This window comes from Podarcis gaigeae (genome assembly GCF_964106915.1).
Source record: "Podarcis gaigeae genome assembly, chromosome: 2".
NCBI classification, from domain to species: domain Eukaryota; kingdom Metazoa; phylum Chordata; class Lepidosauria; order Squamata; family Lacertidae; genus Podarcis; species Podarcis gaigeae.
Window position 1 is genome coordinate 62,283,478 of NC_139679.1, and position 139,219 is coordinate 62,422,696.

At 41.2% G+C, this 139,219-nt stretch overlaps 3 protein-coding genes and 1 long non-coding RNA gene across 10 annotated transcripts; 1 reads left to right on the forward strand and 3 right to left on the reverse strand.

Annotated features, from left to right (window-relative positions):
• Positions 1–45,180: 45,180 nt before the first annotated feature.
• On the reverse strand, positions 45,181–46,600 carry LOC310839462. Its single transcript, XR_014561536.1, has 3 exons — positions 46,425–46,600; positions 45,442–45,540; positions 45,181–45,228 (listed from the first exon to the last, which is right to left on the reverse strand). It is a non-coding gene; the product is annotated as an uncharacterized lncRNA (long non-coding RNA).
• A 10,924-nt stretch (positions 46,601–57,524) lies between these two features.
• LOC310839718 (rho GTPase-activating protein 24-like) lies at positions 57,525–70,299 on the forward strand. 2 transcript variants are annotated; one of them, XR_014561605.1, is made up of 3 exons: positions 57,527–58,469; positions 59,262–60,219; positions 62,112–70,299. XR_014561605.1 is itself a non-coding variant. In XM_083728642.1 (2 exons), exons 1-2 carry the CDS (start codon positions 58,150–58,152, stop codon positions 59,497–59,499), a joined length of 558 nt encoding a protein of 185 aa, XP_083584768.1. In that variant the 5' UTR covers positions 57,525–58,149; the 3' UTR covers positions 59,500–60,822. The 2 variants fall into 2 exon arrangements, 1 of the variants encoding a protein (XP_083584768.1); XM_083728642.1 differs by lacking the exon at positions 62,112–70,299 and having other exon boundaries at positions 57,525–58,469; positions 59,262–60,822.
• MAPK9 (mitogen-activated protein kinase 9) lies at positions 62,752–104,004 on the reverse strand. Of its 6 annotated transcripts, none has more exons than XM_083728581.1 (13): positions 103,860–103,958; positions 94,514–94,667; positions 90,686–90,856; positions 89,797–89,926; positions 88,344–88,402; positions 87,377–87,515; positions 86,017–86,182; positions 84,737–84,808; positions 80,507–80,689; positions 79,497–79,621; positions 77,937–78,000; positions 77,622–77,693; positions 62,752–74,196 (listed from the first exon to the last, which is right to left on the reverse strand). In XM_083728581.1, exons 3-13 carry the CDS (start codon positions 90,805–90,807, stop codon positions 74,054–74,056), a joined length of 1,275 nt encoding a protein of 424 aa, XP_083584707.1. In that variant the 5' UTR covers positions 90,808–90,856; positions 94,514–94,667; positions 103,860–103,958; the 3' UTR covers positions 62,752–74,053. The 6 variants fall into 6 exon arrangements, 5 of the variants coding, with proteins under 5 accessions (XP_083584707.1, XP_083584710.1, XP_083584708.1 ...); XM_083728584.1 differs by having other exon boundaries at positions 62,752–74,201; XM_083728582.1 differs by lacking the exons at positions 84,737–84,808; positions 94,514–94,667 and adding an exon at positions 85,108–85,179 and having other exon boundaries at positions 103,860–104,004.
• Positions 104,005–109,818: 5,814 nt separating this feature from the next.
• On the reverse strand, positions 109,819–134,376 carry GFPT2 (glutamine-fructose-6-phosphate transaminase 2). The gene is made up of 19 exons (XM_083728483.1): positions 134,017–134,376; positions 126,227–126,334; positions 125,620–125,718; positions 124,605–124,730; positions 124,096–124,154; positions 123,625–123,759; positions 122,782–122,843; positions 122,467–122,546; positions 122,020–122,137; positions 121,446–121,609; positions 120,342–120,437; positions 120,129–120,226; positions 118,460–118,580; positions 115,983–116,140; positions 115,462–115,576; positions 114,701–114,828; positions 113,754–113,921; positions 112,000–112,161; positions 109,819–110,845 (listed from the first exon to the last, which is right to left on the reverse strand). Exons 1-19 carry the CDS (start codon positions 134,021–134,023, stop codon positions 110,801–110,803), a joined length of 2,049 nt encoding a protein of 682 aa, XP_083584609.1. The 5' UTR covers positions 134,024–134,376; the 3' UTR covers positions 109,819–110,800.
• Positions 134,377–139,219: the final 4,843 nt, after the last annotated feature.

The window sequence follows — 139,219 nt, forward strand, 5'->3', positions numbered from 1 at the left end:
ACTTTGGGTCCTCAGGTGTTGTTGGTCTACAGTTCCCATCATTCCTGGCTAGCTGGACCAGTGGTCAGGGATGATGGGAGTTGTAGTTCAACAACATCTGTGGACCAAAGGTTGGGAAAGGCTCCTCTAAGCATTCAGCAGTCTAAACTGAAGCTGGCAGTGAATTTAGGATATCCTCACTTTCCATTCTAGCAGCATTGTGATACCACTGTTTTTAGTCTACAGGAATGCAAGCGTTTTCACATACCAAGACATTTATCACAGCCCATAATTCTTTACCGGTTAATATGTTTTATGCTCTTAAAGTGATTTACAGATTCACAAATTTACAGAAATTAAGTGCAATGGGGATATTTACTACTGTCTTTATTGGGATGTAGATAGTACCATTAAGCATGCTCAAACTTGCTCTGCTCTGTTATCTTAGGCCTTGACCTAGAGGAAGTTAGCTGATTAGACCAGTTGGAATCAGTGAGACCTACATATGTTCTGTAAGTTGTCCCACTGATTTCAACAAGATTTTCTGGCTCTGGGCTTTTTCATTAAGGATTATTGTTGAAATGGTCTGTGCATTACAAAAGTTTGGCTGGCCAAAGATTAGTCTAGAAGAGGCATTTCCTTGTTTCTTATGCAACATACATACATTTTTCTCTGAGAACAACCAAAACTGGTCAAATCAAATTAAAATAATTACAACATACAGCAAGCTGTGCATAAAGATATATGAAACTGCATGTAAGTTTTTAAAATAATAATGTTAAAGAAGCAATCAGGCAATTACAAATATTTTAAACCTGGGTATTTAAAGCCATTAGATACCAAATATATTTTAAAATAATTTTTATTAAGATTTATAGAAAGAAATACAAAACTTTTATCTAAATACAATAAAAACACAAAAGGGGGTAGAGAAAGAAATAGAAATAGAAATAAATAAATAAGTAGAAAACAGGTTAAAAGAGATAGAAAAATAAGATTCATAAAAGAAAGAACTTCCAATTCTTCATCTGTCTGCTATATAAAAAGCCACTGGATCCCAAATATTGACTGAGGGCAATAAATATTGCTTTTTAGTAAACAGCAAAATTGTAGGCAGAAAAATAAAAGGTCAAAATCAACATTTGCCTTGTGGAGTCCATATAGAAACCAAGAGATGCATTTACTTTTCTATTTCTATTTAACCTACATATTTGCAGACAGAGGGGTTGTGTTGTATAATAATCCTTTTTTATATGGACAGTGTCAACAGAAGATTATTTGGGTTTCATTTAAAATATGGATTTTAGAATCAGCAATAAATCCCCTTTTGGCTGAGACAAATGAAAGGCAAAGAAATAACGTGGCATTTAATCTTTTGGCTCCTCAAGTTCTGCGCGATTATTTCGACAGTTAATTCAGTGTATTTAATGTAAGCTCCCAAGTTGTTCAAAGAAAATCTTGTTTTGAGCCTGCCTCACTGAAGGAATGGCGTGGTCGGGCTTTGCTGTCTTTGGAAGAATTACCTATGTGAGAGGAAAAGAAAGTGAGCATTATGCATGTTACAAGAGCATTGATGTTCGAGTTTAAATTTCTCAAACTCATCAGCCTTCTTGCTTCCTTCCTTTGAAGTTAATAATATTTCTCTCTTTGGAAATAAAGTGCTTGCTCATGTATTGGTGCTGGGAAGAACAGAAGCTGTGCTACAAAGTCCATTTGAAAGCTGATTCCTGACACTTGCAAGGTGCTTGAGAAGGTCACAGATGCAGAAATTTTTGTGCCATTTCCCACTGAGCAAACCCAGCTCTCCTTATGTGAAATTCGGACCTATTACACAACACCTGCCGTAGTGTTTGACCTTTGGCAAGGAACATGGAACCATGTACACCACCAGGTCAAACGTCTTCTTTCAAACTTGCTGCTACCAATTGAAGGCTGCCAGTGCTGTTGACCCCAACCTTCAGCACAAAACAACATTGTGGTGTTGCAGCCACTGGGACCCTCGTTCGTAATTCTGTGCACTCTAATTCTGTGCACTCTCCATCATTGGAGTGGACCAAGCCTTCTTGTTCTTTTAGAACAGTGGTGTCCATTTTTTTTTCAAAGAGGGCCAGATTTGGTAAAATGAAGGACCATGGGGGCCGACCAAAGGGCCAACCAAAGTTAACCTTTTTTTAGGACTGAAATTGTTGAGCTTTTTTTAGGATTTTAGCCCAGAAAATAAACTGCCACAGGGGCCGGATTAAACTGATTAGGCCTCTGAACTCTGAAACAGACTTTGAACATGCCTGTTCTAGAAGGTTCTGGGTCTGAGGCTCTTCTAAACCATTGAGAAAGGTTTCTGGAAATGCCTCGGCAAAGGACTTTAAAATACAGCTTTTCTTCAGCAAGGTGGAACTGTTCGGACAGGGGTACTTTATTTATCCAAATTAATATATCGCTTGATTGTAGTAAAACCTCTAAGCGGCTTAAAAACAATAAAAATAAAACATGAAAATTATCAATAAAAGACTGTTAAAACCGGTTTTTAAAAACATTCAAAAGATCAGCAGAAAAGACAGGTTTTAATCTCCACTTCAGTGTGGCTGGAATGGCTTGCCGAAGCAAAAATATTTTAAGCAGGTGCTGAATAGAGGACTGTGAGAATGCCTGCCTGATGTCAATAAGTATAGGGCAAGTTGACTGTCTCCATCTTTGCTCCTCGCAACATTCCATCACCTCACATTCCTCTGGCAAGTCTCAGAGGACTTGGGGCCCATTATCCTATTTCACCTAAGGCATTCTGGACAGCAGCAGCAGCAGCAGCTACAGATGTTTCCTTTGCTATCATTCAACAAGGAGGAGTATGCGCAGAGATCAAGAAGCCCTCGTTCATGTTTTGGGGAGCCTGGACAGCAGCTTCTTTCAGCCTATGGCATCAACACTCGCAAATGCATTTTGAGTCTGTGCGGATCTGTGGGACATAGGTGGGCAAAGGTCACCCGCTTCCTCTCCGCCAGATGCTTTTGTTCATAGTTGGGCACTGGCTAGTACATGTGTACTGTCCTTGACTGAGGAGAGAATTCTGGTAGCACGTGGATACTATGCACATACTGCCTATGGGAAATTTGTCTGGGGTGAGTGAGGTCACTTTGTGCCCTTTTGCCTTCCTTTTGCTTTTTGCAAAAAAATAAAATAAAATCTCTGCCACATGCTACCCAAACACTTTAGCCATCAGCATAAACAGCCAAGGTTGCTGTTGGTAGTTAGACCACTGGGCAATAAGAATTTAATGTTAGCTCCCATATCTGTTGAATTCATCTTTCTTGAAATAGATAACATCCATTCAGTTTAAAGAAGGAGAAGAAGAAGAAGAAGAAGAAGAAGAAGAAGAAGAAGAAGAAGAAGAAGAAGAAGAAGAAGACATAACAGTTTTGGTTATATTTTAAAATACAAAATCAGCTTATACATTCTATAAAAGTTCCCTTTTGAGGACCTGCACACAGAAATAATTTCATCAGAAATCGCAGCCTGTCAATAATCCCAAACAATCCAGAACACCATTTAAAGAACCAGGGAACTGAAATGTAAATAATATGGATTGAGAGATAAAAAATGACTCAGGATACAAAGTGAGTAGTATTTTTTTCTTTATGAAGTAAAACACGCAAAGATGTAAATAAGTGCTTATGAGTAGCAATACAGAGTAATCATATCGGACATATAATCCTTTGTCCAGAGAGTAAAGTCCTGGTTTCCTATAGTGGTATGAAAATTTCCTAAGCCCCACAGTAATGAACATTGGGATAATCTCATCATACAATGCTGCATCTGTGACTGTCTTTTTAAAGTCTTTTCTTGAATTATGTGTCTAAGCATTGCCATCAGCTACAAGGTGATATTCTTTTGTGTACAGCAGAGAATAATGTTGCTGAATGTGATGCTTTCAGGTGCACTTTGATAAGACAGGACAAAAATAAACCACACTGAGCTCAATAGGGAGAGGTCAGGGCCTTCATTTATTTCAACAAAGCTCTTGCCTTAGATATGATATTTAATGATGTAGCCCTGTGCTTCCGCAGCACATAAAACTCAGCAAAAACCAAGGGGAAATGCAAGCCATCTCCTTCTGGCAGTATTATAAGCAATGCTCACTGCATGTGGCTCATTACAATTGCCAACAGATTTGATTAAACCTTAGTCCTATTCTCACTGGTTTAGCTGTGTGGAATTTAGGGCCAGAGGGAGCTCATTTAACACCATATCTTTAGGGCTATCTAGTTACCTTGAAGGCATATTTCTTTGTGAAATAAGATGCTTCACTACAATCCATCCAGCCGTCGTCTTGATCCTTGTGTAAATTCAGAGAATCAGCATCTATTTATCCTCAATGACAACTTTTTCACCAAAAACCTGTAAAGAGGACTATGTGCATGCAGGGTAGTCAGGAAACAGAGGAGACGCATCCTTAATACATGCCTCTCCACATTATTATTATTATTATTATTATTATTATTAGAATTTATATACCGCCCTATACCTGGAGGTCTCAGGGCAGTTATGAATGTTGACAATATGTTTGCAGTTATGCATCCAACCATGTGTTCTCTTGATTCCTGTACCTCATGCTTGATAAAATCTAGCTGGCATGACGTGATTGGGTAGGTCCAGGGTGTGGGTCAACGATATGGGATAGGATGATGCCCACTGCTTTGAAAGAGGCAGTGATGGGCCTGCTCCTATAAAAGCCCACCCTACACCCACCAGTCAACTGATGCATCTTTTCTTGGTAAGGCAATGGAGGGAATTGTGGCAGAGCACCTGTAGGCATTCTTGGACACAACACTGATTCTATATAGTCCTGGTGGCCAGCCAGATGTCTGTGGGAAATTCAGAAGCAGAACATGAGCACCACAGCACTCTCCCCATGCTTGCTCTTCAGCAACTGCTATTCAGTGGCATACTGCCTCTGCCACTGGAGGTACTAGATGTCAGTATATGAGAACATCGGAGCTGCAAACAGCCAGATTGTTGACATCACATGATGCGCCTATCTGTGGGAAAGAAGAATTTCCCAGGAAGTTCACAGGCTGGAAAAGTCTCTGTGAAGAGTGTAATTTGAAACCTTCCGTGTGCACATGTACAGGAAGTTTGTCAGACTTGCTAGAAGAACTGAACTGAAAGGATGTGTTTTTCTCTTGTGCTGTAGTCAGAAATAAAAGAATGTAAAAGACGTTTCTGACTAGTCTCCTTTCCCTGCTAGGGAAGAAGCAGGAAAAGGGGGCGTTCATTTTACCCACGCTTGGGAAAATGTCGCCTATCAAAATCTCCCTGGTCTGTCTGGATGTCAGCCAGAGGAGGTTACCGGTATGCAAGCTCCGAGGACAGTGAGAGGGGCCAGCCTCTGTGGAGGGGGCTTGCAAACCGACACTATATAGCCATCATGAGCAGTCACCACTAATAGCCCTATCCTCCAGGTCGATTCTTGCATGACCACATGAGATCAGGGATCTCTGAAGTTTACTCACAAAATACTGGGCAGGGAAAGCATTCTCACCCAGGATCACCGTAATCCCCCTTCTCCAGATGCTACCACAGCAGAGGGCATGCAGTCTAGAAGTCTCTACTGATACTTTTCCTGTTCTTGGTTTTCACAATGGATGGATTTAGAGGTATTAAAGCCAACAGTTTCCTGACCTAAGTTAAACACTGCAGGACAGTTTAATTAAAAGCTTAATTAAATTGCTCTCCCATCTTTCCTCAGCCTGTAGCTCAGGAACACTTATCTGTAACTTCATTATAGATTCCAACAGTACAGTTTAATTACTGCATTTCATTCATTTGCAGACAAATGCTAATATGGGTTTAGAACCATTTACAAAGCCTCTGACCAGATGATTAGCAAAGTGGTTTTCTTTTTGCTCTGCAGAAAAGGCCAGACCTTCTTGTATAGGAATAGACCCAAAACTAAGAGGACTTCATGGAATAAAATGATGAATTATGAGATGCTGTATTCAGGTTTCCGGTTCTCTGAAGCAGAGTCTTTATGATGGGCTTAAGAGCCAGCATGAAAAAATCCTAAAAATATAAATGGTTGAGAAAGGAATTTGTAAAAATGCCATCTCCTGAAGCTTTTATGAAAAAATTTATACTAACACTGCCACTTTTTTATTGTTCTGTTCATGAGCTTCTCAGTTAATTTCAGTGAAGCTGGCAAAGCTTCTTTTGCAGCTTTGCTGTGTTCTCAACACAACATGAGTGTTGCAGCTGGGTGCATGTCTGCACTATAGGGGTTGTTTGGCTCCTATTTTGTGTAATTTTTGTCTAGATCTCATAAACATAGCTTACTTTGCATAGTCTGTGTTCTTCTTACCATACGTTCACACTCTTCCCATGTGAAGGAATCTCTCCCTCTACATGACGGAGGGGCAATGGGGTTGTGGGGAATTTCCTTGGCTTCTCAACCTGGAGATCTATTATGGTGTGGGTCGAATTGCAATGTTTGGATCATATTATTATTATTATTATTATTATTATTATTATTATTATTTCCATTTGTATACTGTAGATATACAATATAAAAACGCAAAATTCATGATGAAAACAAGAACAAAAACCATAAACCAATAAACCTGGAGCTCCCTTCACTCAAGTAGAGGACTTGGCTCATAGTGGCACATTTCAGGTACCCGTAAAGTTCCAGATGGTATGCTTGTCTGATCAGCATTTCATTTCTATATCAATATGGCCCACACTGGTGCACACAATCTTGAAACTGTAAGATCATTTAAAAAATGAAAATAAAAAGCTTTAACAATATGCCAATGAGGCAAAGCAAACAATTGGCTCTGCTCATGGGTGATAATTACTGTGACTAATCTGCCAGGATTTCCATCTTCACTCTTATTAGCATCATAAGATGAAGTAAAGAAATCTGCTGCCCTTCAAAGAAATGCAGTCTTTGCTCAGTAACGCTATATCCTCACCGGGTTTTAGCGCAGATAACACCAGTCAGATTGTGTTGTGGTTGGGGAGGGAGACACTTCAGTGAAGAATTGTTCTCCCATCAGCACTGTGGTGTGGTAAGCATCTAAGCAGACAGGCTGCACTTTTAAACCAATTGCTTCCTCAGCGGGTGTAGAGATTATTTTCCAACTCCCTCTGAATCCTTTAATATACATATATCTCCTCACGTTTAATCTTCATCTCTCTAGTCTGGGCATACTCAGCTTGTTCAGCTTCCCCTTCTCTTCTAACCCATATTTCATTCACCCACAACATTTTCTCCATTTTGTCAATGTTTTATTGAGCTGTGGAGATCAAACCAAAACACAGCACAGCTCTTGAGACTCTCGGCATTGCTACTTAGAGCAGATGAAATAGGTTTTGATAAAAAATGGCGGACACTCAGTAAAATGACTTTCTGACTTGAAGTGCTGAATACCGTAGAATAAAATAGCAAAATCAGGGCCATCTTAAGCATATGTGGCGCTGGGGTGCAAAGATACATCTGGTGCCCCCAGGTTGCCCAGAGTTGTCAACCTTTTTTAAGGGGGGCTACCCCCAAGTTGTTGACCTTTTCTAAGGGAGCTGACACCACGCTTATCTCTGCTCAGGAAAAGAAAACAGGAAACATAAGGAGCCCAGCGCAACAAACCAGGCGTTGGCGACTGAGTGAAGCCGGGCACCTCATGGTGTAAGCAGCATGCACTAGGTGGGCCTTTCCACAGCCCTACACCAATCCCAGATGGCCAGAGCTGGCTGGGCACCTCAGCACCTCATTGCCTCGCTTGCCCCCGAACTCACAGCGCAGAGCTGCCTGAAGCAGAAGAGCCCACCGCGGCACTCCGACTGACAGGCAGGCTCTTCCCCAGACTCCAACTTTTGGCCTGTGGTCAAGATAGCCCTGAGCAAAATGGTTCATTGTTAAAAGTTCATATACAGTCTACCTAAATACACATTGTCTAGACAAATAGCTTGCTTACGCTGTTGCTATGATAGCAATAGAAGTAGCTGGAGGATGGAGATGGCTATCCATGGAGTGGGCTGCTAGGGGACCAGCAGGGTTGCATTGTGGAAATCTAGATATGGCCAGGATAACTGGGGTTTGGATGATGCAAGGATTGGAAGGCAGTGAGATTTGGAAACAAGGAAAGATCAGAGATGAAGAGGGAGTGAAAGGGAGTCGTTTCCTGAATTCCACCATGATCTATGAATTTGAGGTTTCAGTCATCTACAGATATTTAGCAGCAGTTCAATAACTGGGTGGTTGGCCCAATCTTCTAAGTCAAAACAGTGACCTAGTTCTGGGGCATGTGCAGAGGCCCAACACAACCAAGCTACCACCCTCCCCTTACTTTCACCGTTCATGTTTGAGTCTGCAAGCAGTGTGCTTCTCACCAATGGTGTTGTGAGGGGGTGGCAATGCATTCTAGGCAATGTAAGCAGCATTGCCCACGTTATACAGTGTTGCTCCCAGGAGCCAACTAGAACACAGCAGCCTGTCCACATTCTGCTTTCTGCAGCCTTACTGCATAGTCCACTGCCAGCCTGCTGTGCTTGGCAGGCTGTGAATGGAGAGGAAGCTCCATTATTCTCCCTTTGACAGTTTCCCTCTTCTCTCCTGCTCCTGCAGAAGTGAGAGGTATTACAAATCAATAATAATACGAATAATTCAATATCTCATCCAGGATATGTATGAAATTGCTAAATGGCGACCAAAAAAATAAATAAATGTAAGAAACCAATTCCATCTAAAACCTATTTAGGACTAGGTCTCTTCAATTTAATCCACAGTCTCAAAGTACAAAGGTTATACTCATTGCCTTTGTCTGGACCTGCCAGTAAGCTTTAGTGCTCTGTGACAGGGCAGGGAGGAGGGAACTCCACCAAGATCAATTCCGACTGAATGTTCGTATCACAGAGGTCTTGTAATGCCTGCATGTATCAGTAAGGGAACGAGGGTGTCTAAATTGAGTTCAGTGGGAATTTGAAAGTGGGCCATAAGGTTTAAAAAATGTCAATCAAATATTTTTATAACTTGCTCATGATGCCATTTCCCCCCCACAGGAGAGTAACCCTAGATTTCCAGGGCATAACAGGAGTAATAGCTTTGCCCAAGTAATTTGCTGGGACAATTGGGGGGGGGTTGGTTGGTTTGTTTTTAGAAGGCCAGAGTTTGCAGTATCTACAGACCATGGAGGAAAGTGACTTGGCTAAAAGGACTATTATATAAAGATGTAAGCATCTGATGAGCAACACTACTCTAAAAAGGGAACGAAACAGAAGGAAAACAAAAGCCATATGGGTGTGTGGGCTGTTACAGGAGATGCAAGAGAGGCTGGAACGTAGACCTCAGATGAGGTAAACCCAGATTTATATGCCCATTCACCCACAAAGCTCTTTAAATGGCCTTGGGCAAGTCATGTTGTTGCCACCAAACCAGAAAAAAACAACCCAGAATAATTAAGCAGGAGATGGGCATTAACACTCGTGCACAAGGCAGCCATTAAAGTAGGGTTGTCATACACCTGGAATTTCCCTGACATACCCAGAATCCTGCAGTTGGAAGCAATGTCTGGGTAGAAATCAGGAAAATGTCCAGGAAAATCCGACCATATGGCAACCACTGTTGGCAGTGTCATTTTTGCCAATTTCCCTTAAAATCTATCAATTTTTTTTGCGATTTTGCAGAAGAAAGCTCAACAACTATCTGGCAACACTTCATTAAAGGTACTGCTATAGGAGACAGCCGAATCTTGTAGTCTAGGCAGTAAACAGGGTAATTATGGGATAATCACATGTAAGCCCCCCCCCAAAAAAAAATGTCTTGGGGGAAGGAGTAGATGTGATAGATAGGCCACAAACTGGACAAAGATATGATATTTCTATCCCATTGTGATTTGGGAAAGCCAGATGGATGCTCAAAATGGAAGAATTGTGTATTCACAGGGACGCGGGTGGCGCTGTGGGTTAAACCACAGAGTCTAGGACTTGCCGATCAGAAAGTCAGCAGTTCGAATCCCCGCGACGGGGTGAGCTCCCGTTGCTCGGTGCCAGCTCCTGCCCACCTAGCAGTTCAAAAGCACATCAAAGTGCAAATAGATAAATAGGTACCGCTCTGGCGGGAAGGTAAACGGCGTTTCTGTGTGCTGCTCTGGTTCGCCAGAAGCAGCTTAGTCATGCTAGCCACATGACCCGGAAGCTGTACGCCGGCTCCCTCGGCCAGTAAAGCGAGATGAGCGCCGCAACCCCAGAGTCGGCCATGACTGGACCTAATGGTCAGGGGTCCCTTTACCTTTACCTAATAGCTAGCCATGCACATAAAGTAATAAGAGACTCATTATCAGCTTGCTGAGTCTTAGGCAAGAAGGCACATTCCAGTAAGTATTTTCAGGATAATGACTCGTTTGGGCTATAGCAGAAAAGCCTGAGGCGATGGGGTTACATGTGGAAAGAGAAGCAGTCCTGGCAGAAACATGCAAAGGTAGAATGAGATAATAACCTGAGAAAAGGCTGTAACTCTGCTTCGTATTCAGAAGGTCACAGGTTCAACCCCCAGCATCTTCCAATTGTTCTGGGGCAGATCTCCTGCCTGAAGCCATGGGAGTCTCTACCTGACCGCATGGAATGCTGAGCTAGACGGAACAATGGTCTACCTCAGTATAAGGCAGATTCCTGTGTTCTTAAATGATGAAATGCCCTTGCTTTGTCTTTCTTTCTTTACATTTAGATCCCTGCCTTTTCTCCAGGGAGCTCAAAATTGCATACATATATATATATACATGGTTGTTTCTGCAACTCCTGCCATTTTTATCCTCACAACAACCCTGTGAGGTAGGTTAGGCATAGATGGGGAGGCGGGCTCAAGAACACCAGATGAACGTGGATTTGAATGTGGGTTTTCCCAGTCCTATTGCAACACTCTAACCCAGGTATAGGCAAACTTGGCCCTCCAGTTGTTTTGGGACTACAATTCCCATCATCCCTGACCACTGGTCCTGTTAGCTAGGCTTCATGGGAGTTGTAGTCCCAAAACACCTGGAGGGCCGAGTTTGCCTATGCCTGCTCTAACCACTACACAATCCACTTGTTCTTTCCCTGTCCTGTCCTTCCTGGTGATATACAGTATAACACAGTGATGCTTTGCCTTTCACTGCCCTTTCTGGTCAATAACACCTAGCAGGAACAGGACAAATTATTGCATCCCAACATGTACATGTGACTAACCCTTTCATGGGCCCTTTGACACCGAGCGAGGCAGTTCCCCTGTCAATCCCTCAATGTCAGATCATTGAAACTTCAAGCTGGCAAATTAATATTTTCCCCACGTGTTATGCCATATATGACATGAGGCCTAAGAAAGGTGGGTATGGCACAGCCAAAAGAACCTGATGGGCAACCTCTGAGGCTCTCCATCCCTCATCCTCTGCATTCATCATTGGCATTTGTCTGTCTCGGGAGACAATAGAGAAGTGTGCTTTTGTGAGTGAAGTCAAACCCTTGGGAGTTCATAGCGCCTGTAGAGACCAATATGGGAGAGACATGTTTTGCTGCAGCTGAGGCTGTAGGTGTACTTAATCCACAGTTCTTGCCAACAGATTGTAAGTGAGCTAGATGCAGTATACTGGGCTCCAAAATCCTGTTGACACCCCCAGAGCTCAGAGTAAGCTCTGACAGCCAAAGTTTGTATTTTCCCTCTGAAATCAGAGTATTAATATTAGTCTATGCAAATTTGCATAACATTTGCACATACTAATTTATATGTATAGATTCATGAGCCTGCGCCCCAACTTTTCAAAGTCCCCTGCAGTGCACCTTCCTGTATTCCTTCACTGCTTTTTATAAGGTTTTTGGTGTTAGTACTGTTATTTAGAAATACTTTTCTCTATGCAGTCAAAAGTTCTGGCAATAGAATTTAAAATTCCCTGTGCCCCTCAGCTTCGCCTAATTAAAACTGACAACTCTTGTTTTGAACTACAAACATAATTACCTGGTTCCTTCCATGAACCTGGATAGCTTCAACTGTCTATTGATAATTTATGAGCATCAGATAAGCCACATAAGAAAAATATCAGGTACTGGGTTGGGGAGGGGAAAACCTTGCAGCAACTTCCCTTTGAAGTTGATAAGTATGCGAACGGAAGATGAACCTTCTCCGAGAACGTTAAGAAATGTGCTCTGCTTTAAAAGAAACTCTGCCACGTTTTTAAAGTGATATCATGACAAGTACATTGCTTTGCATTTTCACATTTTCCTCAAGCTTCAGAGATAGCTGCTCACCAAGAGACTTTTAAAACCCGTTTAAAAGCCTGTGATTTCCTCCAGTGCTACCCTAGCAGCTAGCCTCAATGTAGTGCAAGGATCATGTTGTGTCCTAAGCCATCTCCATGGAATGGATAGGTGTAAAGTCCTACCTTGCTGCAGGAGGGTACCATTAGCTGGCAACACTTTAAACAAAAGGGGGGTAGAGAGGAATCAGGATAGGAAACAGTGATAACAGCAAGAACCTTTATTGAACTACATATCTGGAAAACAGAGGCAAAGCAACTGCCTATATACATTCCTGAAAGCCTGGGCCACTCCCACTCCCAACGTGATTGGCTGCCTAAACTTCCAAACTGCGAATCACGACTCATAGTTCAAGGGCCAGTGGCAGAAGCCCAAATCCTGAAATGTTCTGTGACTGGACATCATGTATCGAATCAGAACACAGGAGCTCAGAATCCTTAGTTCAAGCTCAGGCAACCAAATACCACTGAATACATTGAACACAGCAGTGATATATCATTTTAGTTTGAGGTGTTCTTAGGGATGGGTCTATGGAGCATGGCCCCAAATCTTTTTCAAAGTGCCTTGTTTCTGAGTGGGTAATGAATCTGGGGGCGACTGAATGAGTGTGTGTATGTTTGGTCTAGCCTACTGGGTATGAAATCAATTTGGATGAATAAATTAGTATGAGATGGCTTTATTTAAATATGATTTGGGGGTGATTAATGGGGACAACTGAAAGGGAACTGAATGTATCTGTTGATAAATTAATTGGGGGTAAAGGAATTGAAGAACTGGTATTGGGGTGAACCAAGATGGGGTGCAAAATAGTTGAAGTTAGCTGGCTATCTATAATCTATCTAACAGCATTCGCCTTGATTCTATCAGGTTTCAGTTTACTGAACCATTTGAAGAAACAAAAATAATATCCATAACTGTTTCAAGATTTCAGGATCACAGAGACAGCACAAGATGATCTTGCAAATAAACCTGGCTCCAATCTTGCTTTAATTATTTTCAAGCCATTATTGTAATTAAAAATGGTATTTAATAACTTATAAAGAAAACACCTTAATGTCATGACAGGGTGCTTTATTTAATTTGTTGGAGTGAAACCAGAACCCTTTTTATTCTCACCAGAACTTCCATGTAATACTAGTGTTAATTTTATATATTTATGATTCTAGAATATTATAGAAATCTTTCCAGCTCTTCATTTCTTTGTTATATACTCATCATGGCTCGGAACATTCCCCCTGAATGTTCTTTACTTAGTTGGTTTATAACAATCTACGCAAAGCAGCACGCTACAAACTATTTTACCTGATCTAAATGCTATTCTACCTCAATAAACACAACTGAAGCCTCATGTATACCTACTTGGGAGTCAGTCCTATTGAATTAACAGGAACTAACTTCTAAGCAAGCACACATAGGGTTGAGCACTGTATCTTACTGCTGGTAAATGGTTCTGGTGGCTTCTTTTAGGTTCTCCACAGACAAGTGCCTGTATAGGGGCAAATAACGACCTGGAAACTGAAGCACTGAAGCACTGAGGACTATTTTGAATTATTCAGATAATCCAGGCATCCAAAGAGAGAGACTGTTACCATATGATTAGAAACAAGTTGTTAGAGCTCAGAGATCGAGGTTAGAGAATGTCATCAGTGAAGAAGATCTTAAAAATTTAAACGGGAGGATTAAATACTCCATATGATTAATTGTATAATCTGCTGTCCACAAAATGTGGATTTTAATTGCAGCTGGCACTGAGCTCAGAGCTGGTGACACTGCTGCAAATAATGAAGATGCACTTCAGTCTGGCAGCATCTTACATGGTTTTCTAGAGAATGCTTCAGTTCGCCAGACAAGTGGAGACCATTGAGTGGTCATTGTAGGAGGAGGTGATGGGACAGAAAACAAGGGAAGGGGTTTTTTATTCCCTTTGTAACCCACCACACATCCTTGCCTTAAGTAAGTTTGCAGTGGTGGATTTCTCTAGGAACTCTTGCCTTGATGAAGATTGCTCCCAGCAGGGTTCATTGGCAGATATCTGAACAACTCAAACCCTGGCTTGAATATTTCTAGTTTTGCAGGAACATTCTAATGGTAGTTCCATCTGGTCTTCTACTAACAATCACTAACCAAGGCATAGGAACCGTGGTAGCCAGATGAGAAAAGGACAGGCCTCCCTCACCTTTAATAGTTGTGTAGGTGAGGAAATTTCAACAGTACAGCTTGTCATGACCAATCAGTCCAGACATGTTGGTCCTAAAGCCATGGCTTTGTAGTCAGCCCTATGCAGCACTGTGAAATCTATGGACACCATGGACTGCATAGGATTGCTACCTTAGGGTGTCAAGATCACTCTTGCGCCTTCAGTAGAGTAGTTGTGGGGAAGAGGGAATTTCAGCAGGTGCAGTATGGCATCCCAGTTTTGTAAGGGGTCTGTGTTTTCACAAGGACCAGTTTTTGCTGGAGAGAGAGGTTTAGAAGAGAAATTTTTACTCTCTCATAGCAGAGTTAGCACAATGGTGAACACAACCATCCTTTGAAATTTGCGCTTCTCTGAATTTTGTTCTCCAGCCAGTAGGAGGGTAAAATGTGAATTAAAAGGTGTACTAATGAAAGCAAAAAAAGGGGGGATCATTATTTTAGGGGGAAATCACTTTGCAAAAATATGTATATTAGTCAAACTTGCATACAAAAATGTGTATATTTAAAGTTCATAGTAAAATGCTGAAGAGTTTTCATGAGATTTTTTAAAATATAAAAACCATAATGTGGAAATGTGGAGAACTGAACTTAAGCTTGGGAATGACCACTCCCCGCTTAAAATGGGGGGCGCCCTTTGCGTGGACGCGCGCAGCCCCTGGATCTGGAGCGGCTCTATCAGCATAGGCTTGGCTTTGCCTTCCCTCAGGTGGGATACCTGGAGGTCTCTGCCTACCTCAGTCAGTTGTCCAATCCCACCTGGGGGAAGCGTTGCCAAGGTGACCAGGCCAGGTAGGGGAGGGATTACCTGCCCACACAATAGAGGGAGGATCTTACCTGGGAATCCTCACTTGGCTCCAGAGCTTCTCCCACCCTACCCACCCTCAGTTAATGTCTTATTTTGCAGGTTAACTTTTCTTCACAGGTTTTGCAGGTTAACTTTTCTTCACAGGTATGCGGGCGCTGCTACGTTAAGGTCGCTGTTAAAGGGCCAGAAAGGAATTTCCCTGCATTGGCAGGTTTCGCCTTTCCCATAGCAAAACATCACAACTTTGGCGGTATCAGGCCTTGGGCGGAATCCTTTAGTCCATCTTCCTCTTTGCAGCGGCGATACCAGGGTTCCCCGTTAAAGGGGTTTCTGAAGGGAGGCTTTGACCGTATGCCGAAAGGTCGTCATTGCTCTCCCCTGCAGCGGCGGCGTAACGGGGGCAGCTATCTCTGCTTGAACATGTGTTCTCCAGAGCCGGCCCATCCCCCCCCACACACACTGGATAACCCTGATGCTCCCTAGGTCCCCGGCTGGGGACTGGGGTGGGAAAACGCCCAATGCCTGAGCCAAGGTCTACCCACATTTGAAATTTAATAAAGTTGTGGCCAATTTAATCCCATAGCACGTTGTCTTGAGTCGTTATTCCACATGACGGGGGGGACCGCTCGGGATCTGGGGACTCCGCCTGTCCACGCAAAAAGCGAATCTGAGAGAAACCAAAATGGACAGATTCACTTGCCGCTAATTGCAGTACGAGCTTCTTTGCGAGTAGGGATCATTATGAATCTTTGAAGACCAGGTGTGGTGAACTTGATTTACTATTAACCATACATGTTCAGGTTTGGCTAGCTTAACATTACTGGCCTTTCTTTGAGAACTGCCCCAACTCCATTTTGCTTAAAGAGACAACATCGGTAACGCTTCAGACTGCATTGCATGAGAGAGCCAAGCTCTTCGCTCAGAGTGGAAAGTAGAGTTAATAGGCTCTGTCAGTGCTTGGAATTATAATTGGCTGTGTGATTGGAATTCAGAGCCAGGTGCCACTCTGAATTAGTACTAACATGAGTGGTTTAAAGAGATATTTGCTAGTTAATCTTTAGGTTGGTAAAAGAAGACCATCACTTAATTTATTGCCTGTGGAAAATCAATGTTTTCCTAAGGAGATAAAAGTGTGTGTGTGTGTTCAGCAAAATCACCAAAGAATAAATCTTCCCATTGCCAAAAATAACCACACTTCTCTGGCAGTAGTTTCATGTCTTGGGGACTACTTTAGAGCAAAAGCAGTGAGCAAAAGCAAATGCTATTTTAAAAAATCATGACTGATTATAGGGATGGAAATGTAATGGCAACTGAGCACCCAAAATGTGCTAAGCAAAGGGCAGAAGAACCACTATCCCCTTCCTGCAATAAGCATCCTGAAAGCTGAAGCATAATACAGACAAAGAGTAGAAAGAGGCACATCTTATGTCCTGTTCGGGGATTTCTGCACCACTGTGAAGCTGTCTTCTGTTAACATTGAGGCAGAAGACAAGAAAAGGGGAGGCACCTGCGTTTATTAGGAAGACACTATTCACGTGCCTTTTTAACAGTCAGGTAGCAGAGGGGATTTCAGTTACTGTAGCCTTTCTCACTCCTTTGCAATCAGTGCCCCTAATATTAAAGATAGAAGCACCCTGTTTTTAGCATCTGAAACCCGATGCACTGCCTCCGTCTCTCCCAATCTATTGGTGGATGGCTGAGAGGAAGCCCGACATAAGTGTTTTTCTTAGTCCCACATGTATTTATTTATTTTTTTCATATAATTTTTTATTAATTTTCCAACACAATTATACAATTTTATCCAAATTTTAACAAATTAATTCTTTTTGGACTTCCTTCAGCTTCTCTGGCAATCATCCATATTTATTCTTCAGTACACATTCCCTTCATTGTATTGCCATTTGTCTTCCCTCCCCCTTCTATTTCTTTTTAACAATACATCTAAACTTTTACAGTGCTTCTTGAAACCCCACTAGCATTGTTTGCACATCACGTACATTTTTCAGATATTCTACAAACTTTCTCCAGTCTTCGATGAACTTTTGGTTTCGCACATATCTAATTTTCCCAGTTAGTTTATCCAGTTCCGCATAGTCTGTCAGTTTCATTCTCCATTCTTGTATCGTCGGTATTTCCTCTTGTTTCCATTTCTGGGCCAATAAAATTATTGCTGCTGTAACTGCATACTGAAAAAGTTTACAATCCTTTCTTCTTATTTCTTTTCCTGTAATCCCTAAAAGAAAAGCTTCTGGTTTCTTTACAAAAGTATATTTTAACATCTTTTTCAATTCATTATATATCGCTTCCCAGAAACTCTTCACTTTCTTACATTCCCACCACATATGATAAAACGTTCCTTCTTTTTCTTTACATTTCCAACACTTATTACATGTGTCCCACGTGTATTTATATGACAGAGACTAAGTGCAAGTGGCCTTCCACCTAAGTGTTGTTCATTTATATACATATTGATGTGCACTAATAATAAAGTGCCTCAAAGTGATTTATAGAATATTTCAAAATACAGTGCAACGTATCAAACATTTGAAATCCAGACCACCATGGAATTCACCATGCATACTAAAAGTGTTCATCCACCACATGGGGAGTTGTTCATCTGTAGTGTTCATGTGCAGCTCCACACTGACTGCACTTCATCAGATTAACTAGCAAATGCCCTTGATGTGTCACAATTCCAGTTGGCAATGGGAACATGATGTCCTCATCAAATGCTGTAGGACATGCATATGAACACATGCACCTACAATAGGTTTGCAAGAGCCTGTGTAGTGGAGTAGTTAGGGTGCTGGACTAGAACCTAGGAGATCAAAGTTCAAATCCCTATTCAGCCATGAAGCTCATTGGGTGACCATGGGCCAATCACCATCTCTCAGCCTAACCTACCTCACAGGGTTCTGGTGAGTATAATATGGAGAGCAGGTGAGCCATGTATACCACCTTGACCTCCTTGAAGGAAAAGGAAAGGTGATATTTCTTCCCCCATTATATCTTAAATCTTTAATTGCCATTATAAACTCAGGATTATAGTTAGATTCCGGTTTCAGAATACATTTAATCTCTATTGAATTCATGTTTACCGGTAAGTATAGTATATTCATACTATCCTTAATACTTACTCAAGGTATTAATCCTTGTAAAGAAGCCCCGCTCCGTGCCCAATAAGCATGGGACGCCTTTGCCCGGTGGTGCTGTGGCCATAGATTGCAGCAAAATACTGGGCAAGGTTTTGCCCAGTATCTTGTCTTTGTGATGGGCTCATGGGAAAAAGCTATCCCATGAGCCCTTGCTGAAGAGAGAAGGGGAAAGCCTATATAAGGCTGCTTCCCCTGGAGCTCACAGCCATTTTGCTTTGAGAGCTTTCTGCCCACCCACCCTCGTGTTAGAGCCTTCACTGAGCAATTCTGGGTTGTTGGTTGACAGGGCCAGAAAGGATTTTTTTTCTCTCAACCTGACTGGCACTTAGTGGGAGTTTTTCCCGCCTTTCCCTCAGCGAAATTATGGCTTTCCTTTGTTAGGGGGAAGAACAGTGTTTGTATGAGGGCAGAAATGGCATTGATCAGGATCAACATAGTACGGAGGGGGGGCATAAGGGGGCTGAGGGGAGGATTGACCACAGCAAACCCAAGCTAGGGTTAGAATCTGCCTGGTTAGAATCTGCACCCTGGTCCCCCAATGAGACTTTGCTTGCTTGGCTTGCACCAGGGCAAGGTTCAACACTGGCCAGCTCCTGTTTTACAGGTTTGGAGCAATCCAAACCCAGCGGATCCATTCCATCAACATGGGACTGTGGAATGATGAACTGATCCTAGGACCCAATGCCATGCCAATCCTTGCCCTGCCTGCTGCTGTCAATAAAGATTTGACCTGGTTTTATCCCATCACTGTTGCACAGTCTGGTTATTTTGCTGCTCTCATAGGTCACATAATGTAGCTGCCTGGGCAAAGGAATTCAGATAATAGTGCAGAAAAGTGTTACATGCCTATCAGCTTGTATCCTATTAACTGTAGTAATTAATGTATTTTTCCGTGTATAAGACTAGGTCAGGCTTCCTCAACCTCGGCCCTCCAAATGTTTTGAGACTACAATTCCCATCATTCCTGACCACTGGTCCTGATAGCTAGGGATCATGGGATCATAGGCCAAAAAGATCTGGAGGGTCGGTGTTGAAGAAGCCTGGACTAGGTTTTTTTCCTAAAAAATAATGACAAAAATTAGGGGGCGTCTTATGCACAGATGGTGCCAATGGTGGACTGGCGATTGGTTGTTGCTGCAAAAATTGGGGGCATCTTATACATGAGGGCATCTTATAGATGGAAAAATACGGTAAATTTCATAGAGCAGGTTGGGCTATCTGATATTTCTGCATGAGTCCGTTTAAGACTCCGACTGAAATCAGTGAGACCCAACTTTGGCTGGATCATTCCCTTTTAGTTTAACACAATGTAAACAATGCCTAACATTTATTATTTAGCTGACCCCTCTAAGGATGTCCCACTGAAATGGGTTGCTAATGCACACAGTCTTCAAATCCCTGCAACTCATTAGATGCAACTGTTTGCTGTATGATGCATGGAAGTGTCTCTTTATGGGTAAATGCATGTGTGTGCTTTAGCTCTGACAAGATCTTATCTTCAGCTTATAAAGGAGGGAGGCAAATGTGAGATGCTAATCTCCTGCTCTCTAGTAGCTGTTCAAATACTCCTGTCCCTTGGGATGCTTGTGCAGTGCTGCAGAGCTTTCCCTTGCCCTGCAGTCAATATCTCTTCCATGAACATTTGCTTTTGAGACCCTCAGTGTTTGGGAAGGCTACTTGTTCATAACAGGAGTTCATCAGACCATGACTGTAGTATCTGCTAAATACTCTGCATACAATCCAAAAGAAAGGCGTTTTCCCTTGAGAGTTAATATCTTCCATTACCTTTTGAAAGGGCTTAACTGTGGCTGGACTCTGTCCTTTGACTTCAGGGACTGGGGTCGTATCAATATGTTGCTCTGTGTCACCATGGAATCACATGGTGGAGATGAGCTAATTGGGCAGCCCAAGCGCATGGACTCTAAGTGCCAACTCTGAGGGGCCAAGCTCTTTTGGCCCCCTCAGTAATTGGGGGGGATATCCCAATGTTCAGAAAAATCATGGGGTGGTGGAGGCCAAGTGTGGAGCCGAGTGCTGGCATCAGTGGCCAGCTCCTTTTCCTCCTCCTCATGCCATGGAGGGGATGGAGGGGGAAAGCAACCCCCAGTCAGTGGGAGCTGCAGGAGGAGGGGGAGGTGGCCAAGTGCCGGAGAGGAAGAGCCGCCAGCCATTGAAGCCACACTGCTGCCACTTGGCTCCTCCTGACGTCCTGACATTGTGCGTGTGACGTCTGACATGTGTCATTGCCCCACCCTCCAAAAAATGTCCTTCGCAAGTTGGTGCCTCTGGCATTTACCTAGTGAGCTGACAGGCAGTATAAGATAGTTGCAATCCTGTGCACTCCAAACAACAATGCAGAAGACAAAAATATACAATTTGAAACAACAACTCAGCTGCCATTTTCATTCACAACACTGAGTTGTGATTATGACATAAACACATTTTGCATACTAGGAAAGCAGCAGTCAGTGCCCAGTGAAGTCAGAATGACTCCTGTTGTATCAGTCTAGCCACAATACACAAAAAAGACGTGTCTTGCTATTCTTTCCCCCTCACAACCTTCCTAGAAACAATCCACCCTCTACACCAAATTTCGAATATTCCTGTGATCCCAGCCTTGGTTGCTTAATGTTTATTGCAAGGAGTTGGCTCTCCATAGGCTTCTACAACTGGCAGAAATAGGTATAGCAAATACTATATGATCACATCAACTGCATGCATTTAAAGCACTCTTATGCCACTTGTAAGAGTCATGGGAATCTGGGAACTCTAGTTTGTTAAGGGGCTGACCTCACATAACTACACTTCCAGGCACCCTTAACAATCTGTAGTTCCCAGAATTCTCTGTGCTTTAAATGTGTGGTGTGGGTATGACCTTGGTGGTTAAGCAGCTAAAGATGTTTTCAGCCTTTTATAGACATAACTGGTTCCTTTGGAACAAACACGTTCATTTTAAAACATATACTGTTTTCTGTCCGTTTGAGCTTTCAACTTTGTTAAGCCCAAAGGACAGTTGGAAATATTTTCCTTATCATTTGTCATTATTTGAACCATTGACCTGGAGCGGAAAAAATCCATATCTGCTTAGCAATTTGTCTAGTTCACCGTTCCCGCAGGTTGCCTTTGTATTGCTGATGGGAGTATTGCTGTTTTCCTGAGCAACTTGCTTATTCTTAGGAAAACCAAGGTGGGTGTCAGTGTCTTTAAGCACCAGCTTAAAGTACTTTTCAAAAAACAACTAACTGCCAAAGTGACAAATGAGAGTAATCTTGTGTTCAAAACTGCTTCTGCACCTAGACATATTGTAAGACTATGGGCAAATTATGTTAGACAGAGACAATCCGCTGCAGAATGCCACCATACGGACCTTCAAACTATCTTCTGGGGGTTGGGCAATGCATATCCCGTATATTGCTAGACCATGGTTTAGCATTGCATGCACAAGCCAAAAGCAGCTTTGTGTTTGCATGCTCAACTTCCTCTCTTCTTGCATTGCTGAGAGGAGAACTTTGCTAAAGTAACTTACATTTTCTGTTATTCCTGGATTACATCACATGTGAACCAAATATCAAGTTTTATAATACTTTATGGTTAAACAAGTTAGCTTCATAGCGCATGGTTTGAAGATGGCTTGTTTTTGATATTGTTTTAAGTCATGTATGAGGAGAAGGAATGGTGGCAGAGGGAGTAGCAGCCTCCCCAAGCTGGTGATCCACCAGATAGTGAGAGGAACAGGCCTGAAGCTGGGCACCAGGAGTTGGAAGGGACCCTGAGGATCATCTAGTCCAGGAGTTGGCCAGGTTTACCTCGCCTGGGCCTGTTCACTTCAGTGGAGATCCCTTCGTGGCCCAGATTGCACATGCACCCACAATTTCCGACATCTGCGCAGACATGATTTCTGGTGTCTGCATCTGTGCAGGCACAATTTTCAGCACCGTGGAAGCGAGTCCCCGCGCTGCACCATGCCGATTTAGCACAGCGGGCGGGGACTCGCCAAGCGGGTGGCTCGGTTCGGGTGTGGTTCATGGGCCATTAAACCACCCCCATGGGCCGCTTGTGGCCCATGGGCCTTAGGTTGCCTACCCTTGATCTAGTCCAACCACCTGCAATGCAGGAATATGCAGCTGTCCCTTACGGCGAGCAAACCTGCAGCCTTGGTGGTATCAGCACCATGCTCTAAACAACTGAGCTACCATAGGAGAGAGACAAAGAGAGATTTCCAGAGTTTGACAACAGACCCTGACCCCACCCCGTGTCACATAGTCTCCCTGAATTGCTCTCATAACAACAGGAGAGAGTGGAAACCTGCACAGTCAGGGCTAATTAGCTGGGGGTCCTTTTAATATACATATATAACCTGGTTTTTCTGTCCGGAGAGCCTGGGAAGGACCTCTTTGCCACAGGAATTCTTTTGGATTGACTGAGTGTTGCAGAGGGCTGGCTGGCCTGAGAACAAGAAACTGACAGAATGCCTGCAGGAGCCTCTGTAATTTCAATGTGCAGGGGCACCATCTATAGGGGGCTCTGGTTGCCTGCGCACCCACAAAAAAATTGTTGTGGGTGCTCAGCACCCACACTGCAGGCCCCCGACATAACTTCTGGTGCTTCACGAAGCACCAGAAATCACATCCAAGGCCTCGCAAGACCTCAGAGATGCTTTCCAAGGTCTCACGAGATCTCAGAACCTGATTTCCGGTGCCGCTGGAAGTCAGGTTCCAAAACTGGGGGCGCACGTGATGTTAAGATGTCACACGCACTGGGCACCCATAACCTGGGGCCCAAGTCGGCTCCCCCAGTATGTGGCTCCAGAATGCTTGGCAGGGCTGTGCTCTGGCAGAAGAGCTTCCACTGCTTGTTTTACACTACACTACACTCTGAACATAAATATTGAAATGACTGTGGAAGTAAAAAAAAAAAAAATCACAGGAAAAGAGAGAGCGAAAGTAACCATCAAATTGTTCAGTGACATGGGCTTCGCTGCTTTCAGAGTTATCAGCCCAAGGCATTTAAAAATATTTGCTAGAATGCTCACTTATCTGCGATGCAAGAGAAAGCAATCTCCCCCCACCCCCAAGATAATGCTGAAATCATTATGGATTGTGTGGGTAGAAATCATCTGGGGACAAATTATCTATGGACAGAACTGAGCTGTGACCCAGTTAGAACTATGGGAAGAGCAAAAAGTTAGAAGAAACGCTTAAAAATGTTGTTCTTTTCATCACCTAAAGGCTATTTGGAAGCAAACTCTGACTTTTTAAAAACATGCTTACCTTGTAATTCCAAGGGCCGTGATGAAAAGCATGCCGTGCACAAAACAAGATTTATTATGCCTAGCACTCCACATTATAGCTGCTTCACTAACCATAATAAACAAGATACGAAAAGCGATCGTGTAGATAATGTTAGGGAGGAGGGGCGTAGGCAAGATTTTTTAACCATTGCATGTGGCTTGATCTTCACAGAACCCTCCATTTGAAACAGGATCTAGGTTTGGGCCCCTTGTTTTTAAATGACCTGCACACCATTCATAAAAAGTAACTCTCTTCCAAAGCTCTGATTTGTTAAGCAAGAACCATCTCTCCTTATTTAACAGCAGTTAACTCCTGTCGTGCTATCAATATACATGACCTGTGGCAAGAGAAGGAATGAAATAATGGATGGTACGTAGCCTGGAAAGAGTCACCAGAGATCACTGCAAGAATGGCAGACATGATTTCCTCCCTATCAAAATTGACCTTTGCTGTGGTCCCAGTGGGATGTTTGTTTGCAGAGCATTTGCTCGTGAACCAATCTCAAACATCTGGCTCACCTCCATGAAAGGGTTAAGAGTGAAAAACACACGGTAGTTGTTGTTGCATGTTAGGCTAATTTCTTTTGCTCCCACTTCTGATGTTTTTTCAAAATCCCCCCCCCCCCGCACCTCACTTTCCATGCTGCTTGGTGATCTGTACCTCTTTTTATAACCCCTCAGCAACCACTACAGTGGTACCTCAGGTTGCAGACGTTTCAGGTTACATACGCTTCAGGTTACAGACTCCGCTAACCCAGAAATATTACCTCAAGTTAAGAACTTTGCTTCAGGATGAGAACAGAAATCGTGTGGCGGCGATGTGGCGGCAGCAGGAGGCCCCATTAGCTAAAATGGTGCTTCAGGTTAAGAACAGTTTCAGGTTAAGTACGGACCTCCAGAACGAATTAAGTACTTAACCTGAGGTACCACTGTATCTTGATTCATTAACTCCTACTGTTGTGTCACTTGCTATACTGGCCTGGCCTTACAATCGTGACTGGGGAAAGTAAAAAACATGACCTGTCAGGAGTGCTGGGCAATATATGGTTGTCTCTCCCAGCTTCTCACTCTCTACTGAATACTCCCCACTTTTATTTAAGAGGCTTCTGCTATTGGACTTCATTTAGAAGTTTGTAGGTCTGAGCGCATTTGAGGATTCTTTTGCACTCAAGCAAATCTCATCTGAAGAGCTGCATCAACAACACCATTGAAATAATAATAATAAATCTCAATTTGCTTCCTATGGGCCTTGCCTACTTTCTAGAGAAGAAAAGAAATTTAACAGCACCAAAGGAAGGACTAAGCAGTTTAGTGGCTGCTGCTCTCCACTGCTCACATTACTTTTTTTTAGGATTAAATGTGATGGCGGTCTACCTTAGCTGCAGCACAACACTGCCCCTTATTGTCTGGGCACCTGAAAGTCACAGCAGTGTGATATGAATGGGAAAAGGCTGCGAATTTGTGGACAGGTTGGATGGCAGATGAATTGAGGTGAGGGGGCATGCTGTGCTAGGTAGGAATGACAAGAATGAATGTAGGGATGAATGGGCTCATTAAAGCCCAGTCCACCCCATCCAGGTAGATTTTTAATGGAGAAACTTGTAAAATCCACCTGGTGATGCTCATTTGGGGGGGGGGGGAGTCTTGAGGTGATCCAAGAATTGTGTGAAGCCTGCTTGCTAAGGCAAGGAAAGCCTTGCCCTGCTTGTGTGAGTGACTCCTGAGTAAACATACACAGCTTTGGACTGCAAGTTTGATGGTGGGAGAAAGGAGCAGATTTTGTTAATGATATACTCCAGTGAGAGTTCCTTGTTACCTTGGTTCTTCCTTTAAACGAGCCAGAAATCATTAGAAATAATTATGCAACCATCAAAGAAAGAAAACCTAGTGACTGCTGACTGCTTCATCCCTATGAGGGGGAACCTCCTTGCAAAAACCAATGAGTTGTCTTTATTGGTTGCTGTGTGCCTATCAGAGCATTCTTCTTGGACGCTAAAGTACCAGTTACAGATAGGTAGCCGTGTTGGTCTGCCATAGTCAAAACAAAAAAAATTCCTTCCAGTAGCACCTTAAAGACCAACTAAGTCAGTTCTTGGTATGAGCTTTCGTGTGCATGCACACTTCTTCAGATACAGTGGTGCCTCGCAAGACGAAATTAATTTGTTCCGCAAGTCTTTTCATCTTGCGAGTTTTTCGTCTTGCGCACCAGGTAATCTTGCGAGTTTTTCGTCTTGCCCAGTCATTCGCACCAGGTAATTTTCTTTCTTTTTTATTAACGTCTTTTTCCAACATAATTGAATAGCTTCATAGAGATTTCTGTGATATCGATTTCACCTAATGGAACGTGTTCATTTCCTTGGGGCATTATGTCTTAATGTAGAAAAAGGGCAAGAAGCAGCTTACCCAGTCTGCATGTTGCTGATTTGTCAGCATTTAATTAATCTGAGACCTGCAGAGCAGATTATTTTTGTACAACCCCAAATAATAATAATAATGATAATGTAGAGACAAAACATTAATTTGTGCCATGAATGCTCTAGTGCATTCAAGGGCTGCAGCGAATGTAGCGAACACAGACTGAATGCTTGTCACATCTTGTTCCCTTCAGGGCTTTATTCCAGCAACATTTTAACTTGCAGTTCGACGCTGTCGTGTGTGTGTCCATTCCCCCCCCCCCCCCGTCCGCCCAGCTACCCACAAAATGGGAGGAGGCTTGTAAGGTGAAACAGTGTGATTTTACACCTTAAGTTCTGCTTATTACTGTTAAGGCTTGGAAGATGACAATTTTCTTCAGACTGGAAAAATAATATTTTTTAAGAAAAGAGACACTACAAAATAAATATTTAAAAGGCTGTGCTTAAAAAAAGGTACGTTTGCCTTGACTAGGTATTAAACCTCTTTAATACTTTGGGAATAATGTCACACATGGGGATAGATATTTTTGCTGAGCTCATGCATGTTCCCCCAATACTAGAGAATTTCTAGTATGTAGTCGACCAATTCAAGTCTTGTTTGTTCATTTTTATTTATATCCAACGTTTATGCATTTATATTCATAGCAGGGTACAAGGTTTCTCTCTCTCTCTCTCAACTTTCACACATTTCTGCCTCACGACAACCCTGTGAGGTAAGTGAGGCTGAGGCAGTATGGTTGGCCCAAGGTCACCCTGTGACTTTCACAACTAAATGAGGATTTGAACCCTGCTCTGTCAAAGCCTAGTCCAATACCTAACTGTTCTGCTCTCCCTGACCATTGGTCATGCTGGCTTGGGGTAATGGGAGGAGTCCAAGAATATATGGAGCACCATAGGTTAGCCACCCCTGGCCTAGAGAATTTATTGTGTGTACGCTAGTAGCATAATCTTTATTACGTGACTAATTAAGCATTCTTCAGATTCATTAATGATAAAGGGAAAGAAGAGAGGGTGCACATGTACCTCCAGCATGCACATTTCTTGTACACAGGGACAGAAACAACACGTGGAGAAACACGTGTGAAGTGGACTTCATTTCTCAGATTTCCTCCACAGACTTTGCAAACACACACACAACCCCCCCCCCCAGCTGTTCATGCCTCTCAAACCCTCCAGTCTGTCAGGCAGCTTCTTTCAAATGAGGAAAGTGAACACTAAGGAATAGCTGAGAAGTATAATCTTAACCTGTCAAAGAGCGGATGAATAATAATTTCCCATTATATCTCTGTATGGCACTCTTTTTCATTATTCCATAGGGATCAATTACCCGTCTTTCTGCATAAGAAATGGACTAGAGGCACATAGCAAAAAGCTGCCTCCAACTAAGCTGGGGTATTTGTCCTTCTTGTCCAGGGTTACTTCATGTATTCAACTGGCAGCAATGCTCCAGGGTCTCAGGCGGCAGAGTGGGGGGTGGGGGACGACACACACAGTCTTTCCTCTCACCTGCTGCCTGATGCTTTTCAGTGGAAATTCCAGTTAATTAACCTGGGACCATCCACGTCGAAAGTGGGGGCCCCTCTGTATGTGGCTTCACTCACAAAAAACATTCCTCATGTGCTTGCAGAGCCAGTCTTGCTGCATATAAAGAACCATACAATATAAAATCCAATTCGCCAAAGGCACAGAAATTCATCCCCAAATCCATTTTTTTAGGGCCAATTATTAACTATGTCTATTTATTAGCAATGCAAGCAGGCCATGCCTGATATAAGAAGGTAAAACTAGCGAAGTCCCTAACACAAAGCAGTGTGATTCAGATTCCCTAAGCAGCAATTTTGTGAACTATTAAAACATGGCAAAATACCCCCGTTTTTTAGCTGGGGGACAGGCCTGCTACATAGAGGATACAGATGAACCTGCTCTACTGGGACCAGACTGCGGTTTGTTCATTTATTGGTATATTTTCAAAGGTTTTGCAGGACAAGAGATACAAAGCAAAATATGCAGATGCCACCCTAGCAAATCACTAAATGTGAGAAATGATCCTCCTCCAACTTTTCACTGTTTTTAGTCAATAGGTGAAGTGACAGCTGTGATTGACAGTTAGGGAAGGTTGCTGAGCTGTAGAGAAAAATCCAGTCGCACCCACCCACTGTCTGAAGAAGAGACTTCCTGGTTCATTCCAAAGCCCCCCTCCCCCCCCCCAGAAAATCCTACTGACAGGTGGGGGTAGATGTGGAAATGACACAGTAAAAACTCATAGGTGAACCTTGCATAAACCTTGCATAACTGGGATTGAAACAGCACCTTCAGGTGACAAACACGAGCCCAATCGTTTCCAGAAACAGTTAAACCCAGGGCTCACTGTTGGTTTATTTGGACTAAAGTTACCGCCAGGAAATTGCTTGTGCCAATCAGCTCTAGATTCCATCATTTCATGACATAGTCCAAAATTAGACCACTTTCAGGGAACACACACAAACCAATTTACTCAATTACATAGGTGCCAATCACCATTGTAGCCTTTTAACTGTGGACTTAGCAGCTGCATTTATGGGAGTTTCTATAACTCAGTGCCTTAGACTGGCAAGCTTGTAAAATAAATTAGAATCAGCAATCTCCACTGTGGCCTACTTCTTGTCGTAGTGAGTGGGGCGGGTGGCACCATTTTAGACTGTAGATGGGAGCTTGCATGCCTCCATAGAAATACAGCTTCTCATATATAAGATAAGCCCTCCTACATGAAAACCTGCTCAGGAGTGGAGGAAGAGAAACAAAATGAATGAGAAAAAGAGGGAAGGGTTTTTTGGAGGGAGGGCAAAGAAAGGAGTCTTTTGGCTCTGGCCCAATCCACTACTGACTTTAGCTTCACCCACTGCCATCATGTGGCCCCTGGCAGATTAGTTCCAAGGGAATATGACCTTCAACAGAAAAGTTCCCAACTCCTGCATCACCACCACGAAGAAGAAGAAGAAGAAGAAGAAGAAGAAGAAGAAGAAGATAATAAATGAATTGCTCCCTACTAATTATGCCCCCCCAACTTTGTAATATTTAACTTTGGGGTGTTATGGGAGGGTAGTACCTCTGGTGGGGGACACATCATGCTCCTTCTGGGGTAATTTGTCCACCTTTGGTCTCCATCCTGCACTCAGCTCTCACCTGTATCTCCTGGAAACTGTCAGCATGCAACAGTGGCCACATCCCAGGAAGCGGCTTTGACTGGCTAGTTAAACCCAGTGAGAGTAGCCAATAAGTCTCAACCCCTTGGTGAGTTAGGGACTTCCCCTGCATGCAATGACAGGCTCCAGTGGGTTGAACAGTGGGTCCAATGGTCAAGAAGACACTTTCTGCATGTGCTGTAGAGGAGAGTGAGGGGCAGATGGGCTTGTTAACCTGGGAAGGTAGCCCATTTTGGAGAAGGAAAACTCTGATCCTAAACCTCTGCTTCCTTGCGGTATATCTTCAGGAGAAAACCATACAGAAATCCAGAGTGAAGTCCCTAAGATGGTTGGATGGCACCTCATATGTCTCCTTCCAGCAACTCCTGTAGCCAAGCTGATGCCAAATGTATTGATCTGTTTTCCTTTGGACCACACCAGCAAGGCTGAGGGGGGTGTCTTGTCATCTGGACCTCCATACACGCTGCCCAAACTGGCGCCCCGGAAAGGTCACTTCAGTGCTACTAACACAGCAAAAACAACATAAGAGGCAACAATTAAGAGTTTCTGATCTCTGCAGCCACAGCAGGTGCTGTGATTCTCCCCCAGAGGCACACTCCATTGTCTCTCAAGACAGGTGGATGCCAATAAAAATATATTTAACTTTGCTCTGCTCATTCATTCCCAGCTGTTTCCTTCCATGGTCTTTATCCAGATTTTTAAAGAACATTTCAGATTAACTCTGCTTTCATGCTACTGAAGATAAGGGCTACAATTCCCCAGGTTTCTTCCCTTACAACTTGCATGCATATTAATAAGGGATTTACTGGAGGAGGAAGTTTTCATATTCTCTGAGATGCAAGAGCAGCCTGTGCTGCAGATGCAGCTGGCTTACCATGGATGGATCTTGCTGGGGTTTCTGGCTCCCCGACTTCATTACCAGCTAAAGAAGGTAGGGAAGCACCTGATATATGAGTGTATGGCTTTAGAGAGCAGTTCTGTAGCACCCTTAAGCTTATCTGGATCTGTGAAGTTCCCAACAGGCAGGAAGCATAAGAAGAGACCAAAGATCTATCTCGTTCACCATCTGGTTTCCAGCTGTGATGAGGAAGATGCCTCCAGCAAGGCTTTGAACATGGCAGCTTGTATTCAGCAGCTGGAATACTGCTTAAATGTCTCTCAACGCAGGGATTTCAACCAGCCCTCATGGCTTATGGTCATCTAAAGCCCTCTCCTCCATAGATGTGTCTTTTTAAAACAGGGATGGGAAAATCTGATGCCCTCCAATTTGCTGGTGGGACTACAACTCCCATCAACCCCAGCCAACATGGCCAGTGGTCAGGGGTGAGGGAAGTGGTAGTTTAACAAAATTGGGGGGGGGAGGTTCTCCATCCCCACTTAAAAGCCATCTAATTTGTCTTAAAATGACCTACGTTTGTGAGAATCAATGAGAGTCTATGACTGGAGTGGGAAATTAGGGTTTGCCTTGTACACAAATAGAAAAGTCTCCCAGTCTAAGGAGTTCTGAAGATGGCAACAAAGGGTAGAGCGATCACATTTGTCCTCCCTCCCTTGCCCACCGTGTTTATTTAACACTGAAGTAGAATGCTTGAACTAATAATATGTTCGTTTTTCAGCAATAACACTGTGATCAAAGCACTAGCATTGACGGCCAATTTATCTCGAGCTGATTTTCCAGGCAGCAGTCCTGAGTTAACAACAGATTAATTGAGCAAGTATTTGATTAAAACCCACAACATGACAAAAATCTTAGCATATCCTGAAGGTGAGCTTCCCGCACCTTTGACAGCAGTTGGAGAGTTCCTCTTCCTTTCCTGGCATGCAAAATAATCTGTTGGTTCAAATTCCTTCCTTGCTGTAGCCTTGCTAGCTGAGCCTTAACACTCTGGTTCCACCAACTGCTAGCTTTATTGCAAATCAGGCAGTCATAAAGCAAGGATGGGGAACATCTGTGGCTCTCCAGATGTTGCTGGACTTCAATTCCCATCAGCCCTGACTACTGGCCATGCTGCCTGGGGCTGATGGGAGTTGGAGTCCAGCAACATCTGGCAGGTCACTGGGTTGTCATCCCTCTGCTATCAGAGAGGCGGCAGAGAATGCAGCTGCTGGTCAGGACCTGGGAATACTTCCTCATCCCCATTCAATTTAGCTAGAGCTCTAGTTTTTGGTTGTAATGCCATATTTGAAAACGCTTGGCTCAAAATACAAAGTTACCCAGTGTGCAATGCATTACGGTATTTTGAAGTGAGCTCCCTTGTCGCTTCTCATGATTTAAATCAGGAATATATTAAAGGTTTATGTGCTGGTTTTGTGCCAGCATGGTTTTTATTTCTCAGGCTAGGTGCTCAAAAAGGCAGCTGCTCTGTTGGCACAAGTTTGTTGATTGCTGAGGTCGACCTGAACTTTTAAACAAACCATATTTTTCTTTCTATAAATCTGGGGGACTCAGATTTAAGAAAATCCACCCTTGGCACTATCCGTGTATAAGATGCCCCCTAATTTTGGACATTATTTTTAGGGGGGGAACCTGGTCTTATACACGGAAAAATACAGTGTGTGTGTGTGTGTGTGTGTGTGTGTGTGTGTGTGTGTAATAATGGGTAGGCACCTTACAGAGCCATACCCCCAAAGTCAAGCCAGCAGGGCAATCAATTTGGCTGGAAATTTCCAATTCATGAAGTTATGGGAAAGGGGGCTGCATTGTGCAGATGTGACCTTCAAAGGAAGCTGGTAGAGTATGGCTGGTAGAAATAGGGTGGGGGAAACACCTCAGAGTCCATATGTTGGAGAGTTTCAGGGGGGAGATCCTTGTGAATAAAATATTGGTTTTAAAAATTCCCAACAAAACCAGCAAACATTTTCCAAACAGACATGTAGGAAAGGGAGTATCACATTATTGCATTCATGATACAGTTCTTTCGCCCCATCTCCACTACCATCCAAGTGCCATTTAAAGACTGTGCATACACTTCGGAAAGAAACTGCACGTGTACCCCAAAATATGGGGGGAATAGGTGCATGTTTTTAGAGGATTCACAGATGCCCATTCTCAACCCTTTTCGCTACTGAGCTGGGGAAGGTTTGCCCATTTCTAATTTTAGTAATAGTAAAGGGACCCCTGACCATTAGGTCCAGTTGTGGCCGACTCTGGGGTTGCGGCACTCATCTCGCTTTATTGGCCAAGGGAGCCGGAGTACAGGTTCCGGTTCATGTGGCCAGCATGACTAAGCCACTTCTGGCGAACCAGAGCAGCACACGGAAACGCTGTTTACCTTCCCACCGGAGCGGTACCTATTTATCTACTTGCACTTTGATGTGCTTTTGAACTGCTAGGTGGGCAGGAGCAGGGACCAAGCAACAAGCGCTCGCCCCGATGCAGGGATTCGAACCGCCGACCATCTGATTGGCAAGTCCTAGGCTCTGTGGTTTAACCCACAGTGCCACCCGCGTCCCTTTTTCTAATTTTAGTACATGTTCAAATCACTGATTGATTAGTCAGCTAGCCCTTCTTAAAATACAACAGAAGCGTGAATAATCTTCAATTTTTAATATTCATACATGGAGCACAACAAGCAGTGTAGTCAGGAGCTCAGTCTACCCTGCGAGTACATTCTTTGTTCTTATATTGGTCTTCCCAGGTGTGATGTTTTGCAGCCACCCCTAGAAGAGAGATAACTGGCTCTCGGACGCCAGCCAGGCACATGCAAGCAGAGGCACATTCAGATCCGTGTTTCTTGGCATTGCAACGAAGCTCATTCTGTTCAAATGGGGGAGGGAAAGCCCAGGGGGGTATTACAAACATGGGTTTATTTGAAACAATCGCTGAAAGGTTTGATATTTCCCCCCTTTTAGTGCTAGGAAGAGGGATGCAATTATCAGAATGTATTTTGGAACATATCTACCGTGCCCAGGGTCAGGCGGGGGAAGGGAGAAGAACAGAGAAAGCTAGGAATGCCATCAGAAATACGTGAAATTCATAGCACGTGTTGAGACTAGTGGAGTCTCGCTCATTATTCGATGTTAATACAAGCTATTTGACCCTTCCAATGAGCTTTCACATCCCAGGGAAAATAACCATCTGTCATGTACCAAGTGGTGATGGTTATTTAAACTGAGGCTCTTATTCCCTTATGCCACTCTGCTGCTCTTTCAGTGTAATAAAATGCTTGTACCAGCCCCTTAGCCAAATATAAGTAATTAGAAAGCATTAGTTACCTCACACTTAAAAACAACTGTATTTTTCCTTCATTGCCTTGAAAGTTGAGCTTACGTTTTCTTCGTTCAAACTACCTAGCAAAATGAGAACTGAAATTGTGCGGACTTGCCACAGAACTCTGAAAACAGAAGTCTTCCTGAACATGGTGCCTTCCCAGCCATGTTGGCGGGCGCAAATGGGAATTGTAGTCCCAAAACATCTGGAGGGCACCAGGTTAGGGAAGGCTGTTAAAGGTAAATCCTGAATCCTTAGATTCATACCCCTCCCCTTCCCTTTTTGTACCTTTGGTGGTTAAAATGGGCTTCTAAAATAGCATTGTTCACAGTATTTGGTGACTGAGGGGAAATAAGCAATAGGCTTAACTGCAAAGCAGTTCTAGGTTGTTTCTGAGGTCCAGCTGAGAGATGGAATGTATCACTAAAGTTCAGATGATGTCAGGGCAACATTTTGGGTATAATTGCAGCCACAATTATACTCAACTGAATTTTGTACATTCTCTGGCCTTTATGTGTAATACATGAAACCTCGGGAATTCTGTGCATAGTGACTGAATGATGTACATTCTCCTACCATTTTGTATAATCTCCAATGGACTTTGGGGGGTGTAGATATCTCCACTGCATTCTCTGGGCAATATGCACATTTTTTTTTCTGGTCAGTATGTATAATAGTGAGATAATTTACAAAAATCAGCCGAGATATTGAGGCATGTTGGGAATTGTGCATATTGACCAGGAAATGTGCACAATTGCCTCTTCAATGAAGATTTATGTTTTGAATCGCCCTGAGATCTACAAGTACAGGGTGGTATACAAATTTAATAAAATAAATAAATAAATAAATACATACATACATACATACATACATACACGCACATTCTCCATGAGACTATTGAATGTGCCCAGTTATTATGCACATTATCTGCTCAACTCACCTTAGAAATGGACCTTCTGAATTTTATATTGCTATCTTGGTAGGGCCCCTACTCTCTATTTCTCTTTCTAAAGGAATAAAAAGATTCTGAAGTGCTATAATGCTGTCTAGTATCTAAAAGAATAAAATTTGCAGTGCTTTCTGACTTGTGCAGAGTATGTTACTTGCATGCTTAATGCTACAGAAGTGTGCCTATTGTATCCTGTGATTGATTAAACCCGGCTTTTGACAGCTTACAGAGATCATCATACTGAAAAGTTAGAAAAATGACACTGCTTGATTAATTTCCTCTCTTATCTGAATATTCATTTGATCCTCCAGATGTGATAAAGTTCAAAAACCAAACCCTCCTTCCCTTTATCTTAAAATCAAATGTGAAGAGCAATACTTCATCTAAGAAGGAAAAAATTAATTGTCATACTGCCATCGTTATTTCACAGGAATCTATTAAAATTACATTTGCATACCATATTATGAGGTTGAGATATAAACCTAGCTTCCAGTGGGGGAAAAACATGTTTACTCATTACAGAAAAATATTGTTTACTTATATGAGACACAAAATGCTAAGTGAAAAATGGTGTCCTGGCCTATTAAAGCAAATAGCTTTGTCTGGGCAATGTTGGACAAAATGTACATGGCATGTTTTGGGGGAAGAACTACTATACGTAAACATTTCTTCTTAGGTTTAGTGAGACTCATCATGTGTAGTATTGGTCTTGGTTGTGGATGGGAGGAGAGATTCAAGCCAAATTTATCAAATTCACACTTCCCAAAACAATAAAGGTAAAGGGTAAAGGGACCCCTGACCATTAGGTCCAGTCGCAAACAACTCTTGGGATACGGCACTCATCTTGCTTTATTGGCCGAGGGAGCCGGTGTACAGCTTCCGGGTCATGTGGCCAGCATGACTAAGCCGGTCCTGGTGAACCAGAGCAGCACACAGAAACTCCGTTTACCTTCCCGCCGGAGTGGTACCTATTTATCTACTTGCACTTCATGCTTTTGAACTGCTAGGTTGGCATGAGAGCTGAATTGCAGCCATCCTTTGAAATTTGCAGCTAATAGGATTTTGAGGTGCAGTTCTCCAGCGAAACCATGTTTACAAAAAAGTCTACATTGGGAGGAAGTGTGTCTAAAAAAATACATATATTACTAAAAAATACAGTGGTACCTTGGTTTAAGAACAGCCCTCTTTACGAACTCCACAAAACCGGAAGTAGTGTCCCAGTTTGTGAACTTTACCTCGGTCTAAGAATGGAATCCAAATGGTGGAAGGGCGGCGGCAGCGGGAGGCCTCATTAGGGAAACCGCACCTAAGTTTAAGAATGGCTTTGGTTTAAGAACGGACTTCCGGAACAATTAAGTTCGTAAACCAAGATACCACTGTAACGTAATATAATGCATTATAGTGGAATAAATTGTTTGCAAAAATGCATACACCAGTCGAAACTAAATACAGAAAGGTGTTTATTAGGAGAAATTGCCACTATAATAATGAATAAATTTCATGAGGATTTTTTAAATAAATAAAAAATAGCCGATTGCTGCAGAAATTTGGAAAACTGGTTTATTATCCTTTGGCGACTTTGGATTATTTGATTAATTCACAGATATAAAAGGTACGAAGAAGGCTTCTAAAAACAGGCAGCAAAACAGCTAAATCTGCATTGACAGCAAATTGTGCAGCCGCCGCCCAATTGTCTCAGGGCTGCGCTCCAGTTTCAGATAGTTCTACTTAGAAACTCCTTTCTCTCTTTAATACAAACTGCAGACTCCGAACCATTTTCTACTAGCTGGAAGGCATCAGCTTCCCAAACCCTGCTGGGTATTATTTTACAAAAACCGTTAGCTTCCCTTGATGGACTGTTGACTGATCATTTCTGACCATTAGAAATCTGCTTATTGAAAGATGGTGACCCTCAGCCACCATCCCTTTCTAATGTGCCATAGTAAAAGTTACCCCTGCCCGTACGGGCCAGTCTTGCCAGACTCTGGGGTTGTGCGCCCATCTCACTCAAGAGGCCAGGGGCCAGCGCTGTCCGGAGACACTTCCGGGTCACGTGGCCAGCGTGACATCGCTGCTCTGGCGAGCCAGAGCTGCACACGGAAACGCCGTTTACCTTCCCGCTGGTAAGCGGTCCCTATTTATCTACTTGCACCTGGAGGTGCTTTCGAACTGCTAGGTTGGCAGGCGCTGGGACTGAGCAACGGGAGCGCACCCCGCCGCAGGGATTCAAACCGCCGACCTTTCAATCGGCAAGTCCTAGGCGCTGAGGCTTTTACCCACAGCGCCACCTGCGTCCCTTCAATGTGCCATAGTACATGATGCCATTTTATTACTGTCAAGTTTCCTTTAAAAAACCAATCCATATCTAAGAGAGGTTCATCATTCACACAGCCATCATTCAATACATTTAACAGCTAGTTAAATGAGAATTCAAAAACAATATTTTTAAATGAAAGCCACTTGAGCATATTTCTCTTGATTTGATTTCGAACCAGACATGTGGCATGCTATTTTTTGGCAAGGGTATATATTGCTGTTCCTGCTGTTTGCATCATTTTTAGAAAGCTTTGTGTAAGCATATGCCTGCAATTCTCATTAAGGGAAACACATTTTAAAAACTATCTTCTGAATCAAAGTATGACTATCTGGGGTTGATAACAACAAATGCACTCTGATTGCCAGAGCAGGTGCTCAGTTTATGCATCATGGCTGAAAAGACATATTAATACCTTACCAAAGGAGAAACCTTTTTAGCAGTCTCCAAATTGCAAATAAAATGACAGTCTGTTTCATTAGTTTAATCTCCTTTTGTTGTGATCAAATCTGTCTATCCTAAGGAAGATTTTACATTTGAAATCATTATTAAAAGGAAGCAATTATATCAGCTCCAAGGAGAGAGAGAGAGAGAGAGAGAGAGAGAGAGAGAGAGAGAGAGAAAGTGAGTTAGAGTTTAAGGATTATCTATTTGGGCTTCAGAAATGATCAGATGCCCACTGAGTGGCTTTGAGTCACTAGCATCCGACAGCTAATTCCAAAGGTCTGGTATCAAACATCTGTGCCATGTTACTGCTGGAGCACTGGGGGATTAAAACAGCATCAGAGACGGATGTGGGATATTCATTAAAATGGACAATATTATTATTTATTATTAAATTTGTATATACAACAAAGTGGACAAAGGAATCCTTTCACTGAGTCTCAGTGATACTGAGATACATTTCATTTCAGCAGTTCTACCTGGGAGAAAGCTCCATAGAAAACCATGTGTCTTATTTCTGAGTTGACACATACCAGATTTGTTTACATGATTTAGCTCCCTTGTATAGTTTACTCTTTGTGAAACATCTTGTGTTCTTGAGATGTACCATGTATCATAATTGGCAGCTTATCTGGACTACTGGTGTCCGACTACACAACTTGTGCTATACCAAGCCAAACAAACACAGCTTCCTAGCCATGTTTTATGGTCTGTCAAATGCTTGATCACCTCCTATTATTGCAACCTCATGCAGGCAGCAAAAACAGAAGCTTGATCAATCCCCTATTGAACTGCCATCAACTGGCTGGCAGGCTACATTCAGCCTGGTGGGTCAACAGTTTAGCAAATCTGTCCTACTGTAAAACAGGTAGAAGAGCAGAAGAATACTACAATAAAAAACATACATAGGGTTCCCCACCCATTGTATTTCTTATCATTACTTAGATACCCAACTTTCTCTTTTTCAATGGGAGCTCAAAGTGGTTTGCAAAGCAAAAGTTACAGTGGAATATCAAAAACAGTAAAGAAAAAAAATCAAAATACTACAAGAACATGTCCTGAATTTCTGTCTCGCTGACATCAAAGGTGAGCTGGAAGATCTCATGAAGTGGCAGCTCTTCTGCCACCAGATCTCTCCCCAACCCCCGCCTCCCCTCCATTTCTTTAAGTTTGATTGCTAAATCAGGGAGACCTCTCAGCCAAATCCCTTTCCCCCACTGCCTCTGCTATTTCAGCATTTGCTTAGATAGAGCAATGCACACTGCTGTTCCAATATGATAATAAAATAATACCATGATTTTCTCATTTTTTATTCCCAGTATAAGAAGTCATCTTTGAGCTTTATTCTTCTGTCTGTTGCAGGAACGTGATGGAAGGTCAAATGCATATTTCCTCAAGTGATTGACACTTTAATCAGCTATTCTTTCCTTTTTCATATGTGTTTGATACTTCCTTTCAGTGTCAGCAAGATACCCAGGCTGTGCATTGTCTGGGCTGTTAATTATTCCACATACTCCCATGCATGGGTGGAACAAGAGCCACCCTAATTACTGATAAAAGAAAACACTTTGTTAATGTTTGGTAAGTCTATAAAAGTAATTAACATCTTCACCTTACCCTAGCTTCTCCCTGGCATTAGGAATATCAGGTTGTGTTTCAGTATCACTGAGAGCTCCTCTGTAACAACATCAGAAGAAGTTCAATACTCTCTGTCCAAATTAATTAACCCCACTAGCCCAGAAGGAAGATAAAGGATTGTGCATGCTTAAGTTTCATGAAGGGAAACTGAATGATCGAACAAAATTTATTACCGAAGTCATAGCTTTCTTTCCTTTGACGTTTTTCTTTCTTCCTCATTGTTAATTGCTTTCCTTAATGTCCGTTCCTTGATGGTGAACACTAACTAAACTGACTTGCTATGGGGACAATATATTGTGTCAAGATGGTTGTGTCCACAAGGAATATCCAGAGGGATGTCTTCCAACTCCTGTCCAACCCCACTTCCCACCATCCCCAGCCAGGAAGACCAACGGTCATGAAGGATGACATGAGTCCAACGCCATCTGCAGGCACACCACTTTGACTACCCTTGATGTGTAGGCTTCTGTTTATCACTGACAAGTCTCACAGATTTGCAGCAAGCTTTTATAAACCAGAAGTAACTCCTATTGATGATGATGATGATGATGATTTATTTATACCCAAACCCATCTGGCTGGGCTTCCCCAGCCACTCTGGGCAGCTTTCAACAAAATATTAAAATACAGTAATGCATCAAACATTAAAAGCTTCCCTAAAAAGGGCTGCCTTCAGATGTCTTCTGAAAGTTTGGTAGTAGTTGTTCTCTTTGACATCTGGTGGGAGGGCGTTCCACAGGGCAGGTGCCACTACTGAGAAGGCCCTCTGCCTGGTTCCCTGTAACTTGGCTTCTCACAGTGAGGGAACCGCCAGAAGGCCCTCGGCACTGGACCTCAGTGTCCAGGTGGAACGATGGGGGTGGAGACGTTCCTTCAGTTCAATGGGACATTCCCAGATTGAGTACAGGAGTGTGGACTTAATTGCTTGAATGTCTGCTGTTTGAGAGAAAGTTTTGCTTAATTGTAACCTATATCTTTACCTGTCTTATCAAAAACTTTACAAATTCATTCTGTCTTGCTGGGCATTGTTCCATCCAAAAGCATTTAAAGTCCATTCTTCAGGCAAAAAGGATCCCCAGAGTGACTGACAAATGCTAACAATAAAACAGCCCCTTTTCTCAGGCTTACTGTCTTAAAGATGCAACACAAAAGAGAAAGTGATTGGGAGACAGGAGGAAAAAAGCAAACCCACACAGTACTTCTTAGCCACACGATTGTTGCAGTGTTCTGGGAGCACATGATTTGCTCCCCTTACTGAAGCTAAGCAGGTCAGTGGTAAGGAACCCCACTGATCTCTGCCTTGAGTTCAGTCATGGAATTAAGGTGAGATTTAAATGTAGTATAGAGACAACCAGTCAGGTTGTATATCCACAGCAATGACCAGAGGAAAGACCACTGGGAGGAAGGCAGAAAGAAGGAATGTCATGGTACGCCTGCATCAGCACAACTAGACACCTTCCTCTGCCCTAGCTACAACAAAGCATGTCTCTCCCATATCAGTCTCTACAGCCACAGCAGGTGCTGTAACTTTCCAGCAGTTTGACTTCACCTCCATAATAATAATAATAATAATAATAATAATAATAATAATCAGATAGAGTCAAGCTCTAACTCATTTATTGACTATTTCCAGTCAGGCTTGCATCTATTTTTCCTCTATAGTTGGCATTTTGCAACACAAGAAAAATCTGTCAAGTAAAAGATATTTAAGTACCAGAATAGCAGAAGCAGAAAGTATACATAATCCAAAGTCATGCTGTGAGATATTCCTCTTTGAAATACTTCTATTTTTAATGGAATACTTCTGCAGGGTTTATCTTGGTTTATGACCTCTTCATACACATGTACTCAAGGCAAATAAACATTTAAGCTTCACAAATGATAGGGTTCTCTTTTCTTTTTTAGTAAGTGAAACTATTTCAGGAAATGTCATGTGACACAACTTTTAGGAGAGGGATGGGAACTTGTGGGCCTCCAGGTATTGTCACTGAACTCCAACTCCCATCATTCCTGACCGCTGGCCATGCTGTCTGAGGTTGTTTTAAAATAACTGAAACCAGTGCTATTTTTCTAGGAAAAAAGGTGCTGGAACTCATCACGAACATCTTTCTCTTTTTCTTAGAAAGGCAATAATGCCCACCTGAGAGGTGCCGAGACTGAGTTCCGGTGAGTTCCCCCGGGGGAAAAGCCATGACTGAAACATCCCTTTCATATATTCCCCTTTTTGTATATATAGGTAAATTTTCATAAAGCAAATCACCCAAATGCAGTGGAGAGACAGCAGAGCTGAAGTTAATAATCTCTTTGGTTTTAGGTTGCCCTGCTCACATTCATTTATGCATAGCAAATTCAAGCACATTGTTCTGGTTCCTTTCAAAATATACAGAGTGGGTTTTGTCAAACCTAAATTTCACTAGCTATTCAGCAGGCAGCTGAAGCCAGAGGTCTGCATGATTTTGTGCAGCCACCTGCAAGGTTTAGTTTACCATTTATTTTTTGGAAGCATCACCCTGCTTTCCAGGTTTGCGATTGTGAATTTACATACTGCTGTCTCTTTGTAAGATAAATCATATTTTCATTTCAATCTGCATCTGCTTGGAATAATATTCTGGTGGGCTTCCACTTGCCAGTGTGATCCAGCTTCCATTCTGTTGACTGCGTGTCGTTGGCAGAGTCCCATGGTTTCATTCACACACTGCTCATTCTTGCCATTATCAGCTCCATAGGCAGAAGGGCAGAATCTCAGCCTTGAATCAGTATTTGGCAGTTGTAATCAATTGAACAGAGGCTGTGGCTGACCCATAGGAACAGTGATGGGTCTTGCAGTGGGACTGGGGGTTACCCACTGTCAACACCATCTTTCTACCTATGCTGCAGCAAAGGCGCCATCTAGAATGCTCAAGTTCCCTTTACCAACACCACTTTATTTGCAGTTGGCTTTGACTAGAGAGTCCAGGGAATCTGTCAGCCATCACAGTGTTGACTATCACAATGTTTGCTCCTACCTCCCATTCCTTTGAGACAACTGGCAGATTGCAATTCACATACACTTACAAATAATGGCTGCATGCGTAGGTATTGTATAAAATAAAATCTGTATCCATGTAGCTGCTGGGCTCCAGCTGACATGTATCTTATAGACAAAAGCAAGAGGTGTAGATCAGGAATCAGCAACCTAAGGCCCGTGGGCCAGATAAAGCCCGAGGGACTCATTTATCCAGCCCGTGGCAACCCCTGCTGCCCGCTGCCCGCTGCCCGCTCTTACTGGCTTGGCGTGGTGCCCCACTTCTGGGTTTGAAGGAGCACCAGAAATAGCTTGTGCGCATGCGCAAATGCTATTTCTGGTGCTCCTCTGACCCGGAAGTGCACCAGAAATAGCATGTGTGCACACGTATGGGCGCGGCTCCCCCACCCTCCACACAATCATCACTGGAGACACCAGCCCGAAGCAAGGAAAGCTTGCCAACGCCTGGTGTAGATGATCAATTTATTTAATCAAATGTAGGCTTGCTTTATAAAATGTCAGTGATGCATGGATCCACTTCATGTAAACAATTTTTCTCCAGCTGAATAAATATCTCCCTACAATTATGTATTAACTTGAAGCCTAGCAGAAATGCTAAGATAATTTCACTAATTGAATATGGGACTCTCAAACACTCCAGCCCATAGACTCTGACGTATGTAGGGACAGGACTGAGCCCCCTCCCCCAAATCTTGAGGCCTCCTCACAGTGGTGGAGGGCTTCATTGGGCTTACCCGCGGTGGCGGCAGGCCTCCCTGGGCCTTGTGCCCTGCTCCCAACATGTGTGACATCACGTGTCTCTCCTGAAACTCCCAATATCTATTAAACCTAGAACTACAATACTGAGCTGCAGGGTAGTCTTTGTGGAGAAAAGGAAAGGGTTCCTGCAGATATCCTAACCAATATGAATCGACAGCAAACAGATAAGATTTGCCTTTTGAGAGTCCCTAAGCCCAATATACCTTAAAATATATTAACTAGATAGCGGAGATAAACTCTGTTCAATGCTTGCTATTGAGCTTCCGTCTCAGGGGTGGTTTGTGGTGATTTTTCTCTCTCGCCACTAAAAATAATTACATGGGATACAAGCGGAGAATAGCAATGATAAAGATTTAAGCCTGACTAGCCACACACTTCTTCTGAATGCCTGAATGTTAAGAAACAGCAAATGCTACAGACTTCCTTCTCAAACCATAATGCATGCGCATACAATAGATGTAAAGGGATTACAGGGAGTGGGAAGAATTTGTGAGTTGTGTTATTTGCAGGACAAATATGTTCATCTAATGAGAAGCATCCAGAAAGGCAGCTTATTTATCAGCCATGCTGCAAAACCTTTATACAGATAACAATTATTTCCCTCTGCTCCCGTAAGAAACTAGAGCTGCAGGACTCGCTTGCTGTTTTAAGCCTGTCAAAACTTAGGGAAAGCAGATTTGGGATCGTAAACTATTATGCAGTTCAACACAAACTGCCACATCTTCCAGGGAAGCATTTCTTTAAATTTCATGTTTAGCTGAGAAAGTGAGTATTAAGCACATCCAGGAATATGCTATGCTGGAGTTTGGAATGAGATCAGTGCTTTTTATATAGAACCTGGCGAGTCTGTGCATTCAGCCCTAAATAATGAATGAAACAGCTGCTGATGGTCCTCTGAAAACAAAGCGAGTGGCATCTAAGAAAATGTTGGTTCTGGAATTGGTTATTCCTTTTAGTTATTCTCTGTGCTTAGGGATGGCAAAAGCGCACACTGACTTCCCTGAGCAGCTTTTCTCAGCTTAATAAACAGAACAATAACAAGAGTCAAGGACAGAAAGAAACGCTGGGTATTCAGGCATGACTTTTTAAAAAAGTATGTTTTGCATCTGTCTTTTCTAAATGGTGAATCACAACATCAAAGAACTAGAAGGAACCAAAAGCCATCTGGTCCAATCCTCCTGTTGTTAGTTGGGACTCACCACCTTCTTCTTCTTCTTCTTCTTCTTCTTCTTCTTCTTCTTCTTCTTCTTTTAATATATTTTTAATTAAATTTTCATATTTTTCCTTGGTCACATTCATATCAAATCATATCATCACATACAACTTTGCTCATACCGAGCATTGACTCCCCCACCCCACTCCCTGGCTTTCTTAACCAATCACAATCATCTTAGCATTTCTATATCACCCTATTTACCTTCTTACTATACTTACAAAAAAATACTTTAGTATTTGTAAACCAGCTTCAAAAATTATCATTATAAAATATTTTAAATCAAACCTCCAAATGTTCTCAAATGTTTACAATGTTCTTTCATATACTCACCATCTTCCAATCAACTCGCACAGGCTCCAGAAGACTGCCAGACTCAAGGCATACACTAAAGGAGAAGGCAACCACATTCCTGGAGTCCATAGCCAAAGATGACCTGGGGAAGAAATGCTTTCCTGGATCGAAATATGGCGAATGGTTGGCATTGGTTCACATATGATGCAACCCCTGTTATCAGCTCAGGAGCATACAGAGTTGTGTTTACATGGAGGCGCCACTTATGTGAAGCACTAGATCAGGCACGTCCAACTCCCAAGAGACTGTGATCTACTCCAAGTATTAAAAAACTGGCTCTGATCTACCCATTGTCCATACCATGATCACCCTGGGACACCCCTGTGATCGATCTGTTGGACATGCCTGCATTAGATGAATCCAAATATGAGCACTTAAATACTGTAACAAACTGGCAGGACAACAGGGAGGAGGAAGAGGATACTAAGAGGGGAATAGCTGGGTCTGGAACACACTGGGGCAAACAGGCAATGGGGAAGGAAGTACTCACAGGGTGACAGAGGATGGCAAGGGGGTGGAGGTGAACAGGAATCAGAATAGCAGGATCCATCACCTGGGCCAGTGGGGTCCCTGTCCCCATGAACACAGTAGGATCTGAGGCTTAGAGAGCAGCAGAAGTGGCACTCTAGGAGGCTGAGGCCGTCAAGGGCCCACAGCCCACCTCCCTAGTTGACTAGGTGGGGCTCGCTTGCTCTGGGAGGAGGGGTGTGATTCCTCAGCTGGAGTAGGGTTGAAACAGGGTTACGTGCCTCATCAAGCCCAGATGATGCAGTTGGCATGGAAAGTACAAAAGGGAAGCAGAGGTTAGGTGCTGTGTCTGCTCAGCCTTGGCTTGGATGCTCCTGGACCTCCATGGTACTGTTCTTTGGGTTTGAGACTGGACTGTATTCTGACTGCTGGATTTCAGACTTGGCTACTTGGATTGACCCTGGATTGTATTTTCTGACCTTTGGACTTTGCTTGTCTGACTTGACCCACCTGGACTTGACTGACTTGCTGCCAAGTAGGCCAGGGGTTCAGGACATATACACTTTTCTGTTGGTGCAAGGGGGGAAATAGGTATAAAAAGGATAATTCCTGGATACCAAGATCCAAGTTTTGGGCAGGTACTCTTTGATGAGAGAAACCCACTAGAGATTTTAAAACATAATATATGCAGCAAATATGCCCTTCTGCATTCCAGAACATCCCTCTTCCCCCAGGATAGGAAAAGACCATGTTTGGTAAATTAAAAACTGGTTTACTTACCAACTCTTCAAAGGTCAGGTTAATGTGTTTTTCCATACATCAGTCAGAAAAGTTGCACAGGCATTAAAACATGGCTTAGTGTTAAAGTGGTGAAGGTTCCTAAATTGTTGATACAGGAATGGAAGAGAAGCTAGGCTAGGATGGAGCAACCAGCTTAGCCTTTTCACATGTTGACCTTCTTAGGTAGACGGAGGGAAAACAAAGTCTTGATTACCTAGCCCTCCCCCTGGTGAGTTAAGCCTTGCAGGACAGCTTACTTTATGGTATTAACCCCTTCATGCATTAATTAGACTTAGGTATGTTGGTTATATGAGGCTGGTTATCCCAAATTTCCATTATAGGGAAATAATAGATCAGATCCTTTTGCACTAGTTCTTTATGGAATGTAAGTACAGTCCTGAAGTAATGTGGTTTATTTTTCTGTGGTGCTCATACATTATCTAAGCTAGGAGTAGGAACTAAAGACTAAGGGTGGGAGCCAAGTGTAGTCCTCCAACCCTCATGACTCTTCTCAGGCCACTTCCCCTTGTCAGCTCTGCCCCCTCCTCAAGTGCTTTTGTCTAGCTGGAATGTGCCCTTCAGCTGTGACAATGCCTTAGGCTTGCCTGGATACAGGCTGGAGACATGTGTATGGTGGTGTGAGCAGGTAGAAACATCTTGTTTTTGTGTAGCTGGAATGTGAGTTAGAAGTTAAGGCTCACACCTGTTCCTCCATTCAGTTTTGCCTCTGGCAACCCTTTGTGGGAATGTTAAGGATAGTAGGAAAGGCTATATTGAGTAAGTATTATCCTTCCTTCATTCACACTAGTGAGTGATGTAGCACAGCAGATTCCCCTCAATATAGCAGGAAGCTAGTTTGCAGATTCATTTGGATTACTTAACTAAAGAAATTCAATCTGGTTTGCCCATATGGATTATTTCTGGTGTCCTTTTAAGGAAAGACCCAAAGGTATTTCCTTAAAAGTAACAAGAAATTTACTAACATTCAGTTCACGATTAGATCCCTGAAAGGCAAGCTTTGCTTAGTAGTTACAAAACAAACTGTGCATTTATCCCATATGGAGATTGAGCTTATGTGCTCTCAGCCAGCAGACAGCAAAATTACATTAAGAGAACAAAATGGCTGCAGGAGAGCAGCATGGCAACAAGAGAGCAGCAAGCAAGATATCAGCAAGAGAGAGAAAATGGCTGCTGACTTGGCTCTTTTATGGAGTCAGCCAGGGCCACGCCCATCTCCCAGATCACATGCAGGGTGAGGAAGCTCCAGACCAGTGTAACAGGAAGGTACACTGACTGGAGTAACATCCCCCTGCCTGTGCCCACTCTAGGGAAATAGGAAATGTTGTACTTGACTGTTCCAATGGATTACATCCCACAACACCTCCTGCCCCCCTCTCAGTAAGCACCAGCAATCCACTGTGTTGGGAAGCTGGAAAAGCAATAGTGCCCTACCTGTTCTGCCTCACTACCTGCTACAGGTATTGTGGTCCAACAAGATTTAGAAGGCCAAATATTATCACCATGAGGAACAAACCCATTTGATTAAACATCACTGTTCTGCTTGTATGGCTTCAGCTCTGATGTTTATTTGATTTAACGAAAGTATTTCATGCTTTGGCCAAGATCCAAAGGTTTGCAAATGGCAGAGTGTGGCATGTAGTTATTAAGAGCCCTGATTTACAAGAGCAAGCTGGTGGTTTAAACAGAAAGCTAAGTGCCTATTAATACAGAGTTTAAAAGCTTCTCTGCCTCATTACTGTTTAGCTAAAAGCCTTCCAACTCCATGCTGCTCATTCCCTCACCCCCTACTTGTCAGAATGGAGAGATTGTGGAATATGTCATCATGGCCTGTCCACAACTTCCATCAGGATTCCTGAGAGCATCCTGTTGAGAGCCTGTTGCAGAAAGTACAGAAATGCCGCGTGACCAAATTTATCCAATTAACAACATGAGAATTTGAAAATATTTTGATACGGAAAGGTTTGGCTAAATTGACTTGAACATACTGTCATTTTTAAAAAAATGTTGAATTTGGGTAGTGACAGATTTAAAATAATCCAATTTGGATTATAAGAATCATCTGTGGTACTATTTACAGCTTTAGGTCCTATAATAGAATATTACCATGAGTGTCTGAGACTGGTAATTATTGTTTTGAAAGGATATAAAAGTAGAATTGAAGTTTGAGGGTGCCTCCATGCTAGCCTTTCCTCCTACCGTTAAAACTATTAACAATTGCTCTCTCATTTTTGCCTGAGAAACTAGCAAATTTCTTACGAACTGTTGCGTGTGTGTGTGTGTGTGTGTGTGTGTGTGTGTTTCTCAGGAGTTACCCTGTGTTTATTTGCTCTTCATATTGCAGAGGTTTAGTAAGTTTTAGTACTTACCCGGCAAGCCAAGGCAGGCCATTATTTGAGCTCCTCGTGCTCCTGTTTCACTGGAATGGAGATGGAGCTTGTGATGAGGGTGGCAATTCTACTGCTCTCCCTTCCTTGCTGTTCCTGCCCATTGTCCATTAGGGGAACAGGGCACTGTCCCTCCAGAGGTGTATTGAGGGGGAGCATCACTGGTTTGCCCTCACTGGGTGCCAAGCCGAGGGGCTGCTGCCACAATGATGTACAATGGAAGGTGGGGGGGTGTGCATAGTGCAGATCTCAAATTCTTTCTACATTTAAGATCATCAATGCAACATCAATCCAGACTGAATGCAAATGAACCAAAATGTGTTTCCACAATAACACTTTTTATTTACACCCCCCCCCCCGTCAACTTTCACAACTAATGAAAACCTGGGGAGCTTTCTGAATTTGCCAGCCGTTCCTCTGAATAGCAAATGCTTCCTTTAATTAATAGTTGTTGGCACTTCCAGCTGCTGGTGCTTGATAAGCTGTGGGCAGAAGACCTAAAGCTATGAACACACTATTGATTTTACTATTGATCGGGTATCTTCTTTCTTTCTTTCTCACTGCTGCTATTTCACATGCAAATGGATGGTAATGGCTCCACATTATGACTGCTCTATTCGAGTGGCATTTGAGAAGGTGCAATTTAATCCAGTGATCAGGATTTCCCAGTGTCTCATGCCACCCCACCCCACCCCCACCATCCAGCATTGTCAGAGAGAAGGGAGAACTTAGGCTGCTGACAGAAAAGGCTGTTATCTTGAAAGAAATACAGCACTGTCTCCCAGAAGACTAATAGAAGAATTATCAACATGTCCTATGGGAGAACAATGATCACTTTTATGTTGGTTAATGTGACAAGCTGCCTAAGGGCGCTTCTGCTTGGCAGCTCCCTTATAATATCAGTTTAGTGAAGGCCTTTTGAATCAATAGCATGGAAAGAGGCCCTTGGCAAAGGAGGCTTGTTTCCTCCACCTTGACATAAGAAAATGGGTTTTATGGGTTCCTTTTGTGGAGAGGTCAGATGGGAACAGAAGGGGACCAGAATAAGACAGGAAGCCTCTGTGTTGGCTTGTTATGAAGCATGTGTGGTGGTGTTATGTATTTAAAAATCCTAAACCACCTAAATTAGAATCATCTAAAGGGTGTGCAAAATACAACAGAAACAAAATATGTAACATAATATAAAATCATCATGTGCGCCATAAAAGCATAAGCAACAGAAATATAAATAAACAAGGTACATAGTCTAACCTCAGAGGTCAGAAACAGCCTGGGCAAAAAACTATGCTTAAAGGAGTTGTCTAAAATGAATAAATGAGAGTTCCTCATGAATCACAGAGGGCATTTCAGGCTATAAGACTAAACATGGGAATTGCCTCCTTCTGACTTACTGCCCTACAACAGTCCACAAAGCACAGTGCCACCAACAGGTTTGCCCCTGAGTGATTGTATGGGTCTGGGGAGGAAGTCTTTCACCTGGGCCCAAGTTGTTCAGGGCTTTAAAAGTCAACAAGAAGACCTTGAGCAGGATATCTTAGACCAGGCATCCCCAACCTGTGGCCCTCCAGATGTTTTGGCCTACAACTCCCATGATCCCTAGCTAATAGGACCAGTGGTCAGGGATGATGGGAATTGTAGTCCAAAACATCTGGAGGGTCAAAGATTGGGGGTGCCTGTCTTAGATTTCTATATAGCAGGCATCAGCCTACAAAATTCATGCCACAAAATATGTCTTAGTCTTAGAGAATTCATCCCACAAAATACTTGCTAACTTATATGCTGCTAATTTTTGCGGAAGCGGTTTGGTAGTTTATCAACTGCAAGACAGCAAGTGTGTATATGTGTCTCTGTGGGGGTGGGTGTAGCAAAAGGATAAACAGTTGTCCACAGTAAGGCGTAGAAAATGCAAACTGTAACAGTATAAACTACTCTCATGTTGAAGGACACTTTCAGATTGCCGTTTATTGTGGAATCAAGCACTGTTCATGCACACAAGCCTTTTGCAGTGTCCCCACAGTACTATCGTCATCAAAATGCCAGGGCATGCTTTCTGTACACTGACTCTGGATTTCCACTTAGTTCAGATAATCGAACAAGTAAAAAAATAACCCATCCAGCTGCTGGTGCTCATTGCTTCCCCTTTCTCTCCACAGAGTACTCTTCCACAGATACGGGAGTTCATACAGTCCCCGGGCTCCTGCCATCTATGATGAAATCTTGTGCCCGGGGGCAAGGGAAGCCAAATGCTCCATCTTGCATTAGTTGTTTGCTGCTGTGACTGAATGGCTAGGGAGCTGCAGTGGGAGCAGCAGTGTGCATTTCATAGAATCATGGAATTGTAGAGGTAGAAGGGATGCTGCAATGCAGGAATCTCAACTAAAGTATTCATAATAGATGGCTATCAAACCTGAGACCCATTTGAGTCCCAGGATACCCTCTCTTTTGCCCTTGACATCACACACACACACACACACACACACAGTACAGTGGTGCCCCGCAAGACGAACGCCTCGCAAGACGAAAAACCCGCTAGACGAAAGGGTTTTCCGTTTTGGAGGCGCTTCGCAAAACGAATTTCCCTATGGGCTTGCTTCGCAAGAAGAAAGCCCATAGGGAAATCTCCGGGGACCTCTTTTAAATGCTAGCGGTGGGGAGCAAAGCCTTTCCCCCCCCTCCGGCCTTCAGAAGAGGTCCAGGAAGGCCGGCGGGGGCCGAAAGGCTTTGCTCCCCACCGCCAGCATTTTAAAAGCAGTCCGGGATAGCAGGGACTGTTACGCAACGCTGCGTTTCTCCGCTGCTGCCCGTCAGCATTTTAAAATCGCCCCGGGACAGTGGAGGAATTATCCGCTGTCCCGGGGCGATTTAAAAGCCCCCGGGAAGGCAGGCAGGGGGGACAAAGACTTTTGCCCCCCGCCCGCCTTCAGAAGAGGTCGGGGGACAGACTGTCCCCGGACCTGGTCTGAAGGCGGTTTCCATAGGAACGCATTAATTGATTTTTAATGCATTCCTATGGGAAACCGTGCTTCGCAAGACGAAAAACTCGCAAGACGAAAAGACTTGCGGAACAAATTAATTTCGTCTTGCGAGGCACCACTGTATTAGCCCTGCTGGGGCTCAAGGTATCATCTCTCGCTTTCCAGTCTCATGCTCCAAGGAATAAGCTTCTGGAGCCAGTGTGGATTGTGGCTCCCCTTACTGGCTCTGGTTAGGTCTTGAGCCCTTGTTCCTGGGGGACTGCTTGTGTTCTCTGAAGGTGTGGGTGTTGTGTTGGGCATTGGGTTCTCTTCCTTTCTGCTTGTGTGCTGTGCTCCCAAAAAATAGATTTAAAGCAGCATAAGGGAACTCTAAGCCCTGCTGGTAGGGACGTCTGGCCATAGCAGGGCTATCAAGGATAAAGCCAGGAAGGCTGGTCATGTGCCACCAGGGTGACATTTATTGTGTTGTGGTTGTAGCAGTGCAAAGTTGTATGTATTCTCAATGCATGTCCTCCCTGCCACAAGCACATTTCATTGTTCCTTCCCTGATTGGTGGGTTTTGTCAGCATTTCCAGGACCAATGTGTCTGCTGCTTCTGTATTTCCTTGCTGTGTTTTGTCTCCTCCCCTCCTGGCCTAATATTGTGGCCATTCTACTGCTTGAATTGGTATACACAGGAAATGCTCTGTAAAAGTATGGAAATCAAGGCTTAAGCATTAGTCATCATTTGCGCCACTGATTCCCTCGCAGAAGCATTGAACAAATGTCAAAGAAGGACAACAACTTGGGGCTTTCACCTGTTTCACAGTTATGTAATGTTTCAGGAGTGGGGATGGGGGTAGAAGATGTGTAAGTTATGCAGCACAGGCAAGAGAACTTGAGCTCTAAAACAAAACTGAAATTGCTGGCTTCACATGAAGAACAACTGTTCTATCATTCCAGTGACCATCACAGGTGCCTAGGTTGGGCCATGCAGCAAAATTTGAAGTGCTGCTGGCAACAACATTCCAGTAACAAAAGTAGGTTTTTCTTTTCCAGAATGGGCAATAAGATTCCTGATCTCCCATAAGAGAGGCTCTTGTACGTAGGGACAGCTGGCATCTTTCACAGACTCTGTCCAAAAGGCTGCACTAGACACAGAGGCTGTCCATAAGGAAAATAGGGAACAGGTGTTGCCATACTAGTGAGCCACATCTTTGGGTCCTGGGATGTTTCCTAAGTTATTTTATACCATCGCTGAGAGTGGTGAAGGGGATGCAATAGAAGCGGTACTTCTGCTGCAATTGTTAAGGATGGTCACTAGGGTAAGGATGGTTTCATTATTATATTTATAAACATTTGTGCCTTTTTAGTATAACCCTTTATAGAAGATTATCCTGTTCATAAAAAGCTACAATAACAATAAAATAATAATGAAAAAGAGCATAGCCAGTTCTATAGGAATTGGCATAATTCCAGGCAATCAGCTATTTGTTTGTTTTTTAAAACAATACATTTAAAAATATTTATATTCTACCTTTTACGTACAAAAATCTTTTGCAGGATGCCTTACAAATAGATAAAACACAATACAAGAAAATCTAAATGCTGCAGATTAAAAAGCAGCAGCAGCAGCAGCAGCATAAAAGCCGGAGACTAAACTTTCACATTTAAAAGGTCAGAGAAAATATTTTAAAAGTGTTTCTGCCTAGTGCTGTTGTATCATAGGATGTCATACCATAGCAGGATCAAAATATATATGCATGCAGTCATGCTTACATTTCATTTCTCAAATCTTTCCCCATGTATAAGTATGAATCAATGCCCAAAAAATTAACATTAGAATGATTGCATGAAATTAAACCCATTTAACAAATGACTAGGGTGACACCTAGCATGCTTTGCATATTCTGTTTCAGAATAAATGAATATAACCAGGATGGTTTTCCATTTGCTGGCATGCAGGCATCAGATACTGTATATATAGATAGATAGATAGATATCGTCTAATTTTATGAATCAAGACAGCAATTGCAACAACATACTCTGCTTTCTTTCACATTCAGAAATGAAATTGGATTGTTACAATGAGCCATTGTCTGGACATAAAGTCACTGTCTCTCACAACAGCTGCGAGGAGTCTGGCACCACGGCAATTGCCAATACTGCTGCACAGGAAGAATAAGCATGAGTCGTAATGTTAATGCATAGCCTACTTAGTGCGAAGAAAGAGAGATGCTAACATATGCACCTTATTGGAAAAAAAGCAAAAAACCAGGCAAACAGACCGGGGCGGGGGCGGGTCTGTAGAGCCTGGGGATGTTGACCATTTGTTCAGAAAAACCAACAACTCAGAAGTATGAAATATGGATGTGAAATCTAGGGCTGTCCCTCCCCCCCCCCCTTTGAATTTTGCAATCAGACTTTGCTGGGAGTGGAAATAAGCCTGAGAAATAGAATCCTGATGCCATTATGGTAGATTTTTCAGAAGCTGCAATGGAAAAGAACGAATAGGTTTGGAGAAAGCTGGATTTGAAAGCAGGCAGAATGACTGGAAGTTAATTGCTGAGGCCGTGAGACAACTGCCGTTTCATGTTGCCATGTAGCTTGTTGCCTCACTCTTCCTTAGGCCTGGAGTTTTTTTTCATATGTGAAGCCTGTTGTACAATCTTCAGGAGGCAAGCTTGCTTTTGCCAGGTAGTTTATGTTAGGTCTAATTTAAGACAAGCAAACTCTCATCTCCTCATCAACATTTCTGATCTTTCATATTAGTCAGAGTTTGAAAATCCCTGTTCACAACAATACGTCGTGGGGAACTATAGAAGAATAGCCAATGTTCTAGAAGAGAGGTATATCCTCAGTATTGCTTGATGTTCTTGCTCTCATTTTGAAAATATATCGGCAAATACGAAAAATTACGTTGATACTATACTGTACTGAAATGTTTAAATGTTTCTTTGATTGTGCTTTAATCTTCCTGCCACACCCGTGTGGCACACCACGCCCTTTGAGAACCACCAACCTAAGATAATGCATGTTTATATGCTCTTTTCACCAATGCATACAGTTTTAATGTACATTTTACCCCAGTATATGTACTTTTTGTATGCATTAAATATGGATTGAATCAAATCTCTCCCCCATCCCTACTCTCCATTAGCTTCCATCTGTAGAAAGGAGAGCTGCTGGCAGAAGGTGAATACCTTAAGGGGCTTCTCTCCAGCTCCTTAATTTGAAGTCAGCAGGTGGCAAAGTGTGCTTAAGATCAGAATTGCTGCTAGAACAACATGCTCACATGGCATGTATTTCAAAAACCTTACTGGGCAAGGGGGCAGGGGTAAATTTCATATGGATGTGCCCATCACCTTTTTATGTGCAGCACCAGGCTCAGCTGGAGAGGTGGGAAGGTGGGGTAGACCTACGGATAGCATCTTCATGGCCAGATATCCAGTACATCTTTGAGGGTCTATACATGGTCTTGTGCTCCAGAGGCAGATAGGGATTTTGCTAGTGCGTCAACAACCCAGTCCTCTTGACACTCAAGCTGACGGAGGTGGTCTTGAGTGTGGCATTGAGATTGGCATGGGGGGGGGGCTTCAGCAACCATGCTGTGACTACCTTGTCTAAAGTAGCTGAGGAGTCGTCATGGTCACCAAGCTAACCATGGGTCCGTTTCAGAAATATCAGGGCCCAACACATGTCGCAGGGCAGATTTTAGGTCTGGTTTTCTGCACAGTTATGAGGGAACATATTCAGAAGCTGGGGGAACCAGATATGACTCCAGTTGCTATCTAGTCAGGTTTCCCTTCAGGGCTGCTCAAGAGCTTTGGAGGTCCACGTTGGCTTGACTCTGGTCCAGATGGATTTCTTATGGGCTGGAGGTGGGAAGAGTTTCCTATGAGGGATCTTGTTGAGGCCCTGGTCCCTGCTAGTTGGGATGAGAGGATCATGTGGTTAATCAACACAATCATTCCTAAATGTCCTCATTTAGGAAGCAATGGAGCAAACGGCTTCACGCCATTCTTATTAGGGCTACTAAGTACTGAACAGTGAAAGCTTCTCATTTCTCCACCTGTATTGAGAGAAAATAAAATGCAATAGTGACATCTAGTGATCACGTCGTAATAATGCAATAGAGACATTTGGATTTTAAGGGTTTTACACAAGGTGGTTTTACACAAGTGGCTTGCTAGTTCACTTTCCAGGACGGATAGTGAAATGTAACTTTCATTTTTGTTAAAGTGTGTTTCCTGCCTTCTCTGTTCTTCTGCCTTTCTGATGACCTATTGCCATGTGCGACAAAGCTTTTACCGGCAGCTCAGTTTGTATTGGGCAGATTTCATGTTCTACAGAACTACAAAAAGCTGAATTGCAGGTGGTTGTGGCACTTCCTTTTCAAATTCATCTAACTTTTGCAATTTATTTTAAATTTGCCTTTTGAATCTATTGGCTCAGATTTAACTGCATGTCATGAAAAGGGTCCTGATCTGATGCAGCAGCAGGCTACTGCACACACATCGTCAGAGTATTAGAATTAGAATCCTCCAAGCAAGTGATGGGAGCTGAGGGGTGCAGGCTTATACTGTATTAAGCCACATGTTTCAGCCTTTGACTGCCAATGTTGCTGATGATCCACTTGTATCAAGGAAGGTGTCTGGAACACTGCACGCCCAGCACAAACCTAGGCACATTTTCTCTTTGGTAACTCAGGGCACTTCCAGACAACCTGTTTGTTGAGCATCCATCCTGATTTCTTTGCAAGGAGGTTAGGCAATTTTGTGAGCATTCATCCTGATTAGTTTGTGGGGAGGTTAGAAAATGTTGTGTTATCATTTCCTTATCTCAAAATATCTGACCTTTTTGGAAAGCAGGTTTGTTGCACAAGAGCTCTAAATCAGCTTGGCCTGAATTTGCCAATATGTGACTGAATCCTACCCAATATAGAGACTGTTTGCCAGTGCCTTACTTAAGAGGTTATTATACCTCCTCCTTCACCCTGTCATGCTCCTTAATGCATAAGCTACCATTTCTCAGCAAAGCTACCTTTTAGGAAAGTCACAAGAACTGCATCTTTCAAAGTACATCTTCTCTCTTTCAAAGTGGGCAGGGGGGGAAAACCCCAAACAGTCACCCCAACCCACCCTTTTAACTTTCAATCCAGCTTAAATTTGTTTGGCACATCAGGAGACTGAAGTGATATTTATATCATTCCAAGCAGCAAGCTATTCTGGACCCAGTAGCAGACTCCATGTTAGAAAAAGGCTGTTTTTGCCAAGGCTTCTGGAAAATATTGTCTGGCAGGAAGCGGTGCACCAGAGTGAGAAAAGAATCTCTCCTATGTGCAGGCTCTTGCTGGTGATCTTTGCAGTGGTGCCTACATAGCACTTGGGAACTGATTTGTTAGAAGGACAGAATCTAATTTCACTCTGCCTTCACACACCTCCCAAGACTGCTTACGAAGCCAGAGTATAAAAGAAGGCATGAAGAGGTTTGCTCCCCTCCCCTCTGTGCCATCCCCCTTTCCATGGGCTTGTGCTTCCCTACTTTCCACTCTTAACAGATTCTGGTTTTAACTAAAATGACTTCCAGTCCTGGAGGCATGCACTTTCAGTCTCTCTTGGGTCATTTACCTCTCCACCCACCCACTGCTTATATCCCAAATCATACAACTGCATTGATAAAACACCGCCAAAAATGCAGGGATTGTAATATGATTGCCATCGTCATGGTTCTTTTTGTAGGTGGTGCTCCTGCATTTTGGGAAAAGGCCAAAGAAAGATGCTCTTGATACACTGTATGTACAGTTTCATCCACACTGCCTTTTTGGGGGAGGGCAGTTTTATCAAGAAACACATCCATAACTGGTTGGGAGCAGGGGAGGGAAATGACAGCTTACAGCATATCTTGATGTGTATTGGGTTGGAGGAGGAACCTTCATCTTTTCATTTTAAATGACTGGCTTCAAAATTCAGTTGATGAAAGTCACCAAGATTAGAACCACCAGGCATTCAAACTGCATTGGAAAAAAGAGGAGGGAAATAATAAAAGGCATTCTGTCACACAGCTAGGAAAAAGCCCAAAGGTGAAAAGTATCTTAAACGAGTATTGTTGGCTTCAAAAGACGGAACATCTTTTTCAGATGTACGATTTCCCTTTTATTTTAGCAGAGGTTTGCCACCAGCGACAGCTAGAGTATAACACCAAAGCAAACTGAACAGTGTATAGGTATAATCTCATCTTGGCACATGAAGGCTGCTCTAAGCCTCTGAGTTGCAGACTGGACAGGGTCTGCTTACCAGGAAAAGCAATATATGAACAAATATTCATCCTCATTTGGAGGGAAGCCAGTAAGATTTACCCATCACTTGAAGGTTACATATAAAGGCCTCTTGAAATATTAAAGGGAGGTTTGGCACTTTTTCTGGTCACCAGAAACATTCACAAACTTGGATAACTCCTCTCCTATGAAGAGGAAGGAGTTGTAGAGAATTTGCAGCATTGTTCATTTCATTCTTCATTGGCAAGGAAATACACGGATCCCCTCCTTTGAGAAGGTCAGCAAAATCTATAATGTTTCCTAGGAGGCAGGTACAAGACTGTTACAGAAAGGTTCATTCTGTTACAGAAAGGTTCAGCAAATGCACATTGAAGTATTTTATCTGTACATGTAAACTGTTTTCTGGTTTTTAACTTAAGATGTTATGATTGCTTTGTATAAATGTACTGTTTGGTCTTGACAAAAACTTAACCAATTTAGTGAGACACAGAATTTACCACTGTAGAAGTACAGTGAGGTGCACCACCACCCAGCCAAGCAGAAGCTGGTTTTCGTTCCTTCAGCTCCCTTGTGACACCAGTAAATCCAAAATCAGATTTAAAACACTTCTTCTATTGTCTTCACAAAAGACATAGAGGACCTTGTACTTGCATGAAGGCAATCCAAGTTTTCTTTCCTCTCTGCTGCCAGTTCTGGAGAAATTTTAACAGAAGGGAGCAAGTAGCAGTGCGTGGGCCAGTCAATGTTCCATGCACCCACGTCAATCAAACTGCATAGGGCAAAAGAAAGGAGGGCAATAAAAGGGCACTGTCTCTGCCAGACAGAAACAAGCCCTCACTGCAAGAGGACATGTGAAGCACGGCAACTTGAGGCGTCTCCCATTCCAAATCAAGAACAGGCTCTGGAGCTGAAACAAGACCCAGGCTCCAATAAAGTGGATTATTTCCAAGCATTTGAGAAGCTTCAGACAGCTGCAGCTAGGATGAGAAGTCTCACAGTCCAGGGTGAAAGAAGAACAGGGACAAAATCAAAACTGCTTATTACCTAGAACTGAGCCGAATGCCCTTTTCTGATGAGCCTAAAGGATATAAACAATATTGCCGAGGTCTCTTGGAAGAACTGCCCAGATGACACGATGCTTGAAGAAAACCTAGTTTCGAGGCTTTTTAGCAGACCCAAGTGCACAGAAGATTTTGCAGAAACTAATGAGGGCACATCGAATATTTCGGGGCTTCGAGACAGCTTGGACCAAGTCCAAATGAGCAACTGTAGCGAATATCCCCACTCGAGCAATGACAGCTCAACAAGTCAGAGTTCCTGGCAGGACCACTTTGTCAGTCTAAAGCAGCAGATGGCCAGGCAGAAGGCAGAGTACGAGACTAAGATTTCAAGGTAAGAGCTCCGTCCCTGAAATTTCTAATGCATTTTCCTTTGGGTTTCTCAGGGGCTCCTACTACGAAAAGACAAGGAGTTGTGTTGGTTTCTAGATACTGGCAACACCTATTGGTTTTTGCCAGAATAGGTTGGAATGATTTACATATAGAATGCACTAAAAATAAAAATAATCACATGCTGCAAACTTTGAACTGGTGCTGTAGTTTTAGCTATGACCTTTAAAGGAGTAATGAACATAACTGTGCTTTGCCAGAACAGTATTTTCTTCCAGAAAGGCCAACAGAAAAATATGACTGTATGACTGGCATGTATTGGGTGGCTGTCTGTGGGTGGCTGTCTGAATGCACGTTTGTTGGGTGGTGGTGGTTTTCAATAGAAAAAAGATAGGAGTGTGAGCTTTTCACCCTCCCTCTTTTTCTACCACAATCTTATTGCATCTTGCAATGAGACTTGAGCTCCTGGGGATAATATCCCTTCCCCCTGCCCTCCACGGGCCCCCTGTAGTCAGTGTGGTTCTGTAAGTGATGAATGCGTGAAGATTGTGATTCCAAACAGCACCAGGCATAATAGATAGAGAGATTGATCTGGTCATAGATGTGATGGTTTTAATAATTTTGTATCAGGGCATGTGAGAAGAGCAACAGTATCCTTCTTTGAATTGTGTCTTATTTATAGGGCCAAGAATGAAGCGCTTGAAAAGTGCTATGCTTTAAAAATCACTATGTCAAAAGACAGGAGAAAGGTGGGCTGCGAAATGCTAAACTACAGTGTCTGTGTTTATGCCAACAGCCTGGAACAACGGAACAAAGAATTGCAGTTAGAGATTAAAGATCTGCGTTCGAAACTGGGTCAGCAACGGAAGTGGCATTGCTTGGTGGAAATTAAAATGCGCAACACAGAGAGGGCACACAAAGATGCGGAGAGAAGGAATGAAGCACTTCAGAGGGAAATGGAAGAGTTTTTTGATACTTTTGGAGAATTAACACATGAAGGAAAGATAACAGAGCAAATTGGCCAGAGCTTCTAGGGAGTGACTGGCCTTGATTCTGGCTCCCCTGCTGCCGCCACTCCCATTTTCTTACTACATCCAAATGTAAAAGGTGGAAATCCTGGACTTTTCAGAGCAATATAACATACTATGATTATATAGAATTCTTCTTGCTTATATTTTAATATATTTCTATATGTTGTAAAGTATGTTGTGCAATGCTTAATTCAAATAGTTAATGCAGAATTCAGGGTTACACCCTATGATACCATTGACCATGGCAGGCTGCTGGATTGGCTCCGTGGCATGAATTTGGTGTGGGGGGCGGCATTGGTTCTAGTTGCAACGTTGTGCCCAGAAAGTAGCATTGAGAAAATGTTCCTCGGGCCCACGGCAGTTACGTTACAGGATCCCATAAGGCACTCTTTTATCCCCAATGCTATTCAACACTAAATGAAGCCGATGAGAGCAGGCATTTGGCGTTTTGGAGCAAGGTGCCGTTCATATGCTGATGATACTCAGCTCGGTTTTTCTATCGCATGTGATTTAGGAGCAGCAGTGAAAGACTGGGACTAGTGCCTGGATGTAGTGATGGGCTGAGTCTGAACTATGGGAAGACAGAGGACTTATGGGTAGGTAGTTCTTTGATCTGGGATGCAGGCCCAATTACCTGCCCTGGATGGGGTTGCACTCCCTCTGAAGGAGCAGGTACATAGTTTGAGTATGCTGCTTGAACCACCATTGTCACTTAAATCTCAGGTGGCCTTTGTGGCTATTAGTACCTTTTATCAGCTTCAGCTGATATGTCAGCTACAGCCATTCCTGGATAGGGGTAACGTGAACACTGTAGTTCATGCTTTGGTAACAATCAAGCCTTGATTACTAAGAGACCTGCACTGACTTTCCATTTTCAGGTTCACAGTTCTTGTACTCTTGTACCCTGAATAACTGAGGCCCATGATACCTTAGGGATCTCCTTACCCTATGCATCCCAAGTTAACCACTGAGGTCATCCAGGAGAACATGACTATGGGCCAGAAACATGACTCATGTCAAAGAGGAGCTATCCTTTCAAGAGTCCAACTCTATGGAACTCCTTTCCCCAGGAAGTTAAGACAGGCACCAGCCCTACTGAGTTTCAGATGCATGAAAGCTTTTGAACCCTGAATGCTTCTCAATATAACTTCCAACTTTTAATAAAAAACAATCCTTTGAGAGTTTAAATTCTGGAGATTTTAAATTTTGGAAGTCTTTTTTTTTCCTTTCCAGGGGACAATCCCCTATCATGGGGTATAGTCTGCTATCTGTATTACTGCAATGATGGGCAACATGGATAAAGAGAATGAAGACCCATTCACCAAACTGTGTGGCAATCATTTAGAGGTGTATACTGAAAGAGAAGACAGATCCTCTTATCTCACCACTTCTCATTCCTTAGATTAATCATAATATGGAAATAAAGACAAAAAGAGGAGGAGGCAAGCAGGCAGGCAAACTCAGGAGGAAAGCTGCTTACCTGTTCACAGTATCTTTGCAAAGGAGGATGGGGAGAAAACCGGAATAAATTAGCCATGCCTTCATTGACCCACTTGACTGTCCTACCAGCTCCAGTGGTTACTAGCTGCCATTGCCAAGAAGGAAGTCAGGTAGAACAGTGGTGGAGGGGATATATTTAGGGACCTAAATGTAAGCACAAGGCATAGTTTGAAGGCACATGAGGCCACCACCTTGCTGAAGCTAAGAAGTTCTAGGTTCCTTCAGTGACTGGCTAAGTGGGAACCACATGTATACTTTGGGTTCAAGGATGGGAAAAAGTGGGATAAATTTAACAAAGTAAAATAAAAATGAATGTTCCATGTGGCATTCCCGGTCCCCAGGATTGGCTACTAACACAACAAAGGAGGTACACGGCCTTCTTGATTACGAAGATTGGGGATGGTGGAATGCTATATATCCAGCAAAGCTACCTCTCAGGCAGAGAACCACACTGGAACGGAAAAAAAATTATTTTCCACAACAGAACTCATATAGCAAAAAGTTCTTTTAGTTATAAAACAGAAGAGGGTTGTCCCCCCCACCCCCTCCAAAAATTATACAAAATGCAACTATGAAATCCAACTGAAACTTTGCATCATTAAATATTATTGGGGAATGTAGAGGTTCAATAAATTACAATAAAATTGGGGAATGTAGAGGTTCAATAAATAAAAATTTTATTTCCCCCCCCCCAGGCATGGGGCTGGGGCGGGGGAAGCCCAAGCTTCCCCCGACCCCAGCACACAGAACAGGCTGCTATCCGCAAGCCTAGGGAGCCCGGCGGGAAGTCGCACCGGTCTCCCCAGGCTTGCGGATATCTGCCCGAAGTTGCGCAGCTCTCCCACGGCTTGCCGAGAGCTGCACGAAGCATGAAGCCTGGAGAGCTGCCTGAAGCCTGGAGAGCGAGAGGGGTCAGTGTGCACCGACCCCTCTCGCTCTCCAGGCTTCAGCGAAAGCCTGCATTCGCCCCATAGGACGCACACACATTTCCCCTTCATTTTTGGAGGGGAAAAAGTGCGTCCCATAGCGCAAAAAATACGGTAAAACCCATTATTGTCATTTCAAAGATCTGCAATTCCCTACTGAGTTTTTAAGTGTACTGGCCTATGCTACAGAATACCTTAATATTATCCATTTGTAACCAATTCTGTTAACTTTAAAAACCTGTGTGTAATGGGAAACCTTGCCCCAGAAACAAAATGTTGCTTTCCTGTTTTATATTTCAAGCAAGGATAGTCAAGGAAAAGGTTTCTAGAAGTGGATTTTAATTTTTGTAGGTAGGGCAGCTGACCCGTGTGTCCTCAAGATGTTGCTGGACTATGATTCCCATAAAACCTGACTATTGGCCATGCTGGCTGACGTTGGGAGTTCACAGATTATCTAGATAGCACAGATTAGCTGCTCCCCCTGTTGTAGATGGTCAATAATTTTGCTTGCTTTAAATGCAAAATAAGCAACAAGGGCCTGAAAGAACATCACATGTAGATGATACCGGCCATGTCTCTAAATATCCACAGTGGCATTATTATGGCATTTGTAGTTTTCCTGTTTCACATGATCCTGGAGTATTCTAATAATCATCTACACCACCTCTGAGGTTTCCCCTCCATCCAACTAGTGGTTTAAAAAAATATTTTGCTCTCATTTTTTTATTCAACTTAAAATTGCTCTTCCAAGATTATCCATATTTCCCTCCACCATTCCAAAGAAGTATAGAAATACTAATGTTGAGACACAAAAACCAGCAAGCCAGAATTCTTATATACATTTTGTCCACATTTATTTCATTTTTACAGTGCCTTTAATATAGATGTTGAAAGACAAGACTATTGGGGAGAAATGGAAACCCAAATTAAAATAAGACTAAAAGCTAACACTTAATAATTCACTATTAATAACCTTATTTTCAAAAGTCGAGTTCTGAGGGGGGAGGCATCTAATCTTGTTGAAGTAGCCATGGTATAAAATAATTCACTTCCATTTTCCACAGAACATTGCACAAGCATCAAGAATGAAATGTGTCAAGAGCCTCATTTAGTACACAGAACAGGTCATTTGATGTATCAATACACTGAGATTTCAAAGGTTTAGTCTGAAAGCACATTTCAAACTGACACAATAAATGACCCGAGACTCCAAACATGGTGAGGATATTAGGACTTGATGCCATTTTTCTGTGATAATTTGTATATATAAATCACTTGAATACAGGCACATACATCGCAGCACATGTTTTACAGGGAATAAACAATATTGTAAAAACAAAGGCTTATGGGGGAAATCTGAAAGATAAAAATGCAAATATGAGGAAACAATTTAAGGCTGTTTGTTAAAAACAATATTTTCATAGAGAGCTCTCCAATAGTTCACCTAAGCATGTTACAGGCATAATGTACTGGGACCTTCAATGTAAGCGCCATTTAAATCAATGAAGGCCACCGACAGCTTACTCATTTTGACTGGGCTTGTACAATGGAGGTTCCAAAACATTCTGCCCTAAGCCAAAATCTAGCTGGATTGTTTAAAGTTACTGGAAACTAGGGGAACAGCTAACTATAACATCTGTTAGCACAGCACTGCCAAATTCAACCAGTGTGGCTACAGTTTAACTTCAGTGGCAACACAAGTCTTCAGGCTGATTCACACATCAGCTTTTGAGGCTTTCAAACCACAGTGATGTGGCCAGGTTACTACAGTGCGATAACACACCCATAGTGAAGCAACTCCTGGTTTAGCATAGCACTGCAAACACTTGAAAAATGTAATCAGCACAAACAGTCTTAAGGTTGTGTGAATCAACCTCTGGAAATCCCTGGAGTCATTCTCAAAAAATTAATGAGGATCTACCACAATCTAATATTTTAGTTTTAAGAGGAGGGATACTTGAAAAATGCTCAAAAGTTCACCTAAGGTTTTTATTCAAAAGTTTAGCTAGACTGATATGCTTTGTGTATTGCCTTTAATTAAATACTTCATTGACTTTTGAATTTAACAGTTACATTTGGCCCTTGAAAATATGTTTCATGCATTACCCAGTAAAAGACCCAGAAGCGGAAACAGCATTTTTTTTTTTGTAGAAATCTACATTTCCTTCAGTATTCCACAATAACTTTTTGTAAAGAAAACCCAAACACTCTGGAAAAGGACAATAGCTAAACATAAACCAACAACCATTTAAAAATATATGCATATAAAAATGTCAACCATATTGCTATGCCAATTCTTGTTGAAAAAATTCATGTAGGCATCAAAAATTCATTACAAAATTGTGCACATTTCTTTTTTGTTTCAGTCACCACTGTTTCCCCTAAAAGATGATAGCACCTCACAGTAGCATCTGCTATGAAAAAGTGGGAAGGGTACAGCTTCCTTTCTCATGTGCACTTCTACAGCAATCAAATATGGCCATCATTAACATACATAATTCACCTTCATTATGAATGGGAGAAAGATGATTAAGCTGTCCTCTGTGTTTCAGTCTAAGGCACATAGTGCAGCACTAAAGCCCTATATCTGCAAAAAAAAAGTATGCGTACTTGTGAGAGAAATACTATGGACAGAACCAGGGCTTGTCACTGAGATGGGATCCCATCTTTGTGTACATTTTATATAAATTGCCTGTCTAGCATGCACAAGGGTTGATTCCTGCAAGCTTATCTGGGTACTTTCATAGTATAAATACTGGAAAGCTAATTTATGATGCATAGCCAAAGATTATTTTTTTAAAAAAAAAAATCTAATGAAGAACCTGATTGCTAGCAGTAATTTCGAATCCAGAAAGACATAATGCACTTAAGTCCCATTACTTTAACAAGCTCACAGCCAAGTGTACACAGATCTTGGACAGTTTGCAAAAGCACTTAGCTATGGATTTTGAAACTCAGCTTTCTATTTCAGGGTTATTTCCACCTGACATTAAAGTACACTAACTTTTAAGCAAAAAAAAAAAAAATGCACATCCAAAATGTTTAAAAATAGTTTTATTTTTAAAAAAAATCAATATCTTGGTTTAAACTAGTCTCCTCCCCAGAAACCCTAACTACAATTATATTAATTCAGTCCACAACAGGCGCAGCAACACACAGCGTGATCCCTGTTGACATATGAGCCTGTTTCTCCCAACCTTTCCACAGCACGTGTAAAAGATTATGGACAGTCGGCAGGCAAGGCTGTTACAGGGAACTGGGGTATGTGGGTGCACAGAAACACACACCTTCCACATCCCATCTAGCCCTCTTGCTTTACTTGGGCAAGAGTATCTGGCTCCAAGCTTTCATTTTTTTGACTGAGCAGAGAGAATACATTAGATGATCATAAGGGATGATGTTAAAGCACCAATCTCCCATTACACACTAGTGCAGGGCCTTTATATGCACCCATAGATGAGCACCAGAGGAGAGAGGAGGAAAATTTCCCTCATATGCATTATGGAGAGCCCTACGTAAGCAGCTACTGCGTTCGTGCTGGACTGCATCAATTCCAAACACTTTTAATAAATAAAGATTGTGTGATGAGAGAGGAGGCATGGTTGTGTTTAGAAGAGCCCTAAAGTGCTTTAAAAAACACAATTAACAAAACAGATTGCTGTGCAAAAATGCAGGCACTCTTTCAGAAAAATTAAGCAGCAGCATGACAAAGTAAAAATTAAAATCTTAAATACACAATTTGAACCTTAAGTACATTTTCTTTTCAATTTTGGAACCATTAGAATCAAATGAATTAAGGAACCAATTAATTTACTACTTCCAAGTAGTATATTTCTACTTTATTTTTACAAATTCATATACGTATTGAAATATAGGACCCAGACTTATCTACAATATGCACAATGAGTTAATGGCAGTGAAATCCACAATCAGAATTACAATTATAAAAATAAAATACAATTGTTTTATAGTTTAAAAATGAGAACATGTGTTTTCCTTTTGCTTTGTTCATATGAGAAGATGGCTTGTAATTCTTTAGCACAAGAGATTCTCAACATGCATACCAAGCATAAAATAAAATTTAAAAAAATTACATAAAGGTATTAAAAGTAGAATCTAAACAAATTATCTTATAATTTTGGTTCACTGTTTTTCATAACGCAACATATAAAAAGTGATCTCAGCAACATTGATGGTGAAGTTATGAAATTAAGGATCAGGCAAGTCAGCTGAGGGAATTTAACCTGACTCCAAGTTCTGTCTCTGGAAGCAGATGTGCACATCACATTAACTTCAAGTATGTTATCCAAGTACACACATGTCCAGGAAAACATTTAGCTCCAACAGTATCACTAAATGTAGCATCAAGCCCTGATCAATTCCATACTACATACACTGACTTCATCTGTGTGCAGAATTTTACAGACAACGTTCATACTGAATTTACAAAATGTTGACCAGCCTTTCTTAAGCTTGCAGTTCTGCACCTCAGTTTAACAATCCAGTTCCCTACATAAACTGTACAGTGGAACCTTGGGTTGCGAACGTGATCCGTGCAGGAGACATGCTTGCAATCCGCAGCATTCACAACCTGCAGTGCCATGTCTGTGCACGCGCGTGATGCGATTCAGCACTTCTGCGCATGGCAAAGCACAATTTAGTGTTTTTGCACATGCGCGAGTGCCGAAACCCAGAAGTAACCCATTCCAGTACTTCCAGGTTTGGTGCGATCTATAACCCGAAAACGCGCAACTTGCAGCGTTCGCAACCCAAGGTATGACTGGATTGCTGCCAAGACTGGACCAGTATTCTTTGAGGCACGGTCAAGAAGGATGCCTCTGCACTTGAGGAATAAATTCCAGATATTTATAAGGAATGCTATCCAGCATGCATCTTGCACATTATTATGGCCACCAATTCTGTTTCAAAAAACTGATCTCAATTTAGATCCTGCAGCTTTTAGTGCAACCTAGCACAAATTTGCAAACTGCATACTTATCTTCCCGCTGAACTCCTGGGGTGTTAAGCTGTAGCCTAAAACTACAGATCCATTCTTCCTACATCTTAATTGCCTTGAGCCTAAATTCAAAGAACCATATACCTAGTTCCACATGCCCCAGGGAGCTTCAGAGCAGCCCCCTCCCACAGCACATGGCATGTCTCTCTTGAAACTGAAGAGAGTTTCAAAACCAGTTTGTGATATAGCCCATGGTGTGGTGTTCAAAGGAAAATAAGAGTAAAAAGGTCTACTGGGCTCACCTAACTTAGAAATCTGGATCCTAGACCCTCCTTCCAAAGCAAAGAATGAGGAACTGGTGGCCCTCAGATGTTGTTGGACTCCCGCCACCCCAGACAGTATGGCCAAGGGGCAGGGATGATGGGACTTGCAATCCAACAACATATGGAGAGCCGTGGGCTCCCCATATCTACTCGGAAGTGCATACATTCCACAGAAAATCATGTAAACCTGTAACAGTAACAAAATGAGTTTAAAATTAAGCAGCTCATGCTGAAACACAGGACTTGAAAGGATGGATCCGTGAGGGTACAGCTGTGTTGTTTTTAAACCCAACACCAAATAGAACACATGCAGATGCCTAGGTTAGCCCAAAAGTAAACATTGGGGTACATAAACAAACCCTTGTTATTAGATTTAACCAGCCTGAACTATTTGATAAATTTAGTTTTACTGAATAGAAAATGATACTATTTCAGAGGCTGTGTATAAACCTAAGCACGCAGGAAGCACTCTTCCACACATTACAGGAAGCAGCAAAAAGCACTAGTGACTTGACTCTCTTTGCATACTTACATTGTAATATTATGGACATTTAAGGTATGCAGAACCCTCTCTTAATTTCCTTTTTTGCCACTTCCCCAAACGTACCAAAGCAGCTGTTATCTATTTGGTATGATCTGTGCAGATACGTGCCTCTCTTTATATAATTAATCATAAATATGCATGTTCACACAAAATCATTTCTTCAAAACACTTTCTACAAACAATTCAGACTGAGAATGGGTTGCTTCTAATTTCCGTAATGTTCTGAACAAATGACAAGGGTACATGCAAAGACAGTTTTTACATCTACTCCATCTCTGCAATGCCATTCAGCTACTCAGTATTATGTTTAAAGAAATATGTAGAATATAAAATCTCAACATTTAATAGCCAATTTTCTTCATTCTCCCTTTCAGGTGAGCAGTTAAGTAGAACTACTGACAAAGAATGGTGGTTTAAATATTTCACAGTATTGCCAGAGCATGCTATAGTAGTCTCATGATGGGATTTTGTTATTGAAAGACAGCCATACTTGATTATATATACACATAAAGAGCTTTTAAAAAGGTGAACATTTAAGTGGCTCAAAGATACCAAACTACAGAAGACAGAAAATATTTAAAGGAATAAACTTGATCTAAATTGTAGGAAGAAATGACCTAACTGAATTAGCCTCCACTGCTAGAACTTTAAAAATAGCATGTATAAGTTTGAATCCATGTTATATAATACTTACATTCTTTTGTGGCAACAAGACCAGTGTGCAAATTTAGGTTTCAGGTTTAGTCCTAATACATAATTAATAGATATAGATTCTGGATTCTTAAATGAGTAAGTGCTAGAATTACCTATTTTGAAGCTGCTGTAGATACAAGATAATGATAAAGGTAAAGGTAAAGGGACCCCTGACCGTTAGGTCCAATCGCGGACAACTCTGGCGTTGCGGCACTCATCTCACTTTATTGGCTGAGGGAGCCGGCGTACAGCTTCCATGTCATGTGGCCAGCATGACTAAGCCGCTTCTGGCGAACCAGAGCAGCGCACACAAATGCCATTACCTTCCCGCCGGAGCGGTACCTATTTATCTACTTGCACTTTGACGTGCATTCAAACTGCTAGGTTGGCAGGAGCAGGGACCGAGCAACGGGAGCTCACCCTGTTGCAGGGATTTGAACTGCCGAGCTTCTGATCAGCAAGCCCTAGGCTCTGTGGTTTAACCCACAGCACTAACTAGTAAAGTTATGGAAGTGGCCCACTGGGTCATGTTTTCCCACTGTCTGCCCCATACTCATGTTAGTTCTACCTTTCGGTAATGAAACTGGTCAAAAAAATAACCTTATCACTTGATTTACTAGAATAACATTTCCTATACTAGAAGAAGAAAACAGTTTGCAAATATGTATCTCACTCATTTACGGCAGGGGTGCATTCCTTCATGCATAACCTTCCAAAGGCTATAAGACAGTGGTGGATGGGCAAAAGTGGGTGGCACAAGAGGAGCAATTCTTATCTTTGTACAGTAAGTTACATTCCGACCCTGCAAAGGTCAGAGGCTTCTGCACCCCCACATTGCTCCATCCAGACAAGCAAGAGGCACTGTCACAGTTCAAGGAAAAGTGCTCAAGGCAGGACTGAGCAGGGCCAATGAGAGGCCTGGCCTGGGATGGGGCCTGACCCAGGAAGAATTGCACAGGGCAGGCAGTGAGGCAGGAGGGGCTGCATCTGGGACCTGGTGGTGGGGTTCTCCACCACTGATTTACCGCGTCTCGTCCCTTTGACATAGGCAGTTTACAAGAGAATGAAATATTACAATTAACATATTTTAAAATAAGAACTGGAAAAAGTGGAGATGCTAGGTGACAAGGTGACAGTACTTCTAAGTTGGTGAAAATATTACCTGAGCAGAGACGTGTGTGCGTGTGTTAACTATATTTCTTTGACATTCTATGTGAAGGCTTATTATAAATTATGAAGGGCCACCCAGTCATGTAAGCTCCCAGCTCTGGTCTGAAGTGGTACAGCCCAGGTTTGCCACTTGAGAGAACAAAGCCCTATAAAAGCATTATATTGAAGAAAAGTGTTACAAGAGCTTTTAAAAGTGGCCATCTTATTTATTTCCAAACTTAAGAGTATGTGTTTAGACAGTGATGCAAGGCTGCTTTATAATGAACATGACATATCTCACCCAACACTATATAAAAATTAAGCACAAACTTCACTTTTGCTGCCAGTAAGCTATAACCAGAACACATTTACATTCCATTCTCCTCCACACTTCAATCCAGTAATTTTCCTCTTCACTTTCCTTTCAGCAACAAGTTCTTCACAAATGTTTTTCCCCACTACCGTGTGTGTCCCCCCCCCACTCCATTTCTTGTTATAGGCAAGCTCTCCCTTGTCACCAAACTGATACAAAGAATCACTAGAGCTCAGCCCATGATTCCTTTTTCCAATATTAGAGATGAGTCTTAGAATACGATATTAAAAGTATTTGTTAGCATGTGCAGAGTGCCTTTCTGTCACCACTGAACAACAGCAGCCTCCCTCCTCCACACACTTAGCATTCAAGAGCAGTTCAACCCAGGGCTGCTTCTTGATGACTAGACATTTTGGCAGGGCAGACTCCAGAAAACAAGCTGTCTCAACCAAATCAGGACAACTGAATTCCTGTGATCTGAACTAGTTGTTCCTCATACTGTTGAAGCACAAGCCTCTGGTTGCTCTAATAGCTCCAGTGTCACAGCCTTCACACAACTCACTAGAGTCCTTGTGTACTTCTGCCCCACCCCTGGGAAAACTTTGTGTGATAATCCTAAAGTAACGCTGAAGCATGAAACAGAGCCCAGTCTCTGTTGCAGTACAGCACATTCAGAAAAGAATGCTCCAATTACTAGATATTTCATACAAAGTATACATACATAATCCTTGAATGCCCCACATTTACAAACATTTATGAAAATATTTTCATAGTGGTTCTGGAAGTACAATGTACATTTTGAAAGATTTAAATCCTATAAAACTAACATACATTAACGCTATTTACAGTGACGTTAATTTTTAGGACTAATTTGTCATTATTTAATTAAGTTATACTGGGATAAATCTGCATATGAATGGGAAACCTCTTTTTTATTAAGCACACATTGAAGCATATATTCTTAGTTAAAACATAGATTTCTATTTTTCTATTTGTAGGTATAATCGATAATTTAGACTCTCTTCAAAGAATAGCTTAATAAAAATGCTACTTTAAGAAGTCAGAGTTGCTCTGCAACACCTCCTTATACAACTTTTTGTTAAATACATTGAGTTGTATCAAACCCAATGGGAGGAAGGCTGCATCCCTCACCCTGCAGATGTACTATAGAATTACACTATAGAATGAAAAATAATGCCATAGTTATGCATTGATAGTTTTTTAAAAGGAGTAATTTTCTTTCTGTCTGTGTTCAGCTTTAGCAAAAGCACTCAGGGAGGATTCTTTGCATACTTTACATCTTTAGGTATAGAGATTTAGTAGGAAGTCATTTCAACATTCACAGCCAGTAGAATGTCAGACAACATTATGAATCAAGATGGGGCGGCCAAGATGTCAAACAACTTGAACTTTTAGTCTAGAACTTATTCCTTCACTTGTTCCCTGCTAATCGTCTCTTTCTTCCCTCATGTTCCTCTGCTGTTTTCCCCAATGCTGAGTGTTAATTTGGGACACCAACCTGTCCTAGGTGCCATCCATATGGATCCTGCTATACAAGTACAGGCGTCCCCCCACTTATACGGAGTTTATTCTGGGCCCCCACATGCATAAGTGAAATCACATAAAGTGGGAAGCACCCTCTGAAAAGACTCTAAATGCATATTTCCCCCTGCTCTCTAGCTCTCTCTCCCACTCTCCACATGACTCTCTCTTCAACTAGAGTTAAAGCTCTGGGGCTGGTTGGAGGCTGAAGGCCACACACGAATGTAGATGTGCCTGCGCTACCAGCTGTTAGATGGGGAGGCTGAGCAGCCTAACAAAACCCTGCTGCACATCAGGTCTCTTCGGGGCTTCCTCCACCCTCACTGACATCTTCTTCGGACTCCGGAGAGGATCTCCTCATGTGTCACAAGGACTTTACAGCTTTCTTCCACCATTTCCTGGTATTATTCTATTTTTTTATTTTTTATTTATTTATTTATTCATTCATTCTTTCATTCATTCATTCACCAACCAGCGCTATGCATTCAAGCAGTCACACATGAGTAGAACACATGTAAGTGGGGGGGATGCCTGTATTAGATTATAAATTACATCCAGGTTCCAAAGGTTTACACACCTAGTTTTAATTGTGCACTGGGACTGAACCTTAGAAAAATCACTCCTGAAAGTCAGGTACCCTGACGACCAATGCATTGCAAGGGGGGGGGGCATAATGTGCATGTGATTCTTAGGATCCTGGCCAACAGTTTTACAGGGCTCTTTAAAAATGTAAGTTTTATTTTTAATAACATACCTGAAATTAACTTCTACTGAAATGAATGACATACCTGAATAAGCACTCTGGATTGGGGCAATCCATTCATCCAAAAATCAACTCATACACAAATGTATCACACAAATGTATCACAAATTCATCAGCTGCTGGCAGCTGCACATAATAAATAGCTACCACAAACAAATTTCATACCATCTCGCATCTCAAGCACAATCTTTAAAGGAGGCAGTTCCCATGTTCAGCCGCAAGTCTCAAGTGAAAAGATAGCAATAAATTTACATGCACATCTGGAAAACCCTAAGAGCAAATTCAAAGAGACGTCTGTAGCAGCAAATGCAGCAACATGATACAAGCTACTCTAAAATGTATTTGTGGACCATTGCCTGAGAGTGCTTATCCTACAAACATCTATTTAGGCTGCAATCCTATACTCACCTGGGAGTAGACCTCACTGAATTCCTTAGGACATACTTCCAAGTAATCTTGCATCAGATTTTGATGTTAGTAAAGTGCTGGTGCCAGAGCAGAACGATGGCATATATAGTCTGACTTTGGTTTTCAGTGGAACAAACAGATGTCCATCACCAAGCCAGAAATCTGCATTGTTTAGAGCTTGCCAGTAAGCCTGTTGCACCACATGGGATTGTCTCATAACTTTGTTCCTCCCACCATATCTAATACAAAGTGTTAGTCTGGCAACCCACCTACACATTCACATAAACATTTTCATTTTAAACCCTAGGTGAATAGTTTTAACTCAAGCTCAAGGTGTGACGAATTACAATTTTTTAGAGCTAGAAAGAAACTGAATCATGTCAAACTGGTGTTTGCCTTTGGAATATGCCAAAGAAAGAGGGCAGGGGACACACAATTATGTATAATAAATGTAGTCCTTTTCATACAGTTCGGTGTTTAAAATAGCCCCTTTCACTTTCTTTTAGAAGTTTCTATTTATTCTGGATGTAGATGTAGTTATTTATACATAGGGAGTAAAGATCCCTTTTAATATACAGACCATAAAAGCAGATATTTTAATGTCTATTCAAAGGGTCAAGGTAGGCCTCCAACCCCTTTGAATGCCCCCATTCTTAATCAAGTTTTCCATGGAAATGCCAGAGTATGAAAAAAGGGGTCAGGATTTCTACGAGTGTTTTATGAACTGCTTTAAAGACCCCCAAAATCTTATTTTCAAAAGACACACTAATGCATAAATGCATGCAAGAATTAAGAAAAATTCCCACATGGCACGTTTTGCTTATTCCACCTTACCCCTTGAAATGAAAGCACTGAAAGAGCACATTCAGAGAAGCAGAGTTACATTCAGATGTAAAGATGAAGCAAGAATTCACAAGTTTGCTTCTTCTATAGAAAAGTACAGAAATTAGGAGGTGGAGAGGAAAAGGCCCCGAGAAAAGAATGCTATGTAGGTAAACAACTGCCTCTATATTTTACAGTACTGAAAATACCAGCAAAATACACTAATATAGCAAATGCATGTAATTGTAAAGATATACATTCAACGCCACTTACAATGGCTTTCTTCTTTTTCTTTGAAATTTATATTGATTATATTTCAAATGTCTGACAGAATGCCCATAAACTCATTAGAGCTTTGAGTTACTCTAACTGCTCACCTGATGTAGGTTAAAACAGAATAGGTATAGTAATATTTGTTTCGACCCGAGATATGAAGTTGCTTTCATTTTACACTATTAAGCAGATAGTCTTATTTCAACTGAGTAAAATCACAGGCATTACTTTAGAAAAAAAACATGCAGAACATGGAGTTTCTTGACTTGGTTCCATAAACTTACAAGCATTTCAGGCCCAACAGAAGCAAAAGTTCTTTGCCAATGTTAAATCTGCAAAGCTGATCACCGGCATCCTTCAAGTGTTCCTGTCAAAGCATCAAGGCTGCTGTCTGTGTCTGAAGCCAATGTTTGTTCTGTCGACATGGATGAAATGTCATTGATAGATGATGACTGGGAAGGGCTGGTGTTGCTATTCACTGCTGCATCTGTGCTAAGTAAACCAAGCATAAGAAAATCTGAGGCAAGACATGGCTGGAACCATAGATTTTACAGAACTGTATTCATTGTTCTGGTGAATTTATTGTGGTTTGCTTTATTTATGTGCTTTTGTGTTTGATATTATAGTGTTTACAATGGTCCAGCTCTCCCCCCCGCCACACACAAAATCCTTTTGGGATTATTGTGAGCTGCTTTGAACTCAACGCTTGTCGTCAAAAAAGCGGAATACAAATATTGTATCAAATCAAACAAATTGATGATATTTTAGGATTTATAGTATTCTTTCTCCAAACACAAATGGCTTACCGTGGTATTTCTTAAAGGAATATGTATATGCAATACTGCAAGCTTTCTACTCAAGGGCATCAAATATTTTATAGGAAAGAAAAGCCCTGTGCTTTTGAACAAATGAAAACATGTAGTCAGTATGTTGGGAATGAGAGCGTACACACTTATGAAAATGAAATTTCAGTTTCTTCCTTCGGATATTTTTGAAATCTTTACAGATAGGTAGCCGTGTTGGTCTGCCATAGTCAAAACAAAATAAAAAATTTCTTCCAGTAGCACCTTAAAGACCAACTAAGTTAGTTCTTGGTATGAGCTTACGTGTAGAAGGGTCTGACGACTTAAGATGGCCCCGGACAGCGGAGAAGTCCTCCGCTGTCCCGGGGTTTTTAAAATGCTGGCGGGCAGCAGCGAAGGCTTCGCTGCCACCCGCCAGCATTTTAAGATCGCCCCGGGACAGCGGAGAAGTCTCCGCTGTCCCGGGAAGGCAGGCGGGGGGGGGGAGCAAAGACTTTCGCCCCCCCGCCGGCCTTCAGAAGAGGTCGGGGGACAGACTGTCCCCGGACCTGGTCTGAAGGCGGTTTCCATAGGAACGCATTGATTGATTTTCAATGCATTCCTATGGGAAACCGTGCTTCGCAAGACGAAAAACCCGCAAGACGAAAAGACTTGCAGAACGAATTAATTTCGTCTTGCGAGGCACCACTGTATCTGAAGAAGTGTGCATGCACACGAAAGCTCATACCAAGAACTAACTTAGTTGGTCTTTAAGGTGCTACTGGAAGGAATTTTTTTATTTTGTTTTGAAATCTTTGTTTTCTCAAAAAAAAAAATAGCACCCATTACTCCACAATAGACTGGATCTAGTGTGTCCCTCTATAAATGGAAGAGCCCCTTCCATTTGTAAAAGAGGCAGATCCACTGGAGGTTCCTGCTACGGAAAAGGGGGACATGGTTTGCAATTCTAGGCCACTATACTGCTCCAGAGGATTCATAGCCATCTGGTCAGGGTGAATAAAAATCAATTTCTAAAAATAATAATCCCAAAACTGTAAAATAGAAACAAACAATTAGAAATAAATAATCTAAATGCAAATGTGTTGGCCCCCAAATTAATCTCTACATTGAATCAATGCCTCTATCAAATGCACTGAGCAAAAGGGTAAATGAAGAACCTATGTGATCATTTCTCAAATATGAACATTTGCTTTCTACCTACCAAATGTAGACATTTCCTTTTCACTTGATGAAAGCAAACTGCTGTAGTCTGCCTACTAACTACCAAACCTTGCTTTGACTTATCAGTGATGGGCATTTCATGCTTGCTTCCTACTCTGTTTTTGTGAGGCTGGGCTAGGCCAGTGTTAGAAGCAGCGCTGTGTGCACTTAATTTTCACAAAAGAACCAGTGCTGTACTTACCTGTAATTTTGCACAGAAAATTAATCTCAGATATTGCTCGTAATGCCAGGCCATGGGGAACTAGCTTCCATGAGCAAGAGGAAGCTGGGCTTGCACACTCCCTGCCATCCTTCTGCTCCCACATGGTTGTCAAGTGTGTCTTTGCTTTTGCCAAGTTTGGTTGCTATTGAAATGAAATCAATATTGCTGCTACTCACACCTGAGTAGGCCTGGCATTGTGTACAAACATGTGCAATATTTGACATTAATTTACAATCAAGCGATGCATACATTTTATGAAATAAGTAAGTAAATAAAGCATTATATGTGAATTGGGCCATTGGAGGTGTGCATGAGCCACATCTTCCAGAGAAATCTTCCAGCGTTCTGGTACTTTAATTGCACTTTTTTGTTCCCTGGACAAGCTTTTTGCTACCAAGCATGTCAGTCAAGATGTAGGGACAGCACCTCATTCATTTCATATTTGTAGTCTGTAGAGCAGGTAAAGGCTATGTGACTGTATTGTCTCCTAGAACAGCAGTTACAGGAAAGAGAAATTCTGTTTCCTTTTTTGTGGTCTCTGTGCAGTCCCCTATGACAACAGTGAGAAGTTCTTACCTGGAGAAGGATGTAGAAATTGTGTCAGCTAAAAATATTCATCAGTGCATCTCCACCAACATCACCCTATTTTGTGGCATCACTGTCTATACTATAGCAGAATGCCAGGCAAATGTCCAAAGAGACTGCCAGGTTGCTATCTTGCCTGCATTCACCACTGATATGAAGAAAACATGTTTGTAAAATTTAAACTTCAAGGTCAAGTAGGTATGAGCCCCTACAGCGTTCCCCATTACATTCCTTGGGACCGCAAGCCAAGCTAGACAGTGCTTCCATTCATCATTGTTACAGGACTGCTAGACAACTTTAAAATAAAAAGGAGAGGGGTGTTGTTCCCCATAAATTTCCTTTCAAAAAGAAGAAGAAGAAGAGTTTGGATTTGATATCCCGCTTTATCACTACTCGAAGGAGTCTCAAAGCGACTAACATTCTCCTTTCCCTTCCTCCCCCACAACTAACACTCTGTGAGGTGAGTGGGGCTGAGAGACTTCAAAGAAGTGTGACTGGCCCAAGGTCACCCAGCAGCTGCATGTGGAGGAGCAGAGACGCGAACCCGGTTCCCCAGATTACGAGACTACTGCTCTTAACCACTACACCACACTGGCTCTTGCTCCCGAACAGTTCTATGGAATGTGATCACACCATTTTTGTTTCTCATCATGATGGATCTGCCTGCTGCTGGGAGAGAATACAAGTGATGCAAATGTCACTCAGAGCAATGAGGGAAGACTTCCTATTCTCTCCTGAAACCTTAAAGCTACAGAGAACACTTTTATTCCTCAGTGGTGAGGGATGGTGTGTGATGTAGTCCATTGTCACCTGGAGGGTCAGAGGCTCCTCACCTGTACTTCAGGGGGAAAAGGCATCCCATCCACAGCTCTCAACTTCTTCTATCATCTTTCCCCACAGCTAGAAATTAATATTATAATTCCATGTAGCTCAATTATTTTATTACTAGGTGTTTGTGCACATTCTGAAACAGGTTGCACTGGAACAAGAGTTTGAACAACATAACTTACTTGGAAACTTCCGTTGTTAATGACAACAGATTTATAACACAGCACAAAGAACTCCTGAAGACAAAAATAGACTATTACATCAATGACTAACCTGAAGGTTGTTCTTTTACCAAACCATTCTTATTCCTTTCTTCCCAATCCATTACTTCTTTATATATTAGTTCTACATTTAAAAGAAATGGAAGAGGAAGGAGGAGAGAAAGAGAAGAAAAATTACAAGAGTACTTTTTAAAATCTTGAAACAAATACTATGTTCTGACACAACACTCTCAGGCAAACCCCTCTGTCTCAAATAACCACCCAGTCATATTTCACTGTAAGAGCATACTTATGTTTAATTTTTGTTTATAAAGCATCTATGACAAAAGGTTCTCAAGCATCATAGCATATAATAAATCATGGTTACCTTTCCATTCTTCAATGGCATGTTCTCTTTCTTCCAACTGTGCATCGTAGATTTGAGGAGGAGGCTACAAAAAAGGTTAAAAATAAAAGTCTTTGAATTCAATAAAGCTTAGATTAATTCCCAAGATGAAATACAAGTGTAAAGAAGAAACGATCGTTTATTGAGCTGTGAAGTTCTCATGTGTTATTTCCATTGAAACAAACATAAGCTGCATAAGAGAATGTTTCTGTTTAAAAGGCTCTTTATAAACTTTTCATCAAAGCTAGTTTCTACTGTTATCGCATAATTTGCTTTTTTGAATACAAGGATTAGTAAATGCTACAATTAATAGGGTAGCAGCCAAATAAAGGAGTTTTAGTCAATCAATCATTGTACGTAGTTGACAAATCAATTTATCTAGCAATAAAATTTGCACAGGAATATGATCAAGTTTTCAACAGAATAAGCAATTTTTAAACTTTTACTCAATTTAGTCAAATTTTCCAGTAAAAATCCCCACAAAGGAGGTCTGTGCTTTTTATTTCATTTAATGAAAAGGCATTATAGCTACCTAGCATGAGTTAACAGGCTTATTTTGTCTCAGCAATATTTCAGTGCTCCTACCTCATCCCTAACATGATCTTAATAGGCTGCTGAATTTTTAGTCACGGAGCTGGTTCTCTCCCTCCCATGGACACTACTATCACAGAACTTCTAAATTCCTTTAGACCGTTTTCCTCCCCTAGGTAAAATTTGGAGCTGCCCATAGGAAACAACAGAGAAGCCTGCAATTTTAGCATATATGAGATTAGCAGCAGTATACCAATCTATATGCAAAGACAGAAGCTCATGCTCCAACTCAGGTCTTATTTGGAATCATTTTTCCTGAACATCCTCCCATTTCAAGCCCAGTGCTTAGCTGCATGCAAAATCCTTGTACTCCATTAACTTTACATGAAAACATTCTGCAGTTCTAAATATTAAGCCCCACCCCCACTTCAAATATACCATATGGTTTTTCATATCCAAAAAAACCCACCTAGTTAAAGGATGCAGGAACTTCCATATTTCCTGCTACCTTTTTTTTTCTTTGCTAGACATGCTGATACCCAGTCACAATTATCCTAAAATGCAGGCTTTCCTCCCTTTTTTATGAGCAGCTCTCATGCTCACCCCAGAAGGGGAAAAAGGTCTAAAGGAGACTGGATGTTGGCAGCCTCTGCAACCTTTTGAATTACAAGTTTATTCTCCCCCCTGCCTCCTCTACCCTTCTTCTTTTACCCAGTTCTTAAGAATCAAATAAATACAAATTCTTCACTCTCTCATACTGACTTTTGTCTTGCCACAGAGCTGCAAAATACAGGATGGCTTAAAGACTGGGAAATGTGACTTGGTGGGATTTATTATGGAACTGCACTGCAATTAGTGTGGCATATATAACATACATAGCATATATAACACTTTTTTCTAGTGCAAGGAGAAATCTAAATATGCTCTCAGATTTTCACCAAGGTAAGTAGCACTGCCATAGTGACATCAACCTTATAATTTCTTTTGAATAAACTTTAAAGGTAAACTTACCGCTTCAGCTTCAGCTGGGTCATACCAAACAGTGATATATGGATGACGCAAAGCTTCATCTACCGAAATTCGTTTGTCTGGATCTACTACTAGCATTTTTGATAGTAAATCTCTAGCTTGACCAGCTAGAAAATGGAAAGGAGGGTGACCGTTAGCTGAAGATTTGAAGCATAAAGGTAAGGTACAAAATACATATTCATAACAGGCACATACCATAAGGTATTTTTTATTCTTGGATATTTTGACAAGTGACAGTAAGGATGTTGGAATTCACTCAATACAATAAACATGCTTAATGTAAACCGTGGATTTAAAAAATGATAATCTGCATTTTGCTAAGTGACAGACAACAGGAATATGCTGTTTTATCAACTAGAAAAAAGTATCCACCCTACCCCAAACAATTACCATAGCATTCTGGTTAAGATCCCTGAAATTTGTTAGTTTGATTTTTAAATTTGACAGTTCCTACTGCTCTACTAGCACAGAATGCTGTTTCTTACAATGGGGCTTTTGCCAGGACAATACAGTGGTACCTCTAGTTACAAACTTGATTCATTCCGGAGGTCTGTTCTTAACCTGAAACTGTTCTTAACTAGAGGTGTGCTTTCGCTAATGGGGCCTCTTGCTGCAGCTGCGCCGCTGGCACATGATTTCCATTCTCATCCTGGGGCAAAGTTCTCAACTCGAGGTAACTCTTTCAGGTTAGCGGAATTTGTAACCTGAAGCATTTGTAACTCAAGGTATCACTGTAGTATGATTCAATTGCAAAATAAAACACGAATTAACAATGCCAAAACAAAGAAACATATATTGATAGGCTATGGCATACAGTTATAATGTCCCAAATAAAAAAATTAAGTAATTCCTGTCTTCACCAACCGGTCTGGTAACCTAAACTCTATAATGCAACTTGAAGTATTAAAAGCCTGTACAAAAAAATAATGATGCCTGTTTCACAACCTTGAGAAAAATGAAAATACAAGAATAATGCACACATGAAATCTTACTTTTTAGTTTGTCCCGATCAGATTCCGATGGAAATATCCAGTCTGGGAACAACTCTTCAAATTTGATACCTGGATATTTTGGCCTATTTTCTACATAGTTCCGCACAGTAGGCTGCAGTTTTTTCATAAAATCTGCTGATGGTGTACCTAGTTGTTCAATAACTTTATTCCACTGGTCAATATCTGCAACAGTTTCATTTAGGAAAATAAAAGTGTTCCCCCTTTCCCACCAAAAAGCATGTATAGTACAAGAATTAGCTACCGTATTTAATTTATTGCATTTATATCCTACCTTTTTCTCCGAAGAGCTCAAAGTGCCATACATGGCTCTTCCCCTCTTCATTTAATCCCCATGACAACTCTGTGAGGTAGGTTAGGCTGAGAGACTGTAACTGGTCCAAGGTCACTCAGTGAGCTTCACAGCTGAGCAGGGATTTGAACCCTGGCCTCCCAAGTCCTAGTCCAACACTCTAAGCACAATCCCACACTGGCTCTTCACAAAAGGTTGTGAAGCATGTTGGGAATGGCTTGAGAGACAAGTTAGATCCAAACTTTGTTGGCCTATTTGTACTCTGGGCTGGTAGAATTTCGAAACGCTTCTGCTTGTCGCCTATGTGGATAACTGCCTAGCAGGTAGTCACAGGATGTACTCCAAGTGGATTCTGAACTTAAGCATTTAAAAGGTACATGGAGACAAAATTTCAGAATCAACTTGAAAGTAGTATCTTCTTCAGTTACATCCCTCTTCCCTGCACAAAACCAAATCCCAAATCAAAATACTTCAGTTCCACAGGGTGTGTTGGATTTTACAACTTACAAAAATTAGGAGTGCTCATTAGGAATTTCAAAAGATATTTTGGTTAAATTAAATTAATATAACTTAGCTGTGCTTGGTAAGTAAAATGTGTGTAGAATTGCACTGAAATCATTAAAAACGATTGCCAAGAACTTGCAGTTATGTTGCTGTTGCTTAGCATTAGCTGACATATTCAGAAGGTAAAATTATAATTCTTTGGTTTTCCAAAAGCAGTTTATGTGCTTCTTCCTCAGATATAGACTTACCAAGCTAAATGTTGTCCAGTCAGAAAAATAATAGCAGATTTGAATTCTTCACTCCCAAAAACATACTTTAAAGACCCTTCACTGAAGAAATCTCCAAAAATTAAGTTTCAACCCCTAAAATAACATGTCCTACTGGGGCAGCTTCCTCCCCAACAAATATTTATTTCTGGGGAGCTGTACATTTTAACTGGCAAGATCATGCTTTTAATAGTATTTTTGATCCTCAACAACTTTTTCTCCACAGACCTTTATAGAATGGAAGTATTTGGCAGAATTTCGCCCCCTCTCAATTCCCTGCCCCTTCTTTAAAGAATTCACTGGAATTCAATGGAATAGATGAGTTCTTCCAATATGGTAAAGGACATTACCCACAATATTTTCTGTTTGACCTGAGTGAGCACAGCACTGGAATGACAGTACCAGTCTATGGGGCTATATAAGGCTATCTATACTTCTCTTTTTGGGAGGAGAAGACATGTCCAACATCATGTCTTATCGTACTTCTGTAGGCTTCATAAAGGCAAATCCAGATGTATGTTTAAACTGAGGACACAGTGAAAAACATATTTAATATCCCATTATAAGATTCTCTATGTTAGTTACTACAATAGCTTAAATTTAGTATGCTGGCAAAAGAAAATCAATTTCATAAATTCTTTAGTAACAATCAATGGATGCCAATTGCAACCACAGGCTTGGCAATTTCAAAGTGTTAAGCCTTGTTTACTAAATGCAAGCAAAATATGCTAAATTAGCTAGCTCTCTAAAGCATCAGAAAAAAATACTTCTAGCTTGAATATATATATTACAGTACAGTTTTCCAAATAAAAAAGCCACATCACTGCTGCCATTAAGGTATCTTTTTAAAGAATCTGTGTGTTCTGTACAGATGAACATGCTAATTGCTCAGTTTTTCCTTCCTTGCTCAAATGCATTTAGATGGAATTTTGATACCAAGTACTATAAAAGGTTAAAACATCACATGCTAAATTGCACAAATAAAGACAGCTTCTTGATCTGCATAGATAAATGGATTTTACTAAAGAACTCCACCAATCTAGAGTTAAAGGAATCTTCATTCACTACGCAGTCCTAAAACATGTCTACTCAGAGGTTACTACTACTTAATTAAATAGGATGTACTTTCAGGGACATAAAACTGCAGCCTTCGAAAACTGTGTACAAACCACGTATTTCATTTCATGTATTTCATTACTGAATTCCAGAATATTTTAAAACAACAATTTTGTGCAGTTTCTGCTCTCTGGTGCATTCAGTAGTCTAGTCTACATGAAATAAATCTTTTTGGAATAACTCCGTAGGTGAAAACAATCAAGTTCCACATGGCTGACAAATGCTTAATCAGAAATAGATATCAAATGAGGTTTTTTGGGCATCACCGTAAATCTTCAACAGCACACACCAGAAGTATCAATAATCACAATCCAAATTACTAAAATGTGCCTCTCATCTAGGAACAAAGAGTGCACATGCAAATATAATTATTAGATAGTGCTTGCTAGTAGAAATTAATGAGGCAGTCCCTTTAAATGTGGCCTTCTATAAAGTCCCTCAAGTTGTTAAACTGCAACAAATGAAATTTAAAATGGAAGAAACAATTCTCATCCCTCACACACCTTCAGAATCCCAAATTGGAGCTGCATGGTCCTAATAATTATTTAAAAGGATGTGCATAAGGTACTACAGATAGCTTGGTGTGCCTAAGATCTATACTGTATATTGCAAACAGAGAACACCATAGTCTTTTTAATATCCCAAAGCACTGAGGAGAAACTTGCACACACTGTACGTACTTCTGGAAGTGTTTGACGATATGTGTGTGTGTGTGTGTGTGTGTGTGTGAGAGAGAGAGAGAGAGAGAGAGAGAGAGATGAAAAGCTCCAAATAGCAAAAGTCAATTTGTGAGTAAGTTTTTGTGCAAATTTGTTCTGTCTCTAAATACTACCTCTGTACTTTGTGAGTTGTTCATTCAGAGACCTACTGGAATTTGCCATTTGAACATTCACTTGCTAACAACTGTGACAAAACAACTGGCTGATTATTTTAAAGCAAGATTCAAGTAGTAAGGTTCTCCCTGACTTTCTTCTAGGTCACAGATTGCAAACCCAAATTATAAAATAACAACCAAATGCTTATTTCAATAGGGACAATAGTCATTTACATGGCTTCCATGTAAATCACAAAGGTGGAAAACAATATGGGTATAAAGAGGGAAAGAAAGCATTAAGATGTCAACACTAAGACCCTTCTCAATTTTCTGCTCAGTCATGAAAAGTACCAGTATCTGTTGAAATATATTAAATTATGTGTTTTCTGAAGAGACTGTGATTGCACCTGAGATTGACTTTCAAGTAAACAACACTTTTAAGCAATAATATAAAGTAATGATCAGAGAAACAGATACTAGATTGGTGGAGCTCAAACAAGTAAGATGCATTTTCTGCACAGAAATTTGTTAAGCATGAAGCACAGATATATGAAGACAGCAAATATGAAAACTAGTGTTAACATGCAACTTAAAAGAGACACAGCATACATGAAGAATTGTGTTAGGTTGGTCATAAGGCTTTAGAGAATAAAATAATATATATGGGAGAAAATTGAGAAAATGAAAATTCAAGCTTCTTCTATTTAATTGTGTTATTAGGTTAACACATGATCAACCATTAAAATCTCATGAAATTAAGCATTCGGAATTATATTTTTCTAACCTGCATGCCTTCACTATCCTTTTGAAGAGAACAGGATAAGATAAGAACTGACAAGACAAAACCACTGTTGTGAGGCTATTTCCATTATGCAGAGAAATGCAAAAAAAGAGAAAACAATAAATTTTGAGCAGTAATTTTGTGGAATTTTCAGTTTAAACAGTGCCAATAACATCAAGGAAATTTGCAGCACCATTAAAACTGCAAAAATGAAATTCCAAACAAGAATGATTAATGTTCAAACACCGAAGTTAAATGTGGACAAAGAAGAGAATAAAAGTTTAAGTGCTTGGTTAATATCACAAATTTTGAACATGCGTGGCAGATCCATTCAGTAAAAAGAAGAGGGCAGGGGATTAGCATCTTTTGCATCCATAAGTGAGTGAAATAACTCTTTGGTAAATGTGGATTAAGATTCAAAATTATTAGGGAAGGATACGATCAGTGCCTTGGAATATCACACAACCTTTCACCAATTCTCCCATGATGCAACCAACTGACCAGATATCAACTGAAAGTAAAAGTGAAATGACAAAATTATGAAGTGTCGTGAACTAAAGTGGAAAACAAAAACATTTTTACATTAAAAACACAACAATGCAAAAAAAATGAAACTGCTAACGTGTTGTTGAACAACATGGACAAGAACATTTAATCTAAATGCAAATTTTAACTTTTGACGAAGAAACATTTTGCATTAAAAATATAACGCCACCATATTAAGGCAGGTCTGGCAATTCCTCAAAAATCGCTTCAGTCTTATTTTCAACTGTTCACATTTGTGGTCCATGAAAGTCTTATAAAGGATACAATCTCTTCCTGGAAACAGGACCTTATGGAGCACCATTTCTGCCATTATGCACCCAACAGACCAGATATCCACTATTAAATGTTAGGTGTAATAGGGACAAAAGTTACAAATCTACAAACACATTTTCAGTACACACTAAACATTCATGGCAGCTATTCAGAATAACCCAAACAAAAAATTCACCACAGACTATTTTATACAGTATTCTTTAAACTGAAATAATAGCCAACTAGTCCCTGGTTTGAAAGTGTGTTAAACAGAACTAGCGTTTCCTAGATTGAGGTCCTTACATACGCATAGTCTCCTTCCTGACTGCGTATTTTTTAGTAAAACCTCCATAAGCCTTTGGAGTTTAATTTTTATAGTGGCATATCTGGGAGGCAACATTAAAAGGGAGCTTACACACTACACATTTCTGCTCTACCAAGAGAAAAACTCAGCACCATGCACCATTGCTTTTTATTGCCAGACTGGCAACCTAGATAATCAGTTTAGTTAACTCTGCTACTGTAGCCAGTGAGTTAGGAGATGATGTAATCTCCACAGCCTTATCAACATACTGTATACTGAGAGGTGGTGTTGGATGAAGGAGGCTGACTAGCCAGCAGTGCCTCCTGTTTCAGAGACCCTCTCCCTCAGAGGATGCTTAGTGCTGGTGGTAGCTGAGTGGTGGCTCCTCCACTACCTCACCAGCAGCATCTCTCTTTCCATAGGGAGATTTTAAAAGATAAGAAGGTAAAACTAGTTCTTTAGGCTGTGAAAACTTGGCAGCACTGCCTCAGGAAATTACCCCATGATGCTTACCCTACTACACACAGTTCTCAAATGATAAGAATACATTCAAGAAACAGAGAAATCTAACAACTGGTCAAGTACCCAACAAGACGTAATTCTGTTCTGCAACTTACCATTTTCTTTGTATCCCATGCCAAGAATAACCTCTGGTGCTCTGTAATATCGTGTTACTACATATGGGGTCATCATGAAATTAGTACATGCCGTCCTTGCAAGTCCAAAGTCAAGGATTTTGAGAGTACAATCTGATTTTACTACTATATTGCTGGGTTTTAAATCCTAAGAAAAAATACATTCAATTAAATGTTTAAAAATATATAGGGTGGTGCTGTGTTTGGGGTGGGGGAGAATCTGCATGATTAAGAGTTTCTGGGATGGGGAGTCTTGGTAGCGTTCCCCTCCCCCCAGTTAACACATTGGGGCTGGAAGAGACTCCAGAGTGAAATTCATCTACTATTGGAAGAAGGGAATAACTAAGTTTGTCGGAGCTCTATCCTTAGCTCTTGCCCCACCCAACAGTTGGCCGCTGTTTTATAGGAGAGGGGAGGTCGCCAATTTCTGCCAACAGAGAGACATATGACAGGGATTGGCAACCTGGCATCCGCAAATGCCTTCCCTGGCATCTGCAAGCAGTGGGCCCAAACTTTTGAGTTTCCTCAGAATAAAACAAAAAGCAAGTCTTTCACACTCCTAGAAAGTTACAAAGCAAGATAAGCAGGTACCATCTAAGTGATTTCTGTGAAATGAGCCAGCCTAGCTACTCCCATCTGTCAATGTTTCAGTCAACCATAAAGAGCTGTTGCTTTCCCCTCTCCTGCTTTTGTCTTGTTTTCTAGTCTTTGGAATGTCCATAGTTTGTCCTTCATTTTTCACTAGGAACCAGGATGCATCTTTCCTGTGGTGGGGTCATCTGAGATTAGGCAGTCCCTAGAAGTTGTTTTAATGCAAATAATACTGCACAATATGTACGAGTAAATATTAAAGAATCCCTCCTTGCCCCCAAAAAGGCAGGTGTGGAAGCTTTGCTAATGGGTGTAGGCTCCTGCTGTGCAGAAGCTGATGTCCAGCCACTCATTAAGAATTCACCGTATAGTTAACTTATAGTACAACTGTATACATGGCTACTCAGAGCTGGGTTTCTCTGTGTTTAATGAGCCTTACTCCTAGCTAGGTGGGTATAGGATGACAACCTAGGCTTTTCAGCAAGGGCAATGAGCTAAAGTAGAACGTGAGGAGTGAAAACCCAACAGTTCTGGGCACTGAACGACAAATCTGGTTAAGCTTCAGAATTCACGACCACAGGATATCGTTTGTTTCCCTCTTGTATGAGAATATAAAAGGGATTGATCGAACATGGCAAGTCCTAATTGTCATGTCATTATAAAATAAACCCTTTCAAATATAGCTGAATATTCTTATTGAGGTTAATTAATGAAAGTCAGTTATCGATACAATTGTAATAGCACTACGTACTCTATGGATGATACCAGCTGAATGGAGATGTTTGATACCACACAGCATCTGGTACAAAAGGTAGGACATTCTTTCATGATCCAACTCCATATGAATTACTTGGCACAAGTTAGCATCCATTAGTTCCATAACTAAATACCTGAAACATTTAAAAAAGTATTTTTTACAAGAGCAAACGTTGACTACAGCTTGCAGTTAGCAATGAGAGATAGTAACCACAAGCTCAGGTACAGACAACAAACTAAGCCAGACCTCAGCTTAGCTCAACATGGGTGAGAGCATAAAAAGGATATGGGTGGTCTAGGAGCCCACAAGTTTGCACAGCCCCAGTATGTCATAGCTTAACATGTTGTGGGAATGCAAAATGGAAATTACAGTGGACGCAATTATACAATTTTGTTTTCTTAGCAGAAATATTTTTTAGCAATCCAGACTCAAATAATCTATTATTTTATTACTTTGGGTACAAATCTCCCACTGAAGTTAATTGGCAAAACTTCAACTGACATTAGTTCACATCTCAGTTTGAAAATATTGTCAGGATACTGGTTTGACTGCTCTTTCAGCAAAAGAAAATAAAGAAAGCAACTCCCTCTCCCCAATGTCAGTTATGTGGCCAGTAAAATTTATTTTTTATTTTATTTATTTAATTTGGATACCTTCCTTTATCCGAAGATCACAGGGCGGGTCATAACATAAAAATACAAAATGAGAACACATAATAAAACAAAAACAAAGCAATAACCCATCTCCTAATGATGAAATAAACACTTGGGGGGAGTGTCATGTTTTGTTCATGAGTCTCAATGCTTAGCTTACAAGAAGGCTTCAGCATTTTTCTCCAAAAAGCACAATATATTTTAAAAATCATTTATAGGCCAACTGCTTCCAGGCAGAGAACATCAAGAATCTGGTCTTAAAATCTTAAATGGATATTTATCAAGAAAACACAATAAAGTAAACTCACACATCTTGAAATTCTTCTAGTGACTTCTGTGGTGTGAATACATTTAATAGACTAATTATCTGTAAAACCGAAATAAAAGAATTATAATCACCATCACAATCATTTGCAAAAAAAAAAAAAAAATCAAACAGTAAATGGCAATGTCAGCATATAGATCAGATTATTTAATAACTTTTTACCTGAAGCTTTGTAGCAAGAAAAATGAGATTAACATAGTGATTCACAAATATTTTAGAACTAACTCATGATCCTCATTCAGTTTGCATAATGCTATTTTTTTTGTCAAGTTCCATAAGGGACAATCAATATTTCAACATAAATGAGATACATCAAGTATATTTGTTTAATGGATTGAATAGCTTTATTTATAATATAAAGGTAAAGGTAAAGGTACCCCTGCCCGTATGGGCCAGTCTTGACAGACTCTGGGGTTGTGCGCCCATCTCACTCAAGAGGCCGGGGGCCAGCGCTGTCCGGAGACACTTCCGGGTCACGTGGCCAGTGTGACATCGCTGCTCTGGCGAGCCAGAGCCGCACACGGAAACGCCGTTTACCTTCCCGCTGGTAAGCGGTCCCTATTTATCTACTTGCACCCGGAAGTGCTTTCGAACTGCTAGGTTGGCAGGCGCTGGGACCGAGCAGCGGGAGCGCACCCCGCCGCAGGGATTCGAACCGCCGACCTTTCGATCGGCAAGTCCTAGGCGCTGAGGCTTTAACCCACAGCGCCACCTGCGTCCCTATTTATAATATATCCATGGATAAATTAATAACCAGAGTTTTGAAGTATGACACTTCTTAGATTATGGGAGTAGCACAGTTGCATCTCAGTGATATATTATTTTGCTAGAAGGCCTAGAAAATACATTTCCACATTGCCTGTTCAAATATTCAGTGGAAAGAGATCAATACCCTATCGATAAGGGTTTTTTTTACTGCTTTTTGAAGAAAAACATAATAGTTACTAAGAAGTATACATGCTACTAAATATACATTATAAGCCTGCTAATAATAATAGAATCATAGAATTGGGACGAGGGTCATTTTAATGGTCATAAAGAGAAACATACTGGACTGTTTTTTAATACATTTCTAGAAATATTGGTTGCCAATCTGTGGTGTAAGCCATAGATCATTCCTATCCGAAGAACTGTTACCTAAAGCCAACTACAGACAACAAAAAGACCACAAAGAGACCTGCATGAAAAAACCCAAATTTAGTTAGCTTTTCAAAGAAATATGACATGAATAACTAGTCTTCTACATTGCAATTAGGAAATAGTCGTAAAGCAACTCATTACAGGAGGTACAGGAGAAAGCAAAAATTGATCTCTGTCTCAATTATTTAATTATTTGAATCACAGAATAATGGCTTTCGTTCCAGTTGATTCATCTGACATTCATTCAATTATTATTTTACATTTACTTGTTTCTAATATAAATTAACATTACTCACATTTTTGTGATTGACACATTTTAGAAGCACAAGTTCCCTGTAAGCTCGTTTTGCATGTGTTTGGTTTTGAAAAGGGCGACTCAATTTCTTTACAGCAACATTTATTCCAAGAACTGTATCAAATGCAGCACTGAAAAGTTAAAACAGAAACATCTTAATTGCAGCTTTTTAAAATCAGAGCCATAGGTGTCAGGGTATACGACAGACAAGCTCAGTTACCCCAAGGAAACTGCTTCTTGTTTCAGGTGAAGGGCAAAGTGCACAAATGAAAACCCTCTCAAGTTTTACTTTATTCAACCAAAAATAAAGCAGATCTTATTACTAGACTAATTTTAACACCTCCATGCATGAAGCATTTCATCCTGTTCCATTAGTCAAAGTATAGTTAGAAATTTCTTAAAAGGCAGATGCATTTATATCTCAGTCAAAAACTAAGAGACAATTCTTCTCTAGAACAGGCGTTAAGATTACATAATTTCTTTAATCAACTTGTTGTTTTAGTTGAGCTCTTATTCTGACATAGGACTTTTTAAAGGTTCTGTTCATTTTCAACTTCATCACGGAATAGTACAGTACTTCAAAATAATGTTTAGATTCTGTTGTTTCTATGTATGTGTGGAATTAAGGTATGTGCCATGAGATGTTAAGCAAATGAAAAACTACCTCACTTTTAGAAGACATCTGAAGGCACGCCTATATAAGGAAGATTTTAATGTTTAATGTTTTACTGTGTTTTGTATTTTAATTTGTTGGAAGCCACCCAGAGTGGCTGGAGTAACCCAGTCAGATGGGCCGCTAATAATAATAATACTTTGAGTCCTTGATCAAAATTTTGGAGATATTACAGTTTGATGCTTATACTAGTTTTGTCCAATAAGTAGCTACTCACCATACAATGCCTTGAGCCCCAGAGCCAATAGGTTTCAATTGTTGGTAACGTTTTAGTACAGTGAATGTCGAGTCTGAGACTTGAACACTGTAAAACTGACTGTCACATTTACTCTCGCTCATGATGTAGTGTCATGTAGTTTTCCTCCCAGGATTTGGCAGTTTTCAAGATCTGTAGAAAGAGAACCAAAAAAAGTGAAACTTTTTATAAATATGTACCCAAAGCTGCCAACAGCATTTCTCTTTAGAAATTAGACAACCACTGAGAGAACAAAGCACGACGTGCATTTAGATGACTAACTTAAGAGATTTGACTAGCATAATGGATGATCCAAAAGTGATTTTAGCAGAATGACTGATCAGTGCAATGCTATCTTAGCTGAGATAGCATTTCCTGTGCACACATGTCCTATTCTGTGTGGGTTTCCTGCCCTGTCCCAAGTAACAAGCAACAATAGGCAAGTGGCTGCCCCATGGAGTCCAGAAGTCTACCTCTTCTCCTTTTGGCACAGCACCATTCTTTTCCAGTCAGTTCCATGGGTAGAATGTCTTCAAGTGCCTTGGAACAGAGGAAGAAGCATTCTGTTCCATTTCTTATCTAAAATCTTCTAGCAGTGGTGCCACACCAGATAGAGAAGGGTGCCTTTTCAAACATAGGAGGCTTTCTTACTCCTTCCCATGGCAATGATGAAGTAGGAGGAGACAACAGGGTGTTGTGTGTTGGCGCTGAAAAAGCTCCAGTTAAGCCGTTTAAGCTCACTGCAGAAAACAGCCATTTAGGAGAGTTGTTTTTACTAGGCTAATACTGACATACACGACTATACGAACACACACTATTTACAAACATTACAAGTAGCATTCTCTCTCTGAGCCCAAAGAGGGTTCTTTGCTTCAAAGTCCTTGTTGTGTTAAAGTCCACAGTCAAGTCCTAAGGTCAGTTGCTTTCAAAGTCCTGCAGCTGATAAGACAGGCATCCCCAAACTCAGCCCTCCAGCTGTTTTGGGACAACAACTCCCATCATCCCTAGCTAACAGAACCAGTGGTCAGGGATGATGGGAGTTGTAGTCCCAAAACAGCTGGAGGGCGGAGTTTGGGGATGCCTGTGATAAGAGTTCTTTAACTTCTGAAGTCCACCAATTTTCCAACTTCTTCCTCAGACGATCTTTTCAAAAAGTTTTCACTTAAATCCATAGTTCCAAAATTCTCCTACCATGACCCACATAGTATGCTGTAACCTTGAGCCCTTTTATACACAAAGTCACTTGCCAAATCTGCCCACTAGCACAGATAAGAGAGTCACAAGATGCCTGCAGGTGCATGGTGGGGAATGAGTTATCTCTGCCGCCGTGCCACTGGAGCCCGATTTCTGTTCTCATCCTGAAGCAAAGTTCTTAACCTGAGGTACTATTTCTGGGTTAGCGGAGTCTGTAACCTGAAGCGTATGTAACCTGAGGTACCACTGTACTTATTTCAGATAATTGTAAAGTTTAAAGGAATCTCAAGGGTCATCAAGTCCAACTCCCTGAACTAAGTCTATTCCTCCTCCTTCTGAGTTTGTGTGTCCTGTGTGAGTGTGCATGCATGTGCAAGCTTGTGTGCATGAGTTAAATTGGCTCAGGTTGGCATACAGCCCCCAAAAGAGCTGCAAACCAATGTCAGCCACCTCTGCTATCAAGTTGTACAAATTCACGGCATGTAATGCCTTAAAAGAAAATATTATGAAAATGATTTATAGGTGGTACATGACACCAGTCAAGCTTGCAAAAGTATATCATTTGCCTGATAATAAATGTTGGAAATGCAAGGAAACTGAGGGAACATTCTTTCACCTCTGGTGGACGTACCCAAAGGTCAAGGCTTTCTGGGAAATGATCTATAATGAACTGAAAAAGGTATTTAAGTATACCTTCCTTAAGAAACCAGAGGCCTTCCTCCTGGGCATTGTCGGCCAGATGGTGCCAAAGAAAGATAGAACTTTCTTTAAGTATGCAACAACAGCAGCAAGAATACTTATCGCAAAGTACTGGAAGACACAAGATTTGCCCACTCTGGAAGAATGGCAGATGCAATTGATAGACTACATGGAATTGGCAGAAATGACTGGCAGAATCCGAGACACGGGAGAAGAGCAAACGGAAGAGGATTGGAAGAAATTTAAAGACTATCTGCAAAAACATTGCAAAATATTTGAATGTTAAAGTGATGCAGGATATAAAGATAATGTGGCATTAGTGACATAGTCGAAAGGAATATGTAAAAATGTTTTATGAGAAATAAGGTTGAAAAGTTAGAATATCATTATGTCAAACTTAAGTAAGAGGGTATAAGGGGAAAAATTGGAGACATAATAGATGACAGGTACAATGTAGAAGAAGATCTGAAAAAAAGGTTAGGCATTGCTGAATATGATGGTGTAAAAAGGGAACACAGAAAAAGGAGATGTGAGGAAGTCAGGAAAGAAGGATATGAAAATAATGGAAACTGGATATATATGGGGGTTTTTTTCTTTTAGGTTTATTCTTTTTTTGTTTTCTATGTTTTTTGCTGCATTTTTCTGTTTTTGATTGATTGATTGATTGATTGATTGATTGTGATGGTGTTTTTGTTTTTCCTTTTATTTTAGTCCTTTTTTATTTTGGCTTTGAGTGTGAGGTTTGTTGTATTGTTTGAAAATCGCAATAAATATCTTTAAAAAACAACAACAAGTTGTACATTTTTTGAATGAAATTCTTAACCCACAATTCTTCAGTTTTGAACCCATGTACCTGGGAGTATAAGGCCCATTTAATTTAATGGGACTTACTTTTCAGTAAATATGTTAAGTCAAACAATGTCATGTATGATGTTTGTTTGCACTCCTACTTTATTATTACCAATGGTCCCAAATCCAGATACATTTTTGTGCAGAAGACTAAGAAGATGATCAGCACAGTCAGTTCAGGCAGGACTGATCTGTTTGCCAGTGCTTTCATGTTGTAAGAGATGTGTGAAAACACATCTTCCTTCCCACACCCTGGTTCAGATGCAGGAGGTAGAGAATTTTCTGCTTCCACAGCAGTTGGTTTGTACTCCTTGGTGGGACGTTTGGTGAGCAGAAAATGTTTGAACTCCTAGATTGTGCTTGCTGAAATATGACAAATATTGTAAAATACTAATAAGTATCTGTGTGGGGAGGAGAGAATTAAGTTACAGCACTAGAAGCAAACAAAAAAGAAGTTATCCTAAGCCAAACAGACTGTTTTGTTTGGATCACTCTGCCAACTACAGAAATTTCACTGCCTGCTAGGGGAATGTGCTGCAAAATTTCAAAACAAATCCAGGCAGCAGGGGCTTAAAACGGCTTTTAAAAATAAGATGACAAGCTATATCTAATGTTAATGTGAATTACACGAGAGACTGCATTTATGTGAACAAACATCAAGAAACTTGACAGTGTTTCAAGTTAATTATATATCCACAACATGCATAATACAGAAGGACTAGAAAATAAAATTAATTGCAGAAGCTGGTGAACACCACCAGACTATACTATGTCAAAACAATGTTTTAAGTTGGCAATAAGGCCTAGATTAATTCAAGAAACCTGCCCAACTGTATACCACCTCAAAATACTCCTGTCATATCTGAATTTCATGGAAATGTTTGTGTTAAACTTTCCTTCTTTAGCCTTTCTGGTCCCATCATCATCATCACTTCTTCCCCTTCCTCCACCAATCTCAACATATTATGTGAAGTATCATTAATATGAACTAGATTCAACGCTCTGTTCAAGAAAAGTTATAGGGTACGGAGAAAAAAAAGAACATGCAACGAAGTACCAGTAACTCACATTTCCAAATGATTATACGTTTGCAGCTGGTTCACACATAGCAAACCATGGTACGGTTATCAGGTCAAAGCCAGCTATAGTTTGCTGCAACATCCAAATTGGCAGGTTATGGATTGTGCTTGCCCTCCAATGCAGAATTGGTGGGTTTAAAGTTCTGGTGTGGAAGGAAAGACAAACCACAGTTAGCATAGTTGGATCTAAAGGTAAACTGTGGTTTGCCAGAAAAAGAAAGTAAGAAAGGAATAGGAGATTGAAACTTCAAAACTTTAATCTGATGCCAAATCAGCCTCTCTTATAAATCATTAATACATATGACCAAAACTTTTGGTAAATTTGATTAGTGTTTATTAAATATTGCATTTGTGTAAGTAGCAGAGCTTTAATCTAGTTGGCTTATACTATAGTAAAGTAACCAAAATGGAAACCATTTACAAGTTTAATAAAAAAAAAAACAGCCTCACTAAAGAGTTTAGATTACATTTCACTATTTATTCAAATACAATTTAAACAAGTAAAATCTTTCTGTTGAAATGTTCAAAATTGTTTTATTACATTCCACTACAGAACTGGAAAAATGTATTTTTGACAGTGATATACATTGAGTTTCCGTTGCCAGGCATAGATACCAATAAGTCAGTTTCTGAGTGTTTACATCTGTGTGCATAATACACACATATATATACCCTAGCCAACATAGATGTTTCTCTGTTCAGAACTGGGCACATTCAGTAAAAGCAAGTCCTTTCATGTCTAGGTGTAAAAAGTAAAACATAACCTCCAATCTTCAGGTGGGCAACATATGGTCTGTGAGCCACACAAAGCACACTAAGTTCAAAGAAAAAGGTGCTCAAAGCCAAACAAGTGTATTTCAGCTCTCCTTCAGACGATAGATGCTTACTAGAAGCAGCTGAATATATTGGAGGCAGGGCATCAGCTTCAAAAATGGGGGTGACAAGGCTCACACTGCTTTTGAAATTGCAGCCCATATGTCTTTAAAAAAAAAACCCATTAAGTACCCTAAGAACCAAAACATTTTTGTATATATAAGCCTACGCAGACATATATGCTTTAATCTGTTTTTAGTTTATTACTGATTTTATCTTTTGAAAGTTTTAAAGTTGTTTTTATTGCTTTTATTGATAATTATATTGTTTTATTATCTTTATAAACTGCTTTGAGGGGTTTTTTTAAACACTCAAGTTGTGTATAAATTTTATGAATTACATTAAATCAGTTAATCAATCTTGCAAAATACCTGCGTGGCCCAGGCTTCAGCATGCTATAGATATTTTCCCCTTCAAACCACTGCAAAGTTGCTTTACAATCACTACATACACTAAGTAGCAATTGTAGCATGAATGCAGGCTTGAAATTATTGTACTGTAACTGTATTGTAACTTCTGAATATATTTTTTTTTATTAAAGTGGGGAAGTGGAGGTTGCCACTTGGATAAGGACAATACCATGTGAAGACGCAAAGAACTTGCACACATGGGGTGCATCTAATCCACTTTAAACTGCGGTGTTTACATAGCCTAGCTGTGCTATTTGCCAAGCCAGGCAAATATACTAGACCTGGGTGCTGATTTATTTCTCTTTTTTTTTTTTTGGTCCTTCTCAAGAGTCAGGTGGGATGAGAATGGACAACGACAACAACAACAACAACAACAACAACAACAACAACAACAAATAATTCAAGAGAAACAAAAAGAGGATCAATTAATTCAACCCCATTCATTAAAAACCTCACCCACATAATGACTGACTATTCCCTCTCTGGTAGGAAAGAAAGAGTACTAGTCCGTGCTCAGTCTCTGCTGCAATGATATGGAGGCTACCTGCAAGTAGAGTTTCTTTTACCACACCTAGTCTTAAATTCTAGCTCCAAGTTGAGGGAAAAGAAAGAGAACAGCTGCCACTAACACCACACTGTGGAGAAGCATCACAATATTGAGGACAGCTGGCTCTCCTGGCTACTCCCTATATTCCAGGAATTGGGGAAGAGTGTTCACTTTGTGTAACAGAACCTTTCCTCGGAACTGAGGGAATGTCCTTAAATCTGGGATTAATAAAACTCCCATAAAAATCACTGATTTTTATGCACGGACTTGTAAAGCACTGTACAATAGATATAACAGAATTTGCTTAAATTAGCTGTCAACATATTGTTACACTGAGGTCTCAGGAGGTATAAAAACTTTGAAGTCCCCATTTTATTTACGTTACTTGTTTCCAACATTTGTAGACCATTTTTCACCATACAAACTCCCAAAGCAGTTTATACAGCAATAAATAAAAACAATCTATCAGCCAAAATAATTATCATATTTAAAACCAAACAGCAAATGTAAAAATGAAAGTTTAATAAACAGGCACAATAAACAGCACAGCAACAACACAAACCTCTGACTTAGATCATGTTAATCAAATCAAGCATAAGTCTAGAACAGAAACACCAAAGAGGTAGCCATTTGTAGGGACGGACATATCAATCTATTTCCTCTGCAGGTTTAATGCGTACAAAAAAAAGGGTCAGTCTCATCGTGGTGATATGTGGACTGAAATCCTTTGAAAATCCACTTTTTTCAGGGGGAAGGAAATTTGTATTTTCAAAGTAGTCCAATGATTGCCTTTTTCCTTCTTCTTAAAAAAAATAAAAATTCCCAGACCAAAGAACAACTTACTAGCAGTACCTCTGTCTTGCCAAAATTCAGATTCAGCTTGTTGATCCTCATCCAGCCTATTATCACTTCTAGACACCAGTTCAGCACTGATCCAGCTACATGTGGTTCTGATGGTATGGACATACAGAGCTGTGTGCCCAGCATCACCACTAAGATGGTTCCAGCTAGCTCTGCTAAGGAAGCTGTTGGGCAGTGGAGTGAGGATCCCTGTTCTGTATCCATGACCCAACACTAGGTGCATTCCCTTGACCCTGGTACCCAAGGACACTGGATTACTAATGAAAGAATTTGCAATCCTTGTTATTGTCATATTAAGTACCAGGTAGGCACAGCTGGGACAGTCAGGCTCACCCAGCTCTATGTAATGCATACCTGGTTAGCACCTTAAGATGTTTTATTATGCACCTACCTGGCATTCAGCAATAGCACTTCAAGCTGGGAGGGTTGGCATGACTACCTAGATTCTACTGACAGGTAAGTGTGTGTGGTCAAGTGCCTGCTGCCTACTTTCCTTAACATCATCCCTCCCCCAGTGTATTCCAGGGAGTCAATATTACCCTGTCTGGGATTCTGTTGATCCCTTCTCTCCGCAATACAGTCAGCCAGGCACATATCTAACATTCCTTATCTGCTCTGGATCACCAAAAGAGTCACACAAACTGCTAATGCAAAAAAGAGTGTCAATAAAAAGTACAACTAATAAGGCACAGTGGAATATAAAATGACAACTGCTACCAAAGGTTCTTGTCAGAATTTTATTGCAGAATATGTGCAATATAGAATAGAAAAGACAGACAAAAAAGCTCACTAAATACAGAGCCAGTGCAAAAACTGGGCATTATAATTTAAACAGTCAGATCTTAGTGGTGTACCCTACACACACACACAAGTACGGCCAGCAGCAATAAACACTCATAACACTTTCAACCCAGTGCCAGCATCTTACCCACACATTATTTGCTGCCTACTTGACTGGAAGTTACAGCACTCACTGGCAGTTACCAAAGGCTATGCTTTCATAGTAACCTGGGGATAATCTCAAGCTTTTACAAAGCTGCACCAGTCTTCATATTAACTGTATACTTAAAGCTGAAATCCTATTTTGCCCATTAATAAATCCCGTTGGGGCTTACTTCTGAGTCTAGGGATTTATCCAGACTTCTTTATTAACTTCAAGGGCTAGGTATCTGCAAGCAGGGTGGAACACCACTGTTTTAAGCATAGATTCCACTGTAGAAGACCACCAAGTTAAACAAACTGGTGAGGGAAAGAAAAAGAGGAATCACATTTATACACATTACAAAGTACTTCCCCTTTGCTGTGGTGGTCATTCAGTCTCTACAACTGTTAAAGTTGTTCAGACCTTCTCTGATAAAGATTTGGCCAAAAGGCCAACAGATGCATGGTACTTTATTAAACAGGGAATATTTACAAAATGGTGGCATAGTTATCATAATCAGTGTGTCTGATATTAAGTTTTGTGGACTGTTCCATTTGCAGTGGTTAGCAAGTCTTGCTCTGATGTAGCACTGAACTTCTGAGGTACCCCGAACACCTACAAAATACAGCCCACGACAAGGAACAAACCCCAGCCCCCAGATCCAAGTTCAGGAGGGGGCTGGAACTCACCATGTTGTGCTTCCAAGGTGTTTGGAGAGCCCCAAAACACAGAACAATACAAATGAGGCTCAACAGTCCCCTCAAACTTGGAGCTGAATACAGGAGAGGTAATATTCACATTATGTCTCCAAAGCATGCTGCAACTGTAGGGACAGTTGCCCCACCCCCCACCCCCAGCTCTAAGCTCAGGAGGAAGAGTTTGTCACATCAGTCAGAGGTGGCATGGACACTCACCCCTGATCATTCCAAGCTGCAGAAGCAGACATAAATGACTAAAAGCTCTTCATCCTGCACAAAGAAAACTAGCACATCAAGGAGAAGACTAGAGTTGAACACTTCTCACCAAATCTAGTTTTCTATGTGATGGTAACATTTTGACATGGAGAATCATTCATCCACCAGCTGACTGAGACAGAATACTGCCCAAGACCATGCTTGCCACCTTATCTTTTCTTTTCCTCCATCTGTTAAGAGGTGGGCCCAAAATGTCTCATGCATGTCAAAGTAATTTCTGTGGGAGGAATTCAATGCCTTCCTCTTCCAATCCTTCCATCAGCACAAGCATTTCTGCTTGCCAGAACAACAACCCCCCTCCACCCACCCACAGTTCAAAGGGGGGGGGTGTTCCTGACCCTACAGAACAAATTTGCGGTTAGTGTGCCAGTAGGGCATCAGGTTAGTTGAATTTGGCCCTAGTGTCTAAATCTGACATAGGCAGCTGTAGCAGTACTGAGAAAGAATCTGACAGCATATGGGGAGATTATAAGAGTGAAAAAAAACATTTCTTTTAAAAGTGAAACTTATCATTCTGACTTGTCTGGCTACCACAGGCAAGCAGAATTTTCATGCAGGCATGGACAGGGAATTTCATACAGGGAGGTAAGCAAGAGGGAAGGGTCACTCCATCCTTCCTCCTTCTCCAGCTCACCTTGGGTTTTTTCTGGCTACCAAGGAATGCAAGTCCTTTCACCTTGCCCAGCACAGAGACCTGGCAAAGGAAGGGTTGAGAGTCCTCCTTCTCATCTGCCAGTCCACCTGATAGAAGCCTTTTTCTTTTTCTATTAGTCTCTTAGTAGGCTCATAAAAACAGAATGTCTGGCTAGCTGCTTTTCTGGTCTTATATAGGCATTTTCTGTATGCTGAAGTAGGTTCTAGTGAACAAAAGTTTGTATCATACAAATATTAGTCTTAAAGGTGGCACAATACTCTTATTTTTTCTTTTGTTTTCCTTCCTCATTCTTCCCTCTCCCTCCATCTACTCTGTTGTAACTTCCTGTACATATTTGAAGGCCTTTTCTGTCATCTAGAATAATTAAGTGCAACAAATATATGGTATATCTTACCATTGCCCTATTCAAGCATTATTGCTCCTGCATTGAGCATTACAGGAATGGGGGTGCATCAAGTAGCTTCACCTGCTACCATCTATGCAAACAGAACAACTATCTATATCAACACATCTTTCACACATATAGCTGTAGGTACAAAGTGTCTTTCATTTGATGACTGAGGAAATACTAGGGGATTGGGCACTTTGATGCATCCCTGCAATAACACTAAAAGGGCTTATATTGCAGGGGAAATAAAAACTCATAATGCAACTGAAATTTTCTGAAGTAAATTAGATTTTAGATAGTTCAAAAATTAACTTTAGTCACTGTAAAATGTTTTGCACATGATGAAAATCAGCACATAGAGGCTCCCAATATTACCCAATTCAGATTTATTTAATTCACATTGTCAGTGTGGCTAGGAAATTAGGATAGCAACACTTTCCAAAAAATATTTAAATGCCTGAATAAATCTGATTTACTGTATATATGAATGGGAATGCTCCAGTTTAGAATTCATCAGTTTAATTCTACTACTCCCTGAAACATGATGTACATTTTGTCTTCATAACTGCATGTACAGAAAAAGAGTGTGGCTATTTGCCACAGATATATTAGCAGTTCCATAGGCTGTGGTTTTACATGCACTCTAAAGTAAGGGCTACCTTATTAATTATGTTTCTCTTAGATGAAATCGACTTCTGTCTGTAGGACTAACATGCAACTCATTTATAAATTATCATTTGTAATTTTGCCGTGATTAATATACTGGAAAGCAACAACACAAAATATTATTATCCATGTTCAGTACAGTGGTACCTCGGGTTACAAACTCCTTGAGCTACAAACACTTCGGGTTACAGACTCCGCTAACCGGGAAGTAGTACCTCGGGTGAAGAACTTTACCTCAGGATGAGAACAGAAATCGTACAGCGGCAGCAGGAGGCTCCATTAGCTAAAGTGGTACCTCAGGTTAAGAATGGTTTCAGGTTAAGAATGGACCTCCGGAACAAATTAAGTTTGTAACCAGAGGTACCACTGTACTTGTGTATAAACTTAACTTACGAAGTGGCTCTAAACTAAACATTAACAAACAAAATGGCTTCAATCCTATGCACACTTCAGTGTAATTCTCAGTGAACTCAGTGGGACTTCTGAGTGAACTTGCATAAGACAGAGTTGCACATCTCATAGTTCTTAGAAAAATTTCATCAAATGAAGCTAAATGTTGGGACAGTCAAAGCAATGACTCGATCTGGTACAAATGCCACACTATGTCAATCTATGGCTTAGCATGAATGCACGAGTGTGTGGACTCTCAAGACATTACAGCCACTTTGCCCCTCTCTAGTAAATCTGCTGCTGTGTTGAGTTAAAGTATGGCTTGACTTAGTTTTAGCTCTCTCCACACTAACCATGAGCTGTAACCAATGTTTGCCCTGCGATTAACAGCTCAAGATTTGTTTGGGATGACCAAGGCTTAGCTTAGCACAGCAGTTGAATGACCAGTGAGGAACACAGCAGCTTCAATCTCCTCTTTGAAAGTCTGCACACTCACACATTTGTGCTAAGCAATGATTTTGCTTAGTGTGATGTACAAACAGGCTAGCACATAGTTAAACTGTGGGAAATGTTATCACAAGATGTAGTGATGGCCATCAATTTGGATGGCTTTAAAAAGTATTTAGAGAAATTCCAGGAGGTGAGCAATGGCTCCTAGATATGATCATGACATTACCTCCAGTATCAGAAGCAGTATGCCTTTGAATATATTTTGTTTGGAATCACAAGTAAGAGAGTGCTAATGTGCTCATATCTGTCTTGTAAGCTTCTTGTAAGCTTCTCATAGGCATTTGGTTGACTTCTGGGAGAATAAAATGCTGAACGAGACAGGCCTCTAGTTTGATCTTATGTTCTTAGGTTAGAGGTGCAGTTCCAGCGTGTATACCAGCTGCTTAGACTGTACTATGGACATTTCTTTTTAAAACTTACATCCTACCTACTTTCAGAGGAACTCAGTATATGTCACAGTACCAAAACAATAGTTTACATTAAAACTATATCCAAGATATATCTAACAGAAAATGTATTGGATTTGAATATCCATGATTCTGATGACCACTCAGTCATGCATTTATTGAGCACTCTTGAACAAGTAAAAAATACTCCAGAATCACCTTCCCCTTCTATTAAAAAATGACTAAACAGAGACCCTTCTCACAAGAACATGAATACAAGATCGATAAAAATGCACTTTCAAATGTAAGAAGGGATGTATAAAGGGCAATAGTAAAAAAAAGAAGCAGAAGAAAAGCATGTTCCCTATATGTGACCAAAAAAATGCTCTTAACAAAAGAAGCTACCAACAAGTATCATGTAAGTTAGAAGGCAACTTTTAGCTAGCATTCTTAATAATTTCAGTTATGTGTTGGCACATGAAACGGAAAAGTGATCTAACAAGCAGACTTCTCTTAAAAGGTAATTTCTCTATGTGAGGGGTATAATTACACAATCCAACACAACTCAAACTCAACAATTTGACAAGCGGACAGTACACCATACTAATTTTAAAGCACAGTCATTCTTATCCAGAGAAGTATGACATCAAGAGGAGCACTAGTGGCAACCTAGATGTGCTATTCAATTACATTAAACAATAACTGCTGCTTGAATTGTTGATCCTCCTCTCTCCTTTGGCAATAATTTAAGAATAGAACAGTTTACTGCGCCTTCGAGATGGGACAGGGGATATTCAAAGAAAGCTTGGGCAGAAATCCAAAACACATTTCCTTGAAAGTACATCCTACAGAAATCAATGGCTTCTACTTCCAAGTAAACGTGCAGAGCTGGGTTGTTAACCTCCACCTTCCATAGCACAGATTAGATAGCTCTGTTCTGGCATTGAAAATGTGTACCAGGACTGTTGCAAAACGCCCATCTGAAAGCTTAGCGAGGGCAGGACCTGGGGGGCTTGGTTTTCCATCAACGCCTGCTTAGTAAAAGTAAGCTCCGCTGGATTCAATGGGATTTGCTCCCAGGCCAGTGTTTAGAGAGGGTGGCAGCTTAGAGCAAACCACCACCACCACCGGGACCCTCCAGCACGAAGAGGCTGGTCCATCCCTGGCATCTCCTGCTCACAAACCGCAAAGGACGAGAATCACTGCGGCAGCAGAAGGGGGTGAGCGGCAGGAGGGAGGCGAGAGAGGCGCAGGTACCAGCCAAGCCGGGTCAGCCCAATGCTGTCAGGCGAGGAGATGCCCCGGGAGCGGGGCGGGAAGGACCTCCTGCGTGTTTCGCGACCCCTGAGCGACGACCCCCCCTCCCCGGGCGACACCAGACCGCTTTTCCCCGGGCGGCTGCTCAGGAGACGAAAACGAGTCGTGGGAACGGAGGGCGCTCGCGGGGTGGGAACAGGGGGGCTGAACCCGGCCAGGGCCTAAAGCGGGAGCCTCCGCCGCCCCCTCGCCAGGGGCAGGAGGAGGAGGAAGGGGGGCTGCCAAGGTGGCGGGGAAACTTTCCAGCCGCAGCTCCAGGTGGGGGAGGGGGGCTGAAGTCATCACGCAGCCGTCTGCGGGGGTCGCCGCCGCCACGCTCCCCGCACCCACCCACAACCCCCTTGCGCCTCCTCCCGGCGCCAGCCCCGCTAGTATCCCTCGGCCGCACCCACAGCTCGCCCGGCCCCAAGCATGCCCGCTCCGGCGCCCGCCTCACCTCCTCGGAAGCCCTCGCGGAAGCCACTCTGCCGCTTCGATTCCTGACCAAGCTCTCGGAGACGCTCCAGCCGCAATGGCCTCCCTCGGTCCCTCACAGGCCGCACCAGGCCCCGAGCGTGATGACAGGCAGCCGCCGCGGCCAATCCACGCCGACATTCTTCGAGGCTCGGCCAACCAGTCTTTCGGAGGCGGGTGTTAAAGGCCACTATATAAGGTAAGGAGTGACAAGCGCCTTCCTCGGTGACTGGGCGGGAGAGGGGGGAGGGGTGTGTGCTTTGAGGTAACGTCACCTGCCTGTGCGAAAGTGAGCGGTTCCAATATTCACATAGGGTGACACATATGGAAGGCCGTTTCCCTAGTATAATACTGTATTAGATGAAGAAGACAAACCAGCAAATGATCGCATGGCTGATGTCAGGCTTCCACATAATTTTGTTTTTCCGCTCTGAGGTGAAATGACGTTAAGCATGAATGAAGCACTCGACACACACAGCTAGTTGCCCCACTTCGCACAGCAGTGGAAACGTCATTTTCATATATCAAAACGCTAGGAGAACGGATTAAGTGCGACGTGTTTGCTTTTGAAATGTATTCATATGCATAAATGCCCTGGACTTTGCAATCCCAGCAAAGGGCTGGAGCCGTCGGGTAACCTGCTATTTACCACAATAGGATATTGGAAAAGTGTGGCATACAAGGGTCAGTGACAGTGACAGTGACATTTGAATCTCGTGCTGGTATATCAAATATGGGGAAAGGAGTTTGAACATCGCCATCCACTGATAGAGGAATGCACACCCAACTGTGAAATTAATCTATATTGTTTCCATTACAATGAGACACCTCTATGAAAAATGGCATCTGGTAATTTTATCCTCACCAAGCATGAGATTCATCTGGCAACAAAAGAACACTAAGCAGATGTTCATCCTGTTCATTTGACACAATAGAAATCAGCAGGAAAGAGAAGGCTGCTTCTTTAAGGTACAGTTTTTTTCTATATGGGGGTGGGTATGCATTTAACAATAAAGATCCAAAACATAATTATACACTATACAACTTACATCACTGGTGTAAAACACTGCAAGGTTTCAAAAAGGGCAGCAGCACATAAGAGGAACCCACATAATTTATCCTTCTGTAACTTAAGCCTTTGGGGGCAAAAGATAGCAACTCTTTAGGGTAATTCAATACTGTATGGAATGTACTGTATGGAATGTAAGATTTGTAAGTTTCTTCATATGACATTATGTGTATTAGCTAATATTATTTGAACTCCAATTAACATTAAACCATTTGTTCATTAGCTGACTTGATCCTCTTAATTCAAAATAATCAGTAAGTATACCGCTGCTAATTTAAATGCTTACTTTTTACTATGTTTTAAAAACTCTGACCAATGTAACAATTTTGCAACCTTACGAACCAGTGTTTTTGCTAAAAGTATGAATTGTTTTTTCCCTATCCTTGCCAATAAACATCTAATGCTTCAATAAGTGTCCAACTTATTGTAATGATCATTGGAGACTGTGGAAAGAAATATTTTCTGGCAAATGACCTGTGACCAGTGTTACATGAACAATCTGAGATAATTCATTGATATATAACTTGCTGCTAAAATGGAATACACAGGATGAAACGGTTAAAACAGCTATGATAAAGTGGGCACAGGACATAGGGTATAACATTATGTTTGCTGACTGGGAAAAGTTATGGACCACAGGTTTGAGATTTACGGCATGTAATGCTTTGAAAGAAAATATTATGAAAATGATATACAGGTGGTACATAACTCCAGTCAAGCTTGCAAAGATTTATCATGTGTCTGACAATAAATGTTGGAAGTGTAAAGAAGCTGAAGGAACATTCTTTCACCTCTGGTGGACTTGCCCTAGAGTGAAGGCTTTCTGGGAAATGATATATAATGAGCTGAAAAAGGTATTTAAGTATACCTTCCCTAAGAAACCAGAGGCCTTTCTTTTAGGCATTGTCGGCCAGAGTGTGCAAAAGAAGGATCGAACCTTTTTCATGTATGCTACAACAGCAGCAAGGATACTCATCGCCAAAAGCTGGAAAACTCAAGATTTGCCCACAGTGGAAGAATGGCAGATGCAACTGATGGACTATATGGAACTGGCTGAGATGACTGGCAGAATCCGAGACCTGGGAGAAGAACTGGTGGAGGAGGATTGGAAGAAATTTAAGGATTATCTACAAAAACACTGTAAATTGTATGAATGCTAAGAAAGATGTAAGATCTGTATTAATATGGCTCCAACAAATTAGTTTAAAGAATACAAATTTAAATGTAATTGAAAGGAAAGACAAATTTTGGATATATAACATTTTAAAATTAAGTTCTTAAAAGAGTGTTTTAAATTCTAAAATTTGAGAAATAATATTGGATAACTATATGATATAAACTGAAATAAGTAAATAATTTGCTAGGAAAATTTATGTGGTCAGGTTGCAGGAACAAGAGATGTGAGGAAGTCCAAAGATGAAATGTGGTTATTCAAAAAGAATATGTTTTTATGTATGTTGTTTATTGTCTAACAACTTTAATAAATATTATTTTTTTTAAAAAAAGAGATAATTCATTGATAGACTTCCTCAAATAAATGTCTGCAAAGCAAGACCAAAAGCAAGTGTGCATATGAGGTTAACTATGAATTCACAAGTTGTAGGTCAGCATCAAAAAGGGACGCAGGTGGCGCTGTGGGTTAAAGCCTCAGCGCCTAGGACTTGCCGATCGAAAGGTCGGCGGTTCGAATCCCTGCGGCGGGGTGCGCTCCTGCTGCTCGGTCCCAGCGCCTGCCAACCTAGCAGTTCGAAAGCACCTCTGGGTGCAAGTAGATAAATAGGGACCGCTTACCAGCGGGAAGGTAAACGGCGTTTCCGTGTGCGGCTCTGGCTCGCCAGATGCAGCTTTGTCACGCTGGCCACGTGACCCGGAAGTGTCTCCGGACAGCGCTGGCCCCTGGCCTCTTGAGTGAGATGGGCGCACAACCCCAGAGTCTGTCAAGACTGGCCCGTACGGGCAGGGGTACCTTTACCTTTACCTAGGTCAGCATCAAGCCCATGTGTGATGCTGTAATGCCCATGGGAATTTGCACTTAGCTGTGGCAACACCCTAATAATTTGTTCCTTTGCAACTGAACATATACAATTTGTGAGGAAAACAAATGTCACAGAAATCCCTCTTTTTACAAAGAGGATGAATATTATGTTGTATCACATGGTCAATAAATTTTGTTTTCAAACTCAACAAAGTTGCCAACTGACAACAGTACTTCAGTAGCTGTTTCTGCTTCTTTCTTTCTGCATTTTCTTTCAGGATATTCACACTTCCCATAGGGTCATTATTCCCCCCCCCCGTTTGTGGTGTTTATTTTATATTATGTTAAAATTCATTTACGCTTTGTGTTAAATACTGCCTTCAACCATTTACAGTTGTTCACAACTGGACTTAAATGTCAGGGGTCCTTTACCTTTACCTTTTTACTGTCCCCTGAGGCAAGGCAAGAGAGCTTCAGCTCCTGAGGTTAATTTTTTTATCTCTAGATCACGTGTGGGGAACCTCTTGCCTATGGGCCAGTCTTGGCATGCCAGACTTCCCCATTTGGCCCATGAGGTTATTTTGGGCAAGCCACAGCCACAGCCAGCCACCCTAATCCTGATGTCATACAGGCTTGACCAATCATATTTTACAGCTCCTTTAAAGGTAAAGGTACCCCTGACTGTTAGGTCCAGTCGTGGCCGACTCTGAGGTTGCGTGCTCATCTCGCTCTACAGGCCGAGGGAGCCGGCTTTTGTCTGCAGACAGCTTCCAGGTCATGTGGCCAGCATGACTAAGCCGCTTCTGGCGAACCAGAGCAGCACACGGAAACACCATTTTCCTTCCCACCAGAGCGGTACCTATTTATTTACTTACACTTTGACGTGCTTTCGAACAGCTAGATGGGCAGGAGCTGGGACCAAGCAACAGGAGCTCACCCCGTCGCGGAGATTCAAACCAGCAACCTTCTGATTGGCAAGCCCTAGGCTCTGTGGTTTAGACCACAGCACCACCTGTGTCCCACAGCTCCTTTAGTCCAAACATAAAGTTTATTTTGTTTACCAAATGAGAAAGCAGAACTATCAGTACAATAAAGGGTCACTAACCTATTCTGTTTTATTGAAGAGGTTTTTAACCAAACTTTAGTGGGTGGGGGATAGAGGAATTTGGGTCGTCTTTCATAGCACACTTCTGGCTGCTTTACTCACATGAAAAAATCTGTTTTGTAAAACTGTTGTCAGATAATAAAACTCTGGAAAATCATCTTCAAAATGATTCAGAACATGTTAACTATATGTGAATATAAAAAAATAGGTCTGCAGATTGACCCTTAATCTCTTCTATGGGACAGCCCTTCAGGAGATAAGACAAAAATGGGTACAGCCAATGCAAAGTGCTCTTGCCAACATGTGTCCCCCGGCACAGCAATGAATCCACGGGCACCCCTAAGGATGTTTACCTGAGGAACCAGCAAAAACTGAACACTACTGACTATGAGATAAAAATAATAGTAGTGGGGGTAGAGGAAGAAACATCAGAAGAACAGAATGTTTTAATTAAAGGGGAAAAAATCTGGAACAGGTTTTGCAGGGGAACAAAGAATGTAAGCTCACTTTATCCCAAATCCCAAGGCTTTTGAGGCTGCCAGTGAGCTTGAACTAGTTAAATAAATTGAAGTCACTAAGTAGCAGAGAATCTACATCTCATGTGCAGCCTCTCAAAGTTAAAGGAATTTTATCCAAAAAGGGACAGTATTGTACAGACTGCTTATTCTCTTCAGTGAGCTGTAGCGTAAAAATTGCTACTTTGAAAACTGCAGTATGGGAACATATTGAGAAATTATCTTTATTTCTCTAGGAAGTGAAGAAGTGATAGAACTTCAGCAACACAGTTGCTAGAAATATAGGCAGTCATTTTCTTACTTTGGAAAGTTCCATGAAGCTTGAAGATGCACCAGTTAAGTGCACAATATGATTACCTGTCTGCATTGTCAGTGGCACTGATACTTTGTGTCAGTTCATAGTAATCAGAAATTTTGAAACATCCCCATACTGTAGTTAGAATTTTTTTCTTCACCCTGATTTGTCCAAGACTATACTGTGAGCTTCATCCAGAGGCACCACCAGGGCCGAAATATGCAGAAGAACACAGCAGAATGAGAAAAAGGGCCCCCAACAAAACAAGACTAGCGTATAGAATAAGAATTTCTAGAATAAGAATTCTAGAATAAGTATTTATTACTTATACCTTATCCACCATTAAGTCCAGGATATAAAATTAACTAATTATACCAGTGGATCTGACAGTGTCCACAATGCCAGGCCAAAAGGTTGAAGAAGAGGCATCAAATCACAGCAGAGCACAGGCTAATTAAGAACATAAGAGCAGCCACAGTGGACCACTGCCTCTGAAAGGCTTGCAATCAGGACATGAAAAAGTAATCCTCTCCTGTTGTTGACCTCCAGAAACTGCAAGTCTCATACATTCATCATAACTAATATCAATTGATAGACTTGTCCTCTGTGAGATGTGTCTAATATACTTTTAAAGCTATGAAAACTAATAGCTATTATCTCCTCTAGTGCCAGTGAATTTCATCAATTAATTTTTCATTGTGTGAAGAAATACTTCCTTTCGTCTGTTCTAAAGCTACCAGTCAATTTCATTGGAGGACCAGCACAATATCCTCAAATAAATCACTTCTTTCCCCCTCACACCATAACCTACACCCTACCACTGAATATCAGGCCCTGTCCTCTCTACAGAGCTCCACATTCTGGGTTATGGGATTGAGTTCTCTTAAGAGTATTACAAAATTTTGAGAGAGTGATGGAATGTTGGAGACTGGCTTTTATAAATAAAGGTTGTAGAAAAGAATCAGAAAACCCAGTCAAGAACATTTTGCAGTCAATAGTCTCTTTAATTGCATAGCGTTTGGTTGTACAATAGTTAAATATAAACATACTGAGCTCACACAACAGCCAATAGCTTACTATGGTTAAACAATACTATTCAAGAACATGAAGATAATTTGGCTCAAGTAAACTGGTATTTTGTCAAAAGGAAATTTTCAGCAAAACACAACTAAATCTGAATGATGTTTAAGAAACTTTAATTCACAATAGTGCAGAAGTTGTAAAGTGTAGATAGATGAAAGGATCTGTGGAAATACAGATACAATCCCATAACAGTAAATAGGAAAGGTTAATATAATAGGAAAGAGAATTCCAGTTAAAAATACAAAGCACAAACAGTAAAAGAACTTGTACACAATTAGTAAAATCAGCCCACTACTACAGGCAACCAACATACTAAAAATAACTTAAATGCTATACATTTGTGTATATATAAATACTTTGTATTTAGAACTAAAGCAGCACTCCTATGCATATATACCAAGGAATAAATCCTACTGATTTCAGAGGGACTTACTTCTGAGTAAACATGTATGGATTCAGGCTGCATGTATAGTGTTGGCTTATTCACAGTAACTCAAAAGTTATATACATATATTGCACAGTCGTAGAAATAGAAAAACTGTTCATTGATCATTTGTAAACAATGCTTTTTCTTCCTTTCTTTGGCAATTTTATTATTTCAGCGATGTGGCAAGAGCACTTAGGTGCAAGGCAAGTAACAAATATTTAAAGGCACATTAAAGATCACATTAAAAAATAACAAAACATTCCCAAATACTTTCCAGTTAGCAACAGATCCATTGTACTGGTTTGTGGTTTCCACAGCCCCAAAGCCCACTGACGTAAACAGAATTATGTTTACTTTGCTTTGTAGAATCAGCATCATCAAAACAGTCTGCTAAAGTCTCACTGACAGAAATTCAATTTTGGATTATGGGTAACAAATATTCTACTGTGCAATGCTTATTCCACAGTCACAGATTTTGCCAAATTCCTCGGAAAATCCACCTGGGGAAAAGAAAAGGAAATTATCGTCAATTCAATTTATAGGAGGCTTTTTCATTTAAGAAATTCATGTGCATCACTCAGTAAAACAGACTAAAAATAATAATCACCATACTAGCTGTATTCCTCCCCAAATTCTGAGAATGTATATGGAAATACAACCACAGATAGCTGCATCCCTTCCCGGCTGGCTTTGCCTGACCACTTTCCCTTGACCACTTCTCCCTTCTGTATTCTCTCTACTGCCATATTTGAACCATAACCCTGGGTCTCTGCTTCTTTCCCTACTTTCCTTCTGACCTTTCCGGTATGGATCGTCCCTATAGATAATCTAGCAAAATCATCAAAATGTGAGGAAGTGTATGAAAACAGAGAGATTACATTGAAACTGTGTAGTGTAATTGATCGTGTACACTGTTAACCTGTGATTTAAAAGCAAATATGCCCCAGTTGTAAAACTCCCAAGGCACGAAAAAAATTTGAAACAATAGGTTAAAAAACAAACCAGCAACAGCAATTAAAACAGATTATGCATTATGCATAAAATGAAAGTATTCACTGGCAATGGAGTTTTGGCACCAGACAATCCTTGGGTATGGCATCCCATGGTCAGAACAACAAAACTGACAGGACCCTTTCTTCATTTAGCATCCACCTAAACTCTGAAGGTGGAGCACCTTTGTATCCTATCAGTGACTGACATCACTGTTGTGTAGCAGCAGCAGCAGCAGCTCACCCAGGGGGCAGAGCCAGAATGCTTGCTTCTCAGCTGCTGAGTTGCTCACTGCCACTCATTGAGAGGGGTGGGGCAAGGCAAAGGGGAGGTTGGCATGGCGCACAGGCATCTGCTGCAAACTGCTCCTTATAGCTTGGATAATGGGAATGTGCATGTCAAGAAAAATGGCATGCGCTCCAAAACTATTTTTGTAATTGTGTAAACTTGTTTTCTACGCTTTTAGTATTTGGAGCTTATGTTGCAGGGTAAAAGTAAATTAAATTTGATTTGCACTGAATTTCCATCTTAAGAGAGCACAACTAGGTCTTTGTTTAAATTCTATGTAATCATTCTTGTTTCAAGTCTGAGGAAACAGGGGAAGTGTCCAAGTGTGTTTGTATAAGTGCTTTAATTGGAGTGCCTAAATATAGAAGTAACTTACATCATATCCTCTGAGAACAGCCAGGTGGAATGAAAGCAGCTGTAGAGGGATAACACTCAAAACTCCTTGCAGGCAATCAACGGTCTGTGGAAGCTCAATAGTTTTGTAAGCAAATTTTGAGCTCTCTGTGTCTTCTCTAGAACACAATATAATAGGGCGGCCCTGCAAAGCAAGAAATCAAAGTTGATTCAAGGTTACATTTTCATTTCATCTATATTTTGCTGCGCATTTCAGACATTTTGCCAACATGCAGCAATTAATGTCAACTGAGCTAAATTTTAAGTTGAAAGCCATTTTGCATATCTCTGTAAACCACGGTGGTATATATTTTATAATACAACGGTATATAAATATTTTTATAAAGTAAATAAACAAATTTCATAAAAAATACTGAAGTCTTTCACAATAATTATATATACACAATAAAAACCATGTAAGAACTAACATCGCAGAACACCTGCTAACTATTACCCACTCCGTGTATTTTAATTGTTATGCCTTGAAGCTTATGCAGACAAGTTAGTATGGAAGACAAGTGCCAAACCTCTACTGGGAAAAAAAACATCCCATAGGTTTACTGATGATGCAACATTTCCAAACCCATGGGATGGGCCATTAAAATAAATCCCTACTTTCTCCCTTTCTTTCCAGAAAAATACTAAATAAATAAATAAAAGGCCTTGGGAAAATTGAAATGTGCAAACCAAACCAAATGTTAATCAAACCAAACCAAATGTTATGTACAATCTAAGAACATGAAATGTATTTTCCTAGTTCCAGCATAATATGCTTGCAGCAGTGTCTTCTGAGCACATGCTTCCCTAGGCTGAAAATGTCCAGAGGAGCAACAGCTGCTGAGAGACAGTTTCCACCTCATCTTATATCCAAAACTTTCTTCACTATAGTTCTAATGGCCAATTAAAGATACCTAATGTAGTGGTTATGGGATGTGGGTGGCGCTGTGGTCTAAACCACTGAGCCTCTTGGGCTTGCCAATCAGAAGGTCGGCAGCTTGAATCCCCGCGACGGGGTGAGCTCCCATTGTTCGGTCCAGTCCCTGCCAACCCAGTAGTTTGAAAGCACGTCAAAGTGCAAGTAGGTAAATAGGTACCGCTTCGGTGGGAAGGTAAACGGCGTTTCCATGCGCTGCTCTGGTTTCGCCAGAAGCGGCTTAGTCATGCTGGCCACATGACCCGGAAAGCTGTCTGCGGACAAACGCTGCCTCCCTCGGCCTGTAAAGCGAGATGAGCGCCGCAACCCCAGAGTCGCCTGCGACTGGACTTAACTGTCAGGGATCCTTTATCTTTTTTATGTAGTGGTTATCGCTGTATCATTTGACAGCAATTCCATAATTTGTGAATAGTGTGAAGACTGGCTGCTTTTGCCTGTCCTTAATCTCTATACTCAATCTATTTCATTAAATGATTCCAAGTTCTAGAGTTACTGAGATAAGGGGGGAAAGGAAATCTCTTTCCATGTCCTCCAAACCATACATATAGAATCATGGAGTTGGAAGGGACCCCAAGGGTCATATTGTCCAGTCCCCTGCAATGCATGAATCTCAGCTAAAGCATCCATGACAGATTAAGTTTATTGTGAATGGGAAGGCTCCATCCCTATGGCTATTTTGGTTGCCCTTTCTGACCTCACAGTTCTACTTTCTCTTGCCTATGACTACCCTTCATAATGATAATCTTGCAGGAAATGCACAAGCGGTCTAGTCCTAAAAGTGACATGCTTACTAGGCAATTTACCTGGCGAGCAGTGACCTGCTGTAGAGCATTCTGGCACTTTGTGAAACAGGGATCTTTCATAATGATCATGATAACTGGCATCTGCTTATCTATAAGAGCCAAGGGCCCATGCTTCAATTCCCCAGCCAGAATGCCTTCAGAGTGCATATATGTAATCTCCTTGATTTTCTGCAAAGCAAATAGAACAAGATCATAACCAAAGCACTGGGATAATAAAAAAGCATTTATTACGTTCAAAAATAATTAAGTGCAAGTAGGCAAAACTGACAGATGTTGGAATCCAAAAGATACTTTCATTGTGCCCAAAGTCCCACAGGCAACATTTCACAAGTTATGTGGTTCTTTGGATCCTGACCTATGTACACGTATGGTTCCCATGCCCACATGCAAAACAGGAAGATCAGAGATGCCTTAAATCTAAGATCATAAACGCCACCTTCATTCAGTTCAAAGCATATTGTTTGAGGTTTCTGCACACAAGTCTTGATTTAATTAACGGAAGCTGCAAGGCAGCAATAGCTGATGTACTGAGCTCAAAATGAGAAAAAAGTGAAACATCTACACCTCTTTGTTCAGTAACACAGCTCTTAAGAGTTTTTTGAAACAAAACCCATCAGATACGCAATCCCCCGCCCCCTGAAAAGAAGACATTTTAATTGGTTGGATCCAGACTTTGCCTTCCATGGGAGGAAGGACTCTTTCTGTCCATGGAAGGCTTTATATATGCAAAAACCTAACGTATGCAAAAATGTTTTACTTACAGATGTAAGCATATTTAATTATGTACTTATATAACATATTCCTAAATTGCCCATCTGCTGATCTCGGGTTGGGGTAAAATACAGGCAAGTATTCCAGGTAAAACAATAAAAACAAACAACATCCAATTATGCCAAACAAAGAACAGGAAAAATATCACAAATAAAACTGAGATTAAGAATTCATACCAATGCACCTTCCAAGCAAGTGGCATAGTTGTAGCCACGACCCATAACCAAAAGTGATCGCTGTTTATATAGTTCAAGTGCCAGATCATGTATCTTCTCATCCAAAGTCAGTACTTCCTTGATCATCTCTGCCAACAGGTTAAAACCAATCATTATTTACGGTATCACAAAGCCCACCATTTCAAAAGTAGTAAAACAGAAGATGTGGCCAGGATTGCATGAATTCAGATTGATCAACTTTAATTTTATTTACTAGCAAAGCACAGTGTTTTGCTCCTTTAAAAGAAAAAAAAAGATACACAGGGCCATTTTGAATAAAGATATGGAAAATTATTTTCAGTCAGTCCCTATGCTGAACACTCAATAGCTTTTAAACACATCTGCGAATAAAGAGGATGATTTAAAAATCAATTTGGGGTTTGATTTGAGACATTAAACAAGAGGCTATTCCATTTTATCTCTAAACTGTTTTCTCAATTGTTATTTTTTCCCTGAAGGTTCTGAACTCAATACAGTACAAACTGGAGCTATGACAGTATGATGTCACATCATATGAATACATCAAAATATAAAGTTGGATTAAAAATGGTTAACTTAATTTTAAAAAAATAAAAGCTATGGATATTCCTTACTCACATAATAATCTGAAATACGTTCTACATATCCCCTTTGAAATGGCCCACATATTCTTGAATTTTAGCATTCCCATATATTTATAGATATCTATATATATATATTTGGAACAGTAAAAACATGCATACCAGGTAATGACTTCAGACCGCTTATGATTTCTTGTCTTCTGTTTTGCAAGGAAATTCTGTCTTCTGACATCATCAGACCAAACATTACAAGAGAGATGAACTGGCTGGTATATGCCTGAAGATTTTTAAAAAGACATTAATTTGGCTTGCTTCATGTTTGCTCCCTAAACTACCTGCCTCAGCAAAATAATTTCTTACATTACGAGGAGTGGGAAGGGCTACAGGTCAGTGGCAGATCACATGTTTTACACTGAGAAGATGCCAGGTTCAATTCCTGACATCTCTAAGTAGAGCTGCAAAATACTCTGCCTGAAATCCTGGAGAACCACTTCCAATCAGTGCTGACAATACTGAGATAGATGAACCCATCAGTGGTCTGACATGGCAGCATCCTACAGTGTCATAAAACCTGGTGCTCTAGCACCATGCAAGGCTATTATTCTGGCAATCTATGCAAAAATGTCTAGGCCTATGATTTGGTCAAAGGAAAAAACCCACCAATGACAGTACATATCAGTTACCTTTGTGCTTGCCACCCCAATCTCAGGCCCGGCATTGATATGCACACCACAGTCTGTGTCCCTGGATATTGAGCTTCCAACAGTATTTGTAATTCCAACTGTCAAAGCTCGGCGATCCTTACAGTACCGCAAAGCCATCAATGTATCAGCAGTTTCCCCTTCAATAAAAGAACATATTGACATTCAGAATTGCAGCAAAATTATTAACCTATCATATAAAGTCAGAAGAGATTGACTTGAAAAGGTTGTATGGCTAGAAATGTATAACCCATTCATAGAAGATCCTGGTGGACTGGCATTTCCACACTGTTTCACCCCTTCTGAGTTGGTGATATTGACACAATTTGTAGTTTCTTGGTTCAGAATATGAAGCAATGTTTTAAATACAAGCTGAGCACTATGATCTTCAGGCTCTCCTTCAGCTTGCTTTTTAAGAACTTCTTCCGCCCATCCACCCAGCTGCTGGTGCACTGTTGAAAGCCAGAGGAAAATCCCTCCGACACCAGGAATCTAAGCTCTGGAGCCATAGGAAAAATAGTGCAGTGTATTAAGCTGGAATGTCATACTAGGAAGACTGAAATTCAAATCTCCACCCTGAACAGTCACTGTCAGTCTGCCTAACACACCCTATGTCATCTTTTGAGAATAAATTTGGGCTGGGGGTAGAACAGTGTATACCAACCTGAGCTACTTGGAGGAAAAGAGGGCTGTTAAAAAATAGCCATTTGGATTAACTGTCCAAATCAAATGCACCAGGACAGACGATAGAATGAGAATGTACTTTAGTCCTCCTTGACCCTTTCAGACTGGTTCATGGTACCCTTTAGGTTTCATCTACAAAATTTTGCAGATGACATGCTTAGATTGCAACAAAGAGACTTGTAGTACCTTAAAGGAAATGAACACATTTTCATTTCGCATAAGCCCTTGTGGACCAGAGTCCACTTTATCAGATGCATAATTATCTTAAATTGGCAGGAAGATAATGGCAGGAAATTGTAAAAAGGGGAGTCAAACAGCAAGGAAATGAAGACACACAGACTGTGACAATTCAATTCAATCTTAAATTATCACCATTATTATTCACAGCAACAGTAATTGGTGATCCAAGCAATTGCTAACTGGCACCTGTAGTGAACCGAAAACCATTATCCTTATTCATGCCCAGATTTACTATATGAAAACGAAGCTTCATTATTAGGTCTAATTTAGCTATTTCATACTTATGTTGTGCCCATCTTGACAGAAGAGCCTTGAAGTCTACACGTCAGCCTTTGTTCCTCTATCCTGAAAACACTCGTACCAATTTACACGTTCTCCCTTTGACCTCAACCTGAGTGTTGCCTGACAGAAAATGTGCATCCTTTAGGACAACTTTGTTCTAATTAGGTTGATGAGATACTTACAATGTAAACTGAAATAAAAAGAATGGAGTAATTGGGAGTGACTAATGTTTGCTTATACTGTATCTTCTATTTCCTGGAATATTATCATTGTGTAAGCCCCATTGTCCATTGTTAGCAGCAACAAAAAGAAAAACACCACAGCAAAAATAGCACAGGGACAAAAAGAGGCAAACCTGAAGTAAATGCCAAATGCAAACTCACTGGACTGAGAAAGCCTAATACATTTTGATAGTGTTTTTCTTCCTCAGAAGCAGCATTCCTCTCTGGTGGAAAACCTGTCACCCTCCAGATGTTGTGGGACTACTTTTCTCGTCAGCCCCAGCCGGTATGGCCAATGGGGCAACCCAATCAGATGGGCAGGGTACAAATAAATTATTATTATTATTATTATTATTATTATTATTGGTAATGAAGCCCAGCAACAATGGGAGGGCTACACATTCCCCACCTCTGCTCTATGGTCTCCTGCTATACCACAAAAGAAGCATTTAAGATTCCTCTCTCTATTTGGCACCAGTTCTTTTGCCTCTCACTGTTAAGAGATAACTTGAGGTATAGTGTCACTCTGCTGCCAAGTGGTTCTTCAGTTAATAAAGGAGGGTTCTGGCCTAACTTATCTACACTGTTATCTAATTGCCTCACCAGATACACTCTGCTTATTACATCCTTTACAAACTCTGAAAAGCCGGCTTTTTCCTTTGCAGTACATGATCAACAGAGAAATCTTACAGCCTTGACATAGGAATGCTATTTCCCTTTTAACACATAAAGCGAATTAGAATAGTCATAGAGTGTTATTTTATATTTCTACTGTGATATGCTTATAGCAATTGACATACAAAGCTCAGCTAGTAAAAAGCATTCAAAAATGTAGCCAGGAATCTATCACCTAGGTATGGAGAGAGGGGCTGGGCCATAGACTCAGGATGAAATCAAGTATGCCTGATCTCACTTGAGAGTGTAAAAAACCTACTCCAGACTGGCTCTGAAGCTGTCACCAGCTCATGATAGATCTGAAAACCAAATAAAAAACTTTGCCAAGATTAACATACAGCATAGATTAAAGCTCACCGGACTGACTGATGAAAAAGCACACATCGTCTCTAAAGACAGGGGTATTCCGATCCAGAAAATCACTGGCAAGTTCCACCATCACAGGTAACTCAGTTAGTTCCTCCAAAACTTGACGGGTCTGTAACCAACATAAAGATAGTAGAGCAAACTTCAGTCTTAACAAAATAAAGCACACTTAAAATTATCCTTAAAGTAGCTTTAGATCAATGGATTATTTCTAGTATTTCTAAAATGAATAGCTATTCTGTAAGGTTATACAGCATATGCACAATGCATTTCTTGTGCAGAAATAAACTATATTTGCCGAGATCACAAGTGAGGAGAGTACTGTTGCATTTACATCCCACTTGTGGTAAATGCTGACCACTGTAAGAAAAGGATGCTGGATTAGATGAGCTTTTGATCTGATCCAGCAAAACTCTTCTTATTTTTGTAGGGTATGTTAGATAATGGATGGTTATTATTTTATTTTATTTTATTTATGTATGTATTTATATTTATTTAAAGATATGGTGAGCATCTTTGGTTGCATGCTTCTGTCAGCAATTAAAGGCATTCTTTCTTACCAAGGCATCTACTGAACACTCTCTCTTTTTCTGCCATGTTAACCTGTCTATTATTTTTTAAAGTAGCAAGCAGGCAGTGGGGTAGAGCAGCAGAATGGGGGGGGGGGGGAATAACTTATTGCTCTTCCAGAACCATCCCACCTCCCTGTGGGCTGACACAGGAGGGTGTACTCCAGTGCTGGATTTAAGGTTGTGTGGGTAGTTTCCCATGAGCCGAGGGAGAGCAAAATAACAACAACAACAACAACAACAACAACAACAACAATATTTATCCAGGTACCTACCAAGAAGATCCATTAAAAAAGCAACTGTACCAAAAGGAATTATTGTGAAAATAAGAAATAATTTGGGGGGATGGGAGAGAGGCTAGATTTTGTCCTCGCTCAGGGTGCCGTATTATCAAAGCCCATCCCTGCTAATCTATGAGGTCCATGTCAGTGCACTTCAGGCACTCTTTGAAGCTCCCCAGGTCCCTTCAGCCTCTTTTCAGTCAGCTTCTCAGCCAGGACATCAGTTAAGCTTAGCCTGCAGCCCTACACCTCTCTCACACTGCCCACCACCAAGCATTTTCTCCCTGCTTGTCTTAGCTAGGACTCCACCCACCACTCTATCCGCTATGTCTTCTTCCTGAGTAATAAGGAGTTCTGAGGCCTCAAGGCTGTCCCTCATCCCAGCTGTTTCTGATATGCCTTATCAAGTCACTTAGCAGGGAGGGGAAGTGGTCTGTGTTGTCTGCCCACAGGCTCTTTATCCAGCCATCCTCTACCAGCAGGTCTTGTTGACTGGAGGTTGTATTCTATCTCTAACCAAGCAGGAAACACAGGGTACAGCAAGGCCACCCCTAAAGGTCTTTCACAGCTTCTGCCCTGGAATGCAGCAGCAACACAGGGACCCGAGGTCAGGTAAGCACTGCTTATCACAACTGGGTTTATTATGGTATATTTATGCAGGTCCAATGTATTTTTATTGAGCACCACTTTGTGAAAACTGATCAATAAGCCTTTTATAAATAAAAGCAAAATAAGAATAGAAAAGTAAAATCCCTGTAGCCATACGTTTCCATTATCTTTCTTACATGTTCAAGAGTATACTGAACTTACAGCCACTGCAGCATGAAAACTGGTTCCGCAACCAATGATTATTAATCGTCTGCATCTTCTGATTTCTTTCAAATGGTCCTTCAAGCCACCTAAAAGAACTGTAGTTTCCATGAAACAGAAACAAGGAGATATCTTTAGTTCAGAGTAGGTTGCTTTTAAAAAAAAAGAGAGTAGTGGCAATGTTGAGTGGAATTAAAAATTCCCCCATGTTACCTGTGTTGCTCTCAAAGTTCACCCTTCCTCTCATGGTATTGAAAACAGACTCCGGTTGTTCAAATATTTCCTTTTGCATGAAAGCACTGAAGTTCCCTGTTTTTATAAAACATGACTAGTTAAGTTTCAGACTGCCTTTCTTATTACTGTTCAAATGAGACTTGAATTTGCAACAAGAGTAACCAAGCGCAGAACAGCAATTTCAACAAAAGTCAAAACTGTTGCTAGCGAAAGATTGGGCAAAGAATGCAGATTGGGTTATGGGAATTCACTTCATTATAAATATTAAATTCTCCTAAACAATAACTAAGCTTAATTAAAGATGAAGTTCTTCTGGTTTGGTGGCTGAAGGACATTAGGGTGAGGCAGAGGGCTATGGATCAACTGCCTCCACGAACAAGACACCAGTGGAAATGCCTCCATGCACTGTGCTAAGACTCCACTGGCTTTTCTACTTCCTCTCCTCCTAAACGGTGCTCCTGCCAGCAGACTGGGGGTGGGGGCAGAGCTCTGCGTCTCCAGATTTCTAGCCCTTGTGAAGGAGATGTCGCAAGCACAGGTGGAAATATTAACAGAAGCTTTAACTTCTTTGGTGACGTAGCACATCTCTGTCATGTCATTCTAATCGCCCAGGTTGCAGAATGTGTTTCCTTAGGCACATCTGCTAGGTGCAAGTGCAACTGATAACTTGCTGCCTATTAAAAAGCCACCTTGTTCACACTCACATCTGCCAGCTACTGACTTTTCTGCCTATGTTTATTTACTGTTCATTGCTCAGATGCTTTACATGTTTCAAACAACATCATACTAATTTTCTTTGTTTTTATTAACCGTTAAACTGAGAAATTTTCTTTATAGAAGTACACTTGATGCCTCAAATATCAGCAGGACCAGTTTACTGTTCTGGGGAAACACCAGCTTCTAGAAATGATACTGAAGTATCATTATTGTCATTATTTTTAAAATGTCTTTCTTTTTTCCTCCCTGCCCATCTCCAGCACTGTTCCTGTGGCTAAGGTTTGACCAGAAAGGCACCTGGTTTCTAATGGATAAATGTTTTCTTCATATGCCCTTGGACCAGCAAGATTGTTCAGCCACCCTTACCTTTCATGATTTGCTGCAGTTCCATCTGCAAAGTCTGTATGATCCGAGATGGGTCATCGCTAGCGCAACGTTCTAGCCGATGAATAGAAAGCTTCCCTTCAGCCACTGCTGCAATGTCATCGTCTTCTAGAAAGATTACTCTGTTGGTGTGTTCAATTATAGCGCTACAAACAAGAATGCAAAATCAGCTAAGTTACAGAATCTCCAATGTAATTTAAATTTGTTCTACTTGCATGTGCAAGTAAAAAGGAGCTTGGATTATGCACTCCCCACGTCTTGGTCACAACACAAAGATGGGAAAGTTGCAACACCAAATGAGTATTTGGTAGCCAAATTCTAGAAATGCTCTCACATTCACAGTGTCAGCTCCGGCCAGCATGGCCAATGCCAGAGATGATGAGAAGTGTATTCAAGAAGCAATGTCTGAAGGGTTACAGGTTAGCCATGCCTGGATTAGAAACTGCAGCCAGCAGCAGCCTGTCCCACCGATTGACATTTCTCCATTGAATTACAAAGGTAGGGTAAATAACTAAACTGATCCTGCTAACATAGATCACACATATTTTTCAGTTACCTTGCATCTGAAGCAAAGAAAAACTCAACCGCTTTATCTCCAACAGCATGAAGGCAGGTAGAACTATCTAGTCTTTTCATTCGTGTTTTGCATCGATTCTTTACATTTTCAATGTTGCCTGCCAATTAAAAAACACACACACAACTGTGAAGATTGATTCATTATCTAGATCAAGTTGAAATACATGATTACATGATTTTAAAACAGGTTTAGCAAGGTTCTTCCTCCCTCTTCCCCACAATCTGCCCCCTAAATATGGCCTGGGTTTCCACTCAATGCTTCAGAATAGATTTGGGGATGCTAATCCAAATATTTCACTGCCCTAAATGTCTACCTGTGGGGTTTCTAGTAACATGAGCATTTCTGTGTGTGTTTAATGAACTCACTTCCTCAACAATTCTGTAACAAAAGCAAGATCTGTATGGTTATAATGCTTTAATAACTTACAGGTTCTGTATAGGACAGGGATTTGTTCAGTGGAAAGCTTAGATTCACTTCGAACTCCAATAAGTAGTGGACTCCCCCTCCTGTCAAATAATGAAACAACAGGTAAATTAGTTATATTACTTTTATTAAGGATAAACTGAATGTTTCAAACAAAAAATATCTACTAGAAACCTTTCCTGTGTGCTTGTCTATTAATATGGACCCCACCAAATGCAAAAAACCCTCTAGAAACTATCAAGTATAATAAGCCACAGAGCTTTACATATAGCCTCAGCTTCTATTTCACAGTAATGGACACTAAATACTTTTACTAACCTGGTAGCAATAGCTTCCCCTGGGTAGTGGATACTTTTGAAAACCAGTGCAAAAGCTCCTTCCTGAGAGGGGGGAAATTAAACATTAATAGGTGTGGGAGGGGAAAGGATGACATGGAGGATAGTTACACACAGAGTAAGATCTTGTCTTATTATCTCTAATGACCCTTTGAGAAAAAATGAATCTTTGGTCATTCTGCATCAAGGAATTGTCAAAAACAAAAGATTATCACAAAATGAGGAGGTCAAAAATGCACAAGTCAGCAATGCTAAACACACGTGTGGGGCTAATCCCCATTAAATTTAGTCAGGTTAGAGTAAATATTGAGTAAACAGAGAGAAAGGAATGAACTGTCCCAGACAATTATGGAAGAAAATGTACCTTCACTCTACACATTCAGCTTTGGGATCTATGGTCCCAGGGCTATTAAACTAACAAGGAAGTTTAGAAATCTTTTAACTGGTGCAATAACTTTTCATCTGAGAACTATAAAGGAGGAAGACAAGAGATGGTAAATGGCAAGATTGTGCTCTGGTTATTGCAGTTTGATATTTCTGAAGGAAAAGAAAATCATTGTGCTCAGAAATACTACAGTTTCCTCTATTTCCTCTGGGTTTGCACCTCACTCTTAACCAGCAGGCACAGGGCAGGTATGTAACAAGATGGTATTTTTATTAAAAACAAAAGCAAAATAAAACATGGAATTGAAAGAATTCTTTAAAGTTTTCCCATCGGAACAAAACTGAGTAGTTATTTCCACATTTTAACTTCATATGTGAAAAGTAGTTTCATATTGTCTTAAACATTATTTATTATAGGAAATAGAGAAAATTTCCCACTCACCAGCTGATGAATGACTCTCTCAACCAAGACAGAAAAACTTATGTCTTCAGACTCCCGGTTGTCATACACATATTTGATCAGCTTTGGAATGGTTTCAGTATCTGTTTCAGATTCAAACTCGTAACCTTTGGTCTCCTGGAATAGGGTGTTATTGTTTTTTAAAGATCTGTGAGCTACCATCAGGATTTTAAGACTGCATACAACATAATCAAGTGTCATCTACGGTTTCAATCCTAATTATCATCATTCCTACCACCTATCAAAAATCACACAGAGAAACTTCATTTAGACTGCAATCCTATAAACACTTGTCTGATCATAAGCCCCACTAAACTAGGTACAAATGGTTTCATTAAGCCAAGGTTTGGCTTAGTACATCGTGAGAACAAGGCCATAGAGCAAAAGCTAACCAGGCCACAGAGCTGAAATGGCACACACACATTTTGAGACATCCAGTTGTTTTCAGCTTACCAAAAACTTCCTTAGGTCTTTGTAATTTGTAATGATCCCATTATGGATAACGACAAATTCTGAAAGAAATAGGAAAACACACAAAAAAGAGATGAGCTAATCCATAACAGCTTAATTCAATCAAAGATTTAAAGTTGGAACCTTTTCTCAATAGCATTTTAAATCGGCAAAGTGCTTTACGTTATTTTCCTCTTTCAGTGACTGTGTCGGGCTGCTGCCACTAGATTTTTAGTAATGAAAACACAGTGTGTTAAGGGGTTTTGTAGGAATTCCAATCTGATTTGTGAATGGAATCCTGGCATTCTAGCCTCAACTGCTTCAGATTCCCTAATTTCATGACTCCTTTGCAAAACCACAACATTCCTTTGTGTAAGAAGAAAAAATATCTGATGTAATCACCAACCTTATCTAATATGTACAAACAATTCATTTCAGTCTACTGGTTTCAAAAGTTGTTTCTGGGAATTTCTACTCTGGTGCAACTCCAGATTTTTTTAGAGGATACCTACCGTTACTTTTATCTGATCGTTGTGGGTGACTGTTCACTGCATTTGGTGCTCCATGGGTTGCCCAGCGAGTGTGAGCGATACCAAAATGTGTCTCGAAGTCAGCCTTTAAGTCTAGACCATCTTGTTCTGTATACAAAATCAAACCCATACACACACAAATCAATCCCAACAACTTTAAACTCAAATTATAGTCACAAAATTATGTAACTAACAGAGTCTTAACTTTCTATTTAATTATAGAAGAGAGACAATTTGTAAATTCTAAACTGTGTGGAAAGTATTTGCTTCTATACCTTCAATAAACCACTTGAAACTGGGCTGTCCATATTATATTGGCTGCATTTATTTAATCAGTACCAACAGGAGAGAGTTCTTTTTTAAAATAAATTTTCTTGAAATTTGCACACAAAAAATACAAAGATTAATACTGGCTACCTTTTCATCAAGCCTAAAAAGCTAATCTAAATAAAAATACCCAACAGAACTAGAGAGAAGAATTGGGGGGGGGGGGGAGAGATGAAGGGAGGAAAAAGAGGGAAAGAAAAATAAAACAATAAAAAAGAGAACTTCCAATTCTTAATATGTCAGCTATTTGGGAGAATTATTCAACACATCCACTCCAAGATAACACCTAGAAAATCCACCTTCTATAAACCAACATTATTATCTTCAATCCTCAAACCCTGATATCATTTAAGTTCTTTTTCTTTTTCATGCATAAAGCACTTTAGCACTATTAGCTAAAGTGGTACATCAGGTTAAGAGCAGTTAAAAAACGGACCTCGAGAACAAATTAAGTTCGTAACCCTAGATACCACTGTACTGCCATGGGGGCCGGATTAAATCAACTGGTGGGCCAGATTAGTTCCCCGAAATGGACTTTAGACATGCCTGATACACAAACCACCACAGTCCACAAAGAAGAGCAATTGATATGCTAGCTTAGAGGTGGGGAACCTCACCCTTGTGCTGGTTGTTAGTGGGTTTTTAGTTGAATCCCACCCTTTCTACTCACTTTGCAGCTCCTCATCGAGAGCCTTCACTTTTCCTCTTTTCTTGACCAATTTAATGTACCTTTCCTTATCTTCATTATCATTCCCATCAATTGCAACACCTGAAATACAGAACACAACTTATTGTACAGTCTTAGTTAACACATACAATTGCTTACAAAGCCAGATGAATGTTTAGGCAACTGGTGTTGAGGTAAAGCATTTGTATTGCTCATCGTACTTTAGACAAGCCCCAAATGATTTAAAAGCAGCAAAATTTCATGAGGGCACTGGGTGGCGGAATACCTCTACCTACTAAAATAAAATAAGCAGCCCAATGTAAGGATGTTTGGATTGTTCTGCCAAGATCTAATTATCATTGATATTGATATATTGATATCTGCATCTCATTGCCATTCAACTCCCACCTTAAAATCTTCTCCTTTATGTACCTGCCAGCTAAGATGTCATTTTATGCATCTGATGAACTGAACCAGAGTCCACAAAAGCTTATGCCATAATAAATTTATTAGCATTTAAAGTGCCATAAGATTCTTTTGTTCTTCTTACAGTATGAGACCAACTTGGCCACTGCTGTGGAAATTTTGAACAACAGGATTGTTCACATACCTGCAGAGTCATATCCCCTGTATTCTAGTCTCTGTAGCCCTTTTATGAGAGTTTCAAATATCTCCTTCCTGGTCCGAGGCACCCTGTAGTTCAGATATGCGAAGATTCCTATTGGGTATTGAAAAGACGAATGATAAGCGGGTACTTTAATATGTTTACACAACATAGTCAGAAGCAAATATAAAGTCTTATAAACGCGAAGTGCTACATTTTACAACAAATCCTACAAGACTTAATCCTGTCACTATAGAGGTTTGAGGCTTTGTTTTGTTACTCAGATGAAGTTTGTTATGTAGTTAAGCAACAACCTTTAGAATGGGGCAACCCAATCCAATAATTCATCAAGTGTTGCACAATTTTAGTCAATATCAAGGATTTAATTTATCTGAGTGACATTCCCAGGTTAGGACACCAATTAACGGGTTGCTTTATGATTGGCACACTAGTCAACTGACTGATCAATAAATTGACCAACCACTATTTGATCATGGTCAAATATTTCATGAAGTCAAGAACACTTACTGCATATTATAGTGCATTGTCATTTGTTACCATGGCCAGGGAACAGTTTCATGCTTAACAGTTAAACTAATTTGTTTTGTAATTAGCATCATATTAAACAGGTTGATGCTTAACAGACAATCCCAATCCTCAAATAAGCCATGCCGGAGAGGGTTTGGATGAGGTGCCCACCTACTCAAACAGTGCGTACGTAGAAGAAACCACCAACAGCACCCTACTGCCAATGTCGTTTAGTCGTGTCCGACTCTTTGTGACCCCATGGACCAGAGCACGCCAGGCACTCCTGTCTTCCACTGCCTCCCGCAGTTTGGTCAGACTCATGTTTGTAGCTTCGAGAACACTGTCCAACCATCTCGTCCTCTGTCGTCCCCTTCTCCTTGTGCCCTCCATCTTTCCCAACATCAGGGTCATTTCCAGGGAGTCTTCTCTTCTCATGAGGTGGCCAAAGTATTGGAGCCTCAGCTTCACAATCTGTCCTTCCAGTGAGCACTCAGGGCTGATTTCCTTAAGAATGGATACGTTTGATCTTCTTGCAATCCATGGGACTCTCAAGAGTCTCTCCAGCACCATAATTCAAAAGCATCAATTCTTTGGCGATCAGCCTTCTTTATGGTCCAGCTCTCACTTCCATACATCACTACTGGGAAAACCATGGCTTTAACTATACGGACCTTTGTTGGTAAACAGGTAATAGCCAATAGCCAGCAGCATTTTGGGGACAGGTGGGGGTCAAAGCTGGATCCTTTTTTGCTGCTCTTTGCTACTTCAGATTGGTAGGTGCTGTAACTAAAAGCCAATTTCCCTTCCCTACAGCATTCCCTTAAGCCACAGCTTTGTACCTTTTTTCTTGGCCAAATAAAATTAATGCTTTACAAACAGTTGGCAATTATTTGACAGTATCTGACCAGTCAGTTGACAAAATAATTTCAACTGGTCTGAATTCCCAGCCCTAATTTATTCAAACATCCCTTCAGAATGTGAGATGTATTAGTTACACTGATCTTTTCCCACTTTTCTTTTCCATTTTTATTCTTCATCCCTGGTATGCAATCTTTCCAATGTTGGTACTCCTTTGGTGATATCTTACAGATTGGCTACAACAGATCTGGGCAAGCATATAATTGATTATGTACCTGAAAACCTCTGTATACTCCCTTGTTTGTAATCAGTTTTGTTATGGTTTATTCCCCCCCCCCTTTTGGTACTGTACATAAAATGAAATTATAAATAAACAAATGAGTATAAATGAGAAACTATGTATCATTTAGTATCCACAAGAAATGACCCTTTTGCTGCTTTCTGAACCAGTGCTTTACAACATGTATATTTCAAGACCTGTCAGATTTCCTGCATTAAGGCATCATGTCTTTATGTGTATTATCACTTCAGGGAAGGCCTCTTTTGAGGGATCTGTCCACAATGCAGCCAGTGTCCTGTGTCTGGTAAAGGTTCCTTGTTTATACTGAACTCTAGCACTGCTACTATTCATGCATACCAGGAGACTCAGAAGCCACTAGAGACTTCACTGAAAATGATAGCAGAGCCTGGGCTGCCAAGGAATATATTACAGATTCTTTGGGTCATGGGAAAGATTTTCCTTTCAAGCACACACATTCTATTGTGCCTTCTATTAACTTATTAACTGCTCACTTTCACACACACAGGAGGCCAAAAATTCCCAGCACAGAGTTAATACCATTAAATGTCAATGGGCTTGCATATTCTTAACTCCATGCTAGACTGTGGCCAAACCCTCTACTGCTTGTTAAACTCATTCCCCTTCTCACATACTTCCTTCCACAAACAGATTGTCCCCTCTCTTCTAATTGGGTTTTTGTGCTGCTCAGCTGGACACTGTGAGGGCATTAGGAGCTGTTTAGAAATAGCCTATATTTTAGAGCAAGTCAGTATGAATTTGGTAGTGATCAGGCAGGAACCTGAACTTCAGTAGCTGATATAGAGTTTTTAGAGAAGCAAAAATAAGTACTGTGGTACCTCGGATTACATACGCTTCAGGTTACAGATGCTTCAGGTTACAGACTCCGCTAACCCAGAAATAATACCTCGGGTTAAGAACTTTGCTTAAGGATAAGAACAGAAATCGTGCAGCAGCGGCGCAGCAGCAGCAGGAGGCCCCATTGGCTAAAGCGGTGCTTCAGGTTAAGAACAGTTTCAGGTTAAGTACGGACCTCCGGAACGAATTAAGTACTTAACCCGAGGTACCACTGTATTTGCCTTTTTAAAAATAAGTATTGCTACAATGTGTCACAAACGTTACAAAATCTGAACCAGACCTCTTCCTTTCCTGAAACTGAAGAATCTGTTGTTGTTCCATCATAATTATTTTCAAAATAAAACAAAACGTAAGTTTGTTTTTGGCCTGAGCTTCTAGCACAAATTGCAAATACAGTTTTAAGTTTCATTTATTGCTACTGCCATTACCTTTTATGAGTGGCAGCATTAGCGGGGGGGGGGGGGAGCTTGAAACTGAATGATTATTTTTTCAAGTATGTCGGTGATAGCAAAAACAGTGATGTGTCTTGCAGCAACTTGGAGACAAACAAAACGTGGCACAAGCTTATGTGGACAGAGCTATAGAAAACAACCACAGAATGAACAAAGTTTTGAATTTTACTGAGTTGTACAATAAACCTGTTATTGTTAACTAGACCATTTCCCTTTTGACCTCATTATCCTCACTTATTTTCTTCTTAGACCCTACTTCCCAGCCAAAGCTCCCAAAAGCACAGCTTCAAGTTACAGCCTTCAGCATGCTGTTGTCTTTATCATGCAGGAGATAACAGATGACATTAAGTACTCCTACTTACAGCTGACTTAATCATTTGGTTTGATTGAAGAAAAACTGAAAAGAATCGGGTTGCTTTTAAAGGGTCGCACAGAAGGAATTCTGTACAGGAAAAGACTCAAGTTACAAAGGCGGGTGAGGGAAAGAGACTTCATGCTTTGTGCTGGCACTTAAAAAACTGAAGTTCAAGCAAAATAAAAAATAAAATAAAATAAAAATTCCTTCCAGTAGCACCTTAGAGACCAACTAAGTTAGTTACTGGTATGAACTTTTATGTGCATGCACACTTCTTCAAGCAGAGTCAGCTAGAAGTTGCACAAGCTCATCTTTGTTTAAAACTGCTCCCTTTATCTCTCATCAAGGCTTTGAAATTCTTGCTTCCTCTTTGAGAAATGCAACTGGTGGGTAAAGAAAGGGTCATTGAGAGTTTTCCAGTGGGGAAATTCCTCAAGAAACGTCAGTATTTGTAAGTTTACCAGGATCAAGATAGGGGTGTCTCATAGTTGGAGACGAATGAGTCAACACTCCACTCCTTCAGCTTTTAACTATGTACTGCCTTAGAGCATTATAGACCTACCATTTATCTTCTTCACTGGGAATGGTATTCTGCAGCAGTAATTCTATTTGATTACGCTCCCACTCTAGCTACTTTGTATCTCTGTGGTTCCTAGAAAATAGTCCATCTTCAAGTGTACTGATGTCTTCCTGCCATTCTATAATCTCAGAACTGCAGTTTTGTATTAGTAAAGGTAAAGGGACCCCTGACCATTAGGTCCAGTCGTGGCAGACTCTGGGGTTGCGGTGCTCATCTCGCTCTATAGGCCGAGGGAGCCGGCCTACAGCTTCCAGGTCATGTGGCCAACATGACTAAGCTGCTTCTGGCGAACCACAGTAGCGCACAGAAACACCGTTTACCTTCCCGCCGGAGCGGTACCTATTTATCTACTTGCACTTTGACGTGCTTTCAAACTGCTAGGTTGGCAGGAGCAGGGTCCGAGCAACGGGAGCTCACCCCGTCGCGGGGATTTGAACCGCTGACCTTCTGACTGGCAAGTCCTAGGCTCTGTGGTTTAACCCACAGCGCCACCCGCGTCCCTTCCAGTTTTGTATTATCATGGAGTTAATTTGACAAACTGATTAGTCCCCAATACTTCAGTTGCAGCTGTGCACCATTTCCAGGCATGTTACTGAACCCTAAGCTTTAATCCAGTTAAATAGCTTTTAAAAAGTCGTTACTCACATTCTCTCGACAGTCATTAGTATTACTGCTACAAAGAACCCTCATGTTCAGAGGCAGTACCTTCAGAACAGAGATGCGAAACCCATAGCCCTCCAGATGATACTGAAGCCCACTCCCATGTTCCCTAATTACTGGTCCTGCTGGCAAAAGTTGGGAGTCCCACACCTGGGCATTTGTAGGTTTCTCATATCTGCTTGGATTTCAGATGCTGGAGGGCAAGCCAAAGGGGTAGGCTGCTGCCTTCAACCCCCATTTGAAAACTTCACAGAAACATCTTCCAAGATCAGGTTTCACCAACCTGGTGCCCTCCACATGTTTTGGACTACTATCCCTATCAGCCCCAGCCAGCATGGCAAATAAGCTTGGCAAAGGTCAGCCTTGAAAGAACCACCTGTAAAAACACTGGTTTAGGAAATCTGCATGTAAGTCTATAAAAAAGGGACCCACAGTCAGATTTTTTTCTCATTTCCCCTTTATTTCATGGAGCTAGTGTTTAAGTCTTCCACAAGAGATTGTCACAAAAATCCGCCATGTCCAATCTGGCTTCGTACTAAAAGAGCTTCTATGAATGGTTGCAATGGTTAAAATGTTTTGATTTGAAAGACAGTTAAACTGATATTTTAATCTACTCCTAGATGATACCTGATGGATGCTTATTTTCTCTGTTTAAAATTCTATTTTACCTCTCCGATTATTATTTTTTTGGGGGAGGGGGGTTATTGGGTTGTTTTTGTTTTTATTTTGATTATATAATTTGTGTTTTTTATATTGTGATTTTATCCCATGAACCGCCCTGAGACCTGTGGGTATAGGGCAGTATATGAATTCAATATATAATAATAATAATAAATAATATACAATGGAAGAATCAACATCGCCAAAAGCAAGCAAGCTACAGCTGTGTTCTCAGGACTGAACAAGGTTGTCAACCTCTGCTAAAAGTTTTTAAAATATATGGCATTTTAATGTATTATAAGTTTTGAATTTTTCTTTTGAAAAATAATTATGCTTTTAGAACTTCTTATATAACCATGCTTGTTTCGCCAAGAGTATTTTAAAGGAGCTTCAGCTACAAGCAGGAATCTTTCACTCCCCACTTCCACTGACATTTTTGGAACAGTGTTCTTATTTACATATTCATTTTGCATCACCAAAATTGCCTGGTTGCTATGGCAGCAGTGAAGGGTGTTAGAAAGGCTGAGTGCACTGAAATCACATACTTGTTGTTACTTCACACTGAGTCAGCTATACCACTCCTTAGTTAAAACTTAGTTGAACAGTGTAATATCCCCGTTTCCTGCTCTACAACCACAGATGTGTTGCTTTTAGTATTTAGTATTATTTCAATTTCTGGTTACAAAATCTTGAATTGTTAACCACGGGTAATATGGGCCATTCCTGATAAGATCTTCTTTAGCGCAGAAGGGTCGCTAAATGAAATTCAGGTGCAACAGAATCTTCTTATACTGATAAAATAAGGCACTTCTTGTCCACCTTTCAAAGATAACACATTGCTTTGACTGCAACGGTGGGTGATATCCTGTTCTGAATGTACAAATCTCAAACAGGCCATCTCCTTTCAGCTTTGGAATTAATAATGTCCAATCCAATTCTCAGACATAGGCTTGGGTATTTATTCTATACCTATTGATGTATTCCATTCCTTTTTACTTAATATATCTTCAGCATCCTTAGATTTTGTTTCTTTTAAGGGTAATTACCCCAAAGCAATTCTCATTTGCTCAGATGTTCTGAAACAGCAATTATATCATAAGGAATTGCAGGCACAGTTTTAGAGATCTGCTCATATATAGCCATTCTGCATATGGCTAGGCCCTTTTATCAGGATTATGCTGCTATCACACCAACAGTTTAGCCATTTTCAGATGTTCAAAAGTGTATTCGATGAATGTGCATGATGGGGGGGGAGCATAATGGTAGCAGGCTCCTCCTCCTCCCTCCCAGGCTAAATGAATACAAGAGACCATATGTGCAGAGGGCTCTGTTCTTGTAAACAGGGGCCGTGTGCCACCACCCATGCACATACAATGAACATTCTTTTTAAAAGCATTTGACTAAGGAAGGCTATTGTCTGAAAGGTGCAATTCCATGTTTCCTAGCACTGGTTAAACAGTGATGCACAAAAGTGACTTGTGCCCAAGCTGTACCGAGTCAGATGACCCATTTACCATGAACACAGGGCAATCCAGGAAGGGAAAGTTCCTGGCCATGTGATTCCATGAGCCTTTAAATGGCAATCCTTTGGTCTTTGCTTTGTGGCGCCAAGATCTCCCCACGTCTTTACTTGCTTGTTACAGGGGGGCATGAACTGAACATTTCAAATGTTGCCGTCTGCCAGTGTCCCATTGAAAGAAAGCCCTCAAAATACATTTTAACCATGTAGGAGAGCTCAGTATCTTCAACCAGAAAACCTCTTTTTATGACTTGTTCAGATTTTCTTCCAAGTAGGAAGGAGACGCTAACTGTTACCAATGCAAGGGAAACTATTGCTCAGAAACATTTGCACTAAAGGACATTAATGTCAATTAAAAATACATTTTGCAAGTCTATCTGGAATTTCAGTTACTGTACCTGGAGCATTTAAAGGACCAAGATTGGGGGAGAGGGAGGGAGGGAGGGAGGGGAGGGGGGGAGGGAGGGAGAGAGAGAGAGAGAGAAAGTTCCTCTTGTCCCCCTTTGCTGAGAGAGCTAAGTTTAACAGCTCGGCTTTGCTCTCATAAAGAGCACGGGAGCGTTAAACTCCTCCATAAGCAAACAAACAAAACCTCCGGAGGAGGGAAGCCAGGGCAGAGCATACTGCTACTACGGTCGCCTTGCAGCTCAATGGCTACCCGGAGGAAGCAATAAAAGCATCCGGATGGCGGGGGTGGGGGGACTTGACTGGGAAAGGAAGCGCTAAGCATCTCTTTCTGGGGGGAGGCGGGGTCAGGTTTTCAGTTCATTCCCCTTTCTGACTCCCTAGAAAATAATACGGTTCTGCTTCCACAAAATCTACACAGGTCCCCCTCCCCGCAAAAATGGAAGGGCCCCTCTGTATGGTTAGAGCAGCAGCAAGGCACGCCAAGTCTCCCTTTGCAAAGTGTCCCCCCCACCTCTCCGAGTGGATCTGCCCGCAGCCCTTTTCCATGATGCCTGGGCTCCCTCGCGCTCCGCATCTAGAAGCGCAACAAAGCAGCCTCCGGGGCTCGCTCCCTCACTCACCGCACATGGCCGATGCTCGCTCGTCCGCCCGCGCTCGCGCAAGAAACCCTCCTTTCCTCTCGCCGTCTCCCGTCGGGTACCAGCAAAGCACGCCGAGCGCAGCAACGCCTCGCTCCTCCGCCGGCCCCTTTTATAACGTGCCTTGGACCAGCCCCCTCGGCGGGTTCATTGGCTGAACGCGCAAGAAGGGAGTTCAGCGCCGTGTGGGGGGGCGGGAGGCGGGGGGTCCCCGCTTCTGGCCGTCGCCCTCTCCTGTGGGGCCGAGCGCAGACGGGGCGAGAGGCGCAGGCGCGGACCCTTCGCGGCCTCGGCGCTTCCCTCCTGGCTTGCAGCAGCCTCAGGGCACCGTCAACCGGCGTGGCGACTCTGCAGTGAGCCGAAGGCGCCCGGTAGCGATGGAGGGAGGCGGGCGTGCCTCTTACTCGCTGCTAGTGGGTTTCATAGACAACGCAGGTCTCTTCCGGGGTGTCTTCGTCTCACAACAACCACCCCGTAAAATACGTGAGGCTGAGAAAGAAGCATAGGAACATAGCTGTCAACTTTCCCCTTTTCTTGCGAGGAATCCTATTCGGAATAAGGGAATTTCCCTTTAAAAAAAGGCAGTCGTTGACAGCTATGCATAGGAAGCTGAGCTGAGGCCTCATCCGTGCTCTTTAACACAGTCAGTCTTCTTTGGGCCCATTTTGTTCTCTGAGTAGAACCCCAAGATTTACGAAGCAAGGCCGAGTGCAAAAGACAAAGGATTAAGGAGCAGTGTTGATCTTTTGAGCACAATTTTCTGCCTAGGGGTTTTGTTTCCAGTGCCAGAATGAACAGGGGACACAGTCCTTTCACACAGCAGGCCACACCTGATGTGATTTCTTCATTTCAGCTGCCTAATTTAGGCATGAAAAAGTTGTTTGGTTGCTGCTGCTGTTCAACACTTGGGTGTCAAAAGCCTGCGCTGTTCTGCAGCAAATCACCCAGAGATCTGCATTTTGCATCCTGATCAACATTCTGCCTCCCCTCTGGTCTGTCCTGACTATCCATGGATCTGGATTTCAGTGACAGAACTGGATTTCCCAGTTCTGTCTGGAGAAGCCAAGAACTGAGATTGAGGCTCCCTGCATGCAAAGATTAAGCTATGGTCCGTCATTTGTAGAGAGTAATATAGAAGGCAGATGAAACTTTCCATGTGTTAAATCTGGTGGTGAGGGTGGACATAGCCAGAACTTAAAAATGGAAAGCAAAAATGGTCAACAAAAGAGGTTTAAAGACTCTCTCAAGGCAAATCTTTAAAAAAGTGATTGCCAATGCCAAAGAAGAAGAAAAAGCCAGAATCACAGTGTCAGGCCTCTCTTCTGACTTATCCATGTTTGGTCTGCTGTCACAACAGACCATTTGCATGTTTGTACACAGAGTCTGTTTAGATTGCAGGCAGTATTCTTAGGTTGGTGGGGTGTGAATGCTCAGCCCATTCCCCCTGATCCCCCCCCCATACCCATTTGGTCTGAAGAAAAAACCACAGGCATTCAAAATTGAGGCAGAAGTATATCCATTGCATTCGGATTCATTTGTTGTTCAGGGCACTAAATGTGTATTCAGACCAGTTCCGTTCAAATTATCTTGTCTTTACCCTGATTTGTCCAAGGTCATTCTGTGGGCTTCATCCAGCAGGTACAAGTCAGGGCAGGACTATGGGGCAAAAGCCCAGGGCCCCACTCAGCCAAATGAGTAGGGGAGCCCAAAATGCAGCTTGCCACATTTTAAACTGCATAGTATACATTCCCATCAGGTGGGATTCAGGGCATAAAACCACGAAGCTCGAAGACTGTAAGTACCACCGACTTCATCAAACTAGCCATTGGTCTGAGTATAGATTTATTTGCTCATGGGTAATTATATAACTTACAGATAATTATATAATGTGCAAATAATTATATAACCAACAAGGAACTCAGTACTGCAACATAACAGTGGTGGCTGCTACCCTTGATTGCTTTTAAATAAGGTTAGACACAAATATATAGCAGGTTCACTGATTGCTGTGAGCCAAGCCAAGCCAAATAGAGCATCCATGAAGAGAGGCAGTGTACTTACGATTTCTGGATTCTTGGGGTAAACAACAAGCAGTGGCTATTAGATCATTCCCTGAGGTATGTGGCTCCCTGCCTGGACCACTGTTAATATTAAGTCAGGGCTAGGCAACCTAAGGCCTGGGGGCCAGATTGCCTTCTCAATCTGGCCCGCGAATGGTCCAGGAATCAGCTTGTTTTTACATGGGTAGAATGTGTCCTTTTATTTAAAATGCATCTCTGGGTTATTTGTGGGGCATAGGAATTCGTTCATTTCCCACCCCAAAATGTAGTCCGGCCCCCCACATGGAATTCGTTCATTTCCCACCCCAAAATGTAGTCCGGCCCTCCACATGGAATTCGTTCATTTCCCACTCCAAAATGTAGTCCGGCCCCCCACATGGTCTGAGGGACGGTGGACCGGCCCACAGCTGAAAAAGGTTGCTGACCCCTGGATTAAGTGCTTTACTAGATGAAGCTAATTGGACTCAGGTTATGTTCTTATCTAGTTCTCTCTCAGTTGCTCTTATCATTTATTGTGTTGGAGCTAATCAGCCAATCATCAGTGCCAGTGTTTTTCTCTTCAGCCTTAATCTATGAGGTAATAATAAAGAAACTGACTGTGCTTCATCTTAACCAACTCCCATGCACCTGGCACTGAAGGAGTACAGTGTAATCTCCCATGTCACAATGTATAACCTGACATTCCCACTCCTGGCCTGAATAGACATCAGTATGGCACTTATTAATTAATTACCCAAATATGGGATTGCACATCCTTGATTTCTTAAGACACATGGGCCTTCCTCATCTTACCCCTCTAGCTGCCTGCCTCCTACTTTGAAGGAATCATAATGGCTTAAAATACAAAACCATGCAAATTATTTTAAGAGCTTTCCCTACAAAACATTAATTGCATGTAGTTAAAGGCTTAATTAAAGTCTTTGGTAGTTATATTGGTCTGATAGAATAAAAATAGATCAAATGAGGCATAATGTGTTAACCAACTGATGCTGGAAATGTGAGTTCTTTTTTAATTTTTTTACTTGAATGCCAGATTCTTGTTTAACCTTTTTTGATGTAATAAAAGCTATTGCTTCCTGAATATATCTGCTTTATTTTCATATTTTTGTGTTCCTTGTAGTTCATATCTTTTTCACTTCACTGTCTATCTGAATACAGTATCTAATTTCTTTTCACTATCTCTGAGCTTGTCCACGTTTGAGCATTACTTAGCTGTTAATCCACATTTCCCCCATTTGAATTAGACCGGAATAGTGCACACCTGCACATATTTGAATATGTACAGTGGTACCTCGGGTTACATACGCTTCAGGTTACATACGCTTCAGGTTACAGACTCCGCTAACCCAGAAATACTGCTTCAGGTTAAGAACTTTGCTTCAGGATAAGAACAGAAATCAGGCTCCGGTGGCGCGGCAGCAGCGAGAGGCCCCATTAGCTAAAGTGGTGCTTCAGGTTAAGAACGGACCTCCGGAACGAACTAAGTACTTAACCTGAGGTACCACTGTATTTGAGGAGCAATTTTTGTCTTTCCCATTAATTCTTTTTTGTTCTCTTTTGTGTTTGTCCTTGCCTTCTAATCTCTTGATTCCATTATGCCATTTAAGTACCAACAGGGTATGTGCACAGAGAAACCTTGGGTTTTTCTTTTAACTCTCTCTCACACACCAAAAGTGTGCAAAAACATAGAGCTGGGCAATTGTAAATTTGCTTGTGTGATTTTCTAGTTTTGTGCAGATCTGAGGGATCAAAAAAATATAAAGGACTAAACTCCTGATGCCCATGTATTGAGGTAGAAGTAGATGTGGGAAGGTCCATTGCAGAAAGTGATATTTTATCTACCCACCCTAAAGCACTGAAATAAATTGCCTGAGACCCTGAGTGGAACCTATTTTCACCCATTTTATCAGATTATCCCCTCATCAGGTAAATCCAAATTTACAGAGCAAAGCATTGAGACTGGTCTTGTTTGAAGGCAACATAATCTGGATTGCTCAAACACACAGTAAACTCCTGTGTGGGCAGGCCCTCAGTGGAATAGATTAAAAGATTCAGTGCTGGCCAATGAGTTCTGGAATCCCTCTTCTTTGCTTGCCATCGTATTTGACTTGCCTCAAGTCCATATCTTAACTTGTACTTACAGTACCTGCTGCCACTAAACTTATTTGTGCTTTTGACTTGTATAGAGAAATCTTTAGAAAATTGTTTGTACTATGCCAGAAAAGCTGGAGAAAACAAAATGTTTACAGTCAATAGTAACTTTGCCACTGACTTCACCAGTATGCAGATTGCCATATTGAGGCTTCAGTCCTCTGGACACTAAAATAAATAAATAAAATTAAAATAAATTTATACCCCACCCATCTGGTTGGGTTTTCCCAGCCACTTATTGGGAGTAAGTGCCACTTGACACAGTGGAGCTGTTTCCTCAGAAATGAGTAAGCATGTATGGAATGACTCTTCAGAAATACTCGTGCAAAACTATCCCAACTAGCTCAGATGTTCGCTCACTTGGTATTTTGCTTTTATTTAGATCAATAAATTCAGCATAATTTTGTAATTTCATAAATATGTAAAAAGAAAGGAAAACAACTCCTTACAGAAACTTCATCAAATACAAAAGCTCCGGGAGGTGCCGCACAAGCTTTATGCAAAATGTATCAAGTTAGTGCTAATTACACGGAGGTAGGATTTTAACCTGGTATATCACACAGCATGGAGAAAGGGACAAAACCGGAGAGTTCAGCCACCAGGGGCTTCCAAAAGCACAGGGAGAAGAAGCAAAGCCAGGAGACAGATATGCTTCAACTCTGGTTTTCATTTATCTATTTAGAGATTTATGTAACCGTCTAGCATTTTTGACAAAAATTCCTAAGTAGTTTACAAAATATACATACTTAAACTACAGCAAATAAAGTATTATAAAATAGAAGTAACAATCAGAATGTGATAAACATATTGTAAGAAATTCATAATTTTAAAGTCAGCAACTGAACAGGATAACACTCTCAGCCATCCAAATAGCCCAGGGTAAACATCTCAGCTTTTAGGAAACATTTGAAGCATCCAACAAATGGCACTTCCTAAATCTCTTCTGAAAGAATATTTAGAGGGTCAGTGCTACA

Excerpts from the sequence above, each read along its gene's own strand:
- LOC310839718 (XM_083728642.1), top strand. The coding sequence starts at position 58,150 with ATGAGCCTAAAGGATATAAACAATATTGCCGAGGTCTCTTGGAAGAAC. Across the intron at positions 58,470-59,261 it reads TACGAGACTAAGATTTCAAG|CCTGGAACAACGGAACAAAG; the intron begins GTAAGAGCTCCG and ends TTATGCCAACAG.
- MAPK9 (XM_083728582.1), bottom strand. The coding sequence starts at position 90,807 with ATGAGCGAGAGTAAATGTGACAGTCAGTTTTACAGTGTTCAAGTCTCA. Across the intron at positions 80,690-85,107 it reads CCTGTTTCCAGGAAGAGATT|ATATTGACCAGTGGAATAAA; the intron begins GTATCCTTTATA and ends AAACTGTTGCAG. Across the intron at positions 77,694-77,936 it reads TGCCATTGAAGAATGGAAAG|AACTAATATATAAAGAAGTA; the intron begins GTAACCATGATT and ends TTTTAAATGTAG.
- GFPT2 (XM_083728483.1), bottom strand. Across the intron at positions 125,719-126,226 it reads CAGGGGATATGACTCTGCAG|GTGTTGCAATTGATGGGAAT; the intron begins GTATGTGAACAA and ends TCTGTATTTCAG. Across the intron at positions 122,138-122,466 it reads CCCTGTCCTATACAGAACCT|GCAACATTGAAAATGTAAAG; the intron begins GTAAGTTATTAA and ends TTTAATTGGCAG.